Below are 144,179 nucleotides of genomic sequence, written 5' to 3'. Positions count from 1 at the left end.
ATGACTGGTTTAGTTACTTCCTCTTCTGTGGGAGGTAGGTCACTAGGGGAAGAGACAAGATCCAAGAGCTCACAGGCCACCCTTGTGCCGACCTCAAGCCTACATTCCCAGCTTCCAGAACGCCTTGAGGACTCTGATTTTCTGATGCCATCTGATCCACAAAGATTAGGGCCAGTGCAGATACCACAGAAAAATACTAGAACCCTCCCTTCAAGACTCAACACCTTCCAGAATTAAATAGGAGAGATCAAAGAATGAAAAGAAAAGAGCAAGAATAATATATATAAGTGTTAGAACATGAAAGAGTTATGACCAAAGAGCAAACGTCTCCGTTTATTCTTTTTGAAAATTAAACTCCTTGAACATTAAAATTACAGTGATTTCTGATTTTAAACTTCTATGTGGATGAAAACAATTAGATTTTTTTTAAGTTTATTTATTTGGAGAGTGAGAGAGAGAGAGAGAGCACATGGGAGGGGCGGAGAGAGAAAGAGAGAGGATCTCAAGCATGCTGTGCACCTCAGCACAGAGCCTGAAGCAGGGCTCAGTCTCATGAACCATGAGGTCGTGACCTGAGCCAAAACCAAAAGCTAGACTCTCAATTGACTGAGCCACTTAGGAACACCAGTTACACAGATTTTTAACTTGTCTTTAAAGAAAAAGTTTTAGGGGTGCCTGGGTGGCTCCCTAGATCATCCAATTCTTGATTTCAGTTCATGTCATGATCTTGTAGTTCAGAAGCGTCGAGCCCTGCATAAAGCCTACTTGGATCTCTCCCTCTCTCTCTCTCTGCCCCTCCCACTCTCGTGCTTTCTCTCTCTCCCAAAATAAATAAACTTTTTAAAAAGTTATTGAAATTTTAAAGTTAATTCTGTGTGATTCAACTTCAGTTCCACTCACATGTTTGTTTTTTTAAGTTTTCTCTCCACCTAATATGGGGCCTGAACTTAGGAGCCCAAGATCAAGAGTCGCATGCTCTAATGACTGAGCCAGCCAGGAGCGCCCCCACCCCCGACCCCACTCACGTGCTGTCCATGTAAAGTATGGGTGTAAATAAAATGCAAGTATTCCAACTTAATTGGAAGTCCTGGTGGAGGGCAACCAGGATAAAACTAAGGGAACTTAATTCAAACATAAAGATTTGTACCTACCGAGAACACAGTCAGTCTGGTGCTTAAAGAAAGAGCCGTCCACTTGGACTTCTTCCCAGTTAAGAAATTTGAAACCATTTAAAATCAAATTTCCCTTTTTTTTAGGGTTGCTTGAGCTATTTAATCACATTAAAGAGATGTGATTCTTTTCAAAAACATATCAATAATATATATTGCTACAAAATATTGAAACAATGTGTTTCTACCCTTTAAAGTATCTGTACTATTGAACCTATGTAAACAAAGGAGCCACAGATTGCCAGTACCAACTGCTACCAAACTTTTGCCCCATTTCTCCTATTCTTCTTGTATAATTGTTGCTTCACTCAAGTAGGAGTGATTTCTTTCTCACTTTTTTTTTTTAAATTCAATGAGGCATTGCATTGTTTCAACAGTTAAATAGTGAATCTTATTAAGATTTTCTAAGTACCGGACAATGATTTATCTTCTCTTTCTGGTAATTGCTCACTGTGAAAATTCACCAAGAATGACTGTTAAGACTCTCTGAAGGGCCTGAGTAATTTGATTTTCATAGGCCTCAGAACCATTCACACCTGGAGGGCTTAGAAAGCATGTCATTCTAATCCAGCTCACGACATTTTACAGATGAGGCCTTCTAGGCCCCAGGAGTCTCTGAGATCTCACACACCATCAGACAGGAGTAGCTGAAGCTAAGCCTGATATTAAGAAAGTTCTGCATTCAGTCACCTGTCATTATATCCTTAGCATGTCTATGCATTTACAAAATGTTTTTGAAATATAATGAATAGCATGGCATTGATCGCTGATGCTAGTACTTAGCATAACCTGTGATTGCCAATGCTATCCTGCTTAGGGGCATAGCAATACATCATTTCTCCCTCTATGGTGTATATGAATACAGTGGTGGTGTATTTGCCTTTCAAATATGTAGCCAAAGGCTATTGTTATATTTGCTTTTGTTAACAAACCTGGGTTACCAAATGTGCAGTTACCATTGACTCAAAATGATAAGTTAGAAGAGAAAGGAAATAAGATGAAGATGTTAAGAAGTAACATGACTTGTCAATTATTATTTGTATTTTAAAATGCAATATGCCTTACCTGTCGTGGGAGCATCTCTAAATTTTTAGTTGTTCCTTGGTATGTCATTTTATCATTTCAAACATGAACATTTGGGGGGTTTGTATGTTCTGGGAGGCATCTTAAGATAAAAGACTAGTCTTTACCTTTGTTTTTACGAATTATAAACGACTTTGTCGTGGTGAGCAGCTGGAGGAGGAGAGCCCTGCCGAAGCTTCCAAGAATCTCCCAAGTGTGATTCCCTCTATGCCCACTGCCAACTGACTGTGCCTCTGTGGTTGCACTCGATGCCCAAACACTAAACGTTCCTGCTTTCTGCTCCCCATTGTGGCTCTGGGCCGAGTCATTAGGAGACGTCTGTGAGTAAAAGCATGTCCTTTGTCTACACTACATTCTGGGATGACAGCGCTATCAAAACAGAAGGGAAAAGCACCTCTGTCTTTGTTTCTCTGAAGAACAACACACATGATATTATAGATGCTCGTGTTATGAATCTTCATACAATGATACAGTACATTCAGTGCCCTTGATTGTGTTTAATCCTCCAAACATCCTTTTGAAATATTATTCCCATTTTTGAAAGATGAAATTGAGGCTCAGCACTGCCAAGTGACTCATCTGAGTTCATTTAGCTGTGAATGGCACCGTGACACCTTGAACTCAGGATTTTTGCCTCCTTGCTCTATGTCCCAGCTGCCTCAACTTGTTAATTTCTATGAAGCCTGGATTTACTTTGGTCCTGATTCTTTGGAATATTAAATGCACATTCTTTGTTTTTGCTCACTGTTATTTTATGGTTAGCACAACAAAAAACAAACAAACAAAATCCCTAAATCCAGTCTGGCTGGAACTTAATCTTTAATCTTTATAAAGACAATAGGCCAGATTGAGGCCCTCATAATAAGGTGCTAGCCAGCCAGGAAGGAAGCTGGGGAAGTCTTCCTCCCAGGAGGTAATTGATTCCTAACACCTTAGGTACCCCTGAGTTTGGAGCCTCCATGAAAAGGAGTCTGTAGTTTCCCTCTACTTCAGGGGGTGTGTGTACAAAGCCTTTATTTTCCCCACTCCCTTAGAGTTAGCCAGGGACGGCCTCTGTGTCCATGAGCCCAGAGTATATGTAAACGACCTGAAGGCAGAGAAAACAAATGTTAAAATTATCATTATTTATGTGCCCCCAAATTTAATAACCTTAAAAATGTAAGAACAACAACAAAATAATCCTAAAGGAGGACAATAATTTTAAAACATGAAGTTTAGGGGCGACTGGGTGGCGTCCAACTTCCGCTAAGGTCATGATCTTGTGGTCGGTGAGTTCCAACCCATGTCGGGCTCTGTGCTGACAGTTCAGAGCCTGGAGCCTGCTTTGGATTCTGTCTGTCTGTCTGTCTCTCTCTCTCTCTGCCCCTCCTCTGCTCACAGTGTCTCTTGTTTCTCTCTCAAAAAATAAACATGAAAAAATAAAATAAAACACAATAAAATAAAAACACAAAGGTTTAGAAAACCAAATTTATTGGGCTTAGGGGCCAGGGGAAAGAAGGTGTAAGAAGTAAACAAGTCTGGGATGACCTAGGTTTTGCTTCTGACTCTGTGCCCTTGGGCAAGACACCAAACACCCAAGTCTAAGGAAGGTGTGGGACTACATGGCCACTCAAGTGCTGGGGCCCTCCTGGTGAGGGAATATGAGTACCCAGAACCTTAATGAGATCTTTCTCACTCTTGCAGTAAAGTAGCTGATGCTAAAAATTAGACCCGATGGCACTAGAGAAGCAGGGAAATGAAGTTCAAATTCAAAAGAAAAGGTGTGGGATCTAAGTTTAGGGTTACATATTTCATTGAACTTCCAGGGCTGAGCACAGCATATAGCAGGCATTTCATAAATGAATGGATGACAGGTGGATGGACTGATGGAAGGTCAGTCCTTTACCAGTGGTGATGGACCTGGGGACAAAGAAACCTGTAGTTGAGTCCTGATCCACATCAACACAGTGAAGGAGGCAAAATTATAAGCCTTAATTTCTTCCTGTGTAAAATGGAGATGATACCTCAGAAGGTAATGAGGATTAAGTGCGAAAATGCTTAGTTCAGGTCCATGCACATAGGAAGCACACAATTTTGTGATCAGATCCTCTAAGGACTTCTCTGAGGAACAAAGAGGCTCCAGGGACAAGCAGTGTGTCAGCCTTCCAGATTTCTGCTGGACTCTGCACCTTGTCTCTGAGAGTGGGACCTCTTTCTACTGGGGCACACGATGAGATCAAGGGCTCTAAGATGAAGCCCAGAAGTTAGGTGGGCTCCGTGAGGCCCAATGTCAGCCTCCTTTGCACGGAAAACCAGTAGAGTCTTGGTCTGTGCAGCTGGGATTTCAAAATGGACCCAGGCCTGAAACCTGTGGGTGGGGATGATGTCTCTGTCCCTTCTGGGGGAGGCTGGGGAAGCAGTGTCTGAGGTGAGAGTCCGTTGGCCTTTCAGTGAAGTCTATCTGTTGACCAGGAAAGCCTCAGCTCTTTCAGAATTCCTAGGCTAGAGCTGGTGACACATTTGAATGCATTTAAGGTATTTCATGGAGACTTGTTGAATGTAGCGGACTTTGCTACAATCTGGAAACCTAGAGGTCTTTCCAGCAACCCATGGAGCTGTTCCTCGCTCTAAATGAACTGTTTCTAGTTTAGGTGGGAGAACTTTCTAATGTTAGATTTCTCTTGGGCCTTTCCTTCTAACAGTAGTGTTCCCCCCATAGTTTAGCTAAAAAAATGATACAAGCAGGAGAGTATTCCTGGGAGTGTACCTATTAGTGTAAAACCATATATTTATGAAGCGTGCTTCTACGAAACAATCAAAAACTGACCACTCAGCCACAAAAATATATACAACTCTGAGAAGGGTGAGAGTTGCTTTTTGTAAGGTGAGGTCACCATGGGGAGGACAAATCCCTTGGGCCAACAAGAGCTCAAATGAGGACAGTTGAGACGCAGCCTAATGGTCTCTAACCACCCAGTTTAAGAGGTCTGAGAAGACTTCAGAAGCAAGACAAAGGAAAATGTTCTACAGTCTCCTCTGGATTACCCAGGGCTGAATTCCCGCAGGCGGGGCAAGGGAAACACGCAAATCTTTCAAAAAACTTCCTGTGGGGATGAAGCAATTGACGGTCTAGGGGTGATTTCTCCTTAATGGTTTTTTATTTTATTATTTATTTATTTATTTATTATTTTTTTTGCCTTAAAAGAATTTTCTGTGGAGCCGTCACGCAGTTTTCCATACTTCTGTCTCCGCAAATTCCCCAGGTGGAGACGGTCGTAGGCTTTAAAAAACCATATTAGTGACCACCAGAGACGGAAATCGCTAATTACTGAGTCCCCTTTGATCTCCCCCAGCCGTTTGGCTGCCGACACTGGAGGTTCAGGCATCTACGCTTTCTTAGAACAAGACGAGACTAGCGAGCCTTCGAGTCCGATGTCGGACCTGCAGTTTAACTTGTGCGCAGAGGTCTGGATCAGATTTTTTAAAAATTTCCAGACTGCCAGGATTTTAAATCCAGCCACGGAGCTGGTGTGCGGCTGGAAGGTAACAAACGCCCAAGTGTCTGATTAATTTCAGCAACCCGGTAGCTCCGCGCTTTAAGTTTTGGGGGCAGACTGGGGAAATAAATTATTTAAAATGTCCAATTCACTCCCTTTCTCCCCTACCCCATCTTCTGCTTTCGATTCGTTTTTGGGAAATGGGAGTTTTCTTCTCTTTGCTGGGACTAAAATGTGATTCGGAATCGTTTGTGAAATGAACAAAAGTCACCCCCGGCAAACGGGACGACTGGGGCAGAGCGCTGATGGCAGACCGGCGGTGGGAGCAAAGGCTGGGCCCAGCCTCCTCCCCGCCGGGTCTCCATGGTCCCCTTCATCTTCCAGGTAAGATGAATGGCCCCTCATCCATCATCCACAGCCTAGCCTCCTCCCCCAGGCAAGCGGAGAATCTGCTACCCGAAGAAACCTATTAGCCCCGAATTGGGCAGCTTTGTTGAGCCAAACGAGGCTCTCTATAGTGGCCTTTGTCTGCGGAATTGAAGCATTTACATGATGCTTTAGCACGGAACTCCGCGCAGGGTCGGGACACCGCGTGCCCAGACCTGGCGCGGACCGCGAGCGGGCAGCTCCCTCACCCCGCTGCCCCTGGGGTCACCCTCGCCGTCTCGCCAGGGTGACGCTGTAGGCGCTCTGGCAAGGAACCCAGGGCCACGTCCTTCCTCAGCCGACTCCCGGCAGTTGCGCTTTGAAAGAAAGCGGCAACCGTCTGGGGGGCGAACCCAAGCTAGGTCCATCTGAGCCTGAAGCCGGAGAAATAAATTTGACTTCATTCCGTCTTTCCAGGCGGTCGTTGCGGGCTTCGCCGTTTTTCAGCTGACCGTTCGGAGTCGTGTGCCCAACGGTCACTGGTGACTCCGAACGCAGAGGCTCTCTGGGTTCTCTTCGCCGGCTCCCCGGACCGTGTGCGCGCGCGGGGTCGCTAGCCGACCCGCGCGCCAGCTGAGAGCCAAAAGGCCTGGCGCAAAAAGCATTTAAAGGGCAGAACGTTCCGCAGTGCGTGGGAGTACGGCCCTAGGGAATTTAGGAAAGACTCCGCAGGCGTTGGTGGCGCGCCCTCTTCGCAGAGTTTTAGTAAGCCAACGTCTCTGGGTATCCAATCCTTTAGAGGCAGGTGGTTGGGCTCAGAAATCCCGCGGGAGGGGGCTTTTCCACCGAAAACGTTCCCGAAGTGCTAAAGCATCATGTAAATGCTTCAATTCCGCAGACAAAGGCCACTATAGAGAGCCTCGTTTGGCTCAACAAAGCTGCCCAATTCGGGGCTAATAGGTTTCTTCGGGTAGCAGAACGCACCCCAGTGCAGACAGGTGCAGGAACTTTTGTGCGGCCACGCCTCGGTCACCACATCAAACGGTCGCTCAGAAGTCGAGAGTGCCGGAGGGAACCTGCCTCTGGAAGGGGCTCTCGAAGAAGAACCCTGCACCTGGGGGGCCCCCAGACGCGTTCCAAAGAACCCGGAGTCCCGCGCGCCCCTGGAGGCAAGCGGCGCTTGCAGCGGCGGCCAATCAGCGCTCTTGCCGGGTCTGTGACGGCGTCGGCCCCGCCCCCTTGCCTGGAATAAAAGGCCTCAGAGGCGGCTCTAGGCTAGAGCTCCGCGCACTTCCGCGTGCTCTGCCGCGGACCCCCCAGGTGCGTTTCGTAGCTTGCGGCTCGCAGCGCCGGTGCCACAGTCCCCGCGGTTAGCCGCCGTCGGGTCCTCATTCCCCTCAGTCCCCAGTGCGAGGGCGGCCAAGCCAATTTCCAGGCTCTCTCCCCTTTCTTTTTTGCTCCCTCTCCCTCCACGGCGGCTGCAGACCTCTGTGGCCCTGGGCCGCTGACCTGCAGGTGAGCATCAGCGCCCCTGTCCCGCGAGCCCGCCTAGCCCGACGGGTGTCCACCTCCCCCCCCGCCCCCACTCCCTTTTCCCTGCAGGATGAAGAACCCAATGCTGGAGGTGCTGTCCCTCTTGCTGGAGAAACTGCTCCTCATCTCCAGCTTCAAGCTCTTCAGTTCGGGCGCCCCGAGCGAAAACAAGGCGAGGAACAGTTTCTATGAGATCAACGATTTTCTGCGCGGAGACGTGCTGGAGGTGCCCCGGACCCACCTGACCCACTATGGCATCTACCTGGGCGACAACCGTGTCGCCCACATGATGCCCGACATCCTGTTGGCCCTGACCGACGACAAGCGACTCACGCAGAAGGTGGTCTCCAACAAGCGTCTCATCCTGGGCGTCATCGGCAGGGTGGCCAGCGTCCGCGTGGACACAGTGGAGGACTTCGCCTACGGAGCCAACATCCTGGTCAATCACCTGGACGAGTCCCTCAAGAGGAAGGCGCTGCTCAACGAAGAGGTGGCACAAAGGGCGGAGAAGCTTCTGGGTTTGACGTCCTACAGCCTCCTGTGGAACAACTGTGAGCACTTCGTGACGTACTGCAGATTTGGCGCCCCAATCAGCCCCCAGGCTGACAAGGTACACGTGTGACTCGCCCGTGGGCTCAGTGTGAGCTCCCCTTCCCAACCCTAACTTTTGTCTATACCCTGAGATCAGGGATTGAGTTCTAGAATGAGTAACGACCTCTCTGGTGTCCCTCCGGGAGGCCAAATAAATAAATAGTGCTGTCCCTTGCAAGATAACCTGGAAAAGCCCGGTTAAAAAGTGTGGCAGTACAGTACCACTGCCAGCGATTCCAAGACATCTACCCAGTTATTGCTGCAGAGGTCGCCAGGGTGTCCACCCAGTGTAAGTCGAAATGACAGAAGAAGGGTGACAGTAGGGGTGAGGGTCAACAGAGAAACTGTTGCTGTGTGCTTGCAAAAGGCATTCAGAGTTTGCAATTAATCTGTAACCCCGTGTACAAATTGTTGTGCCTTTAAAATTAAGGAAGCTGTGGAGCTTTCTCCATCTGTAAGCTGCAGGGAGTGAATTCCCTTTGCTTTATATAAACTCTCAAAATTCCCAGTAAGAAGACCTCCCTGGTAGATCCCTTACTCCTGGGTCTGGCTTCAGAGAAGTCGTTTGCTTGGTATTCTGAATTCTTTCCTTGAAGGCTTTAATCCCCCTGTAGACTTCCTCATTGTCAAGCATCCTTTAAGGATTAGCTCCAAAGGTGGGTTAGATTGTTTATGGGTTCCCCAGAGAGCAAAACAATTGGTTTTCAGGAAGATTCATTAACTGTTGTAACTTTTTTTAAAGAACAGTATTAGCACTTAAGATGATTAAATCAGTCACAGGTCCAAACGGGGGGAGGGTAATGGATTTTTTTGAATTTCGTTTTGAAACCTCTTCACTTAAAGATAGTTAACATTTTAAGCTTGTAACTTTGTTCACAATTAGACGATTTCTCAGCCCTCGCTGTCGTTGTTAAAGAGGTTATTGTTCATGTTCACTCTTAATGGAAACCTGGGTTATCACTGAATGAGCTTCATGTTTTAGTCTTCATGTCTTGATATTTTTCAGACCAAAAGAATGACTCCATGCAACCAGTTTTGTTCTGCTCCACATCTTGATTAAGTTTTTGACCTCTATGGGAAAACCTTTCTCTCCTCTGTGGCAGAGCATTAAAGTATCATGTTTTTTATACACCGGAATATGAACCCCCTAGTAGATTATAGAGCCGCCACAGACTCAATCTAGGAATTGTTTTTTAAGTAAGATAAAAATGTAGTTAGAGCACTGTGCAATGATTTAAGAATCACAACTCCAGTCCAGGCCTGATTAGAAATGAACATTTACAAACACTGGCTCCAGAAGTGTACAAAAGGAAACACATCAGATTTACTTAGGAACCAAGCAAGTTATTTCTCTAAAGAAAAACATTACTTCTATCTAGTAATTAGGAGTTAGCCTTTCATGGAACACATATAGCACGGTATTGTATATTTCTACAAAAAAACAGTACAAGTTCTTTTTTAAGGTAGTAAAATGTTTAATCTGCATGAATAACTAGTTGAAGTAGTTTTTCATCTTTGGAAACTTTGTAAGGTTTTACAGAAGTGGAGAATTGTCTTAATTACTGTTGCCGCATAGCACCTCTTGTGAAACTGAGTTTTTGTCTTCACTTTGAATGGGGTAACAAACAATTTGGCCAGAGTAGATTTCCTGGGAAATAAAATCCCCATCCCAAATTTTCCAATTCTAAGAACTGTTTTTTGAACATGCCTTGCTTGACAGAAGAAGGTCATTACTACTGAAGGAGGGCTAATTTCTACTTTTCAAAAATGTAAGGAATTACTTGATTTTGGGTCTTCTTTTTGAGTTATTCATCTATATACACTATTATAAGTCTAACACTGAGAGTTGCAAGTTGTCTCTTGAATTTGAGTTTATAAACACTCTGAATAGCACTTTTCCTCATGAAAAGCACTGCAACTAATTTTAAAATAAATTGGAAGAAAATATTTTACTTTTTTGTAGTGAAGTTCTTTTTAACAAGTTTAGAAATCCTAAAACTAAAGGGAGTTTTATATTACTGTTAACAATTTCAGTGTTTTGTATACTATAAAGCCCTTTAAATACTATTTCTATGCCTTATACTTTTTCAACCTTTTTTTTTTTTTAATGTTGCTGGTACTGCTTTTCATTGCCAAAAAATGAATGCAAATGCCCCTTTTAATTTCTGGGGATTCACTGCTCAAAAAGTGCCGCTACCAGCTTCTTAACACCTTCTAGCAATGCAGGACATTCCTTCCTGCTGAGCACCACCAGAGATGGATGCCTCCTAGGCTCGTGGTCAAGTGAGCAAGACCAGGGCATTAGAAATAAGATGCTCCTTGAGAAAATCTGCTTTTGCGGAAAGGAGTCCACAATGATTCTGTTTTCTGTCATTAAAAATTATTGGGGAAAAAAGATAGAAAGGAGCTTAACTGAAGGCAGCGTAGTCTTTCACCCAAAAGTATATCCTCCCCTCATTTGTCAAGCTCTTTTCTCATTGTCCTGAAAACTTCATTTCATTCATTCCTCACTTTGTGATTGTGTATTTGGTCTCAATGTTTTGTTCATAAGAGAAGACAAAGCATCTGTTTGACATGTAAGGAAATCAATATTGAGAACATTGACAGGAAGTTCTGTATTTGTCTAGCAGTTGTATAAAAGTATGGATAGAGACAACCTGATAGTCAAGACAGCGTGTTAAAATATATTGGGTGTGTATACTCTGTCCATTAAAAATTGAGAAACCTACATGCCCCTGAGTGGTTCAGTCGGTTAAACGTCCACCTTTGGCTTAGGTCATGATTTCACGGTTTGTAGGTTCGAGCCTCACATCCGGCTTTGTGCTGACAGCTCAGAGCCTAGGGCCTGCTTTGGATTCTGTGTCTCCCTCTCTGTCTGCCCTTCACGCTCCATCTCTCCTTTAAAAATAAATAAACACTAAAAATTTTTTTTTAAAAAGAGAGAATTTAGAAACCTAGCATTAAAATAAAAAGACATTGGGTGTCTGGGTGGTGGCTCAGTTGGTTGAGCAGGTTGAGCCTCTGACTCTTGATTTTGGTTCAAGTCATGATCACAGGGTCATGGGATTGAGCTCCAGGTCTGGTTCGGTGCTGATCATAGACCCTGCTTAAGATTAGCTTTCTCCTTCTGTGCTGCCCCTCCCCCCTCTCTTAAAACAAAACAAAACAAAAAAAACCAAAGAATTTAAAACCTCCATATCCAGGACTGAATAGGCCACTGTAGGAGACCCTCAAAGCATATACAATGTCATGTCTAGAAAAGGAGCTTAAAACTAGTATGAGTAACAAAAGTCATATATGAAAATTGAATAATTCATTGCTAAATTTTGCCCTGACAGTGATGAAGTAGAGAGAATTGTCAACACATGTAGCAGTAAGTAGTAATCATTGTAATGCCACACATTTATGCAGCATGTAGAAGAATACAGAGTACTTTTGCATTAAAGATCTCCTTTGATCCTCACAACAACCTCAGTATTCCCATGGAGGAGAAGAGGGTAGTCTGGACAAGTTCAATGATTTACATGAGATTTACTCAAGCTAATGAGAGGTGAGCCAGGACTGAAACATAAACCATCACTTCTGAGTAAAATTAGTTTTTATATTTATTTATTAGAAGAATGCCTTCTTCAGGGCTATGGATCATATTTAATTTATCTTTATCTCCAGCCACCAATTTTATGTCCACAAGTGACTTAATTTATTCAGGTAACAGGATCTGACAAAAAAATTAGACTTTCTATGCCTTTAGATTTTGAGTCCTATAAAGAAAGTTATGTTGATATCCTCAAATTTTCAAATGATGAGTTATAGGAATTCACCAATAATAGGCTATTGTTATTCAAGATTAGAGATTCCTTTGCTTATATAATTTTAGAATATGTTATTGTTATTGACAAGCAATATAAAATTTTAACCTTTAATCCTGAATAACTTTTATGTGATTACATACTTTGTAGTTTTCTATAAAAATGCTGTATTTACAAAGGCAACTGCCATTATGAACTCAGTTGTCTGAAGTATCATTTCAGCTACTATGGGATGTGAAATCCAGAAACTCAACTATTCACATCTTAAATTCTTTCGGAAGTTCTTTTGTTAGACAGAAAATAGGTGAGAAAATTATGCTTTCCTATTTGGTATGTGTGATTTTTCTTAGACTTAACCACCTTTTCTAATATTGTTAAATTTTATCTTTCAGTTCTGTGAGAATGTGAAGACAATCATTCGTGATCAGAGAAGTGTTCTTGCTTCTGCAATCTTGGGATTGGCGTCCATAGTCTGTCTGGGATTGGCATCATATACTACCCTTCCTGCAATTTTTATTCCATTCTTCTTATGGATGGCTGGCTAACTTCACATCCCCGTGTCAGTGTGTGTATTCTGTGTGTAAATATGTTTATATTTATAGAGCACAAATCAGTATAAGCACCATTGAGAAAAATGTGACCTGTAACACTGTGTTCTGGATAAAAATGTGATTAAGAATCACACAAAGTGCTTACCGTGTAAGCCCAAGAACAAAGGCTTTCTCAGTCTTCTCAGGCAGTTACATTTTAAAGCACTGGGCAGATCTTGGAAACATGATCACTTATAATGGAATTCATCATTATAAGGAAACCAGCCCCTAAGGTGATGGCCACAGGAGATTATTTGTGTTTTTTTTTTTTTTTTCTCCTGTAATCCTTGCTCTTCTCTGGTAGGCCTGAATTTGAAGGTTACAAGACTTCTTGATTGAGATCACTAACTTTATTGTAAATGTATTCTGTTTCATTGAAAAAACTATATTAAACTGAAAGAATTTTCCTCATTTGGTTGAAAACATGTTTGATGATTGGGAAAAAAACTGATACTCTGTTTTTTTTTTTAATGTATGTACTTCCAAGTAAGTCAAGAATAGTTTCATTACTTGAAACCATGCTGGCAAAGTTAGAGTTTAATGATAAAGTAATGGACTAGAACTATAGGAATTTGTATTTTCCTGCAGAGAAAGCTACCATAGCATCAACTGAACAATTTGATTTGGCTTTACTCACTAGGAAGCCTGGCATTTATTTTTTTATTTTCCTTTTATGTGTCACTGGGGTTACGTTAAACCACTCTAAGAAGTAAGCGGATATAGGATTGAAGTAATTTGGGTATCTGTAGTGTTTATGTGCCAATTAAATATGCAGATGTCCACATATACACAGACTGATGAGAGACAAAATAAGTTTATTCTCCACCAGTGTAATTACCAGAAAGAATCTGCTGAAGTGAGTGTAAAAGTAACTCCAGTCTGTTTCCTCATGCCTCTGGTATAACTTGCATATATGTCATTGGACAGTTTACCTTTTTAAGCACTTACTAATGTACTGTATAATTTTTAAAAGCCCTCAGGGGGCGCCTGGGTGGCTTAGTTGGTTAAGCTTCCGACTTTCGCTTAGGTCATGATCTCACGGTTCGTGGGTTCGAGCCCCGCGTCGGGCCCTGTGCTGACTGCCAGCACAGAGCCTGGAGCCTGTTTCAGAGTCTGTGACTCCCTCTCTCTCTGACCCTCCCCTACTCATGCTGTCTCTCTCCTAGAAATAAATAAAAAAACATTAAAAAAAAAAAAAAGCCCTCAGATTTGTCTTCTAACAGGTTTCTTCATTTCATTGCAAAGTATAGTTTACATCCTTCTTAGAAGGATACTACAAAGAAGTAACTACGAAAGGTAGTTTTTGAGTGTTTTAGTTTTGAGTATAAAATTGGCTACAATACACTGAGGCTGTTTTAGTATCAGAGTTGAGGTATAGTCCTGTTAAAGCAAGCATTCAAGTACTTTTGCAGAATTACTAAGCCACAAGCTAGACTTGCGTTTCAGGTATTAATAATGTTTTTTAACCTTTTAAGAATTACAAAATAATGAGGTACATAGTGAGCGGTTGGGGGAGGGGAGGATCAGTCACTCAGTGATCCAATCAGTACACATTTAAGAGCAGATTTCACATTCTGTTGGAGTTTAATAATAATTAAACTTTGTTTAATCACTTAAATTAAGTAGTTTAAATAGTTAAAACATGAAATGGTAACACCACAGAATAAAGTTTCTCCGGAACTATTCCAACCACTTAAAATTATTTTAAGTATGTATACACTATGAGAACTCCATTGTATTAGTGGTTTTTCACTTACTGTTATTACCCTCAGAGCAAGTGTTTAAATAAATTGATCTTTTAAAAATACAACGTCCTTCTAAATAACTGCCTCTTTTTTGGTGCCAGTTTCAGTATCTCAGGTAGTGAAAGCCACTGTCTGATGTTAAATCTGTGTTCAAAGATAATGATCCCTTATTAAATGCTAAGGGAAGTACTTAAGGTTGGAATTAACATAATTAGTCTTACCTCCTGTCCTTAAAGTAAGATCCAGTTCCTCATTCATCTGAGTGTTCACTACATGCCAGGCACTGACCTGTTGTAATTTCATGGTCTAGAATTAATACTATTATTTTTAAACTACCTATATTAGAGTATACAGTGCTATGGTAAAACAGGAAGAAACAATGAAATCTTCCTGAAACTCATAGACCTCTTTCTGAAGTAGGCAATACTAGCATTAGGCCGAGAAGTAACAGGAGGTGATTTTATCACAGATGTGTTCTACTACTTACTGGAAGAGGGTACTGGAAGGAAGATCTTATTTATTTAGTATTCCGTAACTCTAGAATTTGTTGAGCTTAGGACAAAGGAAAATTTTGTTTTGTTGTGCTCCATTTGATTAGTTCCTTCACAAGACAGAAGAACTATAATATCCCTGATTGTGGCTGTGGAAGAAACTAAGCCATTCCTGTATCTCCACTGAATGTTTCTGGGCTTCATTAGTTAAGATGCATGCTTATGACTATGTAAGCCCTTGGGCTTGTAAATTTCCCTTCTAACATGTGGAATGATACATAGTGTCTAATACAGCTTTTTGTCCCTTATTTTTTGCCATGTGTAGATGGAGGCCAAAGAACTAACTTGGTCTAAAATGAAATAATGCAAGTGTTGAGTCCTATGCGGGTATTAGGGATGAAGAGAAGACTGAGACATGGACCTCAAAGTTTATGACCTTATGACATAAGAGCGTTAAGACTGCACTAGAGCTGATTGAAGGCACAGAAAGAGACATGGTTGGTTTTAACTGATAAGGCCAAAATTATAGGGACTGTGTACTGAGACTTGGAAAAATGGGATGTTTTCCAGGGGGACAGATCTGGGCAGGATATTGTACACATTCTGAACAGTGTAGGCAAATGCAGGAACACTGTTCACGACATGCCTAGCACATGAGTGGTCGTTGACTAAAGCATGAAACTGCATGGGGCATTCAGGCAGACGCAAGTGGATCAGAGGCTAGAGTGGAGCACGGGTGCTGAGGAGGGGTGCTGGAAAATGAGAGCAATGATCAGGTGGTGCTAGTCCTGTGTAGACCAAAAAGTTTTGACTTTATGAACAGGCAATGGAGGTTTGAGTTCAGAAAGGTTAACTTTCAAAAGTATCAAGGAAGGATGGGGCATGGGGCAAGACAGGACAAGGGGCTCTATTAGGAGACTGGTATGGTCCTTAATCTCTCAAACTGTAATTGTGAGGGTGGGGAGCAAACATGTTAAGGAAGTGTCTGCACACTAGCCACATCTTTACATTGGACTCATGAGTAACTGTTGGTAGAGTGTCCGGGAGGAGACATGCATCCTTTCCTGCCAAAAAAATTGATTCCTGAAATACAACAATGTGGTGACTGTATGCATATTGAATATTCCAGATCTTTGTTCTGCTAGTTCTATTTCTTGGCAAGGACAAGCAAATAAGTATAGATTTGTTGTTTAATTTTTTTTTTTTCAGAATGGAGATACATGTCTTTTCCATTTTCATAGACTGTCAAATATTTTTAAAAAACCTATTTTTCAAGGGGCACCAGAGTGACTCAGTTGGTTAGGCTTCCGACTCTTGATTTTAGCTCAGGTCATGGTCCCAGAGTTATGGGGTCAAGCTCTGAGTCAGACTCTGCTAAGTACGGAGCCTCCTTGGGATTCTCTCTCTCTCCTGCTCTCTCTGCCTCTCTCTCTCTCCCTCAACATTGATAAAGAATCATTAAAAAATGTTTTCCAGTAATATCACAGGTATGTCAATGGCAAGGTCTTTTATAGATGAGAAGCATATAAGAAATGATGATTGCTGAGGCGCCTGGGTGTCTCAGTTGGTTAAGCATCCAACTTCAGCTCAGGTCATGATCTCATCGTTCGTGGGTTCGAGCCCTGCGTCAGGCTCTGTGCTGACAGTTAGCTCAGAGCCTGGAGCCTGTTTCAGATTGTGTCTCCCTCTCTCTCTGACCCTCCCCTGCTCACACTGTCTCTCTCTCTCTCTCTCTCAAAAATAAATAAAACATGTAAAAAATTAAAAAAACAAATGATTGCTAATATTGTGTTTCGTATGATCTGTTTAAAGAATTTTATCTAACCTAGATCTATTAGCTCAACTAGTTTTATATCTGGTACATCTGTGTATGAAATAAAATCAATTTTACACACATACTGTCCTCTCTTGTCTTTGAATTTGATATCCATAAATATTTTCCTAAGCACGGCAGCCTGAAAAGTGTTGTCTCTCAAAGCTTCCTTTACGAAGCAGAACTAGATTTACATATTTGAAATTAAGACTGTATGGATCTGCCTTCAGACTGATATGATCTATGTAATCTACATCTTGAAGCCTACCTTGATTATGTAGAAAAAGGTTCTGCACAATATTAAAAATTCTCCATTCCACAAAACCAAGCAGCAACAACACGTAGAGCCATGAGCATGAACTCGATCAGCAGGTGTTTACACTTCCAGGGCACTGCCGTTTTACTCTGGCTATGGGCTGAGTGTGGATGAAGTATGAGTAGGAGCGAATCTCAGGGCCAATCCTGAGATGTATTCACAGCTTTGCAAAGAACCACAGAGGTTACTGGGCTAAACCCATAATCAACTAACATTTTAGACATGGAAAATCAGGCACAGAGGTTGAGGTACTTTGCAATTACACAAATAATCAGAGACAGACCTAAAATTTGACTCCAGCTTTCTTTCCTCTACATGACATTGGCTTCCTAAGGTCTCCCATAAATTGGACGAGCTTTCCTCCAATGAATGTATTAATTTCTTGCAGACCTTTTGTGTATTCCAAGCAGGGCCACAGATGAATGAACTAGTTAGAATTTTAGTCCTGCAGTCGCTCAGTCTCATGAGAAAGAATGGCAAGTAAATAGATTTCAAAACAATGATAAGCTTGTACAAGTGTCAGAAGGGCAGAGACAAAACCTGTAACAGCCTGCTGGGGGCCAGTAAAGGAGAGAGATGTGAAAGAAGTTTTCAGTGATACCTTAACTGAGTTGTAAAGTGTATAAACATTTGAAGTGAAAGGGACATCCCTTTTCCAGGCCATTACAGGCACCGGGAGCAGTAAATACACAGGCACAGAGTCCTCTAAGAATCCACATTACAGTTGGGATTGCTGCCAGTCACTAAGAACAATGACCTGTGTTGATGTTGCTTTAAGAGAAAGGCGCCATACTATTCCAGCGTTTCTTTGAGGAAGACAGCTCTTGACTCAGGTGATGTTAGAGACGAGAGGCAAGATCATGGAGGACTTTATAAAAGTTTGTAGTGGAAAGGAAGTATTCCTAAACTTTCCAAGGACCTCACGTGGGACTTGTGAGCATGCCATTTTGTGAAACACATGAGGAAAAGGGGTGAGATTGTCTTGTTTGGAAAAGAAACATGAGTTTTATGGATGGAGGTTTATTTAAGAGTACATGGAGAAGTGGGAACTCCATGAATCGCAGCTCACCATGCAGCTCCCAACTTCTCCGGTGTCCCAACAACTACCCTAGTGCCATCCTCCTCTTGAGTCTAGATCCTACTCCGGACATTTCATTATGCTAAGCTTCTAACTGCTACTCACTTTGCTGCCCGACTACTGTTTCTAACCTTCAGTGTATCATTGCTTCTTCTGCCCCATGGTTTTCCTTACACCTTTTTTTTTTTTTAAATGTTTTATTTATTTCTAGAGAGAGAGAGACAGCGTGAGCAGGGGAGGGTCAGAGAGAGAGGGAGTCACAGACTGAAACAGGCTCCAGGCTCTGAGCTGGCAGTCAGCACAGAGCCCGACGCGGGGCTCGAACCCACGAACCGCGAGATCATGACCTAAGCGAAAGTCGGACGCTCAACCGACTAAGCCACCCAGGCGCCCCCCTTACACCTTTGTTTTATGTTTCTTCTACTTCTCCACTCTGCTGGCCTTCGGTTTCTCATTTACAATTTTCAAAGGATCTGGGGCACCTGGGTGGCTCATCCTGTTGAATATCTGACTTTGGCTCAGGTCATGATCTCACACTTCATGAGTCTGAGCCCTACATCAGGTTCATTGCTATCAGCATGGAGCCTGCTTCAGATTCTCTGTCTTCCTCTCTCTCTGTACCTTCCCCCTCAAGCTCTCTCTCTCGAAAATAAATAAACATTTAAAAACTAAAATTTCCAAAGGATCAAATTAAGCTGATCAGTCATGGTGCAATATTGGTGGTCATGAACACAGTTCTCTAGCTAGAAGACCTTGTGGCCATTGGTCCTTCTCATACTCTGTAAATCTGGTACTTTCAGATCAGGTGACATCTTTGGGCCAATCAGTTGTTGCCAAGTTGCACAAGGACATGGTCCAAGGTATGGTGATCTATTCTACTGGAGCTACTTGTAACTGATTTTCCTTTGAAGATAGCTATCAGTTTTAGTTTAAAGGAGAGAGAAGCAGGAGTGCCTGGGTGGCTCAATCAGTTGGGCATCCAACTTCGGCTCAGGTTATGATCTCACAGTTTGTGAGTTTGAGCCCTGTGTCAGACTTGGTGCTAACAGCTCAGAGCCGGGAGCCTGCTTCAGATTCTGGGCCTTCCTCTTTCTCTGATCCTCCCCGACTCACACTCTGACTCTGTCTCTGTCTCTCTCTCTCTCAAAAATAAATAAACGTTAAAAAATTTAAAAAAAATAAATAAAAGAGAGAGTAACATCTCCTTATCATCTTAGCTCATTCTACAACAACGTAGAGAATGGATTAGATGAGGAGATGTCACTTAAAGGACAACTTCTATCACCAAAATGTAGGTGAGAGATGAAGACTAGCACTAATTCAATGGCAATGAGGATGGACAAGAGTGAACATATTGATTTGAGAGGTAGAAGGAGGGGGGTTCATACAGGTCCAGCAAGGAAAACAGAAACCATTCTGAGTATTCTCTGGCAGGATGTGTACGTGTATGGTGTAATGCCCTAGTTTCTCCTTTTCCTCTCTCCCTCCAATCTCCCATGAGGACCTCACATTGCCCAACTAAGCCAGAAACCAAATGGCAGAAGAGCCTTCCAGGAAAGGCAAGAAATGAATCTGGAGTGTAACATGCTAAGATTGGTCACTGGGATTGGTGTAACTGGTTGTATGTGACATGCTGGCTACTGTGGAGGAATTGGTCTTGGGAGAAGCAAGAAAAGCTTGGTTTGGAATATATAAGCTTGAGCAGCCTTGGGTCTCAAGTAGCCTTGGGTAGCCATAGGTAGCTATAATATAGAGTAGATAATTGGAAATTGGCATCTCAGGCTCTAAACAGAGCTCAAGGATGGGGATATATTTAGGAGTCATAACAGTGGTGGTTGAAGCCAAGGATATGAATTAGACCATCCTGAGGGAGTCTATAAAGAACTTTAAAAAGTGGTAGGATCATAAGACTAAGGTCACCAAAAAAAACAAAAAAAAAAAAAAAAAAAAAAAAGAGGGAAGAAGAAAGATCAAGAAGAGCTGCTGAAGAGGACTGGAGGACTGAGGAATAAAAGCACAAAGGTTAGAAAGAAGCCGGGAAGGAGTGAGTTTTAGAAGCCGAGTCTGAAGAGCATCGAGGTATAGAAGAGAGATCGAGACTGAATGCTGTTCCCAGTAGATTTGACAAAAAAGGAGACCAAGTGGCCTTGATGAATAAGCATCTCATTAATGTCAGGTCTGGGGATGTCAAGAGGTCAGGGTAAAAGGCAGATTGTGGGTTGGAATGTAAGTGGAAAATGAGTGTGGGCTTACTTTTGTAGTGGTCTCGGCGGGGGGGGGGGGGGGGGGGAGGAAGGAAAGCAATAAAGCCCAAAGACTCAGAAAGCAGTATAATATATGACATCTCTGGTCTCCCTTGAGCATTCGTTGGAAGGGAACATACTGTGAATACACTATGAAATGCTTTATGCCTGATTTGAAAAATGTAAGTCAAGTTAATTTTTCATAATTACTTTCTAAGGGACAAATGCTCTTTTTGTGATAATATCAGAGCTGTGCTTTTCTTTCAGAGCAGTAATTACTATCAGAGGGTTAAGTCAAATCAACGAGCATTCCCATTTCTATTGTCTTCTTTGAAAATAACCCATGTTCAGATGGAAATTCTGATAGGGTCAGGAGAAGTGGGAGGGAATAGAAACAAAAACCACTCTAGAGTCTTGGGCTCTAGTTCAAACAATCTGTTGAGGGGAGTCTGTCACCATTACTTCCCTTTCACAGAATGATGGAGAGATCAAGACACATTGCAAGACTCAGATTCAAATGCTATTGGGATTTTAGGGGGCATCAGAGCCTCATACTTCAGATACTCTACAATTAAAATGGTCATACAAATCGTAATGGAAGGTTAAACAAATCCAAGTGGCTAACATGTTCAATGGACATCACACAGAATAATGGCTTCTTATCCAATAGTTCTGTATTGACCTCAGTGCTTGTAGAATTTTGAGATCATTTATCTGCTACTTGCTGAATCACCCATTCTTTGAGGAAGAATGTGTTAGTATTCCTAAGTAAATCTTCTTGTTTATACTGAGTCAAACAATAAGCTGAAACTCTAAAATTCATCAGATAAACCGCTCTTGTCTGCTAGACTTGGCTCACCCTACAGCCATCTCCTAAGCATCTGCTCAACCCGAAGAACCAGGGCTTTAAGCTCCGTGTCGGTCCAGACATCTGACCTGACCAGGTGCCTCACTGCTGGGTGGAAACCAAAATGTAGCAATCCCTACATGCTTGAGCTACATCAAGATTTACTTCCTCTTCGGGACTCCCTAACTCAGCTCCACCCTCCACCGCTGCACCCACATGTCTCTCCACTTCATTTCTTGCGAGTCACAGACACATAACTTCTAGAGAATTTAACAGTAGCCAATTCCTTTCATTTTCTTGGATAAGGAGGACTTCAAGTGATCATACCATATGTGACAGTGGTCTTGAAAGCTATGATGGAATTTAAGACATAAGACAAGATGGGAGAAAAATGTAAAAATAAAGAGAATAAAGGAAATGGCTTTAGAGTGCCACAACAGTCTGAGGGACTAGTTCCTCAGGAGGCGAGCAGCTCACTCCTTCTGTGCTGCTCTCTGCCGCTGCTGTGAGGAATGGTACCCCTCCTTCTGCAGTTCAGATCTCTCCGCTTTGCTGGTGCTCATCCTCCTGACCACTCTGAAACCAAGTGCTACAGATATCTTTTCTCAAACGAGTTTTTGAGAAAATATGTGCTTGGCATTTATTCTCTGCACGCTTCAGCAATAGGTGGAGAAGCCAGCAAGAAGATTGGTTTTCCTTTTTTTTTTTTTTAATGTTTATTTATTTTTGAGAGACAGAGCGAGACAGAGCATGAATGGGGGAGGAGCAGAGAGAGAGGGAGATGCAGAAACCAAAGCAAGCTCCAGGCTCTGAGCTGTCAGCACAGAGCCTGTCGCAGGGCTGGAACCCACAGACTGTGAGATCATGACCTGAGCCAAAGTTGGACCCTTAACCAACAGAGCCACCCAGGCGCCCCAAGAAGACTTTCATTTAGAGCAGTGATTCTCTGAGTATGGCCCTTTCCTTGATTTTCCTGCCAGGCCTCTGGTACTTGGTTTGTACTAGAAAGCGGGAAGGGATGGGATGGATGAACAAAGGTCCTTGCCTTCTTTTAACAAGACGGAAATAAAAGTTTAAGTCAGTAGGTGAGAAGACCATGTGGTTTGATTGGGTATGAGAGCATTACCTGAAAGAGTTATGATTAAGACTTCGCGTGAGCACTTGGAAGTTTACCCCCTTGCAATACACTTAAGTATAATTAAATAGGGAATCTTGGGTGGCTCAGTCAGTGAAACATCCATCTCTTGATTTCGGCTCTGGTCATGGTTCAGGAGATCGATCTCTGAGTCAGGCTCTGAACTGACAGGGAGGAGCCTACTTGAGATTCTCTGTCTCCTTCTATCATTGCCTCTCCCCTACTTGAGTGCTCTCTCTCTCTCTCTCTCTCAAATAAAATAAAATAAATAGTATAATTAAATATAATTTGTAAATTTGCTGGTTTCCTTTTTATCTTTTATTATTATTTTATTTTTATTTTTTTACTTAGGCAAAGATGAGCCCATTTTCATTCTTGGAACTTCATCTCTCTTTTTCCCCATGAAAAAGGCAGCTAGGTCCACTGTGTCCAGACTCAGGTGCTACAGCTGCTGGTGTCTTCGCCTGCTTATAGGGAATTTTCAGCACAAGATGAACTGATGCAACGTGCAGAATGGACACTCACCAAGAGAACAGAACATGAAAGTTTGCTGTTGTTTTAACTCCTGTGTTGTTTACTTAGCGCTGATTTCATAGTATGCAGGAATCAGACAGTCCTGATGTTTCAAAATATGCCACACTGAGTTGAACAGCTATCTGAACACAACTCAGCCTCATTTGTTTTTAGAAAATGCCATCAAACTACCTCAAGTGAGAATAGAATAGAATACTTTTCACATCAGGGCATACATCAGAAATTATATTTTTAGCCACCTTGAGGCTGAGGGGAACCTGGCTTTCTCATCCCACAGCAAGCTCAAGAGGGCAGAAATATTCTCTCAAACAGCTAATGCCAACTGCACTGCCCCTCATGGTTGCCCATGTCACTGAAAATGTTGGTACTGTCACAGCTTTTTCTAAAATTTTTAATCAATTTTCACTGCTTTCCCTTTACTCTCAGAAAACGCAAGGCTAGAAGTCCCAGCCAGGGGTTAAGTGACTAAGAGCCTGGCTTAGGAGAATATGAAAGTTTTAAGATTTATTGAAGTAGTATAGTGAAACTATGGGACTGAAAATCAGTTTGTGCCAAGCTGATTTATAAGTCAAACTGCCTCCAAGTGGCAGTTGACTTGTGGGTACAGTGACTAATACTGAACATCATTCACAACGTGCTCCTGAGTCGGCATGTCAGGATGTGCTCCTGACTACAAACTTTTCCTGGTATGAGGGAGACGTGGTGGCGGTCAGGTAGGTCTCTCTTAGGTACCCAGTATCTGTGGGGCTCACTCAGCAACCACTCCACATTTGTACTTACAGGCTTAGGATACTGACCGCTTTTTGGCTCAGCAAAGTGGCCAACTCGTTCCCACAGCACAGAATTCAGATTCTGCCGCATTCGTCTCATCTAGCTCACTTATCCTGAGTGTCCACTGTATAGGAGTCACTGACTGTGGTAAAGGAGCTACAGAGGTGAAAGATAACTTTTCACTCTCAACGAGAAGACATGCTATGACCACAGAGTTAGAACTATCTGAGTTGAAAGTAGCTTTCGAAAATATCTAACATTTAAGTTGCCTGGGTGGTTCAGTCGGTTAAGCTTCTGACTTGGGCTCAGGTCATGATCTCACGGTTTGTGAGTTTGAGCCCCACATCTGTCTCTGTGTGGACAGCTCAGAGCCTGGAGCCTTTGGATTATGCATCTCCCTCTCTCTCTGTCCTTCCCCCACTTGCACTCTGTCTGTCTCTGTCTCTCAGAAACAAATAAACATTAAATATAACTTTTTAAAGAAAATATCTAACATTTTCTCATTATTTCATAAAGTGCTTTTCACATACATTTGCTTATTTAACAATTATTACTCCTTATGAGTACCTGGGTAACTCAGTTAGTGACGTGTCCGACTTCAGCTCAGGTCACGATCTTATGGTTCTCATGCGTTCCAGCCCAGCACACTGATGGAGCGGAGCCTGCTTGGGATTCTCTCCTTCTCCCTTTCTCTGTGCCCCTTCCATGTTCTCTCTCTCTCTCTCTCTCAAAATAAATAATCTTTAAAATGTTTAAAAAAAGTTATTACCCCATAAGGAAGAAACTGGGCATATAAATATTAAACGACTTAATTTTTAACTCCGAAGGTGTTATTCTCATTTTATAGTCAAGGAAATTGACAGTAAGCAGATGTAATGTAATGTAACATGATCTTAAAGTCAGCAGTGTAGTATCAGGACTCAAGCCTTGATATTTTTACTCTAAATTCTGTATTATATCACGTTGCCCTAATTGTGGGCAACCAAGTAAATGAGGTGATCAATTTCCTTCCAAGATCATATTGCTACATCTAGCTGGTGGTCTTATCATGAGAAGGGGACACATTTACTTGCCTCGTTTGATGTGACAGTTCGTACGATCTTAAATACTCACAAGAAAGGTAAGGTCCCTGTCCCTGGAATAAGAAAGTTCATCCTACACAGCTGATGAGTGGTTTTAGTTCTGTTAAGGTGTGTAAAATACTCAGTGACATCAGATACTGTTTATGCTCAGGAGTCCTCTGATGTGGACAATATGGAATTTATAAGCTGATAACACAGTGAACACTCTATTCCACAGTGAGCTGTTTATAAGACAGATTCTGTTTGTGAAGCAATGCCAAGACACTAAGATAAAACAAAAGCCTATGTTAATAATAACAGGTGTGCCCCTCACCCATCCGTTTGTTTGGTAAACAAACAGATGCATACACAGTTCCCTAAACTGCACATCTTGTTATTTGGGACTTATTATTTGGATAATGCAACTCACATTCCAAAGTATAGCCCTGGAACTCCACTGGTAAATACTGAAAAGCTGAGAAACAGGGGAGGCAAATGAACCATGCTGGGTTTCCACCAATGGGGAACAGTGAAAGTACTTCTCTAATAAAACTTCCGGGTTTATCCTGAGTGGTAGTATCACAATGGCAGACCTGGGTTCCAGATTGAAAGGCATTAGCTATATGTGTGATATATGTAATATTGTCGACTCAGTAGAAATCTCTCTTGGCCATCTTCCGAGAACAGGCAGGATTGCATATCCTCCTATAGTTCTCAACGTTTTTCCTCTGGCCTCTGTTCTTGTGAACTAGGGCCTAGTATCCCTGCTGATGGCACCATTGAGAAAGCAAGACAGGGGTGACAGGTCTGAAGGGTGAGGCTCTACAGAGGAAATTAGGCTAGGAGCTGGACATGTGTCAGGAGGCAAAAGTGGGAGGCAAGTGGGGCAATGGCTCAGGAAGGCACCAGTCAAGAGGCCACACAACCGGCCTAGTTGCATTAAGTACAGGCCCCCCAGCTTCATGTGGTCCCGCTGGGTACCTGTTAAGTCCCAGACCAAATATCTGCAGCTGTGTGAGAGAATAAAGAGAGAAACTACACCTGGAAGGGGGCCGAACTGGGGGATGCAGGCCCAGCAGCTGCCTTTATTTGTGATTCTTTTTTTTTTAATGTTTATTTATTATTGAAAGGCAGAAACAGAGTATGAGCATGAGAGGGGCAGAGAGAGAGGGAGACACAGAATCCGAAACAGGCTCCAGGCTCGAACTCACAGACCACAAGATCATGACCTGAGCCAAAGTCTGATGCTTAACCGACTGGGCCACCCAGGTGGCCCCTTTATTTTTGATTCTAAAATGTGGGCTATGGCCAACCTCAAGAGGCTAAGATGTCCCAAGACACCACATACTGCAGGTTTGAAATCAGTGACTTTGCCTTCTTGATAACTGGTCTATCCAGCTCTTGAATTAAACTATCAGCTCTTTTAAAGTATTTCTAAGTGTCTGGTATAATGTTTAACAAATCGTAAAAAATGAGTCCAATTGCACTGTCTCCCAGGGTATTTTTTTCCCCTGTGGACAGTCAGCCCCCTCACGTTTTTAGATCCCCAGCAGATTTCCGTTCAAACATTCTTTTGAATGTGTATGTTGAGTTCTTGAGTGCAAGGTGCTTTTATGTGCTGTGGATGGGAACAAGGCTCAGGGTCTTCTTTACTACTAGAAGGCCAAGGGTAGCTCGGTGATGCCTCTCATAATCTTGTGCCTGACAGTGTTAATGGTGATATTCAGGCTGTGTCTTGTGGGCATAAACATGGCATGGCATGGAGTGGTAAGCATTGCAAATTTCTCGTTTAATCCTTTGCTTATCTCTACAGTCCATCCCATGTCATAGTTTAAATTTTTGTTTAATGCTTGTTTATTTTTGAGAGAGAGAGATAGAGAGACAGAGAGACAGAGTGAACAGGGGAGGGGCAGAGAGAGAGATATACACAGAATCCAAAGACAGGCTCCAGGTGCTGACAGCTCAGAGCCTGACACGGGGCTCAAAGTCATGAACTGTGAGATCATGACCTGAGCTGAAGTCAGATGCTTAACCGACTGAGCCACCCAGGCAACCATCCTGTCGTTGTTTAAAATCTTCATTCTTAGGAGTTGGTTCTGGGTTTAAGGTACAAACGGTCTTTCTTTTCCCATCTTGCTAATTTTCTTCTGTTGCCCAGACAGCTAACTACTGTATTAAAACACACACACACACACACACACACACACACACACACACACACACAATTTTGGCCACGCACCAGTCTGAGGTGTTCCCAGAGTATGGGTCTGTTGCCTGCCTCGCTGCCACAGCAGGCACACCTGTTCGTGCAGTGCGTGGGCTTGCACATCGGTTATGGACACATTCCCATAAATACTTTTATTATTTGTGAAACGACCTGTTTTGTTTTGCAAGTTTTCCTGTTTGTCCACCCTCTAATTTATGTGAGATTGTCAAAATAATTGTATTTCTAGATTTAATAGGAACAAAATGTATTTATATCAGAAACGCTGGTTTTGTTTAATCCTTTAATTTTTCTGTTGTTTCATGAACATTATCACATTTATTCGTGGTTCCCCACCATAACGTCACTTCCCCCACCCCCACCCCCACCCCCGATTCTGCTCAGTCTTTATCAGGGAGCCTCTGTGGTAAATGGAAAGGTCAGGCTTTGAGTCTTGCTCCTGACCAGTTGAGAGTCTTTGGAGACTCATTCTCATTCTTAAGTTTCTCAAGTATAAATGGCAGATGAAACTTCTTACGTCTCAAGATTATTGTGAAGGTTAATGTATGTTGAGCCTTTCAGTGGGCTTGGCACAGAGATGTGCTTAAGAAATGGAAACCAAGAGGCTATAGTTAGTATTGCCTCTTCCACACTCTAAGCAGTATTTCTAGGCTTACAGTTCCTTCTGGAACCTACACGCCGACTCTTTCTGTTAATGTTTAACGAAAGGATTCTCTTGCCTCAGCTCCTGCACAGCTACTTGTCTCTGAGAAACAGAACAGCTGTTTGGCTCTCCAAAGCCCGGCCAGTGGGGTTCTGGGGTGCTGCATTAGGTTTCTATGCTGACAGAGCTTCAAGCCCAGGGTTCAGTGGGTCTGCCTGTTCCAATGACCTTTTGGAAATCCCAGCAGTGGCCAGGCTGGCCTGACTTCAGGCAACTGGATGTGCTGGCCCTTTTAGAGCAAAGACTTTATGAAAAGAAAGGGCTACTGCCAGTGAAAAGCTTTTTATGTAGAATCTGGGTAATACAAAAAGTTTGGAAGCAGCCAGGGAAGGGAGGGAAGGAGGGAGGGAGGGAAAATGAAAGTGTAGCCTTAACACAGAGGCCATGACTGTGAACCACAGCTTGTATCATAAATGAATACCTCTTATTCTAAAATTAGAACTTATGAAAGTGAAAATAACTATTCAGTTGTAATTAGCAATCAGACTAATAACTCTGGGATTTTATTTATTTATTTATTAAAACATTTTAAAATGTTTTTTATTTATTTTTGACCAGTGAGCAGGGCAGGGTCAGAGAGAGGGAGATACAGAGTCCAAAGACAGACTCCAGTCTCTGAATTAGCTGTCAGCACAGAGCCTGATGCGGAGCTCAAACCTATGAACCATGAGATCATGACCTGAACCGAAGTCCAATGCTTAACCGACTGAGCCACCCAGGTGCCCCAACTCTGGGATTTTATAGCCTTCAAGATGCCACCTGAGAGAAGGATTCAATTATGATAAGTCTCTGGGGTGTGTGTATGTATATTCAGGGTGTTGCTCTAAATACTTGGAAATAATAATCCATATATTATAATATGACAATACTTAGCCTCCTAAAATTTTTTTTGTTAACAGTCACACTCCATTCTCCAACATTCTTAATAAAAGCCAGTTCTCTTTTCAAGGTGTACATTTCATTAGACCTGATTGCCTCCATTAAATGGACTGCTTCTTCTTTTTTTAAACCTTAGTATGATCCAATTCTACTCTTTCCCTTATTCTGGTTTCCTATAGTGCAGTTCCCTATTGCATACTCCCTGGGCCACTTGCATCAGGATCACTCGGGAAACCTGTTAAAATTGCAGATTCCTGGACAACATTCCGCATATAGTTAGAGCAGGGATTACTAGTTGGTGATCACAACAGCATTGTTTCTTTCCTTTTTAGTAACATAACCCTTACTCAGTTGGGGCTAGCAAGACACCTATTAAAATACTACATTGCTTGGCTGCCTTTTCCATGTGACAATGTTCTGACTAATCTAATGAAGACAGATGTGTAGTGCAGGAATACCAGGAAGGCACCTTGAAAGGGAAGGAGTGCTCTTTTTCTTTCCCCGTTTCTCTTGCTGCCAGCCTGGAAGTGAACATAATGGTTAGAGTGCAGGATCCCATCTGGGTCATGAGGTGGCTCTGTGGATGGAAGCTAGGCACCTAAACTGGTGAAGCAAGAAGAAAGAACTTTGAGTCCCTGTGGTGACATCATATCAGATATGTAACGTGTTCCTCCAGAGAAAATATGCTGTTAATTTATTCAGGCAGCTGGATTTAGTTTAGAATGTTCTATTGTATGCAGCTGACCTAATTTCAATTGCTAAATTCGCTGATTTAAAAATCTCTACAGAGATCTTGAAAACCTGCATTTATAACCCCCCAAAACAATTCTTAAACACAATCAAATTTAGGAACCACTGTCATGATAGTTTTATGATTATATCTTGAACTAGCCAGAGACAGGGATGATGTACATTATGCCTCTGCTTTGATTGTTCAGGGTCTGGTACTCTGACAAACAAACATGGAGATGGGCCATCAAAGTCTACAGAATGAACAATTTTTTCCTTTAGCTACCAGAAAAAATATTTCTTTACTGTGGACAGTCTTAAGAAACACTTGGAAGGTAAACCTTGTTCTTCTGTTGTGAAAGTCCTAAGTATACTTCTCTACTGCAACACAGTGAGCAGCAGCTTTGCAGGGACAAGTTTCTCAGCGTGGTGGCTGTTCTGCCTCTGGGGTCCTCTCCAGGTTTGCTAGGAGGATGGCATGAGCTCCCTGGCCCTACTCAGTCCTTCAGTTATGCTAGCCTCAGGGACAATAAATCCACTTCGAAACACAAAGCAGTTAAGTGCTTACCATATTGCTTTCATGATCTATATCTTTATGAGGACACACACATCATTTTATGAACGAAGTAAACTTCTAAGTTCTTGGCATTATATGTCCTCTAGTATTATGCTAATTAATAACTGTGATAATCACACTAGAGAAAATGCTGGTTATTTGAATAAAAAGTTATGTCTTTTGTTTTGAACTGTGGCTCTCAGAAGTCAATGATGATGCATGTTAACGACCTTAATAAGAATTTTGGAAGTAATCCAGCTCATGCTTCAAGACATCATTTATCCAATGTTTCCAAAAGAGTGTGAAAAATCCAGCTCTTTGTTTTTATTTCCATATTTCTATAACACTGAGTCTATCAGCTTACCCAGGTTATTGTCTTTTCTTTTGGCTCTGTGAGTACTAGAATATGTTACCAAGAACTAGTTCCAGAGATTCCGTAATTATTATCATTGGGCAATGCTTGAAGACAAAATGGCTGCTAAATTCTTATCTATACGTATCAGGAACACTGAAGTTAATTTAAAAAAATAACTAAATTTTATAAGCTTTGGTGTTCTTCCCTGTAAAATAGAGATAAAAATAATGTTTTTTCATCAAACTGCAGTGAAGGATAAGTAAGATAACACATTTAAAGTCCTGAGCACAGTGCCAAAAAAAAGCAAGTGTTCAATAAATGTTAGCTGTAATTGGTAACTTTTCCTTCTTTTAAATGCTTCAGCTTCATCGTGTGTTTCTGACTAGATGATAAAATGTCTGCAAAACTTTATTAAAGACATTCTCTGAAACTTATTCTCTGAAGTTTTTAATAAAAGGGAAAAACAAAACCACTTTCCTCAAATGTAGCCATTCCAGAACCTGGGTCTAACATTTCCAAAGTTAATAAGAGAATGGCAACCTAATATTGCCTATGTTTCGGAGAAAACATGGGAAAAACTTGGGAAGAGTTAGTATTATATCATTTCATTCATTCAAATTCTACTAGGAGGAATAGAACCTTCTACTCTGACGTTGTGATGTAGAAAAACAGCAGCACCAGCCAAGGCACCTAGTGGGAGGAGTCTATCAATCAGGGTGGTACCGGCTGTGGTGCAGAGTAGCTGGCAACAAAGCTGGTTCTGGAGTTATCCCTCCTTCCTCCTTTGCTCTGTAAGCACTGGGAATTTATAACCAAGACAGAAGAAGACTCTCTGGCCTCTGCCGCATGCCAACTCCTTATACTCACCAACAAGGGTACATACAATACAGGGACTCGGCCTTAGGTCACATTGCTAATGAAGAGTGTCAATGTGATGAAGAGTTTTACAAGGAACATTGTAACACTGAAGTACACTGAACAAGCTGTAGTGGATGAAGTTATACTAATGAGACTATTCCAGAATGAAAGGAAGATGAAATGTCACTGAATGAAGGAGCTCATAGAGAGCTGAACAAAATGGATGAGAAAAAAATCCACACGTATACCCATTATGATAAAATTTAAGGTCAAAGAAGCAAATTATAAATGCTTCCACAAAGAGAGAATAGTATACCTTCAAAAGGACAGGATTAATCGACATCAGACTTCTTCACAATAACATTGGATTCAAAAAGAAAATGAATTACTATTCCAAGGTGTTGAGTAAGAGAACTGAGAAAGTAAAATTTTATATTCAACAAAACTGTTATCTACATATGATGGAGCAAGAATGACAGTGTCAGGCATTCAAGTCTCAGACTGTTTTCAAAGGCCAGCTTTGAAAAGACTATTGGAGGAAATATTCTAAGAAAAAATGAATCTAACCAGTCTTCATGAGATATATGGGAATAATGAGTGAATAAATACTTTATTAAATAATCTATAAGAAGTTGTGTGTCTACGCACGTGTATACGTGCACACATGTGTGACAATCCAGAGTGAAAACTCCGTGTAACAGCAACAAATCATGTGTGTGGGATGTGGATCAGAGAATAGATTAAAAAAAAAAAAAAAAAGAGAGAGCTGAGAGTGTTCTAGAGTCCTTGTCTTAATCAAAGAAAAGAAATACAAATGTTAAGTATAGGTCTTAGTAAGTTAGGCATATAGAATGTACAACTTTCAAATCAACAGAAAAATAATCTATAATAGAAGTTCGGAAAGGAAAGGAATAAAAGAACCCCATCCCTTTCATCTCTGTCATGTTAAACCCTACTTTCCTTATTCTTAATTTCATCATGCACAAATTGACAACCTCATTAGGAGTTAACAATTGGTCATATACTTAGTTTAGTTAGTTCCTCGTTTTAGATAAAATGAGGCTAAATCACACTCTGGAAAACAGTATGGAGGTTTCTCAAAAAATTAAAAATAGAAATACCTTATGACCCAGCAATTCCACTACTAGGTATTTATCCAAAGGATACAGGAGTACTAATTTGAAGGGGACACATGCACCCCAATGTTTACGGCAGTACTATTGACAATAGGCAAAGTATGGAAAGAGCCCAAACATTCATCCATCAACTGATTAATGGATAAAGAAGATATGGTATATATGTCTATATATATATCTGACATATATATGTCTATATATATATATGGTGTGTATATATATATATACACTATATGTCTGATATATATATATATATATATATATAGACAGTGGAATATTACTTAGTGATCAGAAGGCATGCAATCTGGCCATTTGCAACAATGTGGATGGAACAAGAGTGTATTATGCTAAGTGAAATAAATCAAAGAAAGACAAATATCATATGATTTCACTCACACATGGAATTTAAGATATAAAACAGATGAATGTAGGGGAAGGGAAGCAAAAATAATATAAAAACAGAGAGGGAGACAAACCATAAGAGACTTTTTAAAATAATTTTTTTAATGTTTATTTATTTTTGAGTGAGAGAGAGAGACACACACAAAGCGTAAGTGGAGGAGGGACAGAGAGAGAAAGAGACACAGAATGTGAGGCAGGCTCCAGGCTCTGAGCTGTCAGCCCAGAGCCCAACACAGGGCTCGAACCTACCAACCGTGAGATCATGACCTGAGCTGAAGCTGGATGTGTAACTGACTGAACCACCCAGGAGATTCCATAAGAGACCCTTAGAACTTTTAAAAAAATTTATTCATATATTTTTGAGAGAGAGAGAGAATGTGTGTGCAATCAAGTGGGGTAGGGAGAGAGAGAGAGAGAGAGAGAGAGAGAGAATCCCAAGCAGGCTCTACGCTGTCAGTGAAGAGCCTGATGTGGGGCTTGAACCCACAAGCTGTGAGATCATGACCTGAGCCAAAGTCAGACGCTTAACTGACTGAGCCACCCGGGCGCCCCAAAAGACTCTTAAATACAGAGAACAAACTGAGAGTTGATGGCAGGGTGTTAGGTGGGGAATGGGCTAAATGGGCGATGGGCAAGAATAAGGAGGACACTTGTTGGGATGAGCACTGGGTGTTATATATAAGCGATGAATCACAAATTCTATTCCTGAAAAAATATTTTAATTTAATTTAATTTAAAAAATGAGGCTCAATTATATACCAATAGACCTTAAAACCTCATTAATTCAGAGCAACACTTTGTATTCTGTGAGACTACTGACAAAGATGGTGGAGGCTTAATTCGGCATGAAATTAAGTAAACTACTGGTGTATTCAAGACTCAAGATTACAAAAGAGAACATTTAAATTACTTGAAACAATCATTATAAGGAATCCAAATACTTCTAAAGTAGTCATTTACTCACACCCATTTACTTGTAAATACACTAAGGTAAATCACTCTTATGTATTCATTAAGTCTGTTCTCAAAAGAATTCTTTCAGTCAGTATTTTTTTCTTAAATGGCTTATTGTCAAGTTGGTTTCCATACAACACCCAGTGCTCATCCCAACAAGTGCTCTCCTTCATGCCCATCACCACCCTTCCTCTCTCCCCCACCCCCAGCAACCCTCAGTTTGTTCTCAGCATTCAAGAGAATGGTTTGCTTCCCTCCCTCTCCCCAACTATTTTTCCCCTTCTTCTCCCCCATGGTCCTCCATTAAGCCTAATCCACCTATATGTGCAAACATATGGTATCTGTCCTTTGCCTGACTTATTTCGCTCAGCACAACATCCTCAAGGTCCATCCATGTTGCTACACATGGCCAGATTTCATTGTTTCTCATTGCCATGTAGTATTCCATGGTACAGATAAACCACATCTTCTTGATCCATTCGTCCGTTGATGGACACTTAGGCTCTTTCCATGTTTTGGCTATTGTTAAGAGGGCTGCTATGGACACTGGGGTACATGTGCCCCTATGCATCAGCACTCCTATATCCCTTGGGTAAATTTCTAGCAGTGCTATTGCTGGGTCATAGGGGAGTTCTATTGTTAATTTTTTGAGGAACCTCCACACTGTTTTCCAGAGGGAATGCACCAGTTTACGTTCCCACCAAAAGTGTAGGAGGGTGCCCATTTCTCCTCATATTCACCAGCATCTAGAGTCTCCTAATTTGCCCATTTTAGCCACTCTGACAGGCGTGAGGTGGTAACTCAGTGTGGTTTTGATTTGTATTTCCCTGATGATGAGGAACACAGCATCATTTCATGTGTCTGTTGGCCATCTGGATGTCCTCTTTGGAGAAGTGTCTGTTCATGTCTTCTGCCTATTTCTTCACTGGATTATTTGTTTTTCTGGTGTGGAGTTTGGTGAGTTCCTTATAGATTTTGGATACTAGTCCTTTTTCTTATATGTTATTTGCAACTATCTTTTCCCATTCTGTCAGTTGCCTATTAGTTTTATTGATTGTTTCCTTTGCCATGCTAAAGCTTTTTATCTTGATGAGATCCCAATAGTTCATTTTTGCTCTTGATTCCCTTGTCTTTGGGGATGTGTCAAGTAAGATATTGCTGTGGTTGAGGTCAAGGAGGTTGTTTCCTGCTTTCTCCTCTAGGGTTTTGATGGTTTCCTGTCTCACATTCAGGTCCTTTATCCATTTTGAGTTTACTTTTGTGTATGGTGTGAGAAAATGATCTAGTTTCATTCTTCTGCATGTTGTCCAGTTCTCCCAGCACCATCTGTTAAAGAGGCTGTCTTTTTTCCACTGGGTACTCTTTCCTGCTTTGTCAAAGATTAGTTGGCCATATATTTGTGGGTCCAATTCTGAGTTCTCTGTTCTATTCCATTGGTCTATGTGTCTGTTTTTGTGCCAGTACCATACTGTCTTATGATTACAGCTTTGTAGTAGAGGCTAAAGTCTGGGATGGTGATGCCTCCCGTTTTAGTTTTATTCTTCAACATTACTTTGGCTATTCAGGATCTTTTGTGGTTCCATACAAATTTTAGGATAGTTTGTTCTAGCTTTGAGAAGAATGCTGGTGCTATTTTGATTTGGATTGCATTGAATGTGTAGACTGCTTTGGGTAGTAATGACATTTAAACAATATTTATTCTTCCGACCCATGAGCATGGAATGTTTTTCCCTTTCTTTGTGTTTTCTTCTATTTCCTTCATAAGTTTCTTATAGTTTTCATCATACAGATCTCCTATATCTTTGGTTTATTCCTACATATTTTATATTTTTTTGTGCAATTGTGAATGGGATCAGTTTCTTGATTTCTCTTTCTGTTGCTTCATTGTTGGTGTATAAGAATGCAACCGATTTCTGTATGTTGATTTTGTAGCCTGCAACTTGGCTGAATTCTTGGGTCAGTTCTAGTAGGCTTCTGGTAGAGCCTGTAGGGTTTTCTATGTAGAGTATCATGTTGTCTGTGAAAAGTGAAAGTTTGACTTCTTCTTTGCCAAATCTGATCCCTTTATTTCCTTTTGTTGTCTGATTGCTGATGCCAGGACTTCCAGCACTACGTTAAACAACAGTGGTGAGAGTGGACATCCCTGTCGTGTTCCTGATCTCAGGGGGAAAGCTCTCAGTTTTTCCCCTTGAGGATGATGTTAGCTGAGGGCTATTCATAGATGGCTTGTATGATGTTTAAGTAAGTTCCTTCTATCCCGACTTTCTCGACAGTCTTTATTAAGAAGGGATGCTGTATTTTGTCAAATGCTTTTTCTGCATCTATCGACAGGATCATGTGGTTTTTATCTTTTCTTTTGTTGATGTGATGTATCACATTAATTAATTTGTGAATATTGAACCAGCCCTGTAACCTAGGGATGAATCCCAATTGATCATGGTGGATGATTCTTTTTACGTGCTGTTGGATTCAATTTGCAAGTATCTTGTTGAGGATTTTTACATCCATATTCATCAAGGATATTGGCCTGTAGTTCTCTTTTTTTGCTGGGTCTCTGTCTGGCTTAGGAATCAAAGTGATGCTGGCTTCATAGAATGAGTCCAAAAGTTTTCTTCAATTTTTATTTTTTGGAATAGCTTGAGAAGAATGGATATTAACTCTGCTTTAAATGTCTGGTAGAATCCCCAAGAAAGCCATCTGGCCCAGGGTTCTTATTTGTTGGGAGATTTTTGATAACTGATTCGATTTCTTCACTAGTTATGGGTCTGTTCAGATTTTCTATCTCTTCCGGTGTGAATTTTGGTAGTGAGTGTGTTTAGGAATTTGTCCATTTCTTCTAAGTTTGTTGGCATATGATTTTTCATAGTATCCCTGATAATTGCTTGTATTTCTGAGGGGTTAGTTGTAATCAGTCCATTTTCATTCATGATTTTGTCTACATGGGTGCTCTGCCTTTTCTTTTTGAGAAGTGTGGCTAGAGGTTTGTCAATTTTGTTTATTTTTTCCAAAACCTAACTCTTGGTTTCATTGATCTGTTCAACTGGTTTTTTTTTTATTCTATATTGTTTATTTCTGCCCTGATTTTTATTATTTCTCTTCTCCTGCTGGGTTTGGGGTGCTCCTGCTGCTCTCCCTCTAGTTCCTTTAGGTACGCTGTTAGATTTTGTTCTTGTGCTTTTTCTAATTTCTTGAAATAGGCCTGGAGTGCAATGTAGTTCCCTCTTAGGACTGCCTTTGCCGCATCCCATAGAGTTTGAATTTTTGTATTTCATTTTCATTTGTTTCCATATATTTTTAAATTTCTTCTCTAATTGCCTGATTGCCCCATTCGTTCTTTAGAAGGGTGTTCTATAACCTCCATGTTTTTGGAGGTTTTCCAGAATTTTTCTTCCTGTAGTTGATTTCAAGTTTCATAGCATTGTGATCTGAAAGTGTGCATGGTATGATCTCGATTCTTTTATATTTATATTTATGTCCCATTGTGTGATCTATCTTGGAGAATGTGCCATGCGCACTTGAGAAGAAAGTGAATTCCACAGCCTCAGGATGTAGGGTTCTAAATATATCTGTCAGATCCTATCTGGTCCATTGTGTCATACAAGTCCATTGTTTCTTTAGTGATTTTCTGTCTAGTTGATCTATCCATTGCTGTAAGTGGAGTATTAAAGTCCCCTGCTATTAGCACATTCTTGTTCATAAGATTGTTTCTGTTTGTGATTAATTGTTTTATGCATTTGGGTGCTTCCCTATTTGGTGTGTAGACATTTATAATTGTTAGCTCTTCCTGAAGGATAGACCTTGTAATTATTATATAATGTCCTTCTTCATCTCTTGTTACTGCCTTTACTTTAAAGTCCAGTTTGTCTGATGTAAGTATAGCTACTCCAGCTTTCTTTAGACTTCCAGTAGCATGATGTATATTTCTCCATCCCCTTAATTTCAATCTGAAGGTGTCCTCAGGTCTAAAATGAGTTTCTTGTAGACAGCAAATACATGGATTTTTTTTAATCCATTCTGCTACCCTATATATTTTGATTGGAGCATTTAGTCCATTTATATTCAGTGTTATTAATGAAAAATATGGGTTTATAGTCATTGTGTTTTGTGTAGGATTCATGCTTGTGGTGGTGTCTCTGGTACCTTGTGTTTCTTGAACATTTCCCTCATAGAGTCCCCCTTAGGATTTCTTGTAGGGCTGGTTTAGTGGTAACGAATTCTTTCAATTTTTATTCATTTGGGAAGACTTTTATCTCTCCTTCTATTCTGAATGACAGGCTTGCTGGATAGAGGATTCTTTTTTTTTTTTTTATTTTTTTTTTTTTTTTTTTTTAATTTAAAATGTTTTATTTATTTCTGAGAGAGACAGTGTTAGCAGGGGAGGGTCAGAAAGAGAGGGAGACACAGAATCTGAAATAGACTCCAGGCTCTGAGCTGGCAGTCAGCACAGAGCCTGATGCGGGGCTTGAACCCACAAACTGTGAGATCATGACCTGAGCTGAAGTCAGATGCTTAACTGACTGAGCCACCCAGGCGCCCCTGGATAGAGGATTCTTGGCTGCATATTTTTTCTGTTCATCGCATTGAAGATTTCCTGCCATTCCTTTCTGGCCTGCCAAGTTTCAGTAGATAAGTCTGTCGCCACTCTGACAGATTTCCCTTTGTATGTTAGGGCCCTTTTATCCCTAGCTGCTTTCAGAATTCTCTCTTTGTCCTTATATTTTGCCAGTTTCACTATGAAATATCATGCAGAAGATCGATTCAAGTCATGTCTGAGGTTAGTTCTCTGTGCCTCTTGGATTTCAATGTCTGTTTCCTTCTCCAGATTGGGGGAAGATCTCTGCTATAATTTGTTCAAGGACTCCTTCAGCACCTTTCTCTCTCTCTTCCTCTTCTGGAATTCCTATGATATGGATATTGTTCCCTTTGATTGTATCACTCAGCTCTTGAACTCTCCGTTTGTGTTCCTGGATCAGTTTATCTCTCTTTTTCTCGGCTTCCTCTTTTTCTATAATTGTGTCTTCTAGTTCACCTATTCTCCTCTCTGCCTCTTCAATCTGTGCACTGGACACCTCCATTTTATAATGCATCTCATTTATAGTAATTTTTAAATTTATCACAACTATTTTTAAGCTCCATAGTCTTTGTAGCAATAGTTTCTCTATTGTCTTCCATGTGTTTTTCAAGACCAGCGATTCATTTTATGACTACTGTTCTAAATTCTTGTTCAGTTTTGTTGCTTATATCTGTTTTGAGCAGTTCTTCAGCTGTCATTTCTTCCTGGAATTTCTTTAGAGGAGAGTTCTTCCGTTTCATCATTTTGGCTAGATTTCTTCTATTGTTAGTTTTAAAAGCTTATTATGTACTCTTCACCTGTGAGTACTGCTGTATTAAAGACGTCTCTTTGACTGTCCAGGGCCTGTCCATTCAGGAAGTGTTCTTTGAATTACCTCTCTTGGTTTCCCTTTTTGAGACTTTGGTTATTTTATTTCCCTACTTGTAGTAGTATTTGGGACTCTCCACCATGTGTACTTTGGCTTGTTTCTTGAGGTAGCCCTGGAATAGAAAACAGAGACAAACACAGGGAACAAAGGCACACAAACACACCAACAAATCCAACAAACATGCAAACCAAAAGAGAAAAAGAAAAAGAAAGAAAAAAAAGAAGGAAGAAAAGAAAAGAATAAAGAATAAAAAAGAGGAAGGAGTCTTTCAGTCAGTATTTTATGCCCAAGTTTCTGTTTAAAATAATAAATGTTTATTGAAAGTCTGTACATATAAAACATTTGAATTTTTCTTAAATTAAGAGAAAAGCTTTTTCCTCTCTTTTGATTAATGAGGTGAATTTCTATTGTAAAGAGAAATCTAGCATTAAATCTTTACTAAATGCAACACAATACTCTAGCTGACCTCCTGTTAGCCTTAGGTGACAGCATACACTCCTTCTGAGTGCATACATTCAGTCAAGAAACTGACCCATTCATGGTGATTCTAGTTCTCAGAGTAAGCAGAATCTAGATTTTATTTCTTAACTTTACATTTATCAGGAGGGTGTGTTTAGACAAGATAAATGGTGTATAATGAAGTAACAGATTGCTTACTAAAACTACATGCAACACATATTTTTCTGACGTATAACTAAGTTATCTCTCTTTTTTCGTGACAGATGAAGGCTAATTTTACTGAGTGATTGATCTATATAACTGCCTTGGTTACAGTATACACACAAAAGAGGGGAAGGCTCATTTCTTAGTCTCTTCTTGGACAGATAGGTTGGATGAGCTTCTCATTGGCCTCAGCTCTGCTGGTCTCAGCCTGGTTGGCTAGGAGATTCTTGTGGGCTGCTTCTTTTCTTTTGCTTCTTTTTTCTTTTATTTTTTAAACATTTGTTCATTTTTGAGAGACAGAGAGAGACAGAGCGTGAGTGGGGGAGGGCAGAAAGAGAGACACACACAGAATCCAAAGCAGGCTCCAGGCTCTGAGCTGTCAGCACAGAGCCCGATGAGGGGCTCAAATACATGGACCGCGAGATCATGATCTGAGCCAAAGTTGGTCAGTTAACTGACTGAGCCCCCCAGGCACTCCTCTTGGGGGCTGCTTCTACCATCAACTAGTGATGTGTTTGTTGCATGAGAATCCACCTGCTCTTGGACATGCTCCCCTTCACTTGCAGGTACAGGCTGTGATACAGGTGACTGCCAGTCTTACGATTTGCAGTTTCTTCTGAGCAGCCAGCACAGAGTTCTCATTCTCCTCATCCACGTGACCTTCTCAGATATTTGAGCACTGGCAGTGCCCTTTGGCTTCCCTGTGTCTGGATGCCTGTGCTTGTCTAGCATCAAGCCTGGGAATGGATAGTCATGGGCTTGTAGATGATCAGGCCATCCTTGATCAGCTTCTGGATCTGCTGACCAGAGTTGGTATTGGCTATTTCACTGGTCTTATTGGGGTCCAACCAGATCTTCTTCTTGCCATAACAGAGAATGCAGGAGGCCAGCCTCTTCTGAATCCCGTACATACACAGTTTACATTCACATACATTTTTCCAATAGAATAAGAATACGATTCTCTTTCTTTCTTTCTTTCTTTCTTTCTTTCTTTCTTTCTTTCTTTCTTTCTTTCTTTCTTTCTTTCAAGGGCTTAGTAATTCAGTGGTGGTAAGGTGTAGGTTGAGAAGGAAATGTGTCCCATCTATTAAGAATGAAGATAGGAATGCAATAAGTAAAAGTTGACAAAACATAAAAGGTTAGTGATTTCAAGAATGCCCTGGAGATTGTACATATAAGTAGGTTGATGCAAATTAAAGCAAATGCTTTATTAGAAAGATCTGATGCTTTAATTTAAAACACAGACCGCACTGTGGATTTTATTGGTATTCTATTTCCCCCTTAAGAGTTCCCTGCATTTGAGCAAACGCAAACCGCTCTCCTAGGCAAGGAGAAGAAATCCCCCTTTGCTTCTTTTGCTAGGACAATAACTGAGTTAGACAGGCAGAGCTGGAGTCTCTGTGGGAGGGCACCACACATGGAGTGTGAAGAAAGAAATGTACTACCCAATGTAATGCCTCATACATTCTTTATGGCCAGGTGTACTAATGTCCCAGAATCAAAGCTGACTCTGTTGTCCTCAGCCAGAATAATTTTCTTCATTGAATACATTTATGATGGCTTTTAAAAAACATATAGAAGTTAATAGTACAATTTAAAAGTTTCTGTGAGAGGGAGGTTTTAAGACTGAAAGTCAGAAGAGAGAGGCTGGAGAGCTAGTATTTCCATTAACTGACTCTGCGTTTTGGGGCAAGTCATTCTGGCTCTCCCAGCCTGACAAACGCAAGGGTGTCTGTCAGCTCTAGTTCTATTATAATTTGTTACCTAAGAAAGCTGCACCCATGAGATAAGCTTCTTCAGTGAGATAAGACAGGTAAGAGTTCATCCCAATTTCTCCCCAACCAAGGGTTTGATTTTTTAAAAATTTTATTTATTTTAGAGAGAGAAAGAGGGAGCACAAGCCAAGGGGAGGGGCAGAGGGAGACAGAATCCTAAGCAACCTTTACACTCTGCAACGTGGTGCTCAGTGAGGGGCTCGATCCCACCACCCTGGTGAAATCAAGTCTGATGCTCAACTGACTGAGCCATCCAGGTGCCCCCAGTGTTTACATTTTTAATCAACAAGTTATTTTTTACATATGTTAATTTTTCATATGAGTTAAGTCTATATTTCTCAAAGGGGAAAAAGATGATTTTCTGGGATTGTCTAAGGTTATTTCTAATATTGTAGTTGATTAAAAAATAATAATTGGATGACTGGATCTTGATGTTAACTAACAACTAATACCGATCAGCAAAGATTGCCTTTACTACTGCTTCCATCCTTACCTATGTGAAGAGAGGTCCTAGTTACAGGTTTGGTCCCTTATAGACCATTAAGTTATATACAAAAAATATCTACTTGTAATTCGTTGCCTTGGAAAGATAGGTTGTTAATCACAGGATGTACACTGACTAGATGTAAAGATGGCTCAGGATGGACTATCACCACAACTGGGAGAAGCATCTATTCCACCTTATAATCATTTTGATGCTGACATTTACATCCTAGAGTCATCAAAAGTGCAAATTAATCTGTCAAGCAGAAAGCATCAAACAAAGGGTCAGTGACTTGGTATAAACATATTTACTTTGAGATTTTAAAAAAAGCCCCCATTCCTCTGAAAGGCTTTTGAGATACCATTTTGAATGAAGAGTCATCAGATTAAAGGGATGGTGCTTAGTTCCCAAGGTGTATCCTGTAGAAAGATCATTAATTCTATAAACATGCAAACCGTTGCCATGTTTTTGGTAGATCTGGGCCATCACTGCCAGATATGGAGGGAGGAACCTCTAATACTACACAATGCTCTTTTGTATGAATCTGCCTCACATTTCATTTCTCTTATTAGGACTAAGTTGGACTTTAAACATTTATACAGACTTCTTATTGCTTTTCTTCCCTTTTGGGGGTTTGTATTTTACAGAGCCATATGAAGATATTTATTCCAAAAATTTGCATTCCTATGAGAAAAACCACATTTACATGATATCTAGACTGTTTTAACCAACTATATTTTTTATATCCCTTCCAAATTTTATTGATAAATTTTTTCTTGCCATGTCCCACAGTCATGTAGCAGTGCCTTTCTATTTTCTTCCTTACTAACAAGTATTCAACCTTAGGCTTCTTTTCAGTAAAAAAAAAAAAAAAAAAAAAATCTATACCATTTATCTTCATTCTTCCTATTAAGTTGGATCTCCTTTCGCCATAAACTTGCAAACAAACCCTAATTTGGAAGTTATTCCTGAAAAACAATTCTAGTTGGTAAAGGTATTTAATAGTCTCTTTTCTATGAGCCTTTGGAAATAAAGTTAAAGGCCATGCCTTTACTTTTACATACAGAGAATATAGTTTTTATAGCATTTGAAAAATACATCTTTAGAAATACATCTTTAGAAGAAATATGACCCAAAGGACATGCAATGTAAGTACTCCAAGCATCTTTAAATAGCACTATCTTCATCTACATGAGGTTCTATGGCCTGACTAGTGCCTACTGAGAAGGCTTTGTTTGTTTTTCTTTATATGGAGGAGTGTTGGGTGGAAGAAAAAAAGAAAGCTAGAAATGTAAAATAATCCTCTAGGCTACTTACTTCCAAGAGCCATCTTTTGTGCCTTGTAAGATAACATCTCCACCTAGTGAAGTTTTAAGGATCTTACAGCAACTGCTAGAAATCGTTCAGTTGTTTGAACTTCTCAAGACTAATATGTTTTAACACAATTTCAGCTAGTGTAACTTTAAACACATGTATTTAGAATTTCTTACTGAAAACTGAGACATCATCAACATTAAAATAAATAATGTGGGTAATCTCTGGAGAAATGAATGAGCAGTCACAAATAGTAATCAATATGACAGAATAATTATCACCCTTGTAGTTCTTGAAGTAGAGAATTGGCATGTTAAAAAAAAAAAAAAAAAGCAGCCAAGTAGTTACATTCTCTGTCTAGGTTTTCTAGTTAATTTATTATTATTACTTAAATAGGTATATAGCCTATATACATGAGATTGGTGGTATTCATTGACAGGAGGGCAGTTTAGGAAGGTATTTCTCAAGCTTCTGCTTAACATGCTCTGGCATTATGCCACTTGTTTCTGGATACATTTTGAGACAGTATAGCATAATGGTTATATCTGCAGAGTTCATAGCCAAATTAAACTTACCTGCTGTATGACCTAGAACAAACAACTCAGGCTCTCTGTCTGCGTGTCTCCATTTGAAACATGCAACTACATGGAGCTAGCGTCTTTGCCAAAGTTACCGTGAGAATTACATGAACTAATATGCGAAAATAGCTTACAGTTGTTTCCGGCACACATCAAGTGCTCAATGTTTGTTAACACTATTTTTCATTAATCCTCCCAATCCTCATTTTACATTGGGGCTCAGAGAGGTTGTATCACAACCACAAAATGGTAACAGGGATTTTAGCCTGATCTGTCAGACTCCAAAGTCCTTGTTAATTCCTACTTTGGTTGGGAAGGGAAGTACACACGCGAGCATTTAGTACGTTTATTCGTGGAGACATTAAACTGAAATTACTAGTGTGGAGGAAAGCACCTCGAGATTGGGTATTAGGGCACCTGTGTTACTGTGTAACCCAATGGATTATTCTGGGGGTCAAGTTCTTCATTTGTTAAAGCGGAACTATGTGATCTAGTTTCTTTCCAGTCCTATTACTCTGTGAGTCTATTAGGGTACAGAATTGGTTCCTAAAGCTGTTTATTCTTTCTTTGCCCTTTATTTTTTTTTTAAATATTTTTAAGATTTATTTCAGAAAGAGAGAGAGAGAGAGAGAGAAACAGCGTGAGCAGGGGAGGGCGAGAGAGAGGGGGAGACACTGAATCGGAAGCAGGCTGCAGGCTCTAGGCTAGCTGTTTGCACAGAGCCTGACGCGGGGCTCGAACCCGCAAACCGTTTCATGACCTGAACTGAAGTCGGACGCTTAACCGACCGAGCCACCCAGGCGCCCCTCTTTGCCATTTAAACTCAAGCTGTATCTTCAAAGGATGCAAAATTCAAGGCGTGTATGCGGAATAATGCACAACTGTATCTATGAAAGTTGGTTTTACACAAGCATAGTGCCTGGTTGTTTAGCTCTGACACTGCCATCTCTCCCCAAACTGATTAGCGGTGGAATCGGACCTATTACTAGGTCTCTCGATCCAGCCCATTCTCCTAGGCATTTAAATCACTGATTTCTGTATGTCTAGCCCTATCTGCAAATCCTTAGCAAGAATAGGCTTATACCTCCCCATCCCTCACCCCCACCTTGAAAGACGTCCAGACTAGGAGTTTAAGACTTGAAAACTCCGTCAAATGAGAAGAACCTATACAATGTATCTATATTCCCCCCATAAGTAAAGTAAGTATGTTAAAGTCAGCCTTTGTTTCCACACAAAACAGGCAGGATTTTCTCCTGGCAATATTACTTGCATGCCCGCCCCCTAAAACTTGCTGTCCTCGTCCCAATTGGCTAAAGTGCCTATCACTCCAAGCACTTTTATGGCCCTCTCAGAGGCTGATTCAGATAAAAACCTTCGTCCCGCCCACTCTCCACCCCCTGACTCCTCCCTGGGGTTGGTCACTGATTGGTTGAGGCTCCGCTCCGCGTGGGGCTGCCTAGGCCATTGCGCGCGGCGCCTGCTGGGAGACAAACGAAGGCGCGAGGACTGCTCGAGCTCCTCCCCGTGGGCTCCCCTCCCCCCTGCGGCGACCCCTCTCTGACCGGCTGGTCCCCGAAACGGTGGCGGCGGTTTGTGGTCGTTGGTCCCAGGGATTTAGGACCAACATTTGAAGACCCGAAGGGGTGAGGAGGGGAAGGGGACAGTGGGGTCACTGCCAAACCGCTAGTAACGGCTGGAGACCCTGCCTCCCGGAAGCAAAAGGCCCCGTCCGATACACTGTCAGGCCAGATACGCAGTGGGGACCCACGCCCCTCTGGAGGCAGTGTCTGCGGGATTCGCCCTCCTCACTCCCCTGTCCCGTCGAGCATCGGGAGGGCTGGAGGCGTAGACGCGGCTTCCCAGCCCCAGACGGCATCTTCTAACCAGATAGCCCTTGCCGTCCCAGTTTGCGCAGCGTGGTCCCAGCCGTCTGCCGCCCCCTCCCCCAGATCCCGGTGTCGTCGGGGGCCCCTTGGCGGCTCCTTCCGCCCCCCAGGGCCCTGCCCTTTCTCTCTTCTTTATTTCCGCTCTTCCCCTACACCTTCCGGCCGCTTCCCACCTGCTGCCCTCCATGTTGTCCTAGCCCTGCCTCCGTCGTCCGCCGCCGCACGTCAAGGGTGTCTGGCCGTCGTTGCGCCTGCGCTTCCCCCGTAGAGGATTTGGGGCGACGTCCGGGGCGTCCCGATTGCTGGGTGAGATTTGGCAATCACGTCGTCGTTTTCGTGGAGTGCTAACTGGGGATGAGCCTCGAACTTTCCTCCGCCGTTGACTCTTTTCTGTTGATTCCCCAAGTGCTGTCTTGTGTGCAGGGTCTTGAACAGTGGAAGGCTGCGGGTGTGTGGGAAAGATCACTGACCCCTTCTTCCCCGCGACACGCCGCGGCAATTCGCCGCGGACGGTAATACACGCAGTAGTACCATTTGTGTTTCCTAATGTCAGATAGTTTTAATTACAAACCTTTTAAAAATTTTCTTTGGCGTCCTAGAAAGACCCCTAAACCTGGAGTCAGGAGACCTGGGTATTAATAATCCTTGCATTGGTGTTATTGTGAACTCCCTGGGAAGCCAGGGCCAGGTTTTTGGGCACCAGTTGCCTTATATGTGAATTTAGTTAATGTTGAAGTTTCTTTAAGCTCTTTATATTCTTGACAGATCTATAGCCTTTATAATAGGCGACGATTCTGATATAGGCCAGTATTGTAGAGGGACTATCAGGAGGAGCTTTTTAATAAGAATTAGCTACTCTTAGAAATATCTTCCGCTTTGTATTTGATAGTGGCGTTAGAACCAGGAAGCAGGATGTGTTGAATATATAAATAACATACTCACGTGTTGGTAGAATTTTCCTTATTTAAGTAACAGGAAGAAATTTTCATTTCAAGAATCACTACAGTGTATAGTTGAGCAGTTGGACAGACTTTCATACAGAGCCTTTCAGAATTAAAACTCCTTAATCCTCTGTAAATGATAGATTTCTTTCCAAGGTGCACCTAGAAAACATTCTTTTTAAAAATTCGTTTGCACCTGTGTGCCATAATGGACAGTAAGATGACTGTTAGTGCTGCAGTTGCTAAATATTAGCAGTGCTTTAGTTTCTGTTTGAGGCACTGCTTTAATTGCTAATTTTCATTTAAGAGGGTAGAGTATTGGATTTGAACGTTATTGCCAAAGGTTATAATACATATCAACATCTGAAATATAAGCATGTGTCTTACTGGGTATATTAGGAGTTAAGAATTATTAATAATAAGAATATGCCCAATTTATGGGTTGATATTAAGCCTCATATTTTAATGGTGTCATTTTTGTTGTTAGGAAACGGATGTGTCAGTTTAAGGAGGGATTTGTGAATACAAATCAAATAATTGATGTAAAATCTGTCCAGATTTGTATATTAGTGTTGGGTTGGTCTTATTTTACTACCTGATTGTTGCTAAAACAAAGTAATGAGAGAAGAAAATGTGATCTCTGTGTTCAAAATATAATAGATTTTGGATGAAAGCGTATAGCAGACCTTAATGTAAGGAATAGCACCGTGTTATTGTGTAGTAGCATACAATAATTTTGGTTATATTGTGGATATCTTTATACCAAATTCAAAGAATTTTGTGTTCAGTGGAAAATTTTAGAAATTTATTGTTATAAAATTTAAAAAATACTGCTCTTTACAGTATTACTAAAAGTTGTGAAACACCCAGTACCAACACTTTTTATTCATTATATATTTACCTTGTAGGAATAAAAATGTGTCCTCATTCTGTAATAAAAAATAATTTAAAATGGAATTGAACCAATCCATCTATATCCTTTTATTTTGAAATAATGTTAGACCTCTCTATACATACACTTTTGAGTAATCCTTCTCATTTTCCAACCATGTGGGAAATAGTGCAATCTATCACCAAAATGAGTTACCACTAAAAAAACCCTCCATTGACTTGGTAACCATGGTCTCAGCATACCATACTCCATAATAATTGAACTAACAAATCAGAAATTTAATACTGTGTAATTTAAGGAATACCATAACTAATATGCTTTCAATACAAGTGTTTTGATACCTTAAAAATTAGTTTTTTTCACTATAGCATTCAGTTTTTAAAAATAAAATTTATAAAGTTCATTTGCACTTTATAAGTTTTTACAGTAATTCATAAGATGAAGGGTCAATTTGAGTAGTTTGAGCACAGCTGATAGAAATTCCTTTAGCTAAGTGATTTTCATGTATATTTTGCTAAAATTGTGCTATTAATTTTTTAATAATATATTTTCTATTTTGAAAAGCAGTACAGATTTGAAAATTTCTATTTTTGTTAATATATTAAGGTTCTTAAAATTAGAAGATATAGTTAGCATTTAAAGCTAAAGGCTTGATTCAAATGGTTAATCGAATATCTGTCCTGTGTTTGGCTATGCCATCTTGGCCTTCTAATTTATAGCTTAGAAAATTTTTTCTTTGTAATTTTTCTTCTAATTTTATTTTGAAACTGAGCTGGAAAGGAATCTTTGAAAGTCCAAAGTTTAGGAAAAAAGATTTATCTGTGAATACTAGTTTATATATGGTAAAACAACTTTTAATCTGCCCTTCCCCTTTTTTGTACTGTTTATGTCATTCTCTTGCTGAGGACCCTCCTTCCCTTACTCATATTCCTTGGGTCAGCAGTACTAATTGAGCCTAGAAGCTTCAATTGATATGACAGCTTTGTCATAATGTATAGGACTGCCATCTGTATTTTCTTGGAGTTTTGGTAATTTTCAGATTGATTCTGGAATATTTTGGAACAAATATTAGGCTACTGTATGCCTGTTTTAGATCTGATTTTTAATTCTCTGTTTGAGGTTCTTGATTTCTGGCCTTTTTAGAAATGTATTTTGTTAGATTAAATATGGTAGTAAAGTTAGATATTTTTAGATTTTTGAATGACAGATCTGTGTATGTTACTTTTGTTTTGAAGGCTTTAATATAAAGCATACTCCTTTCAAAAGAGAGGGTGATATTGGTGACTCTCCTGTGTGTCTTGTACTTTTCTAATACTAAGTTTTAAAAATATTTTGATTGAGATTTCTTTAAATGTACTAAGTGTAGCATATGTTTCAGTTATTGTCTATTTATTAAAAAGAGTTTTTAATGTGGGGACTGGTCATTCGTTTCAACATGAGACCCTAGTTAATATATGTCTTTAAAAATACAAATTTAGACACAGGAGTTGACCCAAAATATATGTCTGTAAGTAATTGCAGGGGTGGTTTGGATTGCACAAATCAGCCATTTAGAGTAAGCTATGAGTAACAGAAAAACAAAACTCCTATGTATTGATTAATTTCTACATTTTGGGTAAAATGGAAACAGAGGGTATATTTATCAATTGTTTTATAGGCAGTGAATAGCATACGTAAGGCAGCATATTAAACTATTCTTATTTTTTTCCTCATCCTTGCAGCATGTTTAAAAAATATAAATCTCATACTTTCCTATTCTCCACATTCCTATTCTCAACATGATGTCTTTCTTTAGTGCAATGTGCCAGTATCATGTCCTTTGGAATGTTTAGTCCATTAAGGTTCCTCTGGACTAAATTATGGAAAAGAGCCAGAGCTTATTAATGTCTGAAAGTTTAAGCCACAGGTCTTTTCAGTTACTAGTTTTGTGACCTTAGGCAAGCCTGTTTTATTTGCTCTTGATTTTCTATGTGTAAGGTGTAAGGTCCACTTGTAATTCTGATATTTTCTTAGTAGAAAATATATCAGTGATGGTATAGTCAAAGCCTAGTAGAGTAAAAACAATCTTAAATGGAAGAAAAAGTAGTTATATCATTTAAAATACTTTTTGTTGGAAAAAGGGAGAGAGAATCTTAAGCAGGCTCCAAGCTTAGTGTGGAGTCCGATGTGGGGCTTTATTTCATGACCCTAGAATCACGACCCTAGCAGGAATCGAGAGTTGGGCGTTCAACTGACTGAGCCACCCAGGCATCCCTAAAATGCTTTTAATTTTAAAGCAGTGATAGAAAAACATTGCACCCCTCCCATTTTTTTTTTTTTAAGACAAAAGGCTGAAAGTTGGTTTGGTTAATTAATCTTTATCTCATTGATGGTTCTGATTGTCAAAGAGTACCTTAACTCTTTTTTTTTTTAATTTTTTAATGTTTTATTTATTTCTAGGAGAGAGAGAGACAGCGTGAGCAGGGGAAGGTTAGAGAGAGAGGGAGTCACAGACTCTGAAACAGGCTCCAGGCTCTGAGCTGGCAGTCAGCACAGAGCCCGATGCGGGGCTCGAACCCATGAACTGCGAGATCATGACCTAAGCGAAGTCAGACGCTTAACTAAGCCACCCAGGCGCCCCAAGAGTACCTTAACTCTTATCAGAATCTGTTAATAACAAATTTATTTATTTGATTTGATGTCACATAAGTGTGTTCCTGAAGTATAGTATAAGATACACAGCTGACAGTACAGACTTCCTAATTCTGTCATTTAATAAATATGTGAGGCCAGTAAATTAGAAGAATCTAAAAATGACGGAAAGACAGCAGAGACAATATCCTCATAGTTCATTGTAGTAATCATTTTAATCATATATATAATTACATTATATTGTATTATATATATAATCATAATAGTAATGAACTATCTATATATATATACATAGATATGTATATGTATATCTATATATATGTATATCTATATATATAATCATGATAGTAATGAACACAGAAGGGAGAATTGAGGAAATGCTGAACAGATTTTTCTCATCTCTGGAGATGGTCTTTTACAATGTAGCTTTATTATTAAAAAAAAAAAGTTTTCAGCATATCACATTTACTCTTCAGATGTAAATACATTTTTAAAAAGTAAAAAAAATCTAGTGTTGTTGACTGTATGCTTGATTTGAACCATCAATATCATGCAGCTGTATGGAACACTAATGGAATCTTTGTGGTTTTGGCCACCATACTTTCAAAGGAAAAAGAGACAGGACAATGAGGGAACATAGGGAACATCAAAATGTATCCTGTAAAGAGCAGTTAAGGCAGCATTTTCCAAATAACTTTGTGGAAAGTTAATAGAATTAGCAAGGAAAATTAGGGTGTCATGTTGAAATGTTTGAGAAACAGGAGTTAAAGTTAAAAGGTTTGTTTAGCTGACACTTTTCATATGCTAATGTTTGTTGTGATACTCTTAAGAGAGACATATAGTCATTCTTAGATGTTTTTAGGAATGGAACACATTTTTGAGGCCTGTTAATAGCCCCTAGGTTAATACTCTCAGGGACATCATTTTAGGAAATGCTGGATTTAAGGAATTAGTAGTGTTTAGCCTGAAGAAGAAGAGAATCATTTTTCATGTGCAGTTATGTGAAAGAGGCATGTTCAGTTTGGCCAGAAGGGTAATATGAGGATCTATCTGTGAAAGTTGCAAGGGAAGAAACTATGATCCATTATAAGGAAGAACTTTCTTGGGGTGCCTGGGTGGCTCAGTTGGTTATGCATCCGACTCTTGATTTGGGCTCAGGTCATGATCCCAGAGTTATGGGGTCAAGCCCTGAGTCAGACTCTATGCTAAGCACGGAGCCTCCTTGGGATTCTGTCTCTCCTGCTGTCTCTCTCTCTCTCCCTCAAAATTAATAAGGAATCATTAAAAAAATGTTTTCCAGTAATATCACAGGTATGTCAATGTCAAAGTCTTTTATAGATGAGAAGCATATAAGAAATGATGATTGCTGGGACGTCTGGGTGGCTCAGTTGGTTAAACGTCCAACTTAGCCTCAGGTCATGATCTCACGCTTCGTGGGTTCGAACCCTGAGTCGGGCTCTGTGCTGACAGCTAGCCCAGAGCCTGGAGCCTGTCTTCGAATTCGGTCTCTCCCTCTCTCTCTGACCCTCCCCTGCTTGTGCTGTCTCTTTCTGACTCTCATAAATAAAGAAAAAGACATAAAAAAAAAAAAAAGGAAGAACTTTCTTAAAGAGTTAACCAAGGTTAAGTTGTTCCAGGGAATAGTGTTTCTTGTAAGAATTCAAGAGTAAGGAAGGCACCTGCTTTGTACCAATATTGTAAAGGAGATGTGTACATCAGCCTGGTGGTTGAATGAGATGCTTTTTAAGATCTCTAATAAATTTGAAATTATTTTATTTTATTAGAGATTTTCCAAAAAGTTTTTTTGACTGATTTTTTTTCCCTCTAAGGTAATAACAGGGTTTTTTTTTTGTTTTTTAAAACATATCATGCTGTAGTTTTCCAAAGAAGGCATAAATAATTGAGTAGTTGTTACAGTTGTGTTTAAAAGAAAAATTATTGATCTGAAAAAATCTGGATTCATGTGCTGGTTTTCAATTTATATGACCTCAGCAAATCACATCATCTTTTGGAGATCTCAGATTATTTAATATCTGAAATGTAGGTAATCTAAAGTAGGGCTTTTTAGGAGCCCAATATTTAGGCAGATAGGTTTGGCGATCTATCCTACCAGTTTCCTAGCACTATAACTGTACTTAGTCTCAATTTAATTTTGAAATGGTTTAGAATAGCATCTATCTCACAGAGTTATTATCAGTACTAAATGAAATAATGTATATAAACTGCCTATCATTGTGCAGGGTATATAAGGTGCTAAAAAAATGAATGCAGAAATAAACATAAAATGGAATTTCACAGGTGAGGAAAGTAAAGGGAAAGTTGTAAAGTTATTCGTCAAAGATTTGACTAAACACTAGAACCCAGGTCTTCTCTCACTCATGTCTATTATTTTCAATTAAATCACAGTGTCCCTCCCTTTCCGTCTCTTTCATTGAATATTTATCAGATATTAGGGAGTGTACGTGGTAGTAGAAATTTGGAAATAAAAGACTAGACCCTTCTTGATATCTGGCAGAGTTTAGGGGAGGAGGAAGTAGAAGGGATCAACAGACCAGTACTCTGAGGTATGTTCTGTGATAGTAGTATAAATAGAGGAATGCCTAGTATAACATTGAGAAGGGAGGTGGGGTGGTTTTTCTGGAAAATATTAGGAGCAGGAAAGGCAAAGTGAGTGAGAAAGGGCTGTGGGAGCAAGCTACACAGAGGCTGGTATGTGAGAACTGGCACATTTGACAAATGGCAGATAGGTAAGTATCGTTGTTGACATATAGTAAGAAATGAAGTTGAGAGGTAGGCTGGGCCAGATTAGGAATGGACCTTTATGGCTTTTTAAAGAGTTTAAATTTTATATTTAAGGAACAGTGGGAAACCCCTGAAAAGGCTTCCTGCTTTTAATACAAGTAGCATATGTTCTTGACAGTCACAGAAAAGTGAGAAGTTAAGGTACTTTGACTCCTCATTCCTACTTACCAATGATAACTACTGTTAAAGTTTCTTGTAAATTTTTCTAAAAGTTTTATATGCCTATAAAACGTGTGAATGTGTACATGAGTAACTTCAAATAAAACATTCAGTTGGTAAACTAGTAAACATTGTTCTCCAGCATACTTTTTCTCATATATTTCTTAGATATTTTCCCATATCAGCACATGCAAATCTATGATATTCTCTAACAATTGCATAATATTCTAATTTTTAAAGATTTTTGTTAAATTATATGTTTTGAGAGAGAAAGAGCATGAGCGTGCGCATACATGCAATCTAGGTTGGGGCAGAGACATAGGGAGAGAGAGAGAATCCAAGCAGGGTCTGCATGTACATGAATAGCCCACTAGTTTTGCAGTTGTGGTGGTAAATTAAACTCTTTGATTCTCACATTTTAAAAATTAAGATTTCACATAAAAATCTACAGATTTCTGGCTTCTCTCTTTAAAATTGGAAAATATGGTATAACTGGCCAAACTGGATTTGATTGTGGAAACAGTTTACTAGAATTGAGTAGTCATTGTCATTTTCAAATGCTACACAGCTTTTCTTAGAGTCTTGTCCTTGGCCTTTCTGCTCATTTAACATTTGTTCCCAGGGCCTTGTAGGCATTTCATTTGGTCATTTAGTGGATAAAAAAACCGTGTTCAAAACTGAACTCTGATCTTACCCCTAAAATCTGTTCTAACTCTGCCTTCCTCATCTTTCTGCTTCTCATTGCTCTGGTGAGTACTTTGGTGTTATCCTTGACTACTGTGTTTATCTCACAATCCATATCCAGTCTGTCACAAAATTCTGTTGGATATATCTTCAAAATATATCTCATATTGGGGACTACTTCTTTTTCCCTTCACCACCCTCTCCGGTCCATGCTACCATCATCTCTCACTTGAGATTTAGTTGTAGTCTTCTCCTTGGTCTCCCTGCTGCTACCTTTCTTGTTTTGTTTGTTAAAGTTTTTATTTTTGAGTAATCCCTACATCCAACATGGGGCTGGAGCTCATGACCCTGAGATCAGAAGTCTCATGCTCTATCAGCTGAGCCAGCTAGGCACTCCACTTCTTTTGACTTCCACTATAATAGCCAAATGCTCCTTTTAAAAGGAAAGATCATATTACTCCTGTGTTCAGGAATCTCCAGTGGCTCCTCATTAATCAGAATAAGCTGAAGTCCTTCGTTACCATACTTACAAGGTCTGTGTCATGTGGCACCTTGTTACCTCTCTGACTTCCATCTCCTACTATTCTTATTCTCTTCCTGGCTTTACCATACCAGCCCCCTTGCTGTAACTTTTGTGTGTCATGCACACTTCTACCTTGTACCTTTGTCCTCATTTTTCCATTTGTGTGGAGTGCTGGATAGATAGGTTTCTTAATTCCTTGCTCAAATGTTACCTCCTTATTGAGGTCAGTACTAGTTATCCTATTTATTTATTTATTTATTTAAAGTTTATTTATTTATTTTGAGAGAGAGCTAGCGAGAGTATGAGTAGGGGAGGGGCAGAGTGAGGGGGGAGAGAGAGAATCCCAAACAGGTTCCACACTGTCAGTGCAGAGCCTGATGTGGGGCTTGAACCCACAAACCATGAGATCATGACTTGAGCTGAAATCAAGAGTGAGTCACTTAACCAGTGATGCCACCCAGGTGCCCCATAGTTATCCTCTTTAAAATTGCACCCTGTCTTCTGTTTTCTGTTGATCCCTTCCATGTGTCCTATCCCTGCCCCCCCAACATTACCTTTTAACATGTATTACTTACTTATTACTTTTATTATTGCTTGTTTTCTTCCATTGGTGAACAGGCTATGCCAGGGAGGAATTTTGCTCTTTTATTTACTCATGTATCCCAGACATAAGGAATAGTACCAGCACACAGTTGGTCCTCAACAAACATTTGTTGAAGAAGTGAATGAGTCTGAGTTTGCAATCCTTGGTCTGCTGTTTGTGTTTTTCTTATGATTTTATTAATTATTAATTTATTACACAATATTTTATCAGAAGTTAACTTTATTTTCATATATTAATTAGAGAGTAAATGCATGTATAGTGCTTATATGCAAAATACTGTTTTAAGCCCTTTATGCTTAATCCTGGCAACAATGCTATGAGGTAGAAACTCGTTTTATCTACTTTTTAGGGACAAGTAAACTGAAGCCAAACTTGCCCAAAGACAGAGTTAGTAAGGGGGAGAACCAGGATTTGCATTTAAGCCATTATTTAGGTACTTGAATTTGTTCTTACTTATGACACCATGCTGCTCTTTTTTTATTTTTAAATTAGCCTTAACTGTGTGTGTTGCAGATCATTTTTCCCTGTTTGTGATTTTCTGTCATGGTTTGTTTTCTTTGCCTTCTAAAATAATAGTTAATATTTATGTAGTAAAAATAATACAGTAATATTTTCCTTTGAGGATTTTTTGTTCATTTTTTAGAAAGACTTTCTTGATTCTAAGACTAAAACATAAGTGTACTCATTTTTTCCCTTAGTTTTGATTTGTAGTCACAACTTAAGATGTTTAGATATCACCTTAACAGCATTGTGGAGATTTTGTTTGAAGGGCACAAGACTAAAACCTGTAACAACAGTTAGGAATCTAGTACTAATTCCATTAAGAAATAATTGAGAACAGACTGTGGGGATGGACAGGAAAAGATTGATTTCAAGATCTATTCAGAGGTAAAATATGCAAGTCTTTGTGACTGATAGCTGTGAGTCAAAGGAAGACTTTGGGTTAACTCAGATTGTGAAACTCTCTGACAGTTTGTAGGAAAGGGGGTATGTTTGTTGTGGTATTATTTATTGGTTGAATGAATGAATTGGTGAGATGTAAAACACGAAGGAACTCAAACAGATTTAGAAGTTAAAATGACATTCAGGAGCGCCTGGGTGGCTCAGTTGGTTAAGCTTCCGACTTCGGCTCAGGTCATGATCACACAGTTTGTGGGTTTGAGCCCTGCATTGGGCTGTGTGCTGACAGATAGCTCAGAGGTTGGGAGCCTGCTTCAGATTCTGTATCTCCCTCTCTCTCTGACCGCCCCTGCTCCCCCCGCATGCTCTCTCTCAGAAATAAATAAAACAAAAAATTTTTTTAAAAAGTTAAAATGACATTCACTTTTGGATATGTTGAATTCAGGATGNGAAATTATTTTATTTTATTAGAGATTTTCCAAAAAGTTTTTTTGACTGATTTTTTTTCCCTCTAAGGTAATAACAGGGTTTTTTTTTTGTTTTTTAAAACATATCATGCTGTAGTTTTCCAAAGAAGGCATAAATAATTGAGTAGTTGTTACAGTTGTGTTTAAAAGAAAAATTATTGATCTGAAAAAATCTGGATTCATGTGCTGGTTTTCAATTTATATGACCTCAGCAAATCACATCATCTTTTGGAGATCTCAGATTATTTAATATCTGAAATGTAGGTAATCTAAAGTAGGGCTTTTTAGGAGCCCAATATTTAGGCAGATAGGTTTGGCGATCTATCCTACCAGTTTCCTAGCACTATAACTGTACTTAGTCTCAATTTAATTTTGAAATGGTTTAGAATAGCATCTATCTCACAGAGTTATTATCAGTACTAAATGAAATAATGTATATAAACTGCCTATCATTGTGCAGGGTATATAAGGTGCTAAAAAAATGAATGCAGAAATAAACATAAAATGGAATTTCACAGGTGAGGAAAGTAAAGGGAAAGTTGTAAAGTTATTCGTCAAAGATTTGACTAAACACTAGAACCCAGGTCTTCTCTCACTCATGTCTATTATTTTCAATTAAATCACAGTGTCCCTCCCTTTCCGTCTCTTTCATTGAATATTTATCAGATATTAGGGAGTGTACGTGGTAGTAGAAATTTGGAAATAAAAGACTAGACCCTTCTTGATATCTGGCAGAGTTTAGGGGAGGAGGAAGTAGAAGGGATCAACAGACCAGTACTCTGAGGTATGTTCTGTGATAGTAGTATAAATAGAGGAATGCCTAGTATAACATTGAGAAGGGAGGTGGGGTGGTTTTTCTGGAAAATATTAGGAGCAGGAAAGGCAAAGTGAGTGAGAAAGGGCTGTGGGAGCAAGCTACACAGAGGCTGGTATGTGAGAACTGGCACATTTGACAAATGGCAGATAGGTAAGTATCGTTGTTGACATATAGTAAGAAATGAAGTTGAGAGGTAGGCTGGGCCAGATTAGGAATGGACCTTTATGGCTTTTTAAAGAGTTTAAATTTTATATTTAAGGAACAGTGGGAAACCCCTGAAAAGGCTTCCTGCTTTTAATACAAGTAGCATATGTTCTTGACAGTCACAGAAAAGTGAGAAGTTAAGGTACTTTGACTCCTCATTCCTACTTACCAATGATAACTACTGTTAAAGTTTCTTGTAAATTTTTCTAAAAGTTTTATATGCCTATAAAACGTGTGAATGTGTACATGAGTAACTTCAAATAAAACATTCAGTTGGTAAACTAGTAAACATTGTTCTCCAGCATACTTTTTCTCATATATTTCTTAGATATTTTCCCATATCAGCACATGCAAATCTATGATATTCTCTAACAATTGCATAATATTCTAATTTTTAAAGATTTTTGTTAAATTATATGTTTTGAGAGAGAAAGAGCATGAGCGTGCGCATACATGCAATCTAGGTTGGGGCAGAGACATAGGGAGAGAGAGAGAATCCAAGCAGGGTCTGCATGTACATGAATAGCCCACTAGTTTTGCAGTTGTGGTGGTAAATTAAACTCTTTGATTCTCACATTTTAAAAATTAAGATTTCACATAAAAATCTACAGATTTCTGGCTTCTCTCTTTAAAATTGGAAAATATGGTATAACTGGCCAAACTGGATTTGATTGTGGAAACAGTTTACTAGAATTGAGTAGTCATTGTCATTTTCAAATGCTACACAGCTTTTCTTAGAGTCTTGTCCTTGGCCTTTCTGCTCATTTAACATTTGTTCCCAGGGCCTTGTAGGCATTTCATTTGGTCATTTAGTGGATAAAAAAACCGTGTTCAAAACTGAACTCTGATCTTACCCCTAAAATCTGTTCTAACTCTGCCTTCCTCATCTTTCTGCTTCTCATTGCTCTGGTGAGTACTTTGGTGTTATCCTTGACTACTGTGTTTATCTCACAATCCATATCCAGTCTGTCACAAAATTCTGTTGGATATATCTTCAAAATATATCTCATATTGGGGACTACTTCTTTTTCCCTTCACCACCCTCTCCGGTCCATGCTACCATCATCTCTCACTTGAGATTTAGTTGTAGTCTTCTCCTTGGTCTCCCTGCTGCTACCTTTCTTGTTTTGTTTGTTAAAGTTTTTATTTTTGAGTAATCCCTACATCCAACATGGGGCTGGAGCTCATGACCCTGAGATCAGAAGTCTCATGCTCTATCAGCTGAGCCAGCTAGGCACTCCACTTCTTTTGACTTCCACTATAATAGCCAAATGCTCCTTTTAAAAGGAAAGATCATATTACTCCTGTGTTCAGGAATCTCCAGTGGCTCCTCATTAATCAGAATAAGCTGAAGTCCTTCGTTACCATACTTACAAGGTCTGTGTCATGTGGCACCTTGTTACCTCTCTGACTTCCATCTCCTACTATTCTTATTCTCTTCCTGGCTTTACCATACCAGCCCCCTTGCTGTAACTTTTGTGTGTCATGCACACTTCTACCTTGTACCTTTGTCCTCATTTTTCCATTTGTGTGGAGTGCTGGATAGATAGGTTTCTTAATTCCTTGCTCAAATGTTACCTCCTTATTGAGGTCAGTACTAGTTATCCTATTTATTTATTTATTTATTTAAAGTTTATTTATTTATTTTGAGAGAGAGCTAGCGAGAGTATGAGTAGGGGAGGGGCAGAGTGAGGGGGGAGAGAGAGAATCCCAAACAGGTTCCACACTGTCAGTGCAGAGCCTGATGTGGGGCTTGAACCCACAAACCATGAGATCATGACTTGAGCTGAAATCAAGAGTGAGTCACTTAACCAGTGATGCCACCCAGGTGCCCCATAGTTATCCTCTTTAAAATTGCACCCTGTCTTCTGTTTTCTGTTGATCCCTTCCATGTGTCCTATCCCTGCCCCCCCAACATTACCTTTTAACATGTATTACTTACTTATTACTTTTATTATTGCTTGTTTTCTTCCATTGGTGAACAGGCTATGCCAGGGAGGAATTTTGCTCTTTTATTTACTCATGTATCCCAGACATAAGGAATAGTACCAGCACACAGTTGGTCCTCAACAAACATTTGTTGAAGAAGTGAATGAGTCTGAGTTTGCAATCCTTGGTCTGCTGTTTGTGTTTTTCTTATGATTTTATTAATTATTAATTTATTACACAATATTTTATCAGAAGTTAACTTTATTTTCATATATTAATTAGAGAGTAAATGCATGTATAGTGCTTATATGCAAAATACTGTTTTAAGCCCTTTATGCTTAATCCTGGCAACAATGCTATGAGGTAGAAACTCGTTTTATCTACTTTTTAGGGACAAGTAAACTGAAGCCAAACTTGCCCAAAGACAGAGTTAGTAAGGGGGAGAACCAGGATTTGCATTTAAGCCATTATTTAGGTACTTGAATTTGTTCTTACTTATGACACCATGCTGCTCTTTTTTTATTTTTAAATTAGCCTTAACTGTGTGTGTTGCAGATCATTTTTCCCTGTTTGTGATTTTCTGTCATGGTTTGTTTTCTTTGCCTTCTAAAATAATAGTTAATATTTATGTAGTAAAAATAATACAGTAATATTTTCCTTTGAGGATTTTTTGTTCATTTTTTAGAAAGACTTTCTTGATTCTAAGACTAAAACATAAGTGTACTCATTTTTTCCCTTAGTTTTGATTTGTAGTCACAACTTAAGATGTTTAGATATCACCTTAACAGCATTGTGGAGATTTTGTTTGAAGGGCACAAGACTAAAACCTGTAACAACAGTTAGGAATCTAGTACTAATTCCATTAAGAAATAATTGAGAACAGACTGTGGGGATGGACAGGAAAAGATTGATTTCAAGATCTATTCAGAGGTAAAATATGCAAGTCTTTGTGACTGATAGCTGTGAGTCAAAGGAAGACTTTGGGTTAACTCAGATTGTGAAACTCTCTGACAGTTTGTAGGAAAGGGGGTATGTTTGTTGTGGTATTATTTATTGGTTGAATGAATGAATTGGTGAGATGTAAAACACGAAGGAACTCAAACAGATTTAGAAGTTAAAATGACATTCAGGAGCGCCTGGGTGGCTCAGTTGGTTAAGCTTCCGACTTCGGCTCAGGTCATGATCACACAGTTTGTGGGTTTGAGCCCTGCATTGGGCTGTGTGCTGACAGATAGCTCAGAGGTTGGGAGCCTGCTTCAGATTCTGTATCTCCCTCTCTCTCTGACCCCCCCCCCCCCCCCCGCATGCTCTCTCTCAGAAATAAATAAAACAAAAAATTTTTTTAAAAAGTTAAAATGACATTCACTTTTGGATATGTTGAATTCAGGATGCCTATTGAATATCTGAATATCTAATGAATATCTGCCTACATTCATTAGACAGTTTGATAAATGAATCTTAGCTTCATAAAGAAAACTGGGCTAGTAAGTTTAAGGAAATTAGGTAGATGCCTGGTAGAAACTATATGGATCCAGGGGCTACTTTCTTGCCTTGTTTTCTTCAGAATTACTCCGTTGAATGCGATATAATAGCTTGAAAAGAACTTTAGACTGTAAAAAGATTGTATGTGTGTGGTGTGTGATTTGAATGTGTTTGTAGCTATATTCACCACTCAGAAAATATTTTACAACTAGGAGGGACTGTAGAAGTCACATGACTAAGGTATATTAATTTATAATTTCTGCATATTCCACTTGCATAAAAGTCAATTTGGATGCTTCTTTGTTTTTTGAAGGACTTTTTAAGGTAATGTTGTGGCAAAAGGTATGTCAAAATCATTTTCTTGGCAGGAGGGGATATTTGAGATCAGGCCAACCTGGGACTGAATTCTGTCTGTGCCGCTTTCTGGCTCTGTGATCTTGGATAATTTATCTTTGTTAGCCTCCAATATTTCATCTGTGGAAATAGTATTTTCTTTTTGCAAGGTTGAGATTCCCTTTTAGTAGTTGTAGAAACTAGAGATAATGTGTAGAAATTCTGTGGTTTTATATTAGGCTAGTAAATAAACTGAACCTCTTCTGAGTCTTATTGTTAGCCTAATTCTATCTGGTGTCATACTTTGTTCTGAAATTGGTTACTGTAAAGATAAATATCTGGATTTTAAGCTATAGTTATTCATAGATGTTTAGTGATTCTAAAGGTTCCAATAAATGCATAAAATTAGTATTTGTGCTAATATTCATAGAAGGTATGAGATAAGCAGTATTATCCTCATTTTATGTATTTTTAAAACTTATTTAATGTTTATTTATTTATTTTGAGACAGAGTGGAAGCAAGTCAGGGAGGGGCAGAGAGAGAGAAGGACAGAGAGAATCCCAAGCAGGCTCCGTGCTGTCAGCACAGAGTCCAACATGGTTTTGATGTCAGAGATCAAGTGTCTGACTTCAGCTCAGGTCATGATCTCATTGTCCGTAGGTTTGAGCCCCGCATCAGGCTCTGTGCTGACAGCTCAGAGCCTGGAGCCTGCTTCAGATTCTGTGTCTCCCTCTCTCTCTGCCCCTCCCCCACTCACTCTAGGTCTCTGTCTCTCAAAATAAAATAAAGACATAAAAAAAATAAATAAAAAAAAAGAGGGGGCGCCTGGGTGGCTTAGTCGTTAAGCGTCCGACTTTCACTTAGGTCATGATCTCGCGGTTCGTGGGTTCGAGCCCCGTGTCGGGCTCTGTGCTGACTGCCAACTCAGAGCCTGGAGCCTGTTTCAGTCTGTGACTCCCTCTCTCTCTGACCCTCCCCTGTTCACGCTGTCTCTCTCTCTCTCCTAGAAATAAATAAAACATTTAAAATTAATTAATTAATTAATTAATTAAAAAAAGAGAATTGGCCCCTTAACTATCTGAGCCACCCAGGTGCCCCATTATTTGCATTTTAAAGATGAGTAACTTAGGATATCAAAGGGCTAAGTAAATTACTCAAAATTTTAGCTGGTAAGCAAAAAAGGATTTGAATCTAAGCAGTCTGACTTCAGAGCTATTGTGCTATACTAAGTACTAGTGAGTATAACTACAGTGACAGTTTCACTTACTTGAGAGCAGTGATTCTTTAGTGATGTCTTTTCCATTCTTACCCTCTATCCGCCATAGAGATGCAAATACTCTTCCCTACCTATGTGTCTGCCATATCACAGCCCCCCACCCAACCTTTGAGAAAATGCACAAAAAGTTTCTGAAAAAAGCAAAAACAAAATCTGTGTGGGTACATGAAAAATTAAGATGTGCTCTTCTCTAGTATTAATAAAAACTAATGTTTATTTGGCCTTAGGTAATTCTAAGAAGACTTTTATATCATTGCCTCATTGAATCCTAACAGCAACCTTGCAATAATTTATATTGGTACTCCCATTAAAAAAAAAACCTTTTTTAATGTTTATGTATTCTTGAGAGACAACATTAATGGGGGAGGGGCAGAGAGAGAGAGAGGGATACACAGAATCCTTTTTAGCAGGCTCCCATCTCTGAGCTGTCAGCATCGAGCTCAACATGGGCTTGAACTCATGAACTGCAAGATCATGACCTGAGCTAAAGCCGATGCTTAACCAACTGAGCCACTCAGGTGCCCCAGTACTACCATTTTATAATAAGCAAAGAAACAATGAGCTGATCAAGTTTGTACAGCCAGAAAATGGCAGAACTAAAATTGAAATTGAGGTGCTGTGAGTAAAAATTTCATACTTTTTGAAATGCTGTGCTACAGTGACTTACTTTCCATTTATAATTACCAAAGTTCTGTTGAAAGCCAAAATGGCTTTCCCTGTGCATTTGCCATACTGTGGGTTTTAATTTTTGTATTTGTTCATAGTAACACCAAGTGAGAGAGAAATAAAATTAAGAAACAGAAAACATTAATCTTTAAGGTCAATGTGAATTCTCTGACAACCTAAGGACATGGTAATTAAGTTTATTAAAAAAAACTAAAAACACATTTTTATGTACAGTGGTCAGCAGAGATTTCAGATTCTTTCTAGCTGCTGTCCACCCACTGATGTAATTCTTAAGCTGCTGCTAGTTGGAAATCACAGTAGGTCCTATTTCTGATCTGAGTACAAGTTATTGTGATACCTATGTTCCTTAGCAGCTTCTTTTAGGAACAGGGAGGGACTCATTTGAAATTCTGTTTACTCCAAGCATCTGTTCAATTTCAGATAACTGTTGGGAGTTCTTAGAGATTGCTGACAACATGAGCTATATTGGCATTAGGCTACATCTATCTGAGAAGTATAAGGCACAGTAAAATCCAGGTGGCCTGTATGATAAAATAATTTAAACCTTGGGCTGTATAGACCAGCAGTGATCATTTATTCACTGATGGCAGTGTATTTATTTTGTTTCTCCTTCTGCTTTCTTCTTTCTTCTCTAACTCCTTTTCACTTAACTTGTGTTTTTTCCTCAGTTTTACTTTTGCCTCCCTTTCTTGTAGCTTAGACCTTCTAAAGTTACTGCTTAATTGATCAGTGACTTTATTTATTTATTTCTTTTATAGTTTATTGTCAAGTTGGTTTCCATTGATCAGTGACTCTATTTTTTATTTTTTTTATTTAAAAAACTTTTTTCGTAGTTTATTTTTGAGACAGAGACAGAGCATGAGCAGGGGAGGGGCAGAGAGAGAGGGAGACACACAATCTGAAACAGGCTCCAGGCTCTGAACTGCCAGCACAGAACCCGATGCAGGGCTCAAACCCATGAACCGCGAGATCATGATGTGGGCTGCAGCTGGATGCTTAACTGACTGAGCCACCCAGGCGCCCCTGATCAGTGACTTTAAATGGAGTTTCTAGCTTCCACTGTGGAGCAGAACTTTGTGGGCAGGACCACAGTGATCACCAGATGTTAGCAGCCACACTGTTTTTGGTTTCTTGCAACCCAGAGCAATCCTTCATAGATCCCTGGTGCTTCATGTCATAAACACTGTTTTTTGAATTTTGTTTTAGGAACTACAACCATGAATGAAGAAAACGTAGATGGAACAAATGGATGCAGTAAAGTCAGAACTGGTACTCAGAATGAAGCAGCATTACTTGCTTTGATGGAAAAGACTGGTTACAACATGGTTCAAGAAAATGGGCAAAGGAAATTTGGTGGTCCTCCCCCAGGTGTGGATGTATTAATGTTCAAAAAAATTGAATCTTTAATATACATTAGATGTATGTATCATAAGTATCCCAAACAGAAATTTTTTTCTTATAACTGCTTTAAGACCTTAGTAATCGTTTTTATAGTTGTGAGGGAAAAGAGGTATTGTATATGTTATGCACATATAATAAATAATATATAATATTATATATATTAGGCCTGTTTGATCTTTATATATTTTTCAACTCTGCTATTGGTTAAGAAACAGCTGAAAAGGAAATTGGGTGTTTTGGGTTTTTTCAAATTTATATTAAATTATAGTTAACATATAGTGTAATATTGGTTTCAGGAGTAGAATTTAATGATTTATCACTTACATGTAACACCAAGTGCTTAACAGAAGTGCCCTCCTTAATACCCATCACCTGTTTAGCCCATCACCCCCTCCCCGCAAATCTCCCTTTCAGCAACCCTCAGTTTGTTCTCTATAGTTAAGAGTCTCTTATGGTCTGCTTCCGTCTCTATTTTTCCCCTTCCCCTTTGTTCATCTGTTTTGTCTCTTAAATTCCACATGTGAGTGAAATCATATGGCATTTGTCTGACTATTTCACTCTAGCTTTATCCACATCATTGCAAATGGCAAGGTTTCATTCTTTTTGATGGCTGGCTGAATAATAGTCCATTAACACACATACATACACACACACACACACACACATACATACACACATGCACCATATCTTCTTTATCCATCTGATGGATAGTTGGGCTCTTTCCATAATTTGGCTATCATTGACAATGCTGCTGTAAACAACTGGGTGCATGTGCCCCTTCAAATCAGTATTTTTGTATCCTTTGGATAAATATCCAGTAGTACAATCGCTAGGTCATAGGGTAGTTCTATTTTTAACTTTTGAGGAACCTCCATACTCTTTCTCCAGAGTGGGTGCATAACTTTACATTACCACCAGTAGTGCAAGAGGGTTCCCCTTTTATCCTCGTCAACATCTGTTATTTCCTGTGTTGTTAATTTTAGCCGTTCTGATAGATGTGAGTTGGTATCTCATTGTAGTTTTGATTTGTATTTCCCTGATGATTAGTGCTGTTGAGTCTCTTTTCATGTGTCTGTTGGCCATCTGGATGTCTTCTTTGGAAAAATATCTGTTCATGTTTCTTAACTGTTTCTTAACTGGATTATGTTTTTTGGGTGTTGAGCTTGATAAGCTCTTTGTAGATTTTGGATATTAATCCTTTACCTGATATGTCATTTGCAAATATCTTCTCCCATTCCATACGTTGCTTTTTGTTGATGGTTTCCTTCACTGTGCTTTTTATCTTGATGAAATCCGAGTCAGTCATATTTGCTTTTGTTACCCTTGCCTCTGGAAACCTGTAAGAAGTTGCTATGGCCAAAGTCAAAGAGATTATTGCCTGTATTCTCCTCTAGGATTCTGATGGTTCCCTGTCTCACATTTAGGTCTTTCATCCATTTTGAATTTTGTTTTGTGTATAGTGTAAAAAAAAAGTGGTCCAGTTCCATTCTTTTGCATGATGCTGTCCAGTTTTTCCAACACCTTTTGTTGAAGAGACTATCTTTTTTCCATTGGATATTCTGATTTGTCAGAAGATTAGTTGACCATATAATTAGTTGACCAAATTGATCCTGATTTGTCGAAGATTAGTTGACCATATAGTTGTGAGTCCGTTTCTGGTTTTTTTATTCTGTTCCATTGATCTACGTGCCTTTTTTTGTGCTAGTACCATATTGTCTTAATGACTACAGCTTTGTAATATAGCTTGAAGTCTGAATTGTGATGCTTCCAGCTTTGTTTTTCAAGATTGCTTTGGCTATTTGGGGTCTTTTGTGGTTCCATACAAATTTTAAGATTGTTTGTTCTAGCTCTGTGAAAAATGCTGGTGGTATTTTGATAGGGATTGTATTAAATGTGTAGATTGCTTTGGGTAGTGGGAACATTTTAACAAAATTTTTCTGCCAATCCATGAGCATGGAATGCTTTCCCATTTCCCGTGTCCTCTTTAATTTCTTTCATAAGTGTTCTATAGTTTTTAGAGCACAGGTCTTATATCTCTTTGCTTAGGTTTATTCCTTAGTATCTTATGGTTTTTGGTGCAGTTGTAAATGGGATCTATACCTTGATTTCTCTTTCTGCTTCTACATTATTGGTGTATAGAAATTCAACAGATTTCTGTATGTTGATTTTATATCCTGTGTCTTTGCTGAATTTGTGTATCAGTTCTAGCAATGTTTTGGTGGAGTCTTTTGGGTTTTCCAGGTTGGGTTTATAAAGAAGCCAGGATTGGGTTACTGGGGAATAGAGTATCCTAGCTACTAAAGGAGAGGTCACTTGGGGAGGATTTTGAAAGAGCAGTGAGTACAAGAGTGGTGTTTATACTAGAGGCAAACCAGATGAAAACAGCCAAATAAATATGATGGTTTTGCCTTCCTACTAGTAGCCAGTGCAGTTTCTTTGCTCAACACCCTCCCTTTAGCTTTCTATCACACCTAAAATAAAATCTTGGCCCCTGGTCAGTGGCACTGACTACCACTTTAATACTGCTTCAGGTACGCATTAGTCATACAGGCCTGTGTGCTCTTTGTTGTTCTAATGTATAAAACACTAGCTTTTTCTTGATGATATATTCTCAAACCTTATTCCCTCATTTCATTCAAGTCTCTGCTTAAACGTCATGTGCTCAGAGAAGATTTACCTGACTGCTAAAAATATCAACTCTTTTCTGGCTTTATTTTCCTTCATAGCCCTTATCAACCATGGTATATGTTCTCTGTTGAATTAAGCCTTATGAAGGAAAGGTCTTCTGTTTTGTTCACTTTTGTATCCTCAACATCTAGAATAGTGCACAGCACATAGAAGGCACTGTTCATTTGTGGAATGAGTGCATCTAAATATCTTACTAGAATTTGTTTATTTTTGTCTTTCAGGTTGGGAAGGTCCACCTCCACCTAGAGGCTGTGAAGTTTTTGTAGGAAAAATACCTCGTGATATGTATGAAGATGAGTTAGTTCCTGTATTTGAAAGAGCTGGGAAGATATATGAATTTCGACTTATGATGGAATTTAGTGGTGAAAATCGAGGTTATGCTTTTGTGATGTATACTACAAAAGAAGAGGCCCAATTAGCCATCAGAATTCTTAATAATTATGAGATTCGACCAGGGAAGTTTATTGGTGTGTGTGTAAGCTTAGATAATTGCAGGCTATTTATTGGAGCTATTCCTAAGGAAAAGAAGAAAGAAGAAATTTTGGATGAAATGAAGAAAGTTACAGAAGGAGTTGTAGATGTCATTGTTTATCCAAGTGCTACTGATAAGACCAAAAATCGTGGTTTTGCATTTGTTGAATATGAATCCCACAGAGCTGCTGCTATGGCTAGGAGAAAACTAATTCCAGGTAAACTTGTCCTTTTAAAGGTTACCTTTTCGTATTAGCTTTATTATAAATATGGAAAAATGATAGTACTTCATAGATCGGTATTTTGAAAATATATAATGCCCTTAAAGAGGTATAGAGATGTTTTGCATTAGGAAGTAAAATAAATGCTTCTAAAATCCAAGAAGTTCCTATCAAATGAGTCATTACCTGTAATAATATACTAATTTACTGAATGTATACCCTTTTATTGTTGTTTGATAAAAATCCAAAGGATAGTACCTAATTCTTCTGATAAAGGTCTATTTTTGAGGTGTATTTGTTCTTTTGTCTCTCAGAAATGAATTCTATCATAAATTCTGGCTGGGTTGCCTTAATAAAATCTTTCATGTGAGTTTTCTTGTGAGAAACTAATGTTTAACCAAATCTACTGATGGATGTTTGAGTTCCTGGTTTTTTGGAGAAAATTTTACTTCATAGTTTTTGACTTTTAGTTGTTTTAACTGTCTTCAGGTTAATTTATTCTTTTTCACAGGTACATTCCAACTGTGGGGCCATACCATTCAGGTAGATTGGGCTGACCCAGAGAAAGAAGTTGACGAAGAAACCATGCAGAGAGTTAAAGTTCTCTATGTAAGAAATTTAATGATCTCAACTACAGAGGAAACAATTAAAGCAGAATTCAACAAATTCAAACCTGGTGCAGTTGAACGAGTAAAGAAACTTAGAGATTATGCTTTTGTTCACTTTTTCAACCGAGAAGATGCAGTAGCTGCTATGTCTGTTATGAATGGAAAATGCATTGATGGAGCAAGTATTGAGGTAACACTGGCAAAACCAGTAAATAAAGAAAACACTTGGAGACAACATCTTAATGGTCAGATTAGCCCTAATTCTGAAAACCTGATTGTGTTTGCTAACAAAGAAGAGAGCCACCCAAAAACTCTAGGCAAGCCACCAACTCTTCCAGCTCGTCTCAATGGTCAGCATAGCCCAAGCCCTCCTGAAATCGAAAGATGCACTTATCCATTTTTTCCTGGAATAAAGCTTACTCCAATTAGTATGTATTCTTTAAAATCCAATCATTTCAATTCTGCAGTAATGCATTTGGATTATTACTGCAACAAAAATAATTGGTCACCACCAGAATATTATTTATATTCAACAACAAGTCAAGATGGGAAAGTACTCTTGGTATATAAAATTGTTATTCCTGCTATTGCAAATGGATCTCAGAGTTACTTTATGCCAGACAAACTCTGTACTACCTTAGAAGATGCAAAGGAACTGGCAGCCCAGTTTACGCTCCTTCATTTGGGTAAGCTTAAAAATACTTTAAATAATAATTGTAGAGTATGAAATTAGGAAATACTTTTATTATAAATTATTTTGAACTCAGCAGTGATATTTAACATAAATTTCACTTCAGTTTTATGAATTCATGGTAAATTTTGTTGAGACTTTTCTCTTGTATAATATTTCTGTATTTAGCTTTTTAAACTTTAATTAGGGGAAATTTTGGTTTTGATTCACCTTATAGCATTCATGATCCTGTTGCATTAACTTATTGTTTTTGTAATAGCTAATCCTCATTTGAAATAATTTCTATATAAGTTATAGGATGTTACTTAAACCAGTTTCTAAGTAGTTTGTCCCTGCATCTTTGGTGAAGTCTGCACAGTAATCATTTTGGGGACTGGGGGTAGGGATGGGTAAAATCAGAGGTATTTCAGATGGGTCATGTGTAGACACAGCCTTATGCTCACCAATCTGGAAATTTGTCATTACTCATGAAAGACAAAAAGCATCACTAAGAGATGTTTATGACCGTTCTCTTCTTTAATTTTATGCTTGTAAAAAAGTTTTTCTTTTTTTTTAATATTTTTTATTTATTTCTAGGAGATAGAGAGAGACAGCGTGAGCAGGGGAGGGTCAGAGAGAGAGGGAGATACAGACTCTGAAATTGGCTCCGGGCTCTGAGCTGGCAGTCAGCACAGAGCCCGACGCGGGGCCCGAACCCATGAACCGCGAGATCATGACCTAAGCAAAAGTCAACCGCTTAACCGACTAAGCCACCCAGGCGCCCCATAAAAAAGTTTTTCTAAAGCCTTTGAGGGATAATTAAAAAGGCTTTGGGCCATATAGTAGCAAAATATTTGGTATTGTGAAGGAAGAGATGTGATATCACTCTGGTGTTTTTCTGCTTCTGTTTTTTATTGTGTTAGCATCTCCCCTACCACTGGTTTTTCTCAGTTTTTTTTTTTTAATGGCAGCTATAGATTTTAGTTGGTTATTATTTTGTGCCTCAAATAATATTTATTAGAAGAATAGTGGTTTCTTGAAAATAACAATAAAAAAGAAAAGTCTCCTACTAAGGATTATAATTATTTCTTGATTATAATTGTCAAATCTTAGCTTAAAATTGATTTGTTATATGGTTGCAGAACCGTAAACTACTAAAGCTTATATATGTTTAAAATTGATATTGTCAAATTTGTAAGGAAAAGGCAGTCTAAAAAGAAAACATTTTCAAGGGGAGAGGGAATTTTATACATTGCTTAGATCGATTTCATTTTTTTTTAAATGTTTTTTATTTATTTCTAGGAGAGAGAGAGAGACAGCGTGAGCAGGGGAGGGTCAGAGAGAGAGGGAGTCACAGACTGAAACAGGCTCCAGGCTCTGAGCTGGCAGCCAGCACAGAGCCTGACACGGGGCTTGAACCCATGAACCGCGAGATCATGACCTAAGCGAAAGTCGGACGCTTAACCGACTAAGCCACCCAGGCTCCCCTTAGATCGATTTCATACAGTGCTTATCCATTATAGCCACTCCAGTGTAAGCGTATTTTTAGGAGATCCTGATCATCAGGATTTTAAGGTTTAAGGTAGGGTTTCTTTGAAAGAAACTCTTCAGTTATGTCCTCAGTTATTAGTTGGAAATAATTTGGAATTTTACTGTCATACAAGTTAATAAATTCTTATGTATGATTTTCATTAATACACAAAATAGAAACCTTCTGTTTTTTCTTTTAATAAACAGAAGTTTAAAGATAAAATTATATGGACAGCAAATAATTCAAATTAGGGCTCTTAGAGAAAAATGGATTAAATTATTTTTTTGGAATGGAATATAGATAATTAGTTGCTGAGCAAGATTTTCCTAGGATGCTTGTGTCTGACCCAATAGGGTATTACTGAAGCATATTTCTGTTCCCACTCATTTCCCTTAACAAATTAACTTCTTTTAAATTTCCGAGATTCTTAAAATATAATTTTAGTTTATGTCAGATTTTCTATTTAGATGTGATTTGCCCATCTTGTTATCCCATAAAGAATCAGATATTATATGGAACCAGAAGGTTTTCATCAGCTTTTAATTCCATTATTAAGATGTTTTTTACTTAGGTTTACTTAGATAATTATGGTCCTAAGACCATAATAAACTTGTATTGACCTTATAGTTCCCAAAGAAAACCCATATTCAGGTATAGTATTCCCAACTTGATGATATTATTTAGGGATAAAATTAGCTTCAGTAAATGAAATACTTATTACAAGGCAGGGTTTGCTTTAGTCATCTATTTCAGATTTTATAAACCTTATCTAAAAGCTACTTATAAAACATCGGACAATTTGTGTTTCATATATTTTCTCAGTTTCTGATTACCATCAGAGAGAAGGCCTAAAACCCAAATATAAGCCAACACTTTTGATTAAGCATGAAGATTTGTTTGGATGCACTATACAAGGCTTGAGGCCTTGTCTATAGGAAGTAACATAAAAATCCTTAGTGCAGTTGACTACAAGTATGAGTGAAGGTTGACTTAGAGGCAACTGTTAGTTAGAGGAGAAGGAGGGATAGAATTTAGGGAAGTGTTAAGACTCAGAAATCAGGGGTCTAGGAATTTTTTATTAGAAAACACATGTCTGACATTTGGAGGTTATTAAAGTAAGACAGGAACTATACATAGCCAGGATGTTACATGTTGCTATATGGGAATAAAGTATATAGATTGAATATTGTTGTGGCAATACTCTGGTTTGTTTCTTACTTCTGTTAATATTGGAGCCTCTGGGCTTTAAAGAGTTGATGCCTTTTTGGGCACAAATTCACATATCTAAAGGTTGCAAGCTTTTATTGGGTGGCTAAGGGTTGAGACCAGTTGTTGTTGGTGTGTTCTTAATGGTGGTAGGGTGGTATGTTATTCATATACTGCTAAATATCTCGTGTTTCAAGCAGTGGATTTTTCTGCGATCTTGAGAGATTGCTGTTGGTTCCTGGAGTCTCTCAAATAGAGTTCATTGAGTATTAAATAATCTTTTGGCTCTATTTTCTTAAATAGTTTGAATCTACTTTTCTAGATAGTGAATTTAACTACTATTTTAAGATGTTTTCTTTGGGTGTAGTAATTTTTCCTTTGTTTTATTTTTTTAGTTTGCTTCAGTTTGCATCAATTTAATGCTATTTTTAGCATTATTCAATTTTACCTTGATGATCTTTGACTATATTATATATGATATAGTTATTTACCTTTTTACTTCAGAGTTCTATAAAAGCATACTTTTAATACCTACATTGTTTTGGTATTATCATGCCCATTTTTGAAGTTTGAAAAATAAAAGAGAAAAAAATAACCTTTATTTAGTTATTTAGTTAAATGATTATCATTGGTGTTAGGAGTAAAATAGAAGTCTTCTTAAAGGGTTAACAGGCATTTAAATGAGTCCTAGATATTAAAGAGTTTACTTCTAGTGACTATTTAATGATCTTACCAGAACCTCAAAAGTTCTTAATGGGTAGTACTTTAAAATCAATTTTTCAAAAATTTTGAATTTTTGGGCCCCATTTAAGATGAGCTCTATTTTAAGCAAAATACCCCTAATAGAATAAAAGCTGAATTCTGGGATTAATGCCAAAATCAAACCCTCAGTGGTTTTGTTGTTGTTGTTGTTAGTTTGTTTGTTTTTACTTCAAAGTTGGAGACTGTCTTCATCTTCATAATGTCAGAGAATGACCTCCCTAAGCTCACTGGAAACTGATCACCCAACCAATGGGATAAATTAATTGCCACTTTATATTTAGGAACCTATTAAAAGTGGGATACTCAGTGGGTTTAATACTTGCAGGCCAAGAGATAGGTTCTACATCTACATATTTGATGTATGGAGAAATCATGGGTCATTCAGTATTACTTACATCTTTTTAAGTAAGCATTTTCTGTTTCATAATTTTGTATCTGTTTAATAATGGATTGCACTATTAGTGTGAATAATTTTGCTTTTCCTAAAACTGTGCCTCTGTTTTGAATATGGGCATTCCAATTTTGTCACTGCTTTCCCTTGGAGGATTCTATGCCACCTAGGCGTGGGATAAGCAGAAATCAAGGAAATAAAGGAAGGCCCTGGAGAATGGAGAATTAGAGTTTTGAAGAAAGAAAGTCCTGGAGAGTATTTACTGGAAGAAGGGAGGTAGCCTCAGTGTGTGTTGGCAATTCATTTTGTTAAATAATTAATAACTAATCAAAGGCAAGACATTTCTTTTCGTGTTTCCATGTTTGTATAATACTGACGCACGTGACAGCTTTTACTTGTATGACTACACAAAACTTTCAAACAGGAGTAAAGAACCTCTGTCACATGCCAGCTTGTGCTATTAATTTTCATTGACTTGTGTACTATTGTTTTGGTTATGACAGATGAAGTTTATTTTATTTTTTAAATGATAAAACTTTATTTCTCACTGAAGAAATAAAATTAAAGAACCAATTTTTCTTATTTGCCTCTCACAAGTGCTAAGTGTACTTTCGTAAGCAATCAGGAGCTAAATATAAATAAAAGCTGGTTTTTGTTCTTAAGGAGTCATGGTCTACTGAAGAAGGCAGAGATACAAACTTTGCATAAGTTGTTTTGAGAATACAGAGGAAGAGCACGCTTCCCACCTAATTTGAGTTGTAGATCTTCAGAAGAGTTTATGGGTAGAGAGGGGCACAATGTGAGCACATACCTGTTGGAAAAATAGCATAGTGGTATGTTTAATGGCAAACAGTTGTAGATAGTGTTTGCTTTGGGTACTTCAGTCAGATTTTAAGGATTAGAAATTGAAAAGATAAGGACATTAAAATTTCATCAGTCTTGCTTTTTAAAACTTTGCAAGTTTTGTTTTGTTTTGTTTTTTTGTACATCTATGATGGCTTTTGTTGCTTTTCTTCTGAACAAGTAATTTTTTCTGGATGAATCCATCATAATTTGTGTGGACTATTTTATGTGTTATTTTGTGGTCATCTTTTTAATATCTCCTGTGTTATCTATTTTCAGTGTTCATTTTATTGCTGACTTGCATATTGTTTCTCATATTTGACTTTGTGATGACATACATCATTAGAATGTTTAATTTTTTCATGGTTGTGGAGTGGTAAAATATATATCCTCAGCATGATAACCATTATGTTTGCTATCCCTTCAGTATCATTAAAATTAGGTTTTGATTTATGTTACCACTTGTAACTTAGTAGAAAGTTACAAAATAAAAGACACAACAGGATGAAAGTGAAACTTCTGAATTTTAGTCTGAAAAATAATTGGTGCTTTTTTTCTTATGAGCTATTGTTATTTCCAGATTGATGGGCAGAAAGCAAAAATAAAATTTTAAATTAAAAAATTTGCTAATAAATTGCTTTGAAACAAAAAGAAACCATTCTCCAATGTTTCTTTAATTTAGGAAATAGTTTTGGGAGACACTAAATACAGTATAATGGTTGTATCATATCATGATGAAATTTATAAGAAATAATTAAAAGAAAACTAATACTTTTATAAGTTATTTTTTCTAGTTTTAATTACAGACCTCTCTTTGACAGTACTATTTCAAATCGATACTTTAAAGAACAAAAATAAGTTGCTGAATTTGCTTTAAAATTCACCCAGTTAAATAAGAAGTAGGATTAGCATCAACATTTATACATTAATTTATTTTCATATGACCAAATGGTGCGATGAAAATTCCATTAACTCAACTATGTGTCTTTGACCCTTTGAGTAGGCCTAGTGCTCTTTAAAATGTATTTCTGTTCCTCTTGAAACTTTATTTTCCTGAAATATCAATCTGGTATTATTTGTAATTCTTATGTTACTAACACTTTTGTATTAATGAACCATAATTCTCATGGAGTTAGTACTGTGAAAGAAGCAGCTTGTTTAACAGAGTATTAAGGAAAAGCACAAGAGCCTGTATGTAGCCTGAGCCACCAACAAACGGTGACCTTAGGTGACAAATAAAACCATTTATTCTTTGTGGACCACAGTGCCTTCACTTCTAAAATATCAGGGTTTTACTTGGTGAGATTTAAGGATTCCTTTATCGCCCCCAATTCATGGTTTTGTTTTAAAATATAGTTAAAAACCTTATGAAGGACTAAAAATAGTAATAGATTTTTTTTTCATGTATACCAAAATACATATTTGGATTCAAATAGTTTTAAAATCAAAAACAGCTTTTGTAAGAATTAACTATCTTTTAATATCCCTTCCTATATATAATTGAAAGCTTTTATCTGTCTACTTCCCAACAGAACATCTGGTTAAAAAAAAAGAGAGTCAGTGGCCTGTTTTATTTGCATGATGGCAAGTAATTGCTTTATGGCTGTTTCCTTCTCTGAATTTGATTGTTAAATATAATCAAAACCAAGATTTTATAAAACAATGTCATTACTTAAAAGTTTGGAAATTCATTTTCTTTTATAACAGAATCTAGGAAAACAATGCGTATTAAAATAGACCATGTGACCAGTATTTGTTTCAATTGTCCCATGTTATTAACTGGCTAATGGAATCTGTGATTTCATTTACTCTATACATTTATTTAATCATATTTGATCTTTTATTCTATAATTTCTTGGTATCTGTGGTTAATACATTCCTAAAATACTTGTTCTACTACACATTTTAACAGTAGCTACTGCTTTCTTTTGAAAGTTAACATCTGGTTTTGTCATTTAATATTTAAAAAATAATGGTTTGTAAATTTTCCCCTCTTGTATCAAATGTCACAATAAATTTTGCATATATATACTTCATTCTTAGATGTCAGCAGCAGTTTATACTTTTGTCACATTATATCACCTAAATATATTTTTTAGTGTGGCTTTAGAAAGGAAATTTAAACATTATATTGATTTTTCTCTCCTTTATGGGCTACTTTTTTTTGTAGAAGTGGGTGGTTAGTATCAGTAAAATCTGGATGAGAAGCTGTACTTAGACTTCTGCCTATCATGCCTTTATTTATGTTTCCTATTTAAAATTTAGTAGACAATAATTGCTTATGCTATAGCAGTATAATTTAGTGAGTGGACTAGTGAATGGAGAGAGAGAATGTTTTGGAAAATGGTTTTACTGTGATGAATTTATTCAAGTGATCATCTGGGCTTTTAACTACTTTAAAATTATTCAGTATCAGTTGCTTTCAGGCTTTTTGGTTAGATTAAAAATATCTAATTTTATTAGTTAATTTCAGATTTATCAACTATTCTAGAGCAATTTATCCTCTGTTCTAGAGTAATACATCCTCTGTGTAAGACGTGGTAGTGCATTACCTCCGAAAATGGTGCACTTACCTTTGGAGATTCAAAACAAAGAAAACAAAATAAAAAAACTTTAGTCTCTTCATCTAATTAGAAGTTTTAAATCACCAGAATATTAATAAGTACTTGGATTTTCTTGCTCTTTAAATTTGTAGGATTGGCCTAAAGATATGCTAGTTACCTGTGAGGCATTATTTATCTCGTAGTAAGTGACATTTGAACTATAAAAATGTCAGGTATACATCATTTAATGTATACATTTTTATACATAATGTAGTTCATATTTTAAGAAAATGATTTGTCTAACTATATACCTCCCTGCATTGTTTTGATTCAGTAAATATCTATGTATCATACTGATAATGAATTCTGTAATTGTATCTATAATTTTAGTATAAAAAGTAGATAGTAATACAATTATTAGAAAACAATCTGATGTAATATTATTGCCTGATAATTTGGTAAGCACACTCTGAAGTATCTCTTTTGTTTTGTGTTTAAACTGTAGCTTATTTTTTATATACAACTCAGGGGATTGGCATTTAAATAAATAAGTTGAATAAAAACATGCAAACTAGGTTGTACAATTCCAGCTTCCTTATACAGTAGATAACTATGTTGACCTTCACTTTTTTTCTTGTACATTTTGATTTTCTTTCATTATGCTTTCTAAGGATATTAATAGAGATACCTTACTTTCTTTTAACTTTTTTTTTGGTAATCCTGTTTTATATGTAGGTTTTTATAAGACTGCGTGCAAGCCCATTAACTTAATATTTTTTATTGTTACCTTTGTTTCAGCAATACATGTTCCAGTCTGCTTGTTTACTGGCCAGGTTATGCGGTAAACAGATCATTTTACAGCTTATGTGCCATATATGTGTATGACTTTTTTTTCTTCCATTGCTTTGTTAATGTTTGGTTCAAGGGTGACCAAATCTGTAGTTATGAATTGATGAAAATTATAGATTATTTTGGGCACAGAATTTATAAGATTCCAAGTGAGCCATTATGAATCTTTAAGAAACAGGTTTAATGTTGTATTCAGCACTACAAAGTTACAAGTTCTACCAAAAATAAGAAAAAATAATAATTCAAGCAGGGACGTGTTTACTAATTTCAGTGATTCTTACCTGTGTGTACTATGTGTCTACGTGTTTCCTTGAGATCTCACAAATCAGGTTTCATTGTGTGATCAAGAATCCATTAGGGATTCCTTGGTATGAAATTTAGGTTTATCAAGCACAGAAATAGTGATGATATAAGAGCATTGGAACATTACTCCTTTTCTCTTAAGCTAGAGAAGAAAAGGACTTAATGAAGCAAAAATAGGATTACTTGCCCTATGAAAGCACTCTCCTAGCTTCTGAGATGGGTTTATGAATATGATGAAAGGATTGTTTTTCCTTTTTCACTTCATAAATTTTTCCCTATGATTTACTTAGTAGTAGACTTAAGATTTTTAACTTCTTGTATTGCAGTGCATCTAGGATATCTGATTTTTCTGCTCTTTTTCCAGTCATCTACTTTTTATTTATGTACTGGCACTTTTAAAAAACCTCACCTTTCTTGATTTTTAAAAGTCTTTGTACTTTTATTTATTTTTACTTATTTATTGTAGTTTATGTGTAAACAAGGAGTTACTACATTAGTGAATATGACTTGGGAGAGAGATAGACAAGCTTTTTCATTAATTCTCTCAAGCCTCTGAAAGTAGATTATCGATGTCAATCACTCTTTAATTTGAATCAGGAAAAAAGAGAATTATTTCATTGCCTTAAGATTTTATCTCAATTTTCTGGTAATAATTTTTTTAATTTCTTCAATCTGATATTTTATATTGAGAGCTTTTCTACAATAAGAAAAATTTTTGTAGTCAACTCCCAAATATTTATATTTAGAATAATCCAAGTATAATTGGCTTATTTATTTACATTTATCCTGGAATGCTGTTTAAATGTATAGTTCATCAATTCAGGGAATTTATATACATTCTAAAGCCCTATTATAAAATCTATTAGGAAAAGTTGGAAACTTACCCTCAGCTCAGCTTTCTATTGGGGAGGGGTGGCATTGTTTCATAGTGATGGAGCACATGGACTTACGTAAAATGTCTATCCTTTTTTTTTTTTAACTGGCAATGGATGGCTTATTCCCTTTAATCTTACCTCATTCTATGAAATATATGGATTATTAAAAGTATGTAAAATACAGAAGGATTCAAATTTTAATTTGAAAGAATTAAAGCAATGGAGAATTATGAATAGGAAAATAAAGCCAAGCAAAACTAAACAGTTTATTGCTTAGGAATGTATAAATATGTGGCAAAACCATAGAGAAAAGCAAGGGAATGATTAACACTTAAAAATCAGGATCTTGAAAAAAATCAGGATCATGATAATTCTCAGGGTTAGAAGGAGAAATTGGAAATGATGCAAGAGAGAATTCTAAGTTATTGATAATTTTCTGCTTGTAAGCCTGAGTGGTGAGTACATGTTTTTATTTTTTAAATACTGTAAGCCATACATTTACATATTATACCTTTTTCTGTTTGTATAACATTATTTTATAATTAAGTAATTAAGTTGTCAAAGATGAAAGTTAGCCAGTCAGCCAAGAGAAAGAACTTGAATTATTTTGTCAAAACTAGAATGAGTCATTGTACTTTAGAGATTCTCAAATTAATTAATACAATTCAGGGTAATAAAGGAAAGTTGTGTAGTTTCTAGACCAGATCTTTTTATTCTGCTCAGACTATATCTGAAAATGTTTTCTTTTGGGCACCAGAGTTTAATTAAAACTTGACAACAATGGAGGACCTGGAAACTCTGTAATGCGAAGTAGGACAGTGAACAACTAAAGAATATGGGGCTATTTAGTCTGTAAATACTAATATTTATAGGAGAAGTATGATTGCTGTATTTAACTGTTTGTAGAGCTGGTACATGGAAAAAAAAGACTTTGATATGAAGCTCCAGGGGTTGGAATTAAATCTAATAGAGGAAAGCTTCAGGGAGGCAGATTATGATTTAATATAACCCAGAACTGTGTAAGTTTTTAAAGTACTAAAAGCTCTATATCTCTCAGTTAAAGAAGAAAAAAATATTAATATTTATTTTAAATCTGTTCAAATTGTTAAACGTTTGGGGAAAGGAAAGAGTTTTTACTAAACTATAATAACTCTGAATTATCTTCTTTAACAATGCTTTGAGAATATTAGCCTTGCTGTTTTGAAGTTCTCTGAAAAATGTATTTTTTAAAACTTGGACTTAAGAAAGTTTGTTTTCGGCATTCTTATTCTTATATGAATAACCCTTTTGTTTATTATTATTCACTCTTGTGGGCTTTCTTTTCTCCTATTTGCTTTATTACCTGACAGCTGGCTGATTGTTAATCCTTGTTAATATGTATGTTTGTTAAATAAATACCGAACACTGCTTTTATGAAGTCCTGAGGATCTGTAGTGAGTCACATCCAGTTGCTGCCTTCATAGAGTTCACATTCCATTGAGAGAGATAGTTAAAATTCTGATAAACATTGTGAAAGAGGTACAGGGTGTATGAGAATATGTAGTTGGATGACTTGACCTAATCTGGGATGAGAGGGTCAGGAAATAGTACATTGCATTTAGAAAGAATTTCACCAAAATAAAATTCAGTACTTTAGTTTGTATAGCATATAGCCTTTATAGACTAAAAGAGCCTGGCATTTGGAGCCAGATTTCCTGAGTCTATAGCCCAGTTTCATTACTTACTTGGAAAAAGTTATTTTAACCTCTTTGTTCTTCAGGTTCTTCAGTTTCCTCATCTATAAAATGAGAATGTTAACAGTGTTTATCTCGAAGGATAATTATATGTATTAAATGAATTAAAATTAGAAGGCCCATAATAGTGCCTTTTGTATATTAAAATGTGTCATATAAGTACTGAAAAATAATATTTGTTCAGAAAACAAATTCAAAACAGTCGAGTTTCCAATCATTTATGATAGTAAATATTATTTTTTTTTAGTTTTTTGGGTTTTTTTTAACATTTTATTTATTTCTGAGAGAGAGAGAGAGACCACGTGAGAAGGGGAAGGTCAGAGAGAGAGGAAGACACAGAATCTGAAACAGTCTCCAGGCTCTGAGCTAGCAGTCAGCACAGAGCCTGACACGGGGCTCGAACCCACGAACTGTGAGATCATGACCTGAGCTGAAGTCGGCTGCCCAACCGACTGAGCCACCCAGGAGCTCCGATAATAAATATTATTATTAATAATAATAGTTAAGATTTTTTGAACACTTACTGTAGGTACTATACTAAATGTCCTTATGTATTATTCTGACAGTTCTTTGAGGTAAATATTACTTTAACGTCTACCCTTTTTTTTGGTAACAGATGAAGAAACTGAGTCTTTAGTAGATTAAATAATTTGCTCACGATCCCTCAGTTAGCTAAGAGGCTGTAATCATGTGATTCTAGTGAAAAACTGACCTTAGTCTAATGTTAATCATATGATAACAGACAGTGAACTTGTAGGATATTCTTCTAAACATTAAAATGAATGTGTTCCATGTTTTACTTCTTTTCAGAGACAGTTTTTTCGTATCAGCCTTTCAAGCCCATATATTAGACCACTTCAGTGTAGTGTGGACCTCAGAGATCTCTCAAGCCTAAGTGAATCATTCTAAATTACAAAGATCTTGTAAACATACATTGTTTACAAGCTAACTGTGGGATTTTTAAGTTTACTTTAAGATAAACATTGACAACCAGTAGTGTATGTTGTATCAAGTTAGCAGATGATAGATGTTTTCTTTTTCCCTCTATCAGATGCTAGACAGAATTTCAAATACGCAGAGTTTATTTCTATCTATTTCATGGTCCCTTGTTGCTTGGTACTCTCAGTTTGTTATCTGATTATATTAAAAACAACTGAATACATGATTCATCCATATAATTTTTCACTCCAGTTATATTTAACTGTGTTTTTTCATTGTTATTCCCTTGCTTAGGAACCTACAATGGCTTGCTATTGTGGTATGAGCAGGTCCTCTGAACTTCACATTCTCTTTTTCAGAATACCCTGCTGTTTTTCCCCATCTTGCCAAACCACAGACAAATACCCTTTGTTTTGATCATCTGAATTTGTCATGATTATTGGTACTTCCAGGCTTTTCTTAGTATTGTTCACTCTGCTTAGAATATTCTTCTACATGCTTTTATTAGTTACCTTCTTACGTTAAGCTTTTCTTAGAGTAACTGAGCATGACTTGTTCTTCATAATATTACTCAACAATTTAGTGATTTTTATATTACTATTCACTGTTATATTTTTGATCCATCAGGATTGTAAAGCCAGGGGACTTTGTACATAAGTTTTTTTAATTAGTTATTTTTCCTGCATTTATATAGGTCAGTACTGCCTCCTCCTTTTAATACTTAACGTGTAGTGCTTTTCAAATAATTGAAAATGATATACATGCTGTAAGATTAAAAGATGATGATTCTTAGGAAAAATGAAATTTGGCTATGCTTTGAGCAGAAAGTAAAAATAGATTGGAAAATAAATATCTGAGATATGGATTTGGTAGGTACAGAACAATTACATTATGCATGGTGGTTAACAGGACACTATAGATTTATATTTCAATTAAGTAGAAATGGTCAATATCTAGTTTTTAAAATGCTGACATTAAAAAAATTTAAAAAAGTGGGGGTGCCTGCGTGGCTCAGTCAGTTAAGCGTCCGACTTTGGTTCAGGTGATCTCACGGTTCGTGGGTTTGAGCCCCGCGTAAGGCTCTGTGCTGACAGCTAGCTCAGAGCCTGGAGCCTGCTTCAGATTTTGTCTCCCTCTCTCTCTGACCCTCCCCTGCTCATGCTCTCTCTCTCTCTCAGAAATAAATAAAACATTAAAAAAAAATTTTTTTAATGCTGGTTAAATGAGTATTTCAAAATAGTGAAACCCTTAAAATACAGGCTGAGTCATATGGGTTATTTTGTATTAAAGACATATGTATTTTATTTATGTGTATATATATATATATAGATAGATAGATATAAATGAAATTTGTATAGTGGAAGAATAGGAGACTATGACTGTAGTAGTATAGAATATAGTAGATCTATATTACATACCATTTTATACTTTCATTAACCATTATGATAGCTTAAGTTCATTACATAAGCCACAGTTATATTTCATGCCATCTATAGCATTTGTTAAGACTTTACAAATGGAAAATAGTTGGCAATAGCTTATTGTATGTTAGTTCTAAACTTTAGGTTATAATAGCTTACATTTCTTCTTCATTCTTCTACACAGGTAAAGACTGAGAAGATGGAGTTCTTTCAGTATATTTTTCTAAAGGCAGGAAAACCCCTGAAAATTCAGGTTGCTAATACAGATACTTTATTTGGAATATACTGGAATCCTGTGCATTTAGTTATTTTCTGTTTTGAAAAGAAATAGCAGTATTCCATATTTGAGAGTCTAAAAATAATTCTTCATTTTGCATACCAGTTAATTTAAAATTTACGTAGAATTTTTCAAACTGAAAATGAGTAAAATCTTCTACAAAGATGTGTAGTATGCTCATATTGTTAGTTTTAAGTGATTTTAAACCTTTTCATCACATGTTTATAGAACAATTTATATCTACAGTGTTAGGTCTTAGTGGATACAATGAAAATTAATACCCTAATTAGCAGTAGTTTTACTAGTTTATCTCTTTCTGACTTTTATTCTTATATAACAGAAGACAAAAGTAATGTATCTGATGACTCCAGTTTTATAGAAAATAAGATCCTGTCTCTGAACTTTGAACTTTAATGTATACTATTCTTGACCTTCCGACATGCCTTTTCTTCTCCCTAGTTTTTTTCCCTGTGTCTCAATTACTGAATAATCCCTTACTAAATGATCACTGTGTTGTATACCTGAAACTTAAAAAAAAAATAAAAAATTCTTCTGAAGTAATTTCTTGGAATATATTTATTAACAATCATACTTTTTAAAGGAAATGATACTAACAAGTGGCAAATTAAAGTACTAGTAGTAACCTTGTATTGACATTTACTTGAAATTCTGCTGATGGTTTTTACTTTTGCTTTGAGGATTATCATCATCTCTTGTGTATATTAGCAGAAATGTAATTATCTTAGATTGACAATTTAAATCCTAGCATTTTTCCTGTTAAATTTGACTAAAGATTAACAAAAAGTTAATTGTAAAACTTTAGGTGGTAGTATGTGAAGGCCTTATGGAGGCAAGTCTGATTCCACATTTAATAATAATTTCAATTAGCATCTCGACTGAAAATCACCATTATGGTTTTTACGTTACTCTAAATCATTTTTATTTTATTTTGACCATAACTGTTTTATAATCAGTGGTATTATTTTTTAGTCATCACTGTAAATGATTAATTTCTCATTTGTGTATCACTATATATATAAATGGAAACTGTTGTAATTTCCCTCCTTTTTTAACTTTGTAAGTTATTATGTTAAATACAAACAAAAGTCCACAAATTGTGATGGTGGGCTTTGTGTTTACCACAGAGGGACCGCATCTGTTAAATTACCAGGTGAAGACATAAGATATCAACACCCCAAAAGGCTCCTTTGTTTGTAGCTCCACTGACATATTACCTTCTCTTTTCCCCAAGGAAACCATCCTTTTCACTTCTTTGTTTTTGAAATTTATACATTTTATATACTTTTGCCTGGCTCCTTTCAACATTATGTTTATGAATAAAGCTGGTCCGTGTTGTGGTAGTACTGTTGATTCACTCTTACTGATCCCGTTTTGATCCATCCAAATGTTAGAATTTATTTGCTCTTTCTTTTGTTGATATAAGTTTGACGTGCTTTCAGTTTGGGTTATTCGAATAATGATGCTGTGAAGTTTCTTTTTTTATCTCAGTTTTTTAAATGTTTATTTTTGAGAGAGAGGGAGAGAGAGTGCAAGCAGGGGAGGGACAGAGAGAGAGGGAGACAGAGGGTCTGAAGCAGGCTCTGTGCTGACAGCAGAGAGCCTGATGTGGGGGTCAAATTCATGAACGGTGAGGTTATGACCTGAACTGAAGTCAGCCACTTAACTGACTGAGCCACCCAGGCGCCCCTGTGAAGATTCTTGCATACATTCCTGTTAAATACATTGGAGTAAAAGTGGGTCATATTTTTAAAACTTTAATAAATAATGCCAGCTTTTCAAAGTCAGTATATAAATTTACATTTCACAAACAGTATGTGGGTTTTAGTTGTTTCACATTACTGCCAACACTTGGTCTTTTAGTCTTTGAAAATTTTGAACATTCTGGTTAGGATATATTGCTATCTCATTGAGATTATCTTTTATATCACTGTTTACTAATAATATTGAACATCTTTTAATAGGATAATATGGTACTAAGGTATTCCTTTTGATGGAAATGTCTAATTTTAAGTCTCTTTTCTCTGTATTGGGTTCTTTGTTTTTTTTCTTTATTAAGATAAAGTCCTTGTTTGATACATATTTACAAATATCTTTGACATTGGTAGCCTGAGCTAGGAGGAAAAAAAGCTGTTTTCACTCAGCTTTGGTTCCTTGCCTGAGGTGCTGACCCAGTTTGCTGGCAAAAGAGTCGATCAGAATATACAAATCCTATATGGTTGTGTTATCCTCTTAGTCATTTTTACTAATTGTGATAATCAGCTCTAGCTTGCTTTTATAACTTCCAAGGCTTTGCCTGATCTGCTGACATTTTTTCTCATCAAGCCATTGCAGCATTTTAGCCAGGCAGTACTTACTCATTTGTTAGGAAAATCAACATGTGGCTAAAGATCAGAGGCTCAGTAGCAACCTGTGTTGTAGCAGTGATGTCAGTCCATTGATTGTCTTTAGAGAGTTAATGTTGGAAGAAAAAAATCTTACTGATCAGACAAACGTGATCTGCTGAAGACACACGGCTTCACACGCGCTTTTGTAGAACTTAATATCTGGTGTTTTTCTGGGAAAAAAACAATATTGCTTTATTTGAAACAAATTAAAATATGCTGTGTTTGAAAAAAAATATCTTTTTCTGTGTGCTTAACTTTCTATTCTATTCATGGTATATACTTTGAAAAATATAGAAGTTCTTACTGTTAGTATGTTCAATTTACCAGTCTTTTAAAGTTAGTACTATTTGTGTCCTGCTTAAGAAAATTTTGCTTACCTCACATTCATAAAATATTTTCCTATATTATATTTTAGAAAATTTTTATCCTTTAAATTTAGTGTGAAGTATGTGTTCAAGTTTTATTTTTCCTTTAATATATAATCATTTACACAGCACTATTTATTGAAAAGACTACTCTTTTCTCTTTGCTTTCCTGTGCCATCATTAGTGTAAATCAAATGTGTTATATGTATATGTGTGTATGAACACTCATGCACACCTATATACTCATACATGCCTTATTCTGGATTCTTTATTCCATTGATTTAATTTAATTTACTACATTGTTTTAATTACATGACTGTGAAAAGTCTTAATATTTGGTATAGAATATCTTTATCCTTTTTTTCCCCCTCAAGTGTCTTGACTCTTTTCAGCCCTTGTATTTCCATATTACCTTTACAATTAGATTGTAAGTATAGATCAAATTTATACCAAAAAGAAGTGTTACTGGGACTCTGATTAAAATTGAATTGCTTCTGTAGATCAATTTGCAAATAAATGACATTTTTAGTATTGGAACTTCTCTGATCCATGACCATTATAGCTCTCTCCATTTATTTAGCTTTCTTTAATTTCTCCAAACATTCAGTAGTTTACTGTGTAAATTTCTCCTACATCTTTTATTAGATTTGTTTGTAGACATTTAATGTTTTTTAATACCATTGTAATAGGTGCTTTTTAATTTTGATTTCTGATCTTGTTTGTATAAATACAATTTATTTTTTATGTATTGAATAAAACTATTTGATTTTCTACCTATGTAGTCATGTCAATTGCAAATAATGAGCTTTTTCCTTCCTTTCTATCCTTAAACTTCTCTTTTTTTCTTGCCTTATTGCACTGGCTAGAACCACTTGTCCAGCATTGAATACAAATGATAATAGAAGGTATCCTTTTAAACTTTCAGTATTTTTCATTAAGATACGATGTTTGTTGTAGCTTTTATTTTTTTATTAAAAAATTATTTTGATGTTTAGTTTTGAGAAAGAGAGAGACAGCGTGTGAGTGGGGGAGGGAAAGAGAGAGAGGAAGACACAGAATCCAAAGCAGGCTCCAGGCTCTGAGCTGTCAGCACAGGGCTCGAACTAACGAACCCTGAGATCATGACCTGAGCTGAAGTCAGACACTTAACCGACTGAGCCACCCAGGTGCTCCTGTAGCTTTTATTAATAAAAGTCCTTTGTCATATTAAGGACATTTCCTTCCATTCCCAGTTTGTTAAGAGATCTTTTATCAAGGATGAGTTGGGTGGTGATCATCAAGTGCTTTTTTGCATCTACTTAATTACATTATTTTTATCTTATTCTTTTAATGTATTGAATCGCATGGATGTGCCAATATAACATAAACTCTGTATTTCTGAAATAGATGCAGTTTGGTAATCCCACATTATCCTCTTAATGTATTGCTGAATTTCATTTTTGATATTTAGGATTTTTATATTTGTGGTCATTAGTGATATTGGCCCAGACCTTTCCTCCTAAAAACAGGAAGATTTTTCTCTTTGATCTTAGTTTAGAGTTTTCAACCTTGCTTTTATTGCAATATATGTATATTCAGTCTACAAATTTCTCTAATAAAGTATGGTTATAGCTGCATCAGTTATCTTTTGCTGTATTTTGTTTTTATAATTTTTTTCAGAATATTTTATTTTGATTTCATCTTGAACATGGGTATAAAAATCTAAATATATGGAATTTTTGTAGTTATATATATATTTACTATGATCATAAAGTATATTAGCATTTCAGTCCTTTGTTTTTGTTTGTTTGTTTGTTTGTTTTAGCAACCAACTAATGTAAAGATTCCATGCCTGCTTAAAAAGAATGTTTGTGGTTTTTAATTGCAGTATTTGCTAGGGTTGCAATGGTAAAGTACCACAATCTGGGTAGCTTAAGCAACAGAAATTTATTCTCCCATAGTTCTGGAGGCTAAAAGCCAGAAGTCAAGGTGTTGGCAGGGCCAGGTTCCCTCTGAGGCCAGTAGGAGAGAATTTCCTTGCCTAGTTTAGCTTCTAGTGTTTGTCAGCAATCCTTGGCTTATGGATGCATTACTCCAGTCACTCTATTGTAATAACGTCTTCTCCATGTGTGTCTGTGTCTTCACAAGGCAGTCTCCTCTCTTTTTTCTCTACTCCTGTAAGGATACCAATCATATTAGATTAAGGGCCTGCCAAATTATACTATGACATCATCTTAACTACTTACATTTGCAATGACTCTGTTTCCAAGTAAGGTCACATTCAGAGATGAGAGCAGTTGGGACTTCAGCATATCTTTTTGGGGCATACAGTTCATTTAGGTCAAGTTTGTTAATCATATTTAAGTTTCTTTATCTTTTCATGATTTTTTGTCTGTTCATTCGTTATTGAGAGAGGGTTAAACTACTCACCGTGATTGTAGATACATGTTTTTCTTCCTTTTGGTTCTGTCAGTTTTTGCTTTATATATTTTGAGGTTAGGTATTAGGTGAATGGAAATCTAGGATTGTTCTATTTTTCTGGTGAAGTATACCTTTTATCATTATATTGTCATTCTATCTCTTTCATGCATTCCTGCCTTAAAGTGTACTTTCTTTTTCTGATATTAACATAAGCCTATAAGCTGTCTTTTGGTTAGAATTTGCATATTATATATTTTACCATTTTGTGAGTATTTCTCTTGTATCATAGTCGTAAGATGATACCATTGTATAGTTAGATTCTGTTCTTGTTGCTGCTCGTTTTTGTTGAAAGTCTGTTCTTTGAGTGTTTCGTCAGCTTGCATTTAATGTACTTATTGATTTGCTTAGAATCTCTCATCTTTCCATTTGCTTTTTATCTCTTGTTCTGTTTCTCTTTTTTTCTTGCCTTCTTTAGGTGGATGATTACTTGGCCCTTTCTCTTTTAGCTTTATTAGATGTAGAGTATTTACTTTCTTTTAGTGGTTACTCTGTAAACTACAACATGCACTCTAATCTAATCTAAATCTAATACTAATTAATGCTTTTGCCACATTTCTAAACAATGCAGGAACCTTCATATACTTATTTCTTCTTCAAATTTCTGTAGTGTCTTGGTATTTCCATATGTTTTAAACTTGTATATTTTAACCCCTGCATACCTAATTATAATTGCTTTTTGTTAATATATACATTTGTATTCATTTACCACTTATATATTTATCATTTCCTTCACTCTTCATTTCCTGTTAAATCTCTAAGCTTCTATTATGATTGTTTCTTTATGTTCTGTCCAAAGAATATTCATTGTATTTCCTTTGGTGTGGATATGCTTATGACGGATTATCTCAGTTTTATTTAGCTGAATATGTCTACCTGCCTTTCAAAAGGGTATTTTTTAAAATTTTGTAACTTAAAAAAGTTTTTTTAGATCAGTTGTTCTTCTTTAGCCCTTTGAAGTTATAATTTTACTCACTGTCTTCTGGCTTCCATTGTTTCTGTTGAAAAGTCAGCTGTAATTTACTTACTGCTCCATCCCTGGGGGAAGTTTTAATATTTTCTCTTTATCTGTGATTTTTGGAAGTGTCACTGTGATGGACTTACCTGTTATTTTCTTGGTTTTTATATTAATTGACACTTTTCACCACTTCTGAAATCTGTAGATCAATGTAACTTATTTATTTTTAGAAAATTCTAAGTTAATCTGTTTTCAAATACTGCTTTTGTCTCATTTTTTTCTTCCTTTTTGTATTCCAGTTACACCTATGTTAGACCTCCTTAGTGTATACCATGTATCTGTTATGTTCTTTTAGCATTTTTCATTTTTTTGTATGCTTAGTCTGTATTTTCTTCAGACCTTTGTTTGGTTCATGAATTCTTTTTTTAAATCTGTGTCTAACATTCTGATAAACCATTTATTTAGATTTATTTCTCAGTTCTAGAATTTCATTTGAATATGATTTATATTTTTCTTTCAAAATTTTCGGTCTTTTATTTCCTTGAACATATTAGGCATAGTTGTTTTAATACTCAGTTCTGAAAATTTTATCTAAATTCTCTGTAGATCAGATACTATTGGTTGTTGTTTCTGTTGGTTTTAGGTCACATTGTTTTATTTTTGTATTGCTGATTATTTTTTATTGAATGTCATATATTGTCTATAAAATATAGAGGTAATTTGCAAGCTAGTATGCTGTTAGGTTTATTCAGAGATTTACTTCAGAAAGATGGCCAAAGGACTGGCAATCCCAAATTGCGTTAATCCAGGCAGGGATTGGGAAGAATTGAAGTTGAATTTAGTCTCAGTTAAAGTTGGTCTACTTTTAGTTCAGTTTTATTCAGATTGCAATCATGCCTTATCACTAGCTCCTTAGCTCTAGTTTTGCCCTTTTATGCACAGAAATTTGTCTCTTGTTATCTTCCCTGGTCTGTCAGATCCCTCTTGAGTTGGTCAAACCTTCTAGGGGAAACACACCTACAAAAGATGTATAAACCGTTTTGAGTTTCCTTCTTATTCAAGATCATAGTCCCATAATTCTTCACTGTCTTTCTTGGTTCTTCTCAGTGCTTTCAGATGGATAGGTTTTGCTTTTAATAATTACCTACATTTTCTAATTCTTACCAGGAGCGTTGAAGTTATATAATTTCATCATATAAAAATCAAAGTATTGTGAAATTTTTTTTCTACTGAGTTGTACCCTTTAAGATGGCAACTTAATAATCTATCATTCTGTGTGGATCATCAAACATTTTCATTTGTTCATACTTTTTTGCACAATATCTTAGCATGGAGTTGGGTGTACATCCTTACCAGAAAACTTTAAGGGATATGAAGAGATAACCACTAAAATGTATGAATGTCCAAAGTTGTACTATACATACATGGTTACATTAGGCTTTAAGTAGGTAAAGTTTAGCAGATGATAACATTTTTTAAGGTTAGTATTATTTTAGCCATCTATATCTTTTTAAGACAGAAGGAAAGGATTTTGATATTTTTCAAATTTGTTTAGGTTCTTTGGCTGTCTACTTACCAGAAATGAGACAGTCTTACTTGTTTTTAAGAGTCTCATGCTCTACCGACTGAGCTAGCCGGGCACCCTATTTGTTTTTAAAGTCCTTTCTTTATTTTATTAGTAGACTAATATTTCTTGGAAGACCAACTAATGACTTAGTTTGTATAGGAAGATTTTTTTTTTTTGGTAATATATTAACTCATACTTTTTGTTCAGAATACTGTTTTTTTGTTCGTCTTTGCAGAAATTCAGAAATTATAATTGTCACTTGTTTCTTTTGTTCTCTAATTTTATTTTCCTATTTACTGATCAGAAGGTTTTTAACTAAAGTCATCAAGGATTCCATGCACTTCCAAGATTAGGGATAACATCAATCTAAAGACTCAATTCTTTTCTGTCTTCACTGCTTACAGACAGGGAACACAATCTCTTCAGCCTGGACCTATGTAGAAGAATTTGGAGAAAATAAACAGGTAAGAAAAAGTCTTTTAGGAGTATTAAGTGATATGTTTAGTTTTTAGAAAGTCAGTTATAAATTATTCTTCTTATGGTTATAAGAAGATATATTTTAAATTGTCTAATGAAAGCTTGTGAAATATTTTGATTATAATAGCTTTAATTATAGATTCACTAAGCAGAAGTTTTAAAAAGTTAAACTAGTTTCCATATTTCAGGTCTTCTCAAAGCTTATAAACATACTAGTGTACATTGTGAACCACCAAACATGATAAACAGTATTTTAATGTAGATGTAGTTGGAGTGAATGTAATATGTAGATTATCCAGCATTTCTCAAACTTATCTGAAAAATTTGAATATTTTTGAACTTATAAAACCAAAATTATTTTTGATACAATTTAGAATAAAAGTTATGTTTACTAGGATTCACCCTTTAGTTTTTCCAACATTCTACTGAGAAGGGTAAGTTTTAGTAGATCGTTAAAGGTGGCTTATAGTTTGAATAATGATTACCATTCAAACTCCTTTTCACATGTTGAGGCAAAAAGAATGTTGTTCCTTGGGCAGAATCCATGTACTAGTTCTGTGTTCTTGAGTAAGTTACTTCATCTTTCTGTGCCTCAATTTCCTGGTTGTTAAAGAAGAAAATAACAGTACTTATTGTAAGGCTGTTATAAGGATTAAGGTAGTGCTGATGTTGCACAGTTATTTTTGGCACTTAGTAAGTGTTCAGTAAATATTAACTCACTAATAGAATTAACACTTAAGATATAAGGAAATATATTTATTATGCTTGAGGCTTTTAACTTTATATATCTTAACCCTAACATAAAAATTCAAGTATGTGTTACTATTCTCAGAAATACCTTTTTTACAAGTTTTTGTAGTTGAAATTTTGAATGATGATGACTAATTTTACCAATAGAAATGAAACTTGAAAAGAGTTGCTATCTTTCCTAAGGCTTTTTTCTTCTCTTCACTTTTGCCCAGATAGTCTTTCTAGTGAGCTGCAGTTTCTGAGCCATACTGAAGCTAGGTAAACTGTAGCTCGGACCGTAATTCTCTGTCTTACCGGTTGCTTTTCTGTTAATCTTTTCCAAACGGTTTAGAAATTGTCATTAAAAGGAATTTGACATAATCTATTAAACAAAGGTAGCAAACTGAAAGCTCTAGATATGGTTTGGTTTCTTTTGTTTTTTGAAAAGAAAGCAGCTTGGTTTAATTGTAGTACAAATAGCTAGACACCTGCTGTTTTACATTTGGTCTTCTTTGAGTTCTTTGTTTGTTACATCTTAGCCTCTGGGGGCTTTTGAATTTGTAATCACTGTGTTTAACATAGTTCAAGAATTTTCCTGTTTTACTTTCAATGCTTTCCCATCACATATTGGCCCCATTAAAAGTTCTTTCCAAAGTCATTTGCAAAGTTGTTCGTTGAAATAATGTTTCTAAGGTCAGACAAGCTTGGGAAAAACTGTGTACTTACTACATACTGCCCTTGGGAAAATCATAATGCTTATTAGCATGTTGAAAATCATTGTAGGAACAACCTATGTAAGTGTTAAACCCATTTTGACTAAATTTTTTTCAAGATTTTATTTGGCTAAGGGATTCTTGTTTTGAAGTACCTGAATTGTATGGGGGTAGTTTGGGAAACCCTGAAACTAGCTCAAAGAAACAAGGGTTTTGTTTTAACCTTATTGAGGTATAATTTAAATACAATAAAATGCACATTTAAAGTATACACTTTGGTCAGTTTTGATGTATGTATACATCTGTGAAACTATATCACAATCAAGAAAACAAACATTTCTGACATCTCTAATGTAACCTGTTACTCCTTTGGCCTTCTTTCCCAGGCCACCACTGACTTGCTTGCTGGCACTGTTTATTAGTTTGCTTTATCTAGCATTTCAAACCTTTGTTTTTGAAAGTTTAAATTGCTCTCTTTAGATAATTTAGAATGAAACAGTTTTAATTTAAAAATAAAACTACAGATATCTGACAATTACGTTTATGCAAATTGTTATGTGCTGTCAAAAGTTTCACAGTAAGAATTTGAAACTTAAATTACTCTTCCAAAGTTATATGGAAAAATACATTGTAAATTAAAAAAACACTTTAATTGAAAACAAAAGCAGATGATTTTTCCCTACCCCAAAACTGAATCTGAGAGATATAATGACTTTAGTAAAAACTGAGAACTGACTAATTTGTACTTTATAAGAAAGGAGTTAGAGATCATAACTTTTGTTCTCATCCAGCCGCCATTACTAAAATTAGCATTCTCAAAGCCTTTGAAAAATCTCAAAACAGAAGAACTGACCTAAGGTACTCTGTGAGCCTAGTCTTAGAAAAAAACTTTGGTGACTTCATGTCTCTTCTTGCTCTTTGCTGTCAGTTGCGTATAGCAAAATATAAGTAGAGGATAAAAGTACTGTTTTTTGGTCCAAAATTTAATTGTAATAGGGAAAATCAATAAGATAAAAATGCGCATAAATTTGATAATATTAATAACTCATGTGGTAGCCAAAGTATTACTTAAAAATTTCTAGTTAATGATTTTAGAAGTTGTTTGATAGTTAGCAATTTTGAAAATTCCTTCCTTTGCTTTAAAGTTAGCTCTTGATATTTTTTACTAGGATGAAAAGTACAAAATAATGATAAATGTTATTTACATTACAATATAGATTTTTAAAATCTGTTTGAACCCAGCCATGTTTTTATATTGTGTGTGTATACAATGCTGTTAAAAAACACTTTTGTAGTTAGCGTACAGTGAAGAAAGTTACTGAGTTATTTCAGTTGTGGCTGTTTGAATATTAGAAATTGAAATAATAAAATGATGAAACGAGGAAAATTTTAAAGTCATTTTAATAAAGCCCCAAAGAAATCTAAACAATTACTTAAAATATATATTAAATGTAGGGATATGTGTTAATGACACAGGAAATGTGTTTTATAGATCAAAAACAGGTGATTCATTCTCATACATTGCTTTTGGGAGGGTAAAACAGTATATAGCTACCTTGGAAAATAGTTTAGCTACCTTGGAAAATAGTTTGGCAGTACCTCAAAAGGTAAACATAAAGTTACCATTTGATGAGCTTCCAACTCTTGGTTTTGGCTCAGGTCATGATTTCATGGTGGTAAGATTGAGCCCCACGTCAGGCTCTGCGCTGATAGTGTGGAGCCTGCTTGGGATTTTCGCTCTCACTTTCGCTGCCTCTCCCCCTGTTCCTGCATACACACACACTCTCTCTCTCTCTCAAAATAAATAAATAAACATTAGAAAAATTACCATATGACCCAGCACGTCCATTTCTAGTTATTTACTCCAGAGAATGGAAAACATATGTCCATATGAAATTTTGTACATGTTATTCTTTAGCAGCATTTTTCATAACAGGCAACAGGTAGAAACGACCTAAATGTCCATTGACTGACTAGATAAACAAAATGTGGTATATTCACACAAAGGTTATAAAAACAAATGAAGTTCTGATATATGCTATAACATGGGTGAACCTTGAAAATGTTATGTGAATAAGCCAGTTAAAAAAGACCACATAAATTTTATGATCCCATTTATATAAAAAATACCGAATAGGCAAATCAATAGAAACAGAAAAATTATTGGATGCTGGGTCTGAGGGAGAGAATTGGGGGGGTGGTGACTGCTAATTTGTTATAAAAACAAATGAAGTTCTGATATATGCTATAACATGGGTGAACCTTGAAAATGTTATGTGAATAAGCCAGTTAAAAAAGACCACATAAATTATATGATCCCATTTATATAAAAAATACCGAATAGGCAAATCAATAGAAACAGAAAAATTATTGGATGCTGGGTCTGAGGGAGAGAATTGTGGGGGTGGTGACTGCTAATTGGGGGGAGAGAATTGTGTTTGAGGTGATGAAAATCACTATCAAGAAGGATGGTGGTGTTGGTTGCACAACTTTGCAAATGTTTTAAAACACTGAATTGTACACCTAAAAAGGGCACATCAGAAAGAGGGAGTGGATGTGAAGGTAGAACTTAAATAGTTAAGAAGGAGAGGAAAAAACAACTATGAGGAATGTCCTTATTATTGGAAAATTAACGAGAGTGATCAGAAACAAATTAAAAGAAAAAGATAGCCAAAATAAGTATATAAGAAACTTTCATTGAACTCAAATTATGGTCTCTGTTAAGGGATTCCTCCCTCTTTATATGAAGCATAAAAGCAGAGAATCCATGGTGTTTGCTCAAGGTATATAAGAGAATTAGAAACAAAAAAACAAAAACCTGGAGTAAAGCAGTGTATGTCCATTGTGTAGATTTTCAGTGAGAAATGTATCAGTGGTATTTGTCTCTTGTGTTGGACAGAAAAATGCAGTAGGCCAAAGTATCGCTTACAGAAGTGTGATTGATAAGTAGGTGGTGAATGTACCGCCAGTTTCTGTACTTGCTCCATGTCAGTGCTGCAGCAGTTACTAACTGTTCACTTTCCTGCCTATTCTAGACTCAGCTTCCAAATCGTTTGGAATCCGGGATCCTTTTAGCCATTACTACTTGATTAGAATTGGCATTTAAGGTTAAGCCTATTTGCTAGTCTATAGATAGATCAAAGTTATTTTGTGAAAATGTGGGTATTCATTCAAGATATAAATAACAAAATTGTAGAGGATTTGATCAAAATGCTATCTCTATTTAGAGCGAGTTATTCTCACACTTTTTCTTTTGCAATTGGGCCTTCTCTTCAAATGAAATTATTAAGACAACATTTCGCATATAAAACAAGGGAATGCAGAGCTGTGTGGGTTGAAATGAAGTGTGGGGGCTGGGTAGGTGCAAGCCTCAGCCAGGTAGCTTAGAGCACCATCTACCATATTTTTATTCCCCGGGCCACGACAACCTCTTGGGACACTTTGCCCAACCTGCCTTTGCGAAGATTGCTGGAGTGAAAAAGTGTGGTTGACAAGAGTAGTTTTCTAGGAATTAAGAGGCCTAATTTCTAACTTGTTTTTTTTTCAACTCTGGGAGTATTGAACAGTCACTTAATCAGCTGTCTTTTGTCTGTGTCATTCTTCAGTGTAAAGAGGTGTTTGGAATTAGAGGCTACTGAGGAGGACTTAACTGATCACTGGTTTATGATTTTAAATTAGAGAACTTGATTAGCTAAAAACTTTAATAATAATAATCAACAATAAAAAGTCAAACCAATAAAAATGAACAAAAGGCTTGGTACATACTTTACTAAAGAACAAATTCAAATGGGAACTGAACACATTATTAGTCACAAGGGAAATCCAAATTAAAACCAAAATGGAGATACCATTTCACATCACTGGAATAGTTGTGATTAAAAACTCTAGCAATACCAAATGTTGGTGAGCATGTGGGGCAGCCAGAGTTTTGAATTTTACTGGTGTGGACATAAAATGGTCACATTGGAGAATGGTTCAGCAGTATCTATTTGCCCTGTGACTCAGCAATCTCATGCCTACTTATTTACCCAAAAGAAATGAAAATCTGTATCCACAAAAAGAATTGTATAAGAATGTTCATAATCGCCTTGTTCATAATAGTCGGAATTTAGAAACAACTCAAATATTTACCTGTCAAGAGGTAAATGGATAAAAAAACATTATGGTCCCTACATACAACAGAATACTGGTGAACAATAAAAAGAATAAACTGACATATATGATATACATGAATGAATCTTAGAAATTATACTGAGAGAAAAAAAGCTAGATATAAAAATTACATAAAAAATGCATTTTGTATGAAGTCCAAGAATAGGCAAATCTAAGCTATAGTGAGAAGTCAGAAAGTGACTGCTTCCAACAGAGGGGCTGTTTATTAAAAAGGAGTCCAGAAGACTTCTGGATTGATGGGTCTACTCTAGATCTTGTTTTGAGTGTTGTTGGCATAGGCTTATACAGTGATCAAAACTCACTGAAATGAACACGTAGGATATATGCATTTTATTGTATGTAAATTATACCTTAATTTAAACAGTATTAAGACAGTTGAATACATCTCAGTGTAAAACTCTTAGCATTCCCTTCATAAAGGGAAAGGGGAGTATAGATCCCAATCTGAGGCAGAAACAGTGGGATTGAAGAGCTAAGGATGTTCACTGGGAAACAAAACCAGGGGTGGGCAAGTAAGTATATGCTAGGAATTTTGACTCACTTATTAATTTGTTATTTCATAAGAAAGTGATGCTTTCTGATTTTATTTTTTGTGATATATATCGTATGTTAGAGCTAAGGATTCATCTAGGTTTATGTCACTAGTTACTATTTGGTATGCATTGTATTTTCTAATCACCCAGATGTGTTTTTCTGAATAGATTTTAGAATCTTATATTGTAATAAAATTTATTTTTGAAATGCTTGTAAAATCTTAAAAACATTGAAGCTTTCGTTTCTTAAGCTTTGTAGTTTTAGGGGGATTTTTTTTCTCTTGTTCTATCACAAAATCAACATTTAATTGTATATTTTAGCCTCTTTAGAAATGTGAGAAGACCCACACTGATTAGTGTATTTTTAAATTAAAGGTTTACTGTAGGAAACTATTAGAAATGCTCATTTACCGACCTAAGTACTATGCCTGTAGCCAGTTGCCTGGCTATCATTTTTGTGAATCATTTCCTGAAGGTACCTCTTTTATTTACATTTCAGTGAATAGGTTGCGTTAACTCTTGCATGGGTATAAGCCTAACGTGAAAGTAATTTCTCTGAAAACTACATTTTCCCTGAGAAGTCTAACAATTAAAAGATCTGTTTTTCTAAATCATACTGTCTATGACCACACTGTTAAAAATTGAAAGAACTAATTGTATCATAGATACATGGCTAATAAGGAATTGACTGCATTTGTGTAATAATCTTTAGGAGGGGAGAATCATAACTTTTTTTGAAGCAATTAATTTGAGTTATAGGAGCACTAAGGTTTCTGTTAATACTAAATAACGTACCTTTCATAGGCATACTGGATCCTTTAAGAGAAGAAAAACAATTCTGTGATACCTACTTACCCTACTTTGGATATTAGAAAAGCAAATGGTCTCAGAGTATTTTAAATTTATTTTAATTTTATATTTCTTCTTGGAACAGAATGCTTTTATTGATCTTATGGTACCATTCATAGAAAATAAAAAGATTATAAAATTAAGTTAGAGTTTTACAGTGCTAGAAATTAAACCTATATTTAACTGATTTTTATTTTTTCCATTTTTTTCTTAACCAGGTCCTTACTGATGTTGCTTGAGCTTATTCTCCTGCAGTTGATCTCATTCCTGTTGGCTAAATATTAAGTCCCATGACAACATTAAGTTAATGCTTATATGTTTTAGGCCTCATCCATAATACCAGGAAAATATAGAAAAAACTTTACTTGTACATTGGATTACCTAATTCCTTTTCTTTCCTTCCTAGAAACACCATAACTTTTATAAATAATCATTTTATAGTCAGCGTCAGACCCTTGGCTTATTCTACCCTAAAGAACATAGTTGAGTTTTTGGAAAGTACAGGATTTACAAATTTGGTCTTTAATATTCATAAACATATATAAACATTACAATTAATGAAGCAGGAAATTATTGATGCATAAGATGAATGTTTATTGTGGAATAGTAATATTTCAAATATAATTGGTTTTTAAAAAAATAATTTGGTTTTAATTTTTGGATTTTTCTGTACTGTAAGTTGATAATGGTTTCTTGAAGTTTATTTTATAAACACGATTCATTTTACTGTTTTATGGTACAAGTAGGAACTCTAATGTTAAATTGGTGTATTGAGTTATAGAAATGTTTATATAATATTTAAATAATGAAATATTGGTCAGTTAGTTTACACCAATGTTTTTGCAGTCCAGGGGGGAATGCTTCTGCTAGTTTGATGCCTAATACAGTTTCAAGAAAAAATAAGCAAATATGAATTTGCTGTTTTTTATCTTTTCTTCATGGACTAGCCTTTAGCATCAGAACCAAATTTAAAAGGAGCTGCATTGTGGAGCAAGAGAAATCAGAGGTTCTCTTTTTTTCTGTGATGAAAAACACACAAAACTTAAAAGATACGTAAGAAAAAAATATCCAAGAATGCATTCTAGTAGATCTCTGAAACGCTGAGTCAGTGAAAGAAACGTAATGCTGACTGATAAAACTATCAAAACTTGTAATGCAGTGAATGCTCAGTCTTTACCAGCAAAATAGTATTAGCAGGATTTCGAATGTTAGAACATGATGTTAAACTGTGATTATAGTTGTAATGCGTTGTCTCTTTGAATTAAATTTGTATATGTAAAGATGTGCAGTATAATTGTTCATGTATTTATTTACAGACTACAATTTCCGTCGCAGCTCAATAAATAGTCTTTCCCCTGTTAGTGCTACCCTCTCTTCTGCGACTCCCAGCGTGCTTCCTTATACTTCAAGGCCTTATTCTTATCCAAGCTATCCCTTGTCACCAACAATATCACTTGCTAATGGCAGCCATGTTGGACAGCGACTATATATCTCCAATCAGGCCTCATTCTTCTGAAGAAGATATTGTAAACATGAGTATGAAAGTTTCTTTGTAAAGCATGCAGATTAAAATACTGTTTCATTTTAGAATTGGGTTTGCACATTTGGTTTTAAAATGATAAATATATATTTATTTCAACATAGTAAACATCAGTCATAATTCTGAATAACCTACAGTTGTAGAACTTACAGAAATGCTGAGTTTAAAAAGTTATTCAGTGGTTTCTCTTGATAAAGGTATAGCAAACTACTGTTCTTTTTAAACTTTTGGGATTTTTAATACTTCTAATTCCTGAGTGGGCAATGAACCCAGTAGTTTATGTTAAATTTTTTCATAAAAACTTTGCTAAATAGCATTTTACAAGTATTTAAGCACTTGCAAACAATGGTTACACTAGATTTGATTACCAAGGATCACTATCTATATTAGAGATTATAAGAATTATATAACCAGAAGCATCTAACTATTATGTAGAAAGTAATGAAGGGAAAAAAGATTAAGATGCAGATTTTATGCAGTACCGAGAAAAAGCAGTCTACCATTGTGGTCCTTGAAAATAACTATAAATATTTTGTTTAATTATTTGTTATAGAAATAAATTATAATTTTGCTGTTAATGTATTTCAGGTTTTTATAGTTATGCTTCTTTTGTTTTTGATATTCACTATATAGTTGTTTGAATAAGTGTTAATGGTTTTTTAATGTTGAAATCATGTGTTGTTTAATTTTTGTACTTGAATTCAAATTCTTTGACATTAAATATGTGATGTTTCTAATATGCATGTGTTTTATTTTTGTTTATTAGTATGCATAAGAAAATTAGCTCTTACAATCACCTTGAGCTTTTCATGGGACCAAAGCAAAGGATAGTGCATGCAGAAGATTATTAGTTTGGTGGAACATACCTTTTCAGGAGCCAATAGAAATACTTTGTTGGTAAAGCCAGTAAAGTTTCCTTCTTTTACTTAATGAATACTTAATAAATCCAGTCATTTTAAGTGTTTAATGGTTTGGTGAAGTATGTTTATAATGAATTTCTTAAAAAAAATTTTAGTATTTGCTGTTTATCTTAGAGAGAGAGAGAGCACTCGTGTGTACAGGAGTGGGAGAGGGGCAGAGAGACAGGGAAATACAGAACCCCAAGCAGGCTCCAGGCTCCTAGCTGTCAGCACAGAGCCTGACACGGGGCTTGAACCCATGGTCCATGAGATCATGACCTGAGCTGAAGTCAGATACTTAACTGACTGAGCCATCCAGGTGCCCCTATAATGAATTTCTAATGATGGTTTACATAATTGAAAATGAGACAAAAATTTTTCTGCTCTTAGGTACTAGCTGTTAACTTTGTTGATTAACTCATTATATAGCTGCAGAGGACGTGGGATTTGCATACACAGAATATGAAATGGTTGTAGATAATTTCTTCTACTAGTATAAGTTTCTAGCAGAAGTTATATGGAGGGACAACTAGGTGGCTCAGTGTGTTAAGTGTCCAACTCTTGATTTAGGCTCAGGTCATGATCTCATGGTCTATGAGTTCGAGGCCTGCGTTGGGCTCTGTGCTGACAGTGTGGAGCCTGCTTGGGATTCTCTGTCTCCTCTCTCTGCCCCTCCCCTGCTCACTCCTTCTCTCTCTCTCTCTCAAAATAAATAAACATTAAAAAAATAATAAAGAAGCTATATGGAGAGTAAATTACAGTTGACCCTTGAGCAACACAGGTTTGAACTGGATGGATTCACTTAAACAAGGATTTTTATATAGTACAGTAATGTAAATGTATTTTCCTTATGGTTTTTTTCCTTTAGCTTACTTTATTGTAAGAATACAGTATATAATACATATAATACACAAAATCTGTGTTGATAGTCTGTTTATATTACTGGTAAGGCTTCAGATCAACAGTTGGCTCTTAGTTAAGTTTTGAGGGAGTCAAAGCTTATATGTGGAGTTTTGACTATGTGTGTGTGGGAGGGTCAGGTTGGCTCCCGTAACCCCCTGTGTTGTTCAAGGGTCAACTTTCGTCTTTTTTTTTTCACCCTCTGTATAGAAGGCTCATTCCATATAACCATATGCAGTACTTCCCAGGTTGTTATTTTAGATTTTCTAATTTAAATGAGCATAGATACCATACTTAACCAGTGTTTTTTCCTGACATAACTGTGAATTGTGTAGATTTTGCAACTTAATTACCATGATTTACAGGCTCATATCACTCCTTCAGCAAACATGAAGTGTTTATTCAGTCAGGTACTGTGCTAATATCCTTGGGATACAGAGGTTACTCAGATTTCAAGCCAGAATAAACACATTACTGTACCTTTTCATTTACAAAAGGGGACCTGGGTGTCTCAGTCTGTTGAGTAGCTAACTTAAACTCAAGTCATGATCTCATGGTTTGTGAGTTCGGGCCCTGCATGGGGCTCTGTGCTGACAGCTCAGAGCCTGGAGCCTGCTTCTGATTCTGTGTCTCCCACTCTCTCCCCTTCCCTCACTCATGCTCTGTCTCTCACTCAAAAATGAATAAACAGGGGCGCCTGGGTGGCTTAGTCGGTTAAGCATCCGACTTTCGCTTAGGTCATGATCTCGCGGTTCGTGGGTTCGAGCCCCGAGTCGGGCTCTGTGCTGACTGCCAGCTCAGAGCCTGGAGCCTGTTTCAGAGTCTGTCACTCCCTCTTTCTCTGACCCTCCCCTGCTCACGCTGTCTCTCTCTCTCCTAGAAATAAATAAAACATTAAAAAAATTAAAAAAAAATGAATAAACAAACAAAAAAAGATAAAACCCCACAGGCAATTAAGAGAACTTACCAGCCACATAGTCTATTTGGAAATCCATAATAATATAGAAAATATGTATGCTTTGGCTATCATATTTGATTATCACTTTTGCCAAGTAACAGTTCTTTGAACTTGGGCACAGTTAGTGATCTGTCTGGGTCATACGTTTCCATCTCTGAAATGGTGATCTATACATTATAATGTTAAAAGTAAAACATCTGGCAAATAGAAAACACTCAAAAATGGTAGCTGATATTATTTGGGTATAATTATATAAATCATATACTATTTCAGCATTTCATGTCTTCTCCCTTCAAGCAGAACTCTAGAAATCAGTACATTCATGTCAAACACTGTCCCTTTATGTATTATAGATGAGCAGTTAATTTTTTTCAGACTGCATATGAAATTTCATTTGGCTTGTGAACATAGCTGCTAATTATTTCCTGTTTTAATTCTTACAGCATAGGCTGTAAGGCCTTTGATTCAAATAAGGGCTTCCCTAGTTAGTTGACCGCAAGCTGTTATTCATAAACCTCTTAGTCATTTGATATAGCTCATGGGTCAGGGAAACAATTCTAAAGACAGTCGTTTAGAAAATTCTCTGTGCACCTTTGTGCAAGGGACCATGGCTGAGGAATAGGTCCTGTATGTAGCCGTGATCCATTTTGCATAAAATCCCTTGTAAACAGATAAAAAGGTTATGCAGAAAGTTTAGCCTTATTTCTCTAGTGTAGTTCTTAGAATTGTTACAGTGGGAAAGATTTCTCGAACTATGACAAAATCTGGTAGCCATTCCAGAAAATACGAGTCCAATTTAAAAAGTCAGCCTGGCAAGAAAGTACCATTTGTCAAAAGACAAATGATAAACTTGAACAAGAATTGCAAGTTATTTTCACAAAAGGCTAATCTCTAACATCTCTAAATATCAAAACATTCACTGAAGAGAAAAATGGATAAAATTTATGAATAAGCAGATAACAGGTGGCACTTAAATGTATAAAAAGATGCTTTATCTTAGAAATGCAAACTAGAAATTCAGATTTGCGGAAATTCAAAGGCTTGGTAAAGTTTTGGTGAGATTTTAAAGAAACATTCTCATGCATTACCACTGGGGTTATAAATTGGTATAATTCATATAAAGAGATTTGGCAGCCATTGTCCAAAGTTACAAATATTTCAGTCTTTTGACCCAGCAATCCTAATTCTAGAATATACTTGTATGTATGTGCAAAATGATATATGTAAAAAGGTGATTCGTTGAAACTTTTTTTTTGTAGCTCAAATACCCATTGTTAGAGGACTGATTAAATAAAATAATACATTTTTTTTGGTGCATATTAAGAAGTTGTACAAAAGAGAGTGAGGGCACTTTTATTCCCAATATAGAAAGATAATGTTAAGTGAAAAAGAAATATGTGTAATATGTATTTTGGGTATAGAGGAAGAAAACCATTGCGTGTGCTTATATTTGCATACCATACACTGGAAGGGAATAGAAAAAACTAAGTGATTCGAGAAAGTAGGTAAGATCACACTTTAACATTCCCTTTACTCCAGACACAGTAAGATTATCTGTTTATCGACCTACCTATCATCTATCTTTTTAAGTTTATTTATTTATTTTGAGAGATAGAAAGCATAAGTCAGTGAGGGGCAGAGGGAGGGAGAATCCTAATAGCGCATAGCCTGATGTGGGGCTCAAACCCATGAACCGTGAGAACATGACCTGAGCCGAAGTCGTAGGCTTAACCAGCTGATCCACCCAGGTGCCCCTCCTCTTTTTGTAAAGTAAAAAGACATAACTTCTCAGAACCAAAATGAAGATCTCTAATGAACCATAATCTGAACACAAATACATTAGGGAAAGCTGCAATGATTAGTGATAAGAAGATGGGTTTTGAGGGACGTCTGGGTGGCTCAGTCAGTTAAGGGTCCAACTTCTGCTCATGTCATGATCTCACAGTTCATGGGTTTGAACCCCACATTGGCTCTGTGCTGACACTTTGGAGCCTGGAGCCTGGTTCCACTTCTGTGTCTCCCTCTCTCTCTGCCCCTACCTTGCTTGCGGTCTGTCTCTGTCTCTCAAAAATGAATAAATGTTAAAAAATTTTTTTAAGAAGTTGGATTTTGAGTAGGGATCCAGGACAAAACACACCCAGGTGGTAAATGGAACAATATAAGCAGCTATGTACTTCACTGCTTTTGACTCCATGGGTCCAGAGTATTTAAAATATGTCACTAATTGTGTATGACACATACTGGAGAATACCACTAGGATTTGGAACAAAGCAAGGTTCTGTGAGATGAATAATTTGCCTTTTGAGAAACAGCCCTTAGCTAATGGTTAGGCCTTAATAGAAAGTCTTATGAACTGGATTATCACTTGATCACCTGAACATGTCCAAGTCACACTGCTGTCAAGTAGAAACGGTGTATGACAGTCCAAAGTATTCTTTCTGTGCTGCCATTCCTTACTCAGTCTCTTGTATCATGGAGGGTTTCTAAAAATCAGTTGGCTAAGGGGGAAATAAAAACATTGGAACCCACTATTCTAAGGATAATGGAGGTCTCCCAAATCCATATCTATACATCCTCCAGAAACTATACCGAACAATAACAAACGCAACAAGACCACACATGATCCATGCTTTCAGCACAGCTAGAGAATACTACAGCTTTCAAAATTGCTGTAAATAAAAATAAATAAGGGTATCAGATTCCAGGAGAGTTACTTCTTGAGCCGTTGCAACCCTTTATGGAGAATGAGAAGTGTGTTGAGGGGTCTGGAAAACTACAAGAAAATAGGAGTAGAGGGCCCCTGGGTGAAGTAGCCGGAAGCCTACCCCCACCGTGAAAATGCTGAGAAAACAAATTCTGGTATATGTACACTGCCTTGCAAAGACAGTGTTTCTGGGACAGGAGGGTTCTTTTTTTTCTCTAATATGTCATAGGAATAGTTGATAAGGTGATGCAGACCAACATAAAGTTTTAAAACGTATTTATATAAGCGAAGTCCCTCCCCGTATTTAAATATTCTTCACAGTGATCTTTTTTGCCGTGATACTGACCTTCCAAAACCAGCAATAGAAGCCATTCTCAGGAAAAGCAGGAGCAGTAGCCCTGTTACCAAGTAGAACTGGTGTCCCCTCTCACCTCTAATCTGACAGAGTTCATCCTTGAAGGTCTCATGTGCTCTATATACAGACCGCTTATATTCATTCATTCGGCAGCCATGTATTTTATGCCTACTTATTCCCTGTTGTAATTAGTGTTGGGTTTACAATGATGAGTGTACATTGTCCCTCTTCTCTTGGAGCTCATATAATAGGCAGGATTGAGCGGTCACTATATAAACGTTCTCTCTAGTTCAAACTTCTAGATTGCTTCCTAACAGACATTACTGAGGACCTAAGTGCCCACACCAATATCCAGTCCTCAATAAATTAGGTGAACGTGAGGACTGCACAAAATCCTGTACAGCACAGACATTAAGGTAAAACATTTCAGCTCTGATTAGGTAACTAGGTGCTCTTACAAAAGGGCTCTGTAGAACGTTATTCAACTAAGTAAGGCTTAAGAGGAAACCTTCAGAGAACATTGAGGAGAGGAATGCAGACCAAACTGTCATCTGCTGAAGGATGTTTGGCCCTCGAATTGAATGCCTGTGGCATCAATGCTAATTCCACTTGAGAGCATCTACTCTCTGGTCTTTTAAATTCCCCAGTACAAGTACTGAAATAGTTCATAGTGATTAATGATCTTAGGTGTCATATGAATACTTCTGGATAATACAGTGTGTGAACTAGGAAAAACTAGTCTCTAGGCAGAGAAGGATGATGTGGTGTGCCAGTTAGAAAAAATAGTATGTGTAAAGATGGCATTGTGAGGCCGCAGAGCATCTGCAGGGAATTAGAAGTTTGGAGTGGTTGAAGCATAAATGGCAGGATTGGCAGAGGGATGAGAGTGAGGAGGAAATCTGGCATAAGACTCGGGAGGAAGGCAGCTGTCAAGTCATGAAGAGCCTAGTGAGTCCTTTGGAGGAGCTTGCACTTTATTCTGTAGCTCAGGGGAGACCGGGTACCGAACAGCCTGCAGCAAAGAATGATTATTTGCATTTCAGAAAGGCAGTTTAGAAGACAAGTTGGTGACGGTTGAGGCCTTGAAAAAGGGCCTGGTTAGGAAGCCATTCCAGTAGTCCAGGTGGATAGATGACAACAGCCTGGGCTATGTATGACATGGCAGTTGAGGCGCAAGGAAGAGGATGTACTTAGAAGATAACCTGGGAAGTGACTGGATGTAGAAGTTGAAGAAGAGGGGAGAATCCAGGGGAAGCTTTTCTTTTCTCACTTTTGAGATCAGGTTGTATTCTGGGTATGATATTCTTGGCAATGAGCTTCATGTGTGTTCTTTATTCTCTCCTATATTGTGAAAGGATGGAGGCTAGCAACTACATTTTTCCAGGCTCCTTTGCAGCTATAGTTCTGGACTTGATTTAGATTCTGCCCATGAAGAGGGCACCTGAGTGGCTCACTCGGTTAAGCATCTGATTCTTGATTGCAGCTCAGGTCATGATCTCATGGTTTGTGAGTTTGAGCGCCATGCCCGGCTCTGCAGTGACAGCATGGAGCCTGCTTGCAAGTCTCTCTCCCTACCTCTCCCTGGGCCCCTCCTCCGCTTGTGCCCCCCCCCACCAAACAAATAAACTTAAAAAAAAGATTCTGCCCGTGAGCTTTGGAATTTGGAAGTGAGGAAGAGGCTATCTTCCTACTGTTGTGCTTGCTGGTGAGAAAAGTTGGGTAGATGTGTGTGTTTTCAGTAGCAGATGCCCCTGTAGGTATCAGCTTCGCAGGTGTGAGGCAGTTGTGGTGGCAGCAGCTAAGATAAGAGTAGCATCAGCACCTACCTGATGTCTGAATTAAAGCTGAGCAGTGTGACTTTGAAATCTAAACTGGCTGCTGGTGGCTCCTGGCTTAGAGTGGATCAGCAATTTTTTGTTGTTGTTGTTTTATTTATTTCTAGGGGAGAGAGAGAGAGAGCGTGAGCAGGGGAGGGTCAGAGAGAGAGGGAGTCACAGACTGAAACAGGCTCCAGGCTCTGAGCTGGCAGTCAGCACAGAGCCCGACGCGGGGCTCGAACCCACGAACCGCGAGATCATGACCTAAGCGAAAGTCGGATGCTTAACCGACTAAGCCACCCAGGTGCCCCAGGATCAGCAATTTTTACAAGCACTCAGTTTCCTGTATTAAATCCTTTTCTGCTTGAAATGTCTAGAATGGTTTCTGTTTCCCCCACTGTCTTTGGCATGGGGCAGCCATCTCTACCAAATTGTTGGCTACCATCACCACTTACTGAGTATCTGAAATTGTGAATTTTTTGGTGAAAAAGGGAGCTCTGAGTTTGAAACCTGTGTAGTTCAATGTAGATGAAATGTCAAATATATCTAGGCCAAATGCTTAAAAATCTGGAAAAGATATGCCATTATATCCTTACCCCATGTGAATTATCAAAACAAAATAGATGAACAAGTAAAATGTTAAAAGCTGAGTACATAAACATTTGCACCCCGAGCTAGGAGAATAGTCCCAGGCAGAAAATGAGCCTTAACTTGTCAGGGCATTCTAGGAAACAGTCCAAGCTACCTGACCTTCTCAGCCATCTCCTGAGATATTCTTGCTCAATCAGAGACTCCATGGCTATTCTCCAGACCAGGAAGAGTAAGTTTCCTGTTTCATTCTTCTTTTTGCTTGAGGTGTTATGGGAAGGACAAAACAATGAGCTTTTCCTCTTCACCTAGATTTGTTGAAATTTATACAAAATACTACACTTCAGTGGCCATTTTCTCCAAATTGCCTTTTCTCAGACGCCCTTTTCAGGCCAGTTTTTTCTCCCCAGTAAGGGTAATGACCCGTTTCCCGATTTATCTACTACCGTTTGGGAAATTACCTAAGTTTTCCTGCAGGGGGCAGCATCCTCCAGCTTATGAGGACCAAAAACTGCACACCTGCAGTATCAGCAACGGGCTTAGTAAAAATCCAAGTGCTTTTTGAAAATAAAAAGTTGAAAATATGTTTGCTGGATTCCTATTCTGTATTTATGGGGTGAAGGATAAATATATCCTCATTTTTTTTTTTTTAATAGAAAAGGACTTTAAAAGACTACGTGTTATCTTAAGTCAATCTTAGTTAATATTTATTGCACACACAGTGCTTGGATGTCTAAAAGCATAACTGACCGCCTACTATAATTTGTATGAAGAACTGGAAAGAGCTACCAGGAGAGAGGAAAAGCGCTGAAGGAATAAATGAGATACTCGAGTAGAAGTACAACGGGGATCACCATTCCTCGTGTATTTTCATCAGTCAGAACTTATTTATTGACCGTCTCTCATGTGTGAGGCATTGTGGTATATGCCAGGGATACAGAAGGGGAGCATACAGTGCTTTTGGCTTTGAGTTTAAAGAGAAAAAAATTGCTGTTTGGTAATCAAGTATCTTAAAGATTTCTTTTGGGGTGTCTGGGTGGTTCAGTTGGTTGAGCGTCTGACTCTTGATTTCAGCTCATGTCATGATCCCAGGGTTGGGGGACTGAGTCCTGTGTTGGCTTATACTGACCATGGGGCCTGCTTGAGATTCTCTGCCTCTGTCTCCCTCTGTGTTCCTCTCTCTCCCTCTCCCCCTCTCCCCTGTTTGCATGCTCTCTCTCTATATAAAGTAAAGGAAAAATGTATTAAAAAAATAAAGATTTCTTTAAATGTGATGTTTTAGGTATTTGTTTTTGAGAGAGAGAGGGGTGGAGCACATCATTGTCATGTCACTGTATCTTTGGGCCTCAAGAAGGGAGGCCACTTTTACTATTCCTATTTCGTCTGGTCCTCTACCACCAAATGGCGGCACCAGGAGGCCTTTGCAGCTCCCCAGTTGCTTTGACTTTCCTGTATCATTTGAGGCCATTTCTTAGAAAGCTTTACTTGCCTGCCATTTACCAGTGTCTTCACACCTATTATTTTTTTTTAAATCCTCCTTCAGGCCCTGTAATATTAGCAGTACAATGAAGCTGAGCCGCAGTGAGATGAAGTGAATTGATAAGGCTCTTATCAATTTCCTCCTGAAATCCCAGAGTGTTACCAAATGCTTTATTATTATGTAAACCTTCTTTTTCTTTATAGTATCCCTCTAGATATCCTGTAGCTGTCTAAAATTCATCGCATCTGTAATCCAACTAACCGCGCCTCTTAGTTCCTAAAATACTGATTCTCTTACTGCCACCATCACACAGCCCTCCCCTTGTGCTTCCAGATGTCTCATGCTTTATTTCTGGCCTGAACATTCAGTTGCCAGTGCCATTCCTCAGAGCCTGAACTAAGTTGTCTTTGTTTCTTACCTGGACCATTACAGCAGCCTCCACATTGAACCCGGTATTAAAGACGTCCTCCCATAGACAACGTTTGTAATTATATTTTGTCAGCATTGTCTTTGTTTGTTGCTTATTTCTTTGAGGGCAAGGACCCAAGTGCATACAACCTTGGGAATAATACGTTGACATTTCTTAATTTCTGTTAGTTGAATGAATGTGAGAGTGATGAATGGTACTACACTAATCCTCCCAATGCCCACTTCTGATGAGATCACCCTTGCCCCAAAGCTTCCATGACCAACACGGGTCTAAACTCCATTGTCATCGCCTGGGCTGTAACTATTTTTCCACTTGTCTAATGTGGATGTGGAGAAAAGGGAACACTTGTGAACTGTTGGTAGGGTTTTAAGTTGGTACAACTACTAAGGAAAACAGCCCAGAGGAGCCTCAAAAAATTAAAAATAGAACTAGCATATGATCCAGCAATTCTGATTTTGGGTATATATCCATAAGGAAACAAAAACACTAACCAAAGATAGCTGTACCTCCATGTTCATAGCAGCATTATTTATAACAGTGAATACATTGAAGCAGCCTATCAAAGGATAAGGGAATAAATAAGTTGTAATATATGCATATATACCCAATGAAATATTATTCAGCCATAAAAAAATGAGGAAATCTTGCTTTTTGCAACAACATCATGGACCTTGAAGACATTATGCTGTGTGAAATAAGTCAGAGAAAGACAAATATTCTATTCTCTTACTTATATTTGGAATCTCAAAACAAAAAATAAACTCCTCAAAAAAGGGATTAGATTTGTGGCTACCAGAGCAGGGGGTGGAGGGAGGGAGAATTGGAGGAAGGTGGTCAAAGGCATGAACTTCCAAGTAAAGATAAATAAGCACGAGGGATGTGATGTATGACGTGATGAATACAGCTAACACTGCCGTGTGATACATGGAAAGTGGTTAACAGAGGGAATCCTGAGAGTTCTCATCACAAGGAGAAGTTTTTTCCTTCTTTTCTTCTTATTGTACCTCTATGAGAAGATGGGTGGATCCCTGAATTTACTGTGGTAATCGTTTCGCATTGTATGTAAATCAAACCAATCATGCTCTGCACCTCATATGGTGATGCGGGTCAGTTATTTTTCAAAAACAATTGGAAAAAAATTTCATTACAGAAAAAGGATAGGTTCTGAAGCTAGATCACTCAAGGTGGGGCTGATATGATACCAGAGACCCATCTCTGGAAGGTGGGCTGCAGATTGCTCTCATTGGTGCTACAGTGGGTAAAACTTTTACTGGCGGTTAATTGGGACACTGTGCTGGTGAAAAGGGTTCCACTAGCTGGTGCAGTGTATCAAGTATTTGAAAAGTAGAGAGGAAATTGTGACTTTAAGAACAGTAGATTTTGATGGAACTGGGTAAGTTTGACTGATGTTCTAGGAAATGATGATGAAAGGCTGAGAGAATTTCAATAGGCAGTGAAAACTAAGCATGAAAGCCAGAGGGCCTAGGTATCTTATAAAGAGGCTCTCATCTTCTAAAGAGGGAGCTCAGAGAAGACTGTGCAGACAGGCCTAGCACTTAATTGTCAGAGTAGCTCAACTCCAGAGAGGGTTAAACTCCCAACCACAGCAGGTACGTCCTGGTTAGCTCCCTCACTGAGAAAGAAGGGGACCTTGACACACAGACTGAGTGATTCCCCTGATCCCCAAATATTTTCTTCTCTAAATTATAAGTATTTTAAAGTTTAAAATTTAAAAAAAAAATTTTAATTTAAATCTTAATTCCAATATCGTTACTATATAGTGTGGTATTGGTTCCAGGTGTACAATATAGTGATTCACCAATTCCATATATTACTCAGTGCTCATCAAGATGAGTGTACTCCTAATCCCCTCCACCTATTTCACCCATCCACCTACCCTCTGGTAGGGGTGGTTATCTGTTTGTTCTCTATAGTTAAGAGTCTGGTGTTTGTCTCTCTCTCCCCTTTTCCTTTGTTCATTTGTTACTTAAATTCCACATTGAATGAAACCAGATGGCGTTTGTTTTTCTCGGAATGACTTGTTTTGCTTAGGATTAGACACTGTAGCTCCATCCATATTGTTGCAATGGCAAGATTTCATTCTTTTTATGACTGAATAACATTCCATTGTAGATATATGTCACATCTTCTTCATCCATTCATCTATCAGTGGACACATGGGCTGCTTGCATAGTTTGGCTATTGTAAGCAATGCAGCAGTAAACATCGGCATGTATGTATCTGTTTGAATTAATGTCTTGTATTTTTGGGTAAACACCCAGTAGTGTGTACTGGATTGTCAGGTAGTTCTATTTTTAATTTTTTGAGGAGCCTTCCTACTGTCTTCCACAGGGACTGAACCAGTTTGCATTTGTGTCAGTGCTGTTTTGATTATTATAGTTTTCTAGTATAACTTGAAATCTGGAATTGTAATATCTCCAGCTTTACTTTTCTTTTTCAAGATTACGTTAGCTGTTTGGGGTCTTTCGTGGTTCCATACAAATTTTAGGACTGTTTGTTCTAGTTCTGTGAAAAATGCTGTTGGTATCTTGATAGGGTTTGCACTAAATGTATAGATTGCTTTGAGTAGTATGGACATTTTAACAATATTTGTTTTCCAATCCATGAGGTGGAAGGTCTTCATTTATTTTTGTCATCTTCAATTTCTTTCATTAATGTTTTATAGTTTACAGAGTGTAGATCTTCACTTCCTTGGTTAAGTTTATTCCTAGATATTTTACCATATTGGTGCAATTGTAAATGAAATTGTTTTCTTAATTTCTCTTTCTGTTGCTTCATTATTAGTGTATAGAAATGCGATGGATTTCTGTACAGTGATTTTTTTATCTGGCAACCTTACTGAATTCATCTGTTTAGTAGTTTTATGGTGGAGTCTTTAAGGTGTTCTGTGTATAGTATCATGTCATCGCAAATAGTGAACGTTTTACGTCTTCCTTACCAATTTGCATGCTTTTTGTTCCTTTGTCTTGTCTGATTGCTGTGGCTAGCACTTCCAGTGCTGTGTTGATAGAAGCATTGAGAGTGGACATCCTTGTGTTGCTCCCGACCTTGGGATAAAAGCTCTCAGGTTTTCACCATTGAATAGGATGTTAGCTGTGGGGTTTTCACAGATGGCCTGTATTTTGTTGAGGTGTGTTCTCTCCAGACCTGCTTTGTTGAGGGTTTATATCATGAATGGATGTTATACTTTATCTAATGCTGTTTTTCCATCTATTGAAATGCAGTTATGGTTTTTATCCTTTCTCTTATTGGTATGATGCATCACATTGATTTGTGAATATTGAGCCACCCTTGCACCCTGGGAATAAATCCCACTTGCCTGATCCCCAAGTCTTGAATTCCCAGATTCCCCTGACCTCTCTGAGTCTGAACCATCCCTCCCCCTATCAATAGCTAGCACTCTCCCTTTGTTGAAGGTGATTCAGAGGCGCCCTTTGGTATCTTCCCTTATCTTTCCTCCCAGCCATGAGGCCTGTTTCCAGAATTAAGTCTCAACATAACCCACTAGGATGTGCTGGGCCTGGTAAAGGAGGAGAGGGAATGTACCTCAAATGTGCTGTGAGACATAACACACATTGGCAGGAATTAGAAGAGTATGAATGGGACTCGGTTCTGAGGTGCCTGAGCAAGAAGGTTAGTAAAACATTGATCAGTGGAGAGCGTATTGGATTGTGGGCATTCCTTGGTGATAGGAATTTAACACCTTGGCAAGGAACCCAGAAGATGGGAGGAACCCCTAGATGCTGGCTGGACAGTGATGCTCAAGCCAAAATGTGGAGAAGGGAAGTTGTAGGGTGGGTGGAATCAAGACAGGGCCATATTGGAAGCTTCTCCTGGGCAGCAGGCTTGGCCTCCCTGCTGTTGAGGTCACTGCTGGACCAAAGCTACAGATCATGCTGTGCCCCTCAGAGACTCTTCCTCAAACTCCTTCTTACCGAAGCATGGCCTTTAAGCTTCTCAACGCTTTCTCACTCTGGAAACCTCCACCTTGCTTTATTTGAATATGGCAGAAGCCACTATAAACCCGCTTTGGACTTGCTCATTAGGTGTCTCTTTAAGGCTGATTTCCCTGTGGATCCCTCCAAGCAGACACCCTAGAGGGAATTCAGACCTGAGCATCAAAAGATTGTCATAAAAACTATGTTCAATTTTCTCCTCTTCCTCTATCAGGTTACCCTCTAATGATTTTCTTAAAACTTCTTCCTTTATATATTTTTTCGGTAAGAGATGGAAGAAGGTTTTAGGCTGGAAGATCATTTGGTAGGAGATTTCAGACAATGCAAACTGTCTCTGAAAGCATAAGAAGGGACCTAGAAATAAAAGATATGATTTGAGGAACTGAGCGGCTGGAGTAGAGTATGGCGGAAGGGTGATTGATGAGTGGTGGGGCAGGATTGCTACTCTGAGGTAGATGATGCAGTGCTTCAAAAACCAGGCCCAGAAGTCTGGCGCATCACCCAAGGGTGGTGGGACAAAAAGGAAGGCTCTGTTTGGGCTGCAACATCACCAAGTTATATCTTACTATAGGCAGGAGAATGATTTGAAAGGGAGGATTTTCTTAAGCAATTTTTATTTACTCATTTAATGTTAACAGTAGTTGTTAAAGTAAACAAATATTTAAGTAAATAAGCATTTAAAGTTATAAATATATATCCGTATGTGCCGGAGGCCAGCTCCAGCAGGTCCAGGGGTCCTTAAAGGATGGACAGTGTTGGCGAGGGAGAGAGTGAGAGTGCCGAGATTCTTTCTGACCACCAGGCAGGCATCTCTGTCCTGTTGGTTTTGGTGTCTTTATTTATAGGTCAAATGTTAACATGGCATCAGAAAACGGAATTTTCACAATGGATAGTTCTCTGTGATAAGATGTTTTTGGAAAATGTACAGAAACAGGTTTTATAGACATATTCTTGCAGAACTGCCCCAATTATAGTGAAGTTGAGTAACTAAGAAAATAACAGGGTGTTCACATTTTAATAACACTAAGATTAAGTCATAGGTTTGTAGATACTCTTATCCATCTTCATCACAGTTGCCAGGGTAATGGAAGGTGTTTGTCCAATGTAGGCCTTAGGGAAGGGGCTGCTATACATCATCAGTTAGCAAAGGTATATGTGGTAACTCATGTTCTGCTCTTATCTGTCCCTTCTGTCTAAGTTAGGCTCTTTGTCTCCGGGCAAGACTTGCTTGCCCAGTTATATTCTTTATGGCACCGGAGAGCCAACCATACCTTTAAAGGGTTTAGCTCATTTCCAATACATAGAATAGCTTCTTTGAGTGCATTTACCTTTGTGTCTAGTTTTATGATTTCCTTGAATAGCTAGGGCATGAGAGACATTTTTGGTTGAGTTGTATGAACATCTTGGACTAATGCAACAGTAGAACCAGAATTGTACATGTAAAGGTCAATCTTTTATGAGTAAGGGTCATTAGCCTGTTCATAGCTCAAGGGAAAGTATGGAGGGAAACAGGACCTGCTGGAGACACGATGTCTATTCCCATAATCTAAACAAGAAGTTCTCACAATAAGTTCCTTCACAAGGTGCAATCATCATACTAGGGCCGGAATAAGGGGACAAGTCACTCCAGATATTGATCAATAAGGTGCCTTAGGGGTCAGTGCTCAAGCAGAAATAATTGAGTGGGAGTGGATATCAGTCGTCATCTGATTGGCAAGGGACTGTGCAAACTTGCTTTAACCTTACCAGGAGTTTTCTCGACTAGTGAGCTCAGAATGGCTCCTAGCACATATTGCATGTGTTAAATATGTTAATACATTATAGTTTCATAAACAAAAATAACTAACATTTATTAATTAAGTTAACTTTTTAGTAGAAAGCATGTGTTAAGGCACTGTGGATCTGGGTGTCAAAATAGCAGAGAAGACCCCTGCCCTCCATCTAAGGAGTCTCTGTGGCCCCAGTGAAGCTTTGTTAAAGCTGAGCGTATGCCTTGTTTTTTAGCTGACAAAACAAAAGTGGTAACAGGTATAATTACCCAGAGGTTTGTGGATTAAGAGAGAGGCTGGAGGAATTGAAAGATTCCAGGTGAAGTGGGTACCGCACAAGGTTAGAGCCTTGGCATTGGGTGTGACTATGGAGAGCAGCCAGGGTCATTGGCACACATTTGTAGTTTGTCGTGCAACAGTTGTGGGATCACACAGCACAGTGGGCAAGAAGAAGGTCAGGCTACCTCCTCAGCCTGGAGTGCTATTTGTCTTCCTCACCTTCCAATCAAAATTCTCGCTTTTAAAACTCAGCTCAGTTATTACTTCTCCAAAAGCCCTTCACAATTCCAAGTTGAAATTGAGATCTCTCCTCAATTCACTGTGTGCATGTTTAAGTTACTACCTAATTTTTTCTCCTTCATATGGAGCCAGTTGTGAATGCACCTGCCTTTACAAGGGTGAAAGCTGAAAACAAAGTTTTGCATCTTCCATTGCTGAGCATCGCCCCTAACACCCAGAAAGTGCTCAGGAAGAATTTATTTATTTCATTGGAAAGTGACTCACATCTCCAGCTGAAAAACTGGTGTAGTAGTAGACTTGTGAATACTCTAAGTCCTGGTCCTTCCCAGCATGCTTTGCGGAGTCTTTGCTAATACATGATTCTATGCGTTTTTGCAAGGTCCATTATTCATATCTGCATGATTGCCTTTTCCTCCTGCCTTGACTTTTTTTTAAAGTTTATTCATTTATTTTGAGAGAGAGAGAGAGAGCAAGAGAGTGTTTGTGTGTGTGTGAGTGAGATGGGGAGGGGCAGAGAGAGAATCCCAAGTAGGCTCCATGCTGTCAGTGGATCCTGATGCGGAGCTTGATCCCATCAACCATGAGATCAGGACCTGAGCCAAAACTAAGAGTGGGTCACTTAATGGACTGGGCCACCCAGGTACCCCTTGGCCTTGATAACTAAGATATCAAGTTTATGTTTATCTTATCTGGTTGTAATCAATTGATTTAGGTAAATTTTCCTAACTTCTGTGGAATGAGGCAGGGTACAAATAAATGTTAAAAAAAGCTTCTTAAATAATGAATATGCACAACTTCTCCATTAAATATGGAGCTCTGTGAAAGGGGGCAGTTATAAAGGAAGATGATTGGTACTAGATTCTCCAAACTGTAGGAATAGACTTGAGAAATCTTCAGAAGGAAAAGGAAGTCTGCTGTATAGGTTATGACGTTGGTAACCTGTATCGATTGGGCTAAGAGCTTGTTGCAAGACCCTTTCATGTTTATGCTGCTTAAGTTTCTGAATATATCACCTGCGCTTTGTTCTTCTTGCAGTTATGAGTGGAATAGAAACCATGAATACATTACAGATAAGCAGTGAAGGAATTAATAAGCTTGACTGATTTCCATAATAAGTAAAATTAAATTCATTCTATGCAAAAGGAATAGCTATTTAAGGAGACTCAAGTTTACATATAAATTTAGTGATATTATTGGACTCCAGTAGGTAGGTAGAAAAATTTATTGATTTTACATTTGGTTAACATATGTTTCTTTATATAGCTTTGTAAGTTAAATTCTTTTCTTTAAAAAGCAGGAGAAATTCTGACAGTTGATCTGAAATTCCAAAGTAACAGCCATTTTTCATAGAGATGAATGACGTTTTAGTTATTTAATACAAGCTAATAGTTATATCAATACAAGCCAATGCTTCACCTCAGTGAAAGTAGCACTCTTGCCGGCCTATGTTTGTGCATACATAATTTCCCAAATTGATTCATTTGAAAAAAATCAAACTTGTGAACATATAGCTACATTGGCTTCCTCTTTACTGAAGGCCTGTGTCCAAGCAGGTCTCCAAATCACATTGTGTACAAAATGTGGCAATAAAGTCATGAGTGACTATTATAAACAAATATTTCCAAAGTTGTTTTCAGATCCACTGTGTGGGCCATACAAGAAAAATTGACCACATTATTCCACTCCTTATTTATGACCTCAACCATGATTATTCACGTTTGTTCAGTAGGTCCATCCCATTACCTGCAAATAACTTTTGGATTTTTCACAAACCACACACATTCTCAATGGATTAACACCATCACTGAGACTATCCTTGAAAGCTGGCTCTGTTTCGGATTCACCTTACTGTATAACATATTGTCTGGCTTATGGTAGTTGCTCAATGAGCAAGTATCTGTGCATCTGAAGATATCCCTCAGAAATTCCTAAACTTTCTCAGTGCAGAGAAAGTATCTTACGTTTCTGAAATATCACATAATTTAACATTTATGCTCCACAACTGAATGTTATACCTAGGAAACCAATTACATTTTGAGCTGGAGATAAAAACCCATTTATGTAAGTCTCTCTACCATATGTGGAAGATTTAGGTGAAAATGCATCATAGCCAAAGCAATATAATGCACTTTTCAGTACTATAGAACTTTTTAGTTTTTCCAAGGTGTTTAAAATGTAGGATCTCACTTTACCCTCATGACAATTATGTGACATGAACAAAAAAGTAGAGGCAGAGGAACACCTAGGTTTTCTGATGGAGACTTAAGTTTATGTAATTTGGGGAGGGTGGTACTCAGAAAAAGAACCAAGTTATGTAAGAAAAATACTTGTTTTGAATGAGGAAAGAAAGCAGAACAAATTAAAAACGTAAAAAGATAAGTATCATAATCATCCTCAAAACTGAAAAGATAACTACATTTTTATTAATGAACTACCTGATTCATATATGTAGGACATTTTCCCTATGTATCTGGCAGTACAATCTTTGATCGCCTATTTATATGACAATATAATGTAATTTTTATAGAGATACAAGAACGATAATTCAAGTTTTATTTTAGTCTGGTTGATTACTGTTTTTATGGTTGATCATTGGGATTCATAAAACGTGTGATTTACACACAGTTGCGTTTGTGACTCACAGGATTGTGCCCTAAAAACCCCAAAATTGTGACAAATGCTATTTTGCGTCATTCTTAACATAAAAAATATTTATGTTGATAAATTTGATATTTGTATAAATTGGATGATAAAATATATTACTGACAAGGAAAAAACTTATTTTGACGTGGTCAGTGTCCTCCAGCAAGTGAAGAATTATTACTATATTTTCCTAGTGATGAAAGTCGTTTAAATAAAATTATTCTGTAAGTGACACGTAAGTTAAACTTATACAAAATTAAAAATAAGACTTCACATCCTAGAAAGAGGCATAGAATTTGAGTAACTAACTTTTCCTCATCTTGCTTAGTTCTAAAAAATTTAAGACAATTCTTATTGATACTTACAATGCACCCTATGAGACACATTTTAAATAGGTGAGAAAATGAGGCAAAGGAAGAGAAGGCTATGGAAAAGCCAAATGACACCAGGGCAGTGACTTCAAATAAACATAATATAGTAAGGGTTCAAACCTCGTGCACTTGAATACTGTATTGGTTGAGCAAGTTACTCAACCCCTCTGAACCTTTGTTTTCTTCTCATCTATAAAACGAGGACATTACTAATGGCTACCTCATGGAATTTTTGTGTGAAGATTGAATCACTTAATATATGTAAGGTACTACTATAAGTAATATTGTTGCTTGGGTTGTAAGCTTCGAATAGGTGTAAGGTTTATGACTAGTAACTCCTTAAAATAATGATCAGCAGGCAACAGATTTTTTACAGTGGAGGTTGTTCTACTCAATTGTTCAAGTTTCTTCAGAATAATAGAACCAGGGCAACCTACCACAGTGATAATTTTTCTTAGTGCTGCGGCAATAACTAGGTGATATCTGTTTGACGTCAGCTCAGAGGTTTGATTTAGTTGAAGCTGAGGTCTGTCCCACATCCACCAAATACTTGCAGTGTACTCTTATGTGGCTACTTGCATCCGTTAGCCAAATTTCAGAGACAAGGGGGAAGATGGAGATAGACATAGAGGAAAAAGTGTGTCAGTGTCTTTTTATGTGTTATTGTCACTCAGTCAGTGGCTGTCTTATTGGTTATTGTTTCCCAGTACATCCTGCAATGCTAGCACGCAGTATAGGCACTCAGGAGATGTTGTTAGACGTGAATTTAGTGATTGCGAATGTAAAATAAGAAAGTACTCCAACAGTTGGTTTGGTTTTAAAAAATCTATTTCCACATATCTTTTCCTAGACAGTTGAACACTTTATTGGCTTCTAAGGGAGATATTGAAATAGGAAGCTTTGCAATTTATTTTTAAAATCTTATTTCATTGATTGATGATAACATGTCTTGTCCAAAAGATGTTTATGCTAATGGAGTGGAGGAGGCAATTTAAGAATAGGTAAAGTTTCTGCCAGTTACTTTGCTCCTTTCTTAGCCATTATTTTCTTTTTTTTTTTTTTAATTTTTTTTTTTTTAATGTTTTATTTATTTCTAGGAGAGAGAGACAGCGTGAGCAGGGGAGGGTCAGAGAGAGAGGGAGTCACAGACTGAAACAGGCTCCAGGCTCTGAGCTGGCAGTCAGCACATGGCCCGACGCGGGGCTCGAACCCACGAACCGCGAGATCATGACCTAAGCGAAAGTCGGACGCTTAACCGACTAAGCCACCTAGGCGCCCCCTTAGCCATTATTTTCATCTGCTTATCCAATACACGTGCGAGTATGTGTGCATATTAGGAGGGATGTAAATAACATATATAATCTACTTTCTAGTTGATACCTTTCTGGACCATGAGGAGCCACCCTGGACCAGATAGAAAAGTTGCTTATCCCTCTGGGATCCTGAATTTTGAACTGGCCACAGTAACTGGATGGGACTTTGAACTTTTAGGCAAAGGATCATATGTCGTATGTGCAGGTAGAGAGTGTAGGGTAGACAGAGGGGCAGACCATAGCAGACTGCAAGTTGTCTCTTCTTCCTGATATGTGGTAATTCATAAAGAGACTCCAGTTCTCAGTCTTTCTTGCCGATAAGTGTGGCCATGTGACTAACATTGGACTAAGGAGGTCTGAGAAGAATAACTGACATGTTCAACTAATATCTCTTCTTCAGCTTAAGGACTAGTTACTTTTCCCAGACACTTGTTCTTTCTGCTCTGCAAGAACAGGAGCAGAGACATGCCAGACCTGCTTATGACCATGCAGACAAGGACAGTACCCTTTGGGGATGACCCAGCACAGGTGGTACACACATGGAACTCAGAATGCCCATGTGTAGCAGAGAGGTCCTGCCAACTAGAACTCATAGAGTATAATGTGGTAGAGAAATAATTAAGCCGTTCTATATTGTGGTCTCTGATGAATCGTATCAAAATCATAATCATTGACAAATACTACAATAAATGTGATTTAAAGTCAGTTTTGTAGTTATTTTAGTATACAGGGAATTCAGCAATAACCTTTTTAGTTGTTGACATCATTTTTAAATGAGCCAATCCAAAACCTTATACTGGGAGTTTTTCCATGGTCCTAAGTTTTGTATGAATTCCTCTAATCTTGTATTCCCTAAACTCCCAATAGATGATTAACTCAGGTGATGTGGATTGTTTTTCATAGTATAGCTTTTTAAACAAGTCCAGGAACATTGCAGAAGTTCAATAAATATTCTTTGATTAAGTAGAAATGATGTAAAAGATGTTTCGAAGGAATTAAAAAAAATTAAACTTAATAAAAAGAAAAAGAACCACCGTCTTCAATTTTGGATAAAAAAGCTAACTTTGGCCTGAAGGTTGAAGTTCCTTACTGAAGCCATTCTTTTAGCCATTAAGAGATGGCTCACTTTTCACACTGATGTGTGTTGGATTCTATTCTTTCCAGCCATAAAGCAGTCTTTGGCCATCATCATATCCTTTTATAGTAACAGATAATTTTGAAGTTTGTTTGTAGGTCAGAATTTTGTATATTATGACATCTTCAACTGTTTATTTTAATTTTCCTGAGATGTTCTTTCCTAATTGTAAATATTTTTGGTGGCTTTGATCACCTTCTTCAGCTTACTCCTCAAGCCGTCTTCTTGAGGATGGATCATTCCATGTTAAAACTGCATATCCCTACCCCCTCCACATGCCTGATTCCCTTCACTTCTCTCTCTATTTAGTTTCCACTGCACTTACCATCTTCTACATGCTATGTGCTTTATTTATCTGTCAGAGGCTGACTCCGGCAGATCCAGGGGTCCCTGAAGGATGGACGGTGTTGGCGAGGGAGGGGTGATAGAGGCCCGAGAGTCTTTCTGGTCACCAGGCAGGCATCTCTGCTCTGACTGGGGCTCAACTTTATTTTATAAGTGTTTGGGGGAAAGCACAGAAGTGGCATTTGCCTTAGACAATGATTTCTGAGAACAAACTTCTTTGCTATGTAAGAATTTCCCAGAACATAGATTTGTAGAAGACTCATGCATAACCTTTATCAATAGTAATTGAGGTAGGGGATTTAGATGCTTATCTTATGGGGAAGGAAGGCATCTTTAGCATACTAGACAATGTTTTTAGCTTAAAAGGGTGAAGTTACTTTCTCTGTGAGCAGGGGTCAAACAGGTCTTTCAGGAAACACCTTTGCTCTCATAATCACAAAAGAAGAAGTTCCTCAATAGGTTCCTCCACAGGGAGCAATCAGCATATTCAAGGCCAGAATAAGTCACTTCAAATACTTGATAACAAATGCCTTGAGGTGGGGGGTGTCTAGTGTTCCAGGCAGAAACAATTGGGCGGGGGTGGATATCTGCCCTTCACTGTAAATTAGGCTCTTTGTCTCAGGGCCAGACTCAAGCCCCCTTTATTATGTAAGTCTTGGATCTGCAAGGCCCTTAGGAAGAGCCTTTTGACAATCATCCACAATGTTTTCATCTGAAATCTCTTTGGAAAAGGCAGGAATATGCTTTTCCTTATGAGCAATCTGTGTGGGGAAGATCGGTCTGATCTGGAATATTGTGAGGCCTGGTCAATATCAGCAGGCTCATTTCCAACATGAGCCAGTAGTAGCAGAAGGAGATTCCAGTTTTCGTTTCTTCATGGCAGGAGCTGTGCAAACACTACCATTCCCTCACTGTGACTGTCATCCAGTGAGGCCAGTGTGGCTCCCAGCACTTATCACAATTGTTGTTCATGTTTGTCTCTCCCCACTGGAATAGAAGGTCTGTTCACGTAGGGATTTATATCTGTTTTATTAACTGAAGTATCTTTAGTACCTAGAGTGGGTGCTAGATAATGGTTTAATAAATGAAGAACTTCCACTTTATTAAAGAAAAATTTTATTTAGTTCTATTTAGATGAACAACTGAACAATTTGATACTAGGAACCCTAAAGGTATATTCTATTTTTAAAACCTGAGTATATATTTTCAGGAAAGATATTCAAACCACAAAATGAAGTCAGATTTCTTTTCTATTTCCCTGTATGAATTATTACTTGCTTTGCCTAAGAAAAAAACAGATGGTCACTTGCAAGATTAACAACTGTACTGTGCTATTTCAGCCCACAAGTTTTACCACACATGACATCCACAATCTGAGCATGTGGTCCCATGTTTCTGTTCATCAGAGAAGATTTTTGCACTCTGCTTGTTGACTCTGTGCAGTTGCATCCAGTTGGCTCTGACAGGTTAGTATCACTCTAAATGATGAGGGTTCCATTTCTGGAATTGCTGTGTTTCCACTAAGCACAAGGGCTAATTAGATCTCACATATAATCAGGTATATTTAGGGAAAAAAGGAGAGGGAAGCAATAAGTAACCATTATTATTGTCTGGATGTCAGGGAGTCATGCCCAGTGCACATTACCCTTTGGGTATAATTTAGTGTTGTCTTATTTTACATTCCTGCATCTACTGATCCCCTTATGTCCTTATATGAGTAGCTGACATTATTCACTTTCTAGTGCCAGATACTGTTATAATCACTATATATATATATGTATATACATATATGTTAAGTATAAATATGTTAAGTATATATATGCATATATATATAATTAACTCTTCTCAGCAATATGATGAAATATATTTTAATTATCCCTTTTTATGGAGACATAGAGACAATTTACCCAAGTTCACATGGCTAGTAAATGGCAGAGTTAGCATTCACACCAGTAGTCTTCCTCTAACCCATGCTCTCAAATGCTATCCTAGTATGAGATTACCATGTGAGTTTTCTGTTCAAAGGTTCCCTGATGCCGTTAAATTTACCTCCCTTGCCAGCCAGCACTTTCCATACTCTGACATCATTTTGTCCTCCACTGCATCTGCTGACATTCTCTCTGCTTCGAACACTCTGTTTCACTAAAGGATTTATTGCTAAATCCCGTCTGCTGTGTTCATGGTGATTTACTTTTTAAAATCCTTCATAAGAGACTGTGTGATATGTAGGAATGTATTAATTATCTTTAATCCTCATGGACAGGACAGGCTTAGTTGCCTGAAGAGGGAATACACACTTCAGGGATGGTGAGGTGGCATTTAATCAAACAGGGCACTTTCACAGAGAAAGAGAGCTCCTAGAAGCTCTTCAACTGTTTAGCTCTAATCAACTCTAGGTGTTTTGTTGATTAGCGAAATGAATGTTAGAAATAAGTTTTTACTAGTGAAATGAATTGTGTTCTAGATGTGTGAATTAGCCAGAAATGTGGTAGAATATAAGAATGCAGTAGGCTCAGCAGTCTCCCACCCTTTTCTATGGGGTCTATAGCCTGATTCCCAAATATTGCCTGTGGGGAGCCTCCCATTCAGATAAGTCTGGTCGTCTTGAGATTTTTGGAGTGATGGGGGTCGGAGGGGGGGTCAGCATTCAGAGCTGACAGCTAAGAAAGAATTCTTAGAAAGGTGTCTTTGGTGCAAAAAGGTGATTTTATTAAGGCACTGGGACAAGACCCTGTGGGCAGGGAGAGCTCACTGGGGTTGTGAAGAATGTCTGGTTATATACTGTGGAGTTGGAGGAGGTAAAGTCAAGGGAAAGTTTTTAAAGAGATTTTCATATGCTAAAGAAGATTCACAAGTTTCTGGAGGCCTAGCCATTGTCAGGCTGAGGTTGTTTTTTCCCTCGGGCAAAGCTGGGAGTTCCTGGAGAAACATTTTACTCTGCCAGCCTCTAGTATTTGTCAATGGGCTGCAGGTTATAAGGAAATTTAATTTACTTGCCATTTCCTTCTTACCTTTGTTCCCTGTGTCACTATGGAGGGGTGATGTTGGGGCCCCAGGGAATAGAGTCTACAGGTTTCTGGAGATAAGGCTATTGATAAGATTGCGTTTTTCTTGTAATTTACTAAGTTATTTGTAAACTGATGGAGACTATCAGTTAACCATTTGTTTTCTTTTCTTCCTTTGTTTTTGGGCAGCCAGAGGTGCCTGAGAAATATCACATACATCCCACCTGGGGGTGCATGTGTGTGCTAGCTTGTATTTAGCCCTCAGCCCGCCTTATGCTCCCTCATCAGACTCAGGAAAAACACAAGGTTCCTTGACACTGCCTTTGAAAAACTCTGTTTCCAATCTAGTGACTAGTGACCCTTTTGATGAGGAAGCGTGGGGCAACCTGAGGGCAAAGTACAGGCTAACAGCACTTCCTATCCCCATAGGTGGAATATGTTTGATATTCCTTGAACACTCCTGGCCACTCAAGAACAAAGGAAAGGGGTTTAAGTGCTTGCTATGGTAAAGTGGGAAACTGAGGCAAATGAAAAATTAAATTCCCTTACTGCCTACAGCCCATTGACAAGTCCTTGAAACAGGCAGAATGGCCTTCCTCTAGGAGCTAAGGGCAAAAGGGAATCTTGGTTTAAACATTATCCTGACTCTCCAGGTCCTGTAAGTCTACTTTAACATATAAAAATTCCATTGGAAATTTTCTCTATCTCAACTCCCCAGGATATATGCTGGCAATCCTACTCCAAGCATATGGCCCCCCGATATACATCTGAAGGATCTCATGACTGAAGTTTTAGTACACAGTAATTACTAAATGGTGTTTTCCTAACAGGAGCTTGCTCCTCAAGGTCCTAAGAAACTTGCTTCCAAAATACCTTAGAGGCTTACTCTATCACTAACCCCCTTCCAATCTGAAGGTATATAATCAGTTACCCATCACAATCCCAGTGCAGTTCTTTCTGCCCACGGGTCTGGTCCCCGTGGTTTAATAAAAATTACCTTTTTGCACCAAAAACATCTTCAAGAATTCTTTCTTGGCTGTTGGCTCCAGACCATCCCCACCTCACCCCAAAAACTCCATCACTTTCATGTCAGCAATTGGAGCACCTAAAAAGACAGCTGAAACCTCATTTCATAAAATACATTCCTATTTACTTATTGTCTATTTGCTAATAAATGTAGGCGTAGACAAACTGAGTTGAGAGTTACTTTTTTGGAAATTGGTAGTGAGATAGAGGAGGCTCCTTGGGCCTTACGTCTAATAGCCATTCCCTATCTCTGGTAACAGGTATCTATGATCAAATTCTAATTATAAACGCCACATTGGCTGCATGAGTTTGGTACCACACCTGTTCCAGGTTCCTTTCTCCTTTATAAACTCTTCTCTTAAGTATTGTTGGTAGACCTCCCTTTCCAAAGGAGAATCACTGAGAACAAAGCCCACAAAACGCAAATGGAGTTGGTTATTCAGGTTTATTTTATTTTTATTTTTAAATATTTTTATTTATTTCTAGGAGAGAGAGAGAGAGAGAGAGACAGCGTGAGCAGGGGAGGGTCAGAGAGAGAGGGAGACACAGACTCTGAAAAAGGCTCCAGGCTCTGAGCTGGCAGTCAGCACAGAGCCCGATGTGGGGCTCGAACCCACAAACCGCGAGATCATGACCTAAGCGAAAGTCGGACGCTTAACCGACTAAGCCACCCAGGCGCCCCAGGTTTATTTTAGTCTGGCAGGACGGCCCCTCCGAGCACCTGAAAAGTCCTCAGAAGAGCACCCCGCGGGAGCCATAGCTCAGGGTTTATATAAGGACAGGGGTGAAGCCGGTGTAGAGAAGCAAGAATTGCGAGAATTGCGACTAGAGGTGGGGGTTGCTTAACAGTTGTTTGAAGAACATGTTGACGGTTCTAATCACAATGTTCCTTAAGGATTTACATCTCAGGGACTTGCTGCAGCCAGGAGGAGCTAGGTTCCTCAACCCCTGACCTTTTACCGGAATAGAGTTTGAGATCAGACAACGGTTGGTATTTCCTCATTTGCAAGCCCCTCACCTTTTGGCCCAAGGGAGTTTTTACATTGTCTCCTGCTGAGACACTGTTCATCTCAGCTATACATTTCACGGAACATTTTATCTTTTTATTTCATGGCCCACCTCAAAATTCCACAGTCTCATGAAGGCTTTGCTGATTCTTTCAGCCCTTTCTCATCATTGACATGGGCTTGTACTGCAGTTATATATGGCACACATTAAAAAATCTTTTCATCCTACACAAATTTCCCTGACAGTGTTCATTACCTGATTGAGATACAGCTTAATTGAGGAACAAGACTCACATTAAGGAATCCCAGTTGGTGATAAGCCAATTCCAACTGGGAGCCATTCCTTTGCAGAGGAGTATGCAGTGTTGTTGCTTTGCTCCCAGGTTCCTTTGCCCTTTGCTCCTGGTGGTGTTTTGTTTACCATTGTTGTTTTGTTCTGCTATTTACCTTTGGAGAATTTGAACTTTGACAGAAGCAAAATTACAAAATCAAAGCCAAAGATGATAGAGAAAAATTGTTCTTTAATTAAAAAAATTTTTTTAAATGTTTTCATTTCTGAGAGAGAGAGAGAGAGGCAGCGTGAGCAGGGGAGGGTCAGAGAGAGAGGGAGACACAGAATCTGAAGCAGGTTCCAGACTCCAAGCTGTCAGCACAGAGCCCAATAAGGGGCTCAAATTCATGAACTGCAAGATCATGACCTGAGCCAGTCAGATGCTTGCCACCCAGGTGACCCTATTATTGAAATTCTTGAAAAGAAACAATTTTGTATAGCGAATCTGTGAATGTGAAGTTCTATAGCTTAATGCTCTTCTCTTTAAATTAATAGTTCTTACAGATTTTTATTTTTATTTTTTTAAAATTTTTATTTAGTCTTGAGAGAAAAAGAGAGAGCGAGCGAGAAAGAGACAGACAGACAGAGCCTGAGTGGGGGAGAGGCAGAGAGACAGGGAGACACAGAATCCAAAGCAGGCTCCAGGCTCTGAGCTGTCAGCACAGAGCTCGATGCAGGGCTCAAACTCACCAGCTGTGAGATCATGACCTGAACTGAAGTCAGATACTTAACTGATTAGCCACCCAGGCACCCCCTTTTTACAAATTTTTAAAGAAAACTTAAGATTTCTTAGGAAACTTGTTTTATATATACACATGTACATATATAATTTTATATATTCTATACGTACACATAACATTTATAATTATTATATAATTATGTATAAACATATAATTGCATCAGAAGAGACCACACACCATTGTGGTGAAGAATTACATTATTTAATAGTTCAAATAATGTCTATTCAAACTGGATTTAAAGTCCTTAAAAGATAGGAACCTGTTGAACACTGTTTTTAGATTTTCCTTACACCCAATCCTAGGCACAGGGGAAGAAGGGGATCTAGTATTAAGTGTTGACTGACTTAGTCTGTCTAGCATTTTAAGTAAATTCACTGACAGAATCAACTTCATATATATAATTATTCTTCTAAACATTTTGTGAATCTGACTGATTTATTATAGCATTATACCTCACAGCAACTCATAAGAACATTGTGAACTTGAGAATATACAGGAAAAAAACCTGGCTTAAGAGCCAGATCAAATAATAGATTTAGCTAATAGAATTAAAAAAAAAAAATAAACAGAAGGCAGGTTTTCTAAAATGTCTTGGTAACTATGGGCTTAACTACTTTATTAGAAAGAGTACCCTTGTTGGGATGAGCACTGGGTGTTGTATGTAAGTGATGAATCACTAAATTCTACTCCTGAAATCATTATTACACTATATGTTAACTAACTTGAATTTAAGAAAAAAAAGCGCATTTAATTTGTTTAACCTGATTTCATAAATAATTGTGTTGTTCCTACTTATAACTTGATCTAATGAACAAACAAACAAACAAACAAAGCCCTAATACTTACCAGCGGGGCAATGTAGGCTAAGTTATGTAATATCTTTGGATTTCATTTTCGATGTTTACAAAATGGGAACACCAGTATTCCTTGAGTTAATGTGAAAGCAGCCAGCACTGTGCCTGACACATAACTAACAATCAGCAGTACTAGTTTGCTGGGAAACAAGTTGAAATAACTTACTCAGAGAGCTTTCTTTAATTGTATCAGATAATCAAATATTGAATGCTAATTAGAAGCAGCATTATATGATGGTGAAGAGTGTGAACATGACCACATGCACATAGTAGTACTTGTGACCTTGGGCGAGATACTTAAGCTTTCTGTGCCTCAGTTTCATCATAAAATGGAAATAATAAGACCTCTCTTGTGTTGAGGATTAAATTATTTGATGTACAGAAAGCATTTAGGACTGTGCTTAGCAGTGGCAGGCACTCCATGCATTTCGGTGAATATTAAATTACATGCAAAGGATTGTATTGGGAATTTTAGAGGATAATAATTCTCAAAGATGAATGTGATTCAGTTCTTTTTTCAAGGAGTTTATAATATATTGCATATAGTAAAAGGGAGAGAAGCTAGCCTGGTTAATGAACTGTTGAATAGTGTTCAATAAAATGAGATACAAAGGAAAAAGATAATCTGCTATAAGAAATGTAGAATAAGGAGTCAGAAATTCAGACTAGACAGACCAATGAGAGCTTCAAACGTGGCAGTGGCATTTGAACAGGCCTTAAAGGATAAGAATTTTAATAGACAGTGTGAAAACTTATTTTAGCTTCACAGAATCACATGAGCATTTTCAGCTTGAAAATGCTTGGAATGTTTGGGAAATAGACATGGCTAGAATGGAGGAGGCATTAGAAAATGTACGAAAAGAGGGGATGGCAATCAGGTAAGGAGAATCTTGCATGCAATGCTAAGAATTTATTCATGAAGAATGGAGGCTACCTCCTTTCCCTCCCATAATATGCAGTATATTATAGTAAGCTTTTTGAAAATAAGAACTGAGTCACATTCATCTTTGAGAGTTATTATCCACTACAATTCCTAGTAATTTGCAACGAGAAACTTTTTTTAACCTAATTTTTTTTAAATTGAGCTAATTGTAGATTCACATGCAGTTATAAGAAATATACAGAGAAATTTCTTGTACAGTGTGCCCAGTTTCCCTCAATTGTTAATATTTTGCAGACTTTATTAATAAAATACCGCAACTAGGATATTGACATCGATATAGTTCACTCATCTTATAGTATCAAATTTCTCCAGTATTATTCATTCATGTGCATGTGTGTATTAAGTTCTTCTCCTGTGTGTGTTTGTGTGACCACAGTAAAGATCCTGAACAGCACAATGCTATCAACATCCCTTGTGTTGCTTCTATAACTTAACTCATTCACTTCTGCTCTCTTCCTCCAACTGCTGCAAATACTAATCTGTCTTCCATTTCTGCTATTTTTCTAACCTATCAGGATTGAATTTTTTCACTCAAGATAACTTCCCAGAGATTTATCATAGCTGTTGTGTGTGTATCAATAGTTCCTTTCGAATTCTGAGTTGTATCCACTGTATGGGGGTGCTGCAGTTTCTTTCATCATTCACCTGTTGAATGCCATTTGGGCTGACTATAGACTCTGGCGATTACGAATAAAGCTGCCATGAACATCCACATGCAGGTTTTCCTGTGAACACAGGTTTTCATTTCTTTGGCATAAATATGTTGGAGTGTAATTGTTGGGTCATATGATAGTTACATGTTTAGATTTTTAAGAAATTGCCCAACTGTTTTCCAGAGTGGCTGTACCATTTCTCATTTCCATCAACAATGCATGTGTGATCTAATTTCTGTGCATCTTCACTAGCATTTGGAGCTGTCATTCCTTTTTATCTTGCTCATTCTGATATGAGTGTAGTGATACTAAGTTGGACTTTACTTTGAATTTCTTTAATAGCTAATCATGTGCGGGTATTTTTCATTCTCTTATTTGCTATCTGTATATCCTCTTTGGTGAAATGTCTGTTTATATTTTTGCCCATTTTCTAATTGTATGGTTTGATTTTTTTTTTTTTTTATTGTTGAGGGTTGAGAGAACTTTATATATTTAGATACGTGATTTGCAATCATGTTCTCCCAAATTGTGGCTTGTCTTTTCATCCTTTTCAGGGAGTTTTCAAAGAATAAAAGTTTTAGTTTTGATGAGGTCCAGGGGATACAGAGATCAATGGACAAGGGAATTCCTTCCAGAAAGCAAAATCTGGGAAATCTTACCTCCCCATCTCCCACTGCCTGGACGAAACTGAATTTTCTCAAAATTCCTGTCGGCAAGAATTTCACCACTGCTATGAACTAGTGTCTATTTTTTCAATTATTTCCTTTTTAAAATGAAAGTGCTTACTGTGCCTATCTTGTCTTTGCCATAACCTAAATATGGGAATGAGTATGAGCGCATGTGTGTAAGGGAGAGAGGCCAGGGAGGCAGACAATTTATATTTTTAGGTTACAGGTCACTGGACCGTGAAAAGACATATTCGTATTTAGAGAGGGACATGCATCACCCAGAGATTCTGGACTTCGAGCAGTTTGCAGTTACTGGAAGGGACGTTGGCTTCTATCCCTTAGGAAGGAGGTACATGGATTCTTTGTGTGGAAAGAAGGGTGGAAAGGATATTTGATGAGCAGAAGGATGGACTGTGGTAGAGTCTGACTAGCTGTTTACCAAACCTATTTCCTTTTCTTCCTAGGAATACAGTTGGGTTACATATGGACTGAGTTGTGACCTCCTCAGATTCATATGTTGAAACCCTAGCCCCTAAACTGACTATATAAAGAGATAGGGTCTTTAGGAGGTAATTAAGATTAAATGAGGCTATAATGGCTATGCTTTATTTTGATAGGACTATGGCTTTATGAGAAGAAGATGACTTTCTTCTCTTACTTCTCTCTCTTCTCTCCTCACCTCCCTCTCTCTGCCTCTCTTTCCTCCTCATTTCTCATTCTCTCCTTCTCTGCCTCTCCCTCTTTTCCTACCCATTCCTTCTCATTCATGTGAGGACACAATGGGAAGGTGGCCGTCTGTAAGCCAGGAAGAGAGTTCTTACCAGACACTTTGATCTTGGACTTCCCAGCAATCAGAACTGTGACAAATAAATTTCTATACTTTAAGCCACCTAGTCTGTGCTATTTTGTTATGGCAACGGGAGTTGATTAATATGTCTCTCTTAGATATGTCATATAAATGAGTTCTAGTTAGGGACCAGAAATTATGTGCCTCATTTTCAGAAAAGCCCACAAGATTAGTTTTGCCTTATTTCCCATGCTCTTATTCCTCCTACTGGCTCAAAGAAGATGTGCCCGATGAATTTGAAAACAAAGTGTTAAATATGGCAAAGTAAAAATAAGATGGAAGGTGCCTGAATCTCTGAGTCACAGAGGGCAGAGAGTGGCGCACTGGTCAGGACCCCTTACTTTGGACTATATATGTGCAAGAAATAACTTTTAGTATGCAAGCCAATACTTTGAGAGGTTATCTATGATAGCAGGTGGAGTAACCCTATCTAGCACAATAGGAATGCCACTAGAGAACCTGGAGGAAAAAAGATTTTGGGGAGGGAAATATCCCGGATCAGTATTTTTGATGTCCAGTAGGCATTTGAACACTCATATCTGTAAAAGAGAACAAGGGTGTCTGTGTTAGTCTGTTCAGCTGCTATAACAAACAACGGAAATACATTGCTTACAGTTCTAGAAGCTGGAAGTCCGAGAGATTAGGTTGTCAGCATGGATGGATGAGGCCTTTTCCACACCACAGAATTCTTGTGGTCCTCACGGGACAGAAAGGGCGAGGGAGCTCAGTGGGGTCTCTTTTGTAAGAGAACCCATCCCATTCATAAAGGCTCCATCCTCATTCCCTAAGGAACACTTAGGGAATTCCCTCCTAACACTGTCACACTGGACATTAGCATCTCAGTATCTTAATTGTTGGGAAAACACAAAGATTTAGACCATAACAGTGTCCAAGGATACAGACTCTAGCAAAGTCTACATTTAAGGGGTTAGAAGATTAGGCAGACACATCCAAAGGGAGTGAGAAGAGACAGAGATTAGAAATAAACCAACAAAGTAAAGGCTTTCAAGAGACAAGAAGGGAGATTCAGTGAGGAGGTGAAGAATGTCGGTTTCTGGTGAGATGAGACTTTCTTCTCTCAGAGAAGAAATGAAACTAGATGAGACCACTGCTCTGAGAAGCTTGGCAATGAAAAAAAATGATCTACAGGGAGAAATATCTTCATGGGAACGATTGCTGAGGATTTGTTTGGTTTTGTGTGTTAGATGAGAGGAGGCTTGAGTGTATTTGTTATTCAGGGAAAAACAGTTATTTGTGGGAGAGTGAGACCCAATTTATGAAAGAGAAAAGGAGTAACAGAGAAAGCCAGGGTCGTGAACCAATAGTTTTACCTGTACAATTTCTAATTAATGCTTCTTTAATAAATTCGAATATGCTCAGCTTTCACATTAGCACAAAGGTAAATGTCATAGTTTCCATTTTTAATTTCTTTCTAACTCAAATATGAATTAATTCAAATACGAACAACTGAATCTTTTCTTGCTTCCTCTGACAAATAGTAAGAGTTGCTAGGGATCAGAAATACATTTTATAGTTATAGTTTTTATTAACTACAATTGTTTTATGTTATTATTTTAATGTGTGTTTATTTTTGAGATAGAGAGATAGACAGACAGTCAGAGTGTGAGCAGAGGAAGGGAGACACAAAATCCAAAGAAGGCTCCAGGCTCTGAGCTGTCAGTACAGAGCCCAACATGGGGCTTGAACCCACAGACAGTGAGATCACGATCTGAGCTGAAGTTGGACGCTTAACCAACTGAGCCACCCTGGTGCCCCTGTTTCATGTTCTTATTTAAAGTTAACTCTAGATTTAGAAGAATGTGCATTTAGGTCTAGAGCATTATTATACATCTTTTGAAATATGAGTAGAAGGAATTGTTCTTTTATTTCCAGACCTTTGGAACTTAATCTGTTTTTTATCCCTTAAAGATAAGAAAAAGGATGTAACATACTGCTGTTTATTGGGAAGAAAATGAGAGAATGAGGAAGGGATGGGAAGGAGGAGAGAGGAGAGATTTCCAGCAATTCCTAGAGATTTCCACTCATTTCCACTTTATATCATTCCAAAACTGTACAATACCGATTGTTGAGGAGAAAACTAATTAACATGCAGTGGGCAGTCAGCTACATCTCCCTTGAGTGATCTGGCTGTGTACAGCTGTGGGAAAATGAGATGTAGGTGTCTGTGGGGATTAGGTGTGAAAATTATGTGCGATAAGAAGCATCGTATGTAAGACCTCTTAATATAGAGACTGGCATAGGTAGGGGATCAATAAACATATATTTCTTTTCCATTTCTTTTATAAATTGTTTTTTGTTTTTTAAGTCCATAATTTAAAACAACTTTCTAGTGCTCTGCAGGGTAACTATTGCTTTTTACTACTAATAAAAATACTAATAGAAATTATTATTCATTTAAATATATATACTAATTGTTATTCTGAAATCTATCCCAAGGATACACTTAAAATGTATTCCATGTTATAATAAGAGTTTTAATTATTCATTGAATCAGCACCATTAGAAGTCATGCTGGGGGGAGAAAGAACTGTCAATAATTTACCTAATATTTAACTAAGTCTTATTTGTTAAAACTAAGAATAGCCTAACTTTGAGAGTTATTTATTATGATAATCAAATTCAATGTACTCAGTCTCATAATGATAGAATTCAGTTTCACAGAATGATAGAATACCTGTTGTCCAGGAATGATAGGTTTTCTCTCGATTGTTTGAGGCTTAATGTAGGGATTAGATACACACTTTCAAAATGCTTTTAGATTTTTGCATTTAGAAACATGTCCATCTCTCATTTTATCTTTATCTTTTTCTCTACCTCCCTTCTCCATGGCCATCTCTACCTCTAGGTCTAGATCCTTCTGTTATACATGTTTCCAATATATTTATGGCATTGCTAGCACACTGCCATTTAACATATGAAATATGACACAGTACAGTTCAGAAATGGAAATGTTAGCAGAGAATTATATTAAGAACCAGTCCAAGGTAACATTAACCTTTTCAAGAGGATATGTAGTTCTTTGGTGAGAAATGGAACAAAACAAGAGAAATGACCATATCACTAAAATTTAATTTAATCAAAGACATACAAGCAAAGACTAAGGTCATGGTGAATTCAATGGTTCTTCTTATGCATTAGGGATATGTCCGCTTGGAAAGGAGACTTAAATGGACATTGTTAGTTTAATATGAAAGAAATATCTGGCACCAAATCTAGGTTTCAACATTTCCATGTAAAATTCTTCCATTAAATTGCACTCTAATCACTATTAAAAGGAATTAGAATCTGCTTAGCATTAGGAAATTAACTGACACTTTTTTTTTATTAGCATCTTGCTGCATTCTTGCTGCATTTCTGTTTCAGTCTTGAAAGCAATAGCTCTATGTTTTTTCACTGGATACCCTCCTGAATGACTCCCTGGACACCCACCCTAATGAATGCACCAAGTCTTTTTAGCATTCTTGTTTCTTCACCTTGACCTCATTCTGGTGTTTAATGACTCATAACACAGGGCTTGGTTATATGACTAAATAGGTATATTATCAAGGGGTATGGTTGGATGGCTTTTAAATGGCAATGAAACTAAGATATATTTATCGTAAAGGTACCTCTGGCAACACCCCACATTTTTACCTCTGAACATTGTTAAGGCTGTGTTTTCCACTTCAGGTTGTAGTCGTAGGTTTAAGTGAAGTCATTCACCCAATGTCTTGATGAAACTAGCCTTCTCAGGGAACAATTTAAGACTGATGGTAATAATTCCTTTTGGGTCCTAGAGTTGAGAAGTATGCAAGGTTCCCCAGTTTTTCCATTTTCTCCTGTGTTTAGCTCTGAATCTCAACAAATTGGGTGAAGTTATTTCCAAAATACAAAACCAGTGATGAAATAATATTTAGAATAACCAAGCAACTGCTGCAAATCGCTGAAAACAAGACAACAAAAAAACATGAACAGGCAATTAACAAGATGAAATCCAAAAGAGAAATTCACACATAGGTCTATAAAGGAAGATGTTCGTAGATGGTCATCACAGCAGCATTTATTAGAACAGGGAGCTGGAGGAAATCCAGTATCCAGGGGGGAGGTGGGCAGAGTAGATAGGTAATTGAAACGGGGATGGTCTCTAGGAACTACCATGTAACAATTTGAAGCTAAGTTTCCACAGAATATGAGTGAATGGTAAAAGCAGAATTAGAAGAATAATGTGAGACTTAGGATGCAAACCTATGAAAACCTAAAACATATGCTCACAGAGCAGCAGTACATATTTTGCAAAAGGCGATGCAGGGAGGAGAATGGGAGCAGTTAATCATTACATAGAGTATCATTGAAGCCTTCCTAAAACAGGATCCACTGGGCTGAACTTACTGTATTCTCACTCTTGGATGGAGAAGTAAAATTTGGTGGCATATGGGAACACAACTCACTCACCAAGTGGAAATTAAAATCATTGTGCTATTTTCCATTTATCTGAAACGGAAGTGTGATATTACAGCTAAATCTATAATAGGAAGCATAGAAACCTGAAGGGATTGCTGGTAAAACCTGGGTAGTGGCAGCGGTGATCACAGCAGCGTTGGAACTAGAAGACTCTAATCCCATAATCACTCAGCTGTGCAGAGTGTTGGCTGACTGCTCTATAGCTTTACCTGTAAATCCTGGACAAATAGGAGAAGTACAACAAATGCTTTTAAAAATTCCCTCCAGGTTATCACTTCATAATTGCATTCTCTAAAACTCCCTAACAATTCTCCTGGATATTTGAGATATTGGGTAGCATTGCTGGAATAATCCTAATTCCATTGGGTGCAGCTCTTTACTGAAACAAATCTGCCAGTAGACTAATTACACATAAGACCACTTTCTACATTCACCATTGGACAAACATATCAGATGTCCGATGCTGCCTCTCATTACTGCTTTGGGCAACAATTAGAAATCTCATGGCCTCTATCTTATATCCTAATTATATCATCAATACTGCCAACATCACCCTTTCCATCCTTTCCTACTGAAGAAGCTCATCATCTTCAAGGAAGAAGAGAAGCAGGAAAGTTTTCTGAGCATCACATGTGAAGTCTTGTGATCCCAGTTTGCAGCATGGATTTTAGATTATCCTCCTCCATACAGGGTTCTTTATAGTGTATAAAAATGAGGACCTATCTAATATTACCAGTGCCAGCAGAATTTCAAAAGAGATTGCTCTTAGACACCTCTGATAGATACCTAATCATACCAGTTTCTTGGAAGCATGACTATTAAATAGACCTAAGATCCCATAACCTGGTGTTGTAGATGTTCCTGTTTTAATATGCTATGATGTCATTAGGCCAATGAAAAATTAGTAAATGCAGAAACACAGCAACACATTCAAAAGAAAACACAGAAAAGAATGAATTAAAACCAAACCAAACCAAGTATCAAAGAGCTGCTGAAAAAATTCTATTGGCTTAACATATTTAACTTGCGTTCTAAGAGGAAAATAGTGAAATGCATAAACATTTTTTGGGAAAAATTTCTAAATTTGGTGGAAACTACAAACCCACATATCCCAGAAGCTCAACAAAGATGAAGTGCAGACATATGAAGAAACCACACCAAGTGTTCTGATTCTATGTGTGAAGAGCTTGAAGTCACCACTCCATCCTAATGATAAGTAAAAAGCTAAACAGATGAAAAATCAACTCTTCTTGGACCCATTAGGAAGGGGAGGATGAAGAGCAAACCACCGTGTACAAGATTGGAGGGACAGACAAGGAAATATGGGGAGTCCATGCTTAGCAGAGCAGAACTCACAGATGCTGCAGGATTCAGTGCTGGGGTAGGAAAATCCCGAGTAAGATGGCGGAGAAAGGGGGACTCTAAGCTTGTCTCCTCCCTGGAACACAGCTAGATTGTTATCAAATCATTCTGAGCACCCAAGAAATCAACAGGAGGTCTGAGAGAACAAAAATTGCAAGTCTATAAGTAGAAAAGTGACCAATGGTTAGTAGGTGGGAGGTGGGGAGAGTTGACCTGGGGGAGATATGATAATGGATACAGCAGCAGGGAGGAAGCCCGCCCATGGAGGCTACCACAAAGTATTATAAGCAGCAGAGCCCAAAATCTGAACTTTTAGAAGTCAGCTGCTTTAGGGGACACGCATGGCTTGGGTGATGAAGCAGGAACGCCAGCTGAGGGCAGCTAGCTGGGGCTCCAGCTTTCTGCACTGCTTTGCCATAAACTCCTAACTGCTATGTGGTCTCTTGACTGCTTTCCTTGCATTGGCTGGCAAGCAGCAAAAGGGGAGATGTGTCCCCCAGAGGAACAGTGCTGGTCCGTGGTGGTCACTCACCTGAGATTAAAAAAAAAGAAAAGGAAAAAAACCAACCAAAAAACAACTCGGGCATAGGCAGGGTGAATACAAGGTTCTGACAGAAATGGGGGACACACAAGAGGTGATTTATTGCTTTTCTGTGAGGATTCCCTGGAGGGTAGGGAGGTGCGAACTTTCAGCTCCTGGGTTATAGAACAGGGTGCCCCCATTTTCATCCTGCCATCAGTGCTGAAAGCTTTCAAATGACTCCAGAGTGAAGCCATTTACAACAAGCCCTGCCTTCTGAATCTTGGAGGTGCATTTTCACTAGGACAAGTCCACCAGGGAATCAAGGCAACAGGCGCTTCCCCCAGAAGACCAGAACAGCTTGCTAGAACCAAGTCTCCTGATCATAGAGTGCTGCAAAGCCTCAGCTCTAGAGGAAATAGGATTTAGCTTCCTTTTTACTTTTATTCTTTATTTTTTTTTAATTTGTTTTCTTACCTTTTTCAATTACTATTTTGTATTTTATATTATATAAAAATATATATGTTTATTTTCATTTTACTTTATTTTTATTTTTGGATCTAGATTCTTTTAACAACAGACCAAAATGCACCCAGGATCTGGGGGGGGGGGGGGTTGTTTGTTTGTTTGTTTTCTTTGTTTTTGTTTGATTGTTTTTCTTTCTTTCTGTTTTTCTTTTCTGAACAAAATGATGAGACTGGGAAATCTGGAAGAAATAGACACATTCCTAGCAACTTATAAACTACCAAAACTGAAACAGGAAGAAATAGAAATTTTGAACAGGCCCGTAACCTGCAAAAAAAATCAGTAATCAGAAATCTCCCAACAAAACTCTCAGGCCAGATGGTTTTCTACCAGACATTTAAAGAAGAGTCAATACCTATTCTTCTTAAACCATTCCAAAAAATAGAAGTGGAAGGAAAACTTCCAAATTCATTCTATGAGGCCAGCATTATCTTGATTCCAAAACCAGACAAAGACCCCACTTCTTAGTGGGAGAATTACAGGCCAATATTCTGGTAAACATGGATGCAAAAAATTCTCAATAAAATGCTAGCAAATGGAATTAAATAGTACAGTAAAATAACATTCACCATGATCAGGTGGGATTTATTCCTGGGCTGCAGGGCTGTTCAATATTTGAAAATCAATCAACATGATATACCACATTAATAAAAGAAAGGATAAGAATCATATAATCCTATCAATAGATGCAGAAAAAGCAGTTGACAAAATACAGCATCCATCTTGATAAAGACCCTCAACAAAGTAGGGATAGAGGGAACATACCTCAACATCATAATAGCCATATATGAAAGATCCACAGCTAATACCGTCTTTGGTGGGGAAAGACTAAGGACATTTCTCCTAAGGTCAGGAACAAGACAAGGGTGGCCACTCTCACCATTACTATTTAACATAGTACTGGAAAGTCTTAGCCTCATCAATCAGACAACAAAAAGAAATACAAGGCATCCAAATGGGCAAGGAGGAAGTAAAACTCTTACTATTTGCAGACAACATGATACTCTCTGTAGAAAGCCCAAAAGACTCCACCAAAAAATTGCTAGAACTAATACATGAATGCAACAAAGGCACAGGATATAAAATCAATGTGCAGAAATCTGTTGCATTTTTACATACCAATAGCAAAGCAGCAGAAAAAGAAATCAAGGAATAGATCGCATTTGCAATTGTACCAAGAACATAATATACCTAGGAATAAACCTAGCCAAAGAGGTAAAAGATCTGTACTCTGAAAACTATAGAACACAGATGAAAGAAATTGAAGATGACAGAAAGAAATGGAAAACCATCCCATGCATGTGGATTTGAAGAACAAATATTGTTAAAATATTTATACTACCCAAAACAATCCACATATTTAATGCAATCCCTATCAAAATACCACCAGTTTTTTTCACAGAGCTAGAACAAACAATCCTAAAATCTATCAAACCGCAAAAGATCCCATATAGCTAAAGCAATCCTGAAAAAGAAAAGCAAAACTGGAGGCATCATGATTCTGGATTTCAAGCTATATTACAAAGCTGTAGTCATCAAGACACTGTGGTCCTGGCACGAAAACAGACACATAGATCGATGTGACAGAATAGAAAACCCAGAGATGGACCCACCAACTGTATGGTCAACTAGTCTTTGATAAACCTGGAAAGAATATCCAATGGGAAAAAAGATAGTCTCTTCAGCAAATGGTATTGGGACAGCAACATGCAGAAGAGTGAAACTGGACCACTTTCTGACATCATACACATAAATGAAGTCAAAATCAATGAAGACCTAAATGTGAGACAGGAAACTATCAAAACTGTAGAGGGGAGCACAGGCAGCAACCTCTTTGACTTTGGCCAGGGCAACTTCTTACTAGAATGTCTCTGGAGGCAAGGGAAACAAAAGTAAAAATGGATGATTGGGGACTTTTTCAAGATAAAAAGCTTCTGCACAATCAAGGAAACAACAAAACTAAAAGGCAACTTCTAGCATGGGAGATGATATCTGCAAATGACATCTTGGACAAGCAGTTAGTATCCAAAATCTATAAAGAACTTATCAAACTTATCACCCAAAAAACAAATAACCCAGTTAAGAAATGGGCGGAAAACATGAATAGACACTTTTCCAAAGAAGACATCCAGATGGCTAACAGACCCTTGAAAAGATGCTCAACATCACTCATCATCAGGGAAATACAATCAAAACCATGATGAGATATCACCTCACACCTGTCAGAATCGCTAAAATTAGCATCACAAGAAACAGCAGGTATTGGCATGCATATAGATAAAGGGGAACCCTTTTGAATCATTGGTGGGCATGAAAACTGGTTCAGCCACTCTGGAAAACAGTATGGAGTTTCCTCAAAAAGTTAAAAAAATAGAACTACCCTACAACATAGTAATTACACTACTAGGTATTTATCCAAAGGATACGAAAATACTGATTCAGAGGCACATGGACCCCAGTGTTTATAGCAGCACTATCAACAATAGCTAAACTTCAGAGAGAGCTCAAATGTCCATTGACTGATGAATGGATAAAGAAGATGTGGTATACAGACACACACACACACATGCACACACACACATATACACACAATGGAATATTACCCAGCCATAAAAAAAGTATGTTGTCTTGCCACTTGCAACAAAATGGATGGAGCTAGAACATTTTATGCTAAGTGAAATAAGTCAGTCAGAGAAAGACAAATCCCATAAGATTTCACTCATATTTGGAATTTAAGAAACAAAACAAATGAACATATGAGAAGGGGGAAAAAGAGGAGAAAGGGAAACAAACCACAAGAGACTCTCAACCATAGAGAACAAACTGAGGGTTGATGAAGGGAGGTGGGTGGCGGATGGGCTAGGTGGGTGATGGGTATTAAAGAGGGCATTTGTTATGATGAAAACTGGGTGTTGTATGTAAGTGATAAATCCCTGAATTCTGTTTCTGAAACTAATATTCCACTGTATGTTAACTAAAATTTACATAAAAAGAAAAATAAAAGAAATGAGCTATCAAGCCATGAAAAGATATAGAGGAATCTTAAATGCATATTACTAATTTTAAGAAGTCAATATGATGGGGCGCCTGGGTGGCGTAGTCGGTTAAGTGTCCGACTTTCGCTTAGGTCATGATCTCGCGGTTCGTGGGTTCGAGCCCCGCGTCGGGCTGTGTGCTGACTGCCAGCTCAGAGCCTGGAGCCTGTTTCAGAGTCTGCGTCTCCCTCTCTCTCTGACCCTCCCCTGTTCACGCTGTCTCTCTCTATCCTGGAAATAAATTAAAAACAAAACAAAACAAAACAAAAAAGAAGTCAATATGAAAAGGTTACATACTGTATGATTGTAACTATATGACATTCTGGAAGCGGCAAAAGTGTGAAGAGAGCAGAAAGGTTGCAGGGGTAGGCTGGGTGAAAGATGAATGAGTGGAACACAGAAGATTGTTACGTATAACACCATAATGGTGGATAAATAGCATTATACCTTTGTCTAAACCCATGGAATGTTCAACACCAAGAATGACTATTAATATGGACTTTGGCTGATTATGGTGTATCAATGTATGATCATCAGTTATAACAAATGTACAACTCTGGTGGGTGATGTTGATAATGGGGGAGGCTATGCTAATGTGTGAGTGGTGATATGTGGAAAATTTGTGTACCTTCTTTCTAATTTTGCTGCCAAACTAAAACTACTCTAAGAAATGAACTCTTGAGGAATAATTTAAGCTAAAATGCAATGTGAGGGAAAAAAAATGACAAAAAAATTACACCAAGACATATCCTTCTCAACTTGCCTAAAGCCACTGTTAAAAGAAAATGTTATAAACAGCCAGAGAAAAAGACACAGCATGTATAGACGAAAAAAATATAAGAATAACAGATTTCTCATCAGAAGCAATGTAATCAAGGAGACAGTGGAGAAACATCTTTATTATATGAAAGTGAACACCTACGTGTCAGCCTAGAATTCTATACCAAGGAAAATACCTTTCAAAAATATAATCAAATGCAGTTTGAAAACCTTTCCTCTGTTCTCTTTAATTCTTCTCTTTCTCTTTCCTGGTCTCAGACTGGTTCTCAGACTGTCAATTTGCGTATGCAAATAACTACCTGGGTATGTCACTTTCTGTATTCACCTACCAACAACATTCAACCTAGAAGTACTTTCAGATCAATCACTCCTCCAAACAATGGGTAGTTACCCATTTCTTATTTATGTAACTGAAATAGCTCACTGCTACTCTTGTTCTCCAAACTAAGGGAGAGTATGTTCTAAAGGCAAACCTAGTCTTTATTTAAGAAGTCAGCAGTGTATTGTAATTTTTGATCGGAAGTCCCCTTAGAATGAAGAGCAAGCTCCTTTTTTAACTTGGACCCTGGGTTTGCTTTGCCTGCTGTGTTGTACTTTATTTGTGTTATTTGTCTATCATTGCACTGTTCCTCTCTGTTCATCTTTTTGTCCAATTTCAATGACCAGACTAATTGTTCTAACATTTGGCTTTCCACTACCATATTTTTGTCTCCCTTTGAATCATTGATACACACGTACTCATTGTCTTTGTGTAGATCATAAGCTCAAAAGACTTTTTAGATTATGAGGAAGAGAGTGTCCTTGATAGGTCAGGAAAGCAGAAGCACCCCAGACATTTTTTTCCTGCCCCTCTGGAGCCAGGCAAGCCACATTTCAAAAGACATTTGTTTGGTTTCCTTGATCCTTCAGCTGCATATGTGAGTGCACTTTTTTGGCAAGTGGTGGGGGGGCAATATCAAGGATTTAAAATTATTCTGCAAAGGACTCAAGGTGGCATTAGAATTACTTAGTCTAAGTGCATAAAATTTGTCCCTCGTCCTTTTTCTCACCCTAGTTTTATTCCCTTCTACTGCTTACTTTTCAATAATGTCATGTTTGGGGGCAGGGAATTTCCAAGCTCATTGAAATTTGATTTTAGATTAATTTTTCTGCTTTGATGATGATCATTAACATCTAGAAATGGGACTCTGCTTCCATTTCACAGACTCACTTCCAATGCCTAGTTTCATTGTTTTCTTTTTCTTTCTTTGCTCCTCAGGCTTCAGATTGGCAACATAATGGAGTGTATAATGTTCTTTTTGCAAGTGACTAGAGGCAATTCATTCAAATTAACCAACACCCAGTGATCGCAGGAACCCTCAAGGAATGCATTTTCACTGTGAATTTTATATTAGAAATCTTGAATTAAATACTGCCTGCCAGTTGATAAATAACATTTATGTGTATGGATATTAGGTTATAATTAACCATCATTTAACTGAATATAAATTCATAGATTATTTAGCTGATAGAAGGAATAGTACATGCTTTTATTTTTCATTATGTATATTACGTATATTTATTTCATTATGTATCTGTCTGCCTTATTTAGCTGTGAGCTTTCTGATGTGCTCAGTGCTTTGCTCAGTGTTTGGGAAATAGTATACTCTAAATAAATATTTGTTGAATGACAGTGAAATTGCAAGATCATAGGAACTTGAGGCAAAGAAGATTTTTTAGAACTTTTGTATGGTAATTTCCTTTTATTTTTTATTTTGTTGAAGAGCCACTTTAATGTGAAGTGCTGTGCCTGGCTTTCTCC

At 37.7% G+C, this 144,179-nt stretch overlaps 2 protein-coding genes and 1 long non-coding RNA gene across 5 annotated transcripts in view; all 3 read left to right on the top strand.

The window, feature by feature from the left end:
* The window catches only part of LOC120221625, a 5,667-nt gene extending 2,681 nt beyond the window's left edge, over positions 1 to 2,986 (top strand). The window contains exon 2 of the long non-coding RNA XR_005525847.1: positions 2,403 to 2,986. This is a non-coding gene — a long non-coding RNA (uncharacterized LOC120221625). The remainder of the gene's footprint in view (positions 1 to 2,402) is intronic.
* Positions 2,987 to 7,697: 4,711 nt separating this feature from the next.
* On the top strand, positions 7,698 to 12,577 carry LRAT (lecithin retinol acyltransferase). The gene is made up of 2 exons (XM_039219135.1): positions 7,698 to 8,237; positions 12,420 to 12,577. Exons 1-2 carry the CDS (start codon positions 7,698 to 7,700, stop codon positions 12,570 to 12,572), a joined length of 693 nt encoding a protein of 230 aa, XP_039075066.1. The 3' UTR covers positions 12,573 to 12,577.
* Positions 12,578 to 45,263: 32,686 nt separating this feature from the next.
* Positions 45,264 to 100,069, top strand: RBM46 (RNA binding motif protein 46). Of its 3 annotated transcripts, XM_039219139.1 has the most exons (6): positions 45,264 to 45,345; positions 64,127 to 64,288; positions 67,231 to 67,698; positions 68,213 to 68,995; positions 90,809 to 90,868; positions 98,097 to 98,365. In XM_039219139.1, exons 2-5 carry the CDS (start codon positions 64,138 to 64,140, stop codon positions 90,862 to 90,864), a joined length of 1,458 nt encoding a protein of 485 aa, XP_039075070.1. In that variant the 5' UTR covers positions 45,264 to 45,345; positions 64,127 to 64,137; the 3' UTR covers positions 90,865 to 90,868; positions 98,097 to 98,365. The 3 variants fall into 3 exon arrangements, with proteins under 3 accessions (XP_039075070.1, XP_039075069.1, XP_039075071.1); XM_039219138.1 differs by lacking the exons at positions 90,809 to 90,868; positions 98,097 to 98,365 and adding an exon at positions 99,195 to 100,069; XM_039219140.1 differs by lacking the exons at positions 90,809 to 90,868; positions 98,097 to 98,365 and adding an exon at positions 82,560 to 82,716.
* Positions 100,070 to 144,179: the final 44,110 nt, after the last annotated feature.

Source organism: Hyaena hyaena, unplaced genomic scaffold, assembly GCF_003009895.1.
Source record: "Hyaena hyaena isolate Hyena2069 unplaced genomic scaffold, ASM300989v1 scaffold_795, whole genome shotgun sequence".
NCBI lineage: Eukaryota > Metazoa > Chordata > Mammalia > Carnivora > Hyaenidae > Hyaena > Hyaena hyaena.
The sequence above is the reverse complement of the archived record's forward strand: the minus strand, read 5'-3'. Positions and strand labels throughout refer to the sequence as shown.

Excerpts from the sequence above, each read along its gene's own strand:
- LRAT (XM_039219135.1), top strand. The coding sequence starts at position 7,698 with ATGAAGAACCCAATGCTGGAGGTGCTGTCCCTCTTGCTGGAGAAACTG. Across the intron at positions 8,238-12,419 it reads TCAGCCCCCAGGCTGACAAG|TTCTGTGAGAATGTGAAGAC; the intron begins GTACACGTGTGA and ends TTTATCTTTCAG.
- RBM46 (XM_039219138.1), top strand. The coding sequence starts at position 64,138 with ATGAATGAAGAAAACGTAGATGGAACAAATGGATGCAGTAAAGTCAGA. Across the intron at positions 64,289-67,230 it reads ATTTGGTGGTCCTCCCCCAG|GTTGGGAAGGTCCACCTCCA; the intron begins GTGTGGATGTAT and ends TTTGTCTTTCAG. Across the intron at positions 68,996-99,194 it reads GTTTACGCTCCTTCATTTGG|ACTACAATTTCCGTCGCAGC; the intron begins GTAAGCTTAAAA and ends ATTTATTTACAG.